Raw genomic sequence first — 144,179 nt, forward strand, 5'->3', positions numbered from 1 at the left:
ATAGTAGAGGGGTTCTTATTTTATTTTGTAATTACTAAGATTTTGAAGAAAAAATATTAAAGTAGATGAAAAGGGAAGATACATTATTTTTAAAGGTGAAATACAAAGGGTTAAAATGCTATTGGGTAATGTTATTATCTAACAAAAGATAAAGAAAATTCAACAAAATTGAATTTGTTGAAGAATTAAAATGAAAGTATTTTTGATCAGTATGGTCAGGACTATTTAGTTCTATAAGGAGGTGAGTTTAATAGTACATTGTATGGGAAATTAGATTATGTGGGGTCAAAAACACCTGTGAAACCTCGGATTATTGATTTGATTAAGGATTTTTTTTAAATAAATACACACACACCGCTCTTAATATCTTTGCCTTTTCGGGTAGACACCACATCAAATATTTTCGCTAAAAGAAAGGAACATACATGTATGCGTTCACACGTTTGTAAACATCTTGAAAATGTGACCTTTTTTTAAAAACATTTCTTAGTCTTTCAAAGCGGAATACCCTTTATATCAATCTGCAAAAGTTTCAGTGTTCGCATAACCTCGGAAAATTAGTCCTTACTGTAAAAAAATAGAATCTGCCATACTTCCTCAATGTTAACATGAAATAATACCAGCTGGGGGAGTATCCACTCAGAACAGCATACAGTGGTTTATAAAATGAATATAAGTGGTTGACTGAGCAACGGGGTATTTTAAAAGTGTTTGCAAAACCGCCTTGTTCCAAGTTTGGGTTTAAAGAGAAGGTTGAGTTCTGGGGAGAGGTGAAGATAATTTGTGAGCGTTATCATTGTTATTATGCAAGTTGGAAGAACATCTGAGAAAAATGTTCCCTGAAAACCATGGCTCTTCAAATGCCTCCATATTATAAATATGACGAATAACAGCTTAAAATGAGGCCCGATTTTATGCCAAATGTTTGTGTAGTCCCATATACATCTTTATGTGAACAGTACTTGTTACTTTACCAAGACTGGTCCAAATTTCTTATCCTTTTGTTGACTCCAGAACCTAGCATTACAAACCAATACTTATATGGTTTATGATCAAACTTTTCTGATCGATTTCACGTTTCTTTTACGATGCCAATCGCATGAACAACACTCAACTTTATCTTTAAGGAACCAATGTGGGTCAGGCGATAGGCATGTGCTTCTTTGATGTTAAATCCTTTTAAATGTTAAATTTTGCCTCGGGTTTCAGTGCTTCATTGTTTATAATGTTGCAATGTTTCTAGGCTTTCACAGAGCCTTGTTTCAATCGACAGGATAACCTTTAGATATTTTAAAAACCCAAAGCTAACTAAACCCAAATGCAAGAAAAAACACATATAATGATAAATATCAAAGAAATTGACAGCAGACTTTCATATAAAAAAAACATCAGAAATAAACTGTATTCATTTTGTATCACTCGAGTTAAGAAGATGGTACCCTTAAACAAAGAATGAGAATGAAGTCAAGACTGTAAATATCATAACGAATAGAATATCATAAATTTTGCTTGTAATAATCATTTCCTTGAGTTTGATTTAATAACACATTTTTATCAACTGCCTAATAGTCAATGTAAATAATTGCGCAATTGTGGGGGAATAATATACACAACTTGGTACAAAAGGATTTCAACAATACTTTTTTGAAAAGCCTGCTGATCAGTCATCCTTGGCAGACGAGTTATTGATGTTAGTTTTTCTTTACAATAAAATATGATTCACGGTCACGCAGGTTATAACTTTTTGAATTAGAAGCTACCAAAGTTGGAGGCACCTTTTGTTATACGAACTGTATATGAACCCTATATACATGATATTTAAAAAAAATATCAAATTTGATTTTATCTTTACATGGGCCTGATACTATTATTTTGCTAGGTAAATTCAGACTTTTTGAAATGGATGATGGAATTAGAAAAGAAAAAATGAAACAATATAAAGGGCAAGCAGTAGATGGAGAGACAGAGAGAGGAGAGAGAGAAAGGGAGAGGGAATACAAAGGAAAGAGAGAGAGAGAGAGAGAGAGAGGGAGAGGGAGAGAGGGGAAGAGGGCGAAAAGAGATAGCTAGATAGAGGAGATAACGAGAAAGGGAGATATGGCCTGAATGAATTATATAGGAATGCAATGAGTAAAGAACATTTACAATTACATGAACAAATGTAATGGGAAAAATCAACAAACGTTAATCAGAAAAAGACTTTTGCATTTTGTTAAAAGAAAACGTCAAAAGAAATAACCTTGCCCTACTTTAACCATTTGGAAAAAGATAGAGAAAAGGTCTGGGAAGTATTTAAAAAAAATACTAAGAGCAATACTAAATGTCCGTTCATATATGGCGTAGTAGTCCTCTGCAAAAAAAGCTGCTGCGTTTTGTGTTTATGCGTTAATGAATGGCAACTTCAAAACAGTGCGTAATTACAAAGCTCATTTCTGTTATATCGATAGCAGAAATGAGAAGCGCATTACACTTTAAATCGTCTTAAAACTTCATGGTTCGCATCATGTCTGAACAAGGCCTAGAATGTAAAAGTTTCATCTAATTGTAAAAGCAAAATCAAGTCCAGCTCCAAACTGTTGTGCCACAAAAGTATTCAGTATTTCTTCCACACGAAACATCTTTAACAACTGACTAATAAAGCTCTTGCATTACTTTATAAAGAGCTATTTTCAACGATTTAAACATTAAATATTAGATTTTTCACAGCATTTCCTATATACATCTATACATGAACAATTAATTATTTTGTAATCATAAAAATTGGCATTGATTGTGGTTCAACCTTAAATAGGCCTCTTTATTCAGTTATAAAAAGAGAAGGTTAAGTTCTGGTAACGGTGGCAAATAATTTATGAGCTTTTTTTTTCATTTTATGTTATTGTGGAGGAATATCATAGAAAATGAAGGTCACACAAAGGTTGTCTCGCAAAATTGTCTCGGGTGAGAACATAATAGATGTAGATTCTTTCTATGGAAAATTTTACTGAATTAAAAAAAGAGTTATTCAGAATATCTATTGAGCGGAAGCAACACAATTACAGAAATTTGTCATAACCCACTGAACACAATGTACATCAATCAATGTGTGTACAGTTGCTCGATATCAAAACAGCAACCCTGTATAGATACATGGATACAAATGTTTCATAAAACTGAGTTCATTTTACGATACACAGCACTCGAGTGTGTGCATCTGTATAGGAAGACGCGGATCCAGGATTTTCTAGGGGGGGGGGGAGTTTGCAAATCGCGCAGACCGTTATTTCAACTCAACATACCAATACAGGGCTGTCAACTTTAGGGAATTGCTTTGAGGGAGGTCATATGCAATTTTAGTTTGCTCAACGATCCCCCCACCCCCCACCCCCCGCCCTGGATCCGCCACTGCATGTCTGTATAACTTTAATTACCCAATGTATTTCATTGTTTTGGTACCATGATAACCATGGTTACCATGGTGGATGGTAATTTGGACAAAAGTACCATGGTTACCATGGTACATTTTTGTATGCATCTACTGTACGAAGCCTTCTGGCTATTGAAATACAATAAGGTGCATAAACAAACAAAGGTTTTTTTTCTATAATGAACGAATAAAAACGTGTTTTAGGCACCACAACTTCTAGATCCCTGTTATTTGACTTAAAAATGATTATTTAAAAGATTGTTTCGTGTCATCATCGCTGACAAATAAATCCAACATTTAATAGGCTTCATTTAGCGCCAACTTAATTTTTGAGACATTGCTATATACCCCTATATTGTGATTAAATTATTGATTTCAATATTTGTTTCTCTTTAAACATCATATAGAATATTGCTTAAGCATCATAATTTGCAGTTGGGAGTGATGGTCTAAAAAGTTATTTGCGAGAAAGCAAAGCGAGCGATGAACATTTTTAAGATTTGTGAGTTCGCAGTGCGAAAAGTTACATCTTATAAAGAGGAAAAACCCAATCCTAATGGGGTTATAAGCACATTCTCATAACGGAAGTCTGAAAAGACTTTTGATAAGTTCCAAAATTATAACATCTATAACTACGAGCGAGCGTAGCGAGCGATCTTTGGGGGTAATTGCTGTAGTCGCTTAAACTTAGGGGCGCGTTTAATGATGAGAGGAAAAGGGGACACTTATCGAAAGCGTTAAGGCACTTATTAGAAAATAAAAAGAGTACGTGTCATAGTACAAAGGCTAATTATGAGAGGTGAAAATGGGGCACTTCTTACACCTAAAAAAGAGGCACGCATCAGGGATGAAAAGGGATATTATGAGAATGGGAAATTGGCATGTGTCGATGGAAAAGAGACACCCATCAGATGTTGATAGGGGCATTTATAAGAAGTGAAAAGCAGCATTTATGAAAAGGGGATAGGTTCCTGGCTTAAATATAAATATTATAAATATTTTTGGAAATATTTGTTTTTCAAACGTGCTAAGCTCCACCCCAAAAACCTCCAGATCTCATTCCCCTTGTGACGTCATCTGTCAGTCATCAATGAGCTAACTTGAGAAAGTGGCATGTAACGTTGCCACAGTTGACCACTTGTTAAAATACCACAAACAATAGCAACATATAAGTTGCTATGTCAGACATGTCAGACTAAACTAATATTCTAGAATAGACAATGGTATGTAATTTCCCCCAGCTTAGCACACGTCCATAATAGAATTGCATGCTTCCATACACAATACATCATCATTGCCTTTGTCTTCCTGGTGATGCTACAGCTTGTCTGACATAGCAACTTATATGTTGCTATTGTATTACGTATTGTAACAGGTGGTCGACTTCGGCAAAGATACATACCACTTTCTGAAGTTAGCTCATTGATGACTGACAGATGATGTCACAAGGGGAATGAGATCTGGAGGTTTTTGGGGTGGAGCTTAGCAAGTTTGAAAAACACATATTTCAAAACAATATTTAAAAATCTATGAAACAAATTCAGAAGTTTACATATCAAAATATGAAATGTATGCAGGACTGTACACCAACAGGAATACACTTGTATTTCGATGTCATGGGCCCTTTAATAGAAAGGGAAAGGGGGCACATATCATCGTTAAAAGTGTAATTATCAAAGGTGTAGGGGCCCTTATCGCATCTGAAAGGGGCACCGACTATACATGAACAGACGCACTGATGAAAATAAAAAAGGACATTAATGATAAAGGGAAATGTGCATTTGTTGAAAGAAAAGGGGCACCAATCAGACTTTAACAGGGGCATTTATCGGAGGTGAAAGGGGCTTTCATGAGAAGGGGGAAGTGGCTCTTATTAAAAAGAAAAAGAGGCACGTGTTTTTAAAAAAACCGTGCACTTATCAAAGATGAAAAGGGGTAATTATGAGAAGGGATAGGGGCACTTGTGAGAAGGAAAAGAAGCATTTATTAGGAATGAAAAGGGGGACGTGTCAAAATAAAAGGGGCATTTATAAGAGATGAAAAGAGCACTTACCAGGAGGAGAAGGGGCACTTGTCAAAGTAAAACGAGTATCTCTCAGAATTGAATAGGGTCATTTACGAGAGATGAAAAGGGGCAGTTATGAGAATGAAAAGGAACTATTTTCATAGATGAAAAGGGGCATTTATTAGAAGGCAAAGGGGCTCTTTTTTAAAGGGGGAACTTATCAAAAGGAAAAGGGGCACTTATTAAAAGGGAAAGGGGGCACACGTGAAAATATAAGGTGCGCTCAACCAAATTAAACAAATAAAAAGGGGTAGTTATTAAATGGGGAAGGGGCACCTTTACAAAGGAAAAGGGGAACTTGTCAAAGCAAAAGGGGCAATTTGGGGGTACCTGAAAAAGTGGGGGGGGGGGGTCTGTACCCCACCCTCTCCCCCCCCCCCTCCCCGGAGCACCACCTCTGTTTCTAGTTCTCAAACAAAGAAACTTTGAAAGTAAGTTATTCATCCAAAACTCTGGTTGACTTGAATGTTCGTGTGAACAAATCTAGATTTTCCCCCAAAGAAAATATCTGAAATCATACATTGACCCAAAATATGTATGAAACAAATCTATTCCGTAATGAATAGGTAAGAAAATGGGAGTTAATAAAAATTATCCGTACAGAATAAATTGGAGAGGAGTTTGCATGATATGTCAAAGTGTGGCCATTTGTGTTTAACAGTTGTTATAACTTCAAGAAATCGCAAATTCTATTTTTAATCGGGTATTGCTCAAACGTTCACTGACCTGTTCATCGCATTTGTCTGCTTTTGACCAAACCAACTTAATATCAGGTTAGGCTTCCCCTTTAAGGGAGGCTTTACTACTTCAGCTAGAAGGGATTAGACCACCCAGTGAGCCATCGAGGTCACTGTGACAGGTGGCTATCTCATTAACTCAGCTCTCATTTAATATAAGAAAAAGAAGATCATGGGGGACCAACAGGCACCGATTTGGGAAGTTTTTTTTATATAGAGGGAGCAAGTAGCTACAAGTAGGACAGTGTGCCTTTAACAAGAGAAGTAAATGGGGCAACGTAGTTTGTGAATGTTTAGAAACAACAACGACGACAACGATTGCAAATCGAAAAACAGAATAGCGTAAATTTGTATTTCAAGTTCTACTTTTGTTAATTAAAAGAAGATATGATTCGAGAGACTGTTTAACGTTCAAACCAAAAAAATACAAATTGGTGGTTGCCCTAGGGAGTAGTTGTCCTAAGGGGTAGTTGACTGAGGTGGTGATCCGGGGGTGGATGTCCAGGGGGTAGGTGTCCAGATACGATACATATGATATTCTCTATATATACATATGTGTATAAATGTGAGAGTGTGTGTGTGTCTGTACGTGCGTATTAAAAAGAATATTGCGGGGAGGGCAGGTAAATCAACCTTACATTTACACAAGTGGGAACAAGTGGAGTATTTTATGAACTTTTATCACTGGGTTATTGTAGCCTCGTTTTAATAATTTATTCAATCTTGTTTATAGATTATTTAGATTATTCTGTCGCTCCAATGATGGATATTCTGAGAAGGCTAGGAACAGTGTGTGGTATGTGTGTGTAAAATCCCCTTGTTGGAAGTGTGGTCGGGTGGTGTTTATTTGTGTGTGTGTGTGTGTGTGTGTGTGTGTGTCGTGTGTCGCATGGTGGGGGTAGTAGTGTGTCAGGTTAGATGTGGTTATTTGTTTTATGTTACAACTGATTTCATTTGTTTTCCCTATCAATCGTACGATCTACGTATTTAAAATGTATTGAATCATGTCAAGATGAAAAACAACTGTATTAATTTCTAAGAATGATTTGTATTGTTTTTTAATCAATTAAAAAAATATTGAAAACAAAGAATTGATGAGTGAATATATACGCTGTAAAAATATAATAGATATACAAGGGAGATGACAGTGCTGTCATCTCCCTGGTATATACATTGTATATTTATAAATATATATATATATATATATATTGAATAAGGTAGACTAATGGAATATGGTTGCTACTCTTGAGTTCCACGCCTTACAAGCGATCATCAGGAAACCGAGAACTAGACACTCCTGAACCAAAGACCAGAACTCTCCAAATGCCGCCATGAAAACAAATTATATATCTGCAACTACAGTATACTTAAATAAATAAATAAATATTTATGTGCTAGGACCTTGGAAGAGACTATTTTGTGATACCCCCTCCCATATCTTTAAACTACATATTTAGAAATCCAACGCAATACCTACGCAATTACATTAGCCCCTTTACCCATAAATAATTCTCATTGTATTACTTAAAGTCTTATTTTGAGTGTTTGTGTACCCAGGTAGTAAAGTAATCATGCACTTTTAAGAATGATATCAGTTGCACGATGATTGCTTGTAAGGCGTGAAACTCAGGGTAGCAACCATGATCTATTGTATATATATATATCCTCTCTGTAACCCTCTATTAATATTTCAACATTTGACTCTCCTGTTTGACATCTTTCCTCCCCCACCCTCTCTTTCTCTCTATCTCGATTGATATATGAATGAGAAAGTTAAATTCAGAATACAATACAAAACAAAATATTGATTACAATAAGCTTATTTGCATTCATATTACCACTGGCATTCCAGTGGTACTACCCCTCTCAAACAGTGCTCACATTCCATATACTATCCCAAATCTATGTTTCCAAATCTATTTTACAAGACGCAAAAAGGATGAACAGTGTATTAAAATAAGTGTCTGATTTATATTATAGAAAAATACATTAAACTACAACATTTATTACAATCATTGCCTTTCTATGATGACTAAATAAAAAACAGCATTTTAGAGTCATATACCTACATGAGTATCCTTACATGGTATATTGGAGAGGTGCTTAAAGATCAACATTCCCTTTTGTTATTATTAAAAAGGCTTTGCAGGTGATTGTTAACCACTGTTACACAATGGCATGATTACATTCAAAGTTGGTCGTTGGCAGACACACAACAGATAATTCCCCATCCCCATTTGTCATACATTCAAGAACATTTTCTACAATGTCACAGTATCGTAGGTGAATAAGAATAAGATATTTCATACGGTTGAGCTTGTAACAAGAGTAAAAGAAATATAAAAGCACGTTTGAAAGGAACGTTCTGAAAGGAAACGTACCTTGATTGAAATCATTTGTTATGATGTTCACGCTGGAAGGTTTTACAACTAAACAAATCCTTTAATGATCACCGATAGTAACCTAAGGAGTGAGGGTGCTTTAAAGCTAAAAAACATGTTTGTCGAATAGAATATTTAGAGCAGAATTATAATGGAAAAATATTTGAAGTGTAAGCGTGTCCAAATTTGGGTATCTTTCGTTCCGGTTTGATACGAACAATGCTTGCTTCAATAATATACGAGAATAGTCAGACAGACATTTAACTGAAGTGAAAAATGGAAACAATATTTTGGCTTCTGTTTATGACACTTTACCTGATATCCAGGTCCCTCATCCTAAACTAGATTCCACATATACATATGTATCCTAATGTAATTCAGGAAATAAGTGAAAACCCTCAAAGGTAAAGACCGAACTACATTCATGCATTTACCAATGGTATGCTTTACGTGAACCCGAGAGGGTTTGTAACGGTTAAACTGATGTTGGATAGATTCGAGAAAACCTGACTTTTTACAGACAATTGCCTTTTACATGGTGCGTGGACCGTGACGCAGACTATTATGCGACACAGTTCCAAAACTAAATCATCTCACCAAAAATATTCGCTCGGTAAAGGTGTGATGGTTTTACATTTTTTGGAAACGAGTCTTATATAGTTGGAAAGATTAAATTACATAGAAATTTGTTTTCTCTAAAAATTAGAAGAGGGCAGTATGCAAAATTGTGACATGGTAATATAGTATAGTTACAGACCTCCACTCATACAAGACCCTCATATAATTATAATAAAATCTAGTAGTTAAAAAACATGGTGCATATGTAAATATAACAAATTGGTTAATTATGGGAAATGAAGCAACACCTTCACCTTTTACTTTTTGTTTATATAAGAAAATCTTTATTCAGATTGCTTAATGTATATTGAACTAATTTGTTTGCATAGAAGATATGTTGATACTGTAAAGTTGTTTCTTTTTATAATGTTGTATCCGAAAATGTTAATATGAAGTATTACTAAACCTTTTCCTTTTTTATATTTTTCTCCAAAATGGCATAATTGTATCCATATCTGTATTCGTGATTGAATATGTAATTTATTGGTTTGGATACTGACTTATGGAAACTATATTTAAAATATGTCTGTGTTGATAATGTATGAGACAATGTACTATGTTTATACTGTAAGAACAATATGTTTATCAGTTCGTATAATTATGAAAATCTGAATAAAGGCAAAAAGCTTAAAAAATATATAAATATATAAACTCTGTCGTCTGACACGTTTATTTTGCCCAGAACACGAGCTGCCAATAACAGTAAATTGAAAGCTTTGAAAAATAAAACAAAAATAAAGGAATTTTTTTTTTATTTTTTACTCACACTCTATATCCATATAGCAAGTCGCTTCAAACAATATTATAAAATAAGATGGCTAATTGTAAGTGAATTAGTACGCCGATTTGGGTAACACATTGACCTAAAGGGGGCGCTATAGCAAGTGAGGAATTGGATTAACTTGATCATTTGGGTGATTAATAGTTCGACATTGTATATATCTAAAGTAGAATAGAATAAGTATCAACTTTCGAGGTACTGGTTTTTGATTATAATTAATTATGTTTCCGAAAGTATGCCAGGAACGGGTAAACTACCCCTGGACTTCAATTTTTGCATTAGATTCACAGTTATTTGTTTGTGTAGGCTCCTCCTACTTTCTCTGGTACGCAGTCAGAACCACTCTATATATTGTGCCCTGCTTACAAATAACGGTATTGTGTTAATAAGAAGAATAAATATCAATGTATATGTATAGCAATTTATCCGAATCGATTGGAGTTTTGGCTACGCATTTTCCTAAACAATTCAAATAAACGTTGGTCTATTTCATATATGATATTACTAAACATGGTGCCTAGCTGGACGGTGGTAGCGCTCGATATAATGATGTAGGTTTTGTAAAGACTATACAGTGTGAGTCAAAAAAAAAAAGTTTACACCTCGAAAATTGCAAATTATTTTTACGATCATCTATGAACAGTAAATATTAAACATCTTTAATGACAGAGTGTTTTATCCCTAATCATTTGGTATCAGTTTTGTGTGGTATGTGATCACGCTTGAATGAACAGGAGGCAATGTTTGCGAGAGTGCAAAAAAATCGACTTGCGCCAAAGTTGCTTCTCTGATGTTTAAATAAAACAATTGGGATTTAGGTATTAAATCGGTTTTTGCAGATCCAAATAACATCCCTAACAAAATTAATCATGCCACACATATCAAATATCGAGTATCAAACATCAACGAACATTTGTGCGCGTGTGTTTGTGCGTGTGTGACTTTTCTTCTGCAAAAAGCATATGCAATGCATTTCACTTGATACATTTAATTCATTCTCTCACACCGCTAATCCCAACATATTACATGCTGTGGGCATCACTTTGGCGCAAGTCGATTTTTGCACTCTGGCAAACAATGCCACATGTTCATCGAAGCGTGAACACATACTACACAAAAATGATACCAATATATATGGGATAAAACAATTTTTTATAAAATGTATACACAATTTACTGTTCATAGATAACAAAAATTAATAATTAGCAATTTTCTAGGTGTAATTTTTTTGACTCACACGGTATAGCCTTTACAATGTTTGAGCAATGTTATCGAGCAATTTAAAAATATCAGTTTGGTATTTTCTTGGGTATATTAATGCATGGTGCCTGGCTAGACGTAGGTATATTTTTGATTGGGCACTTTACAATTTATATCATTATCGGAATTTATCTTGAATCAAGAAACATTTGTGGTGTTATCGGAACAAACAAAGAAGGATGGATTTTGTATTTTTACAAATAAAAACGGAAAAGTATTTCTACAATAGATTCGATTGTATTTTCAAATACTGGGTGTAAACAAACGCCTGACACTTTTGATCTGTAATAAATTCTAAATTGGTAAGCAAACATTTTATTTCATATTTATGAGGTACCCGTAGCTGGTTTTCAAAGAAGTGTAGACATCAATAATGGTACAGCTTTTATTCATGTTTACATTATTTTGAATTATTTTCACTAGACTGCTAGAGGATTTCAGATTTGGGCTCAAAATTACATTGTCTACAGATGCATATGAGAGTATTCAGTGTATGTATCAAACAATAGCATTTTACTGTCTATCTACACAATTTTTAGTACAACCGGGGGGGGGGGGAGATCGGCACATGATCCGCATTTTTAAGTGAAGAAAGACAAGAAACTACCCACCATCACATCACGGTATCGATAGGCAATTATGCTCTCCAAACTCCACAACGTGTAGGCAGGCGCGGATCCAGGGGGGGCCGAGCGGGCCTTGGCCCCCCCCCCCCCCGGCAAAAAAAAAAAAAAAAAAAGAGAGAAGAAAGGAAAAGAAGGGAAAGGGAAAGAGGAGAGAAAGGGAAAGAAAGAAGAGGAAGAAGAAAAGAAAAGGGGGAAGAAGGAGATCGGGGGGGGGGGGCGAAAGGGCCTTGCCTCCCAGGCTGTTGCCCCCCCCCCCCAATCAAAAAAATAATAGAGAAGGAAGGAAAGGGAAAGAAAAAAGGAAAATAGGAGATACTGGCGTACTGATAGAGGGGGGGGGGGGGCTTGGGGGAAATCAAATTCAAACGTGTTTTATTTCTAATTCCAGAATTGTGGATTACAAATAATGCTGAAATTACATAATTTCCGAGATTTTTCCTCACTTTTTAGTAAATTATACTTTTTTATGCGTTTGTTGGAAAATGACAAATTCCTAAATTTACAGCCAGGCAAGAAATATGATTCTTGAGATTCCTACATGTCAGGGCCCGAGGAACGGCGGGAATTGGGAGCCTCGAGCCCCCCCCCCCCCCCCACACTTTAACAAAAAAGTATATTAAAGAGAAATTAAAAAAAGAAAGAGAGCAAGAAAGAAAGAATAGTTAACTGCCAGTGTTAACAAATAAAGAGGCATCAAAATATGATCATCTGACCGTGATTAAATGCCTAAAACCCCTAAGCTTCCGGGGGATCTACCCCCTGGATTCCACCTAGGGCCCTAAGGTAGGCCCTTCGATGCTCATCTGACGGTTATTTAATGCCTAAAACCCCTGATTTTGGGGGGCTCCGCCCCCTGGATCCCACGCCAAATAGTGTCCTGCCAGTGACACAAAATAATAAGGATTATAACAAAATGCTCATCTGAAGGTAAATAAACGCCTAAAACCCCTGAGCTTCCGGGGCTCTGCCCCCTGGATTCCACCTTGGGCCCTAAGACGGGCCCTTCGATGCTCAGTTGACGGTAATTTAATGCATAAAACCCCTGATTTTGGGGGGCTTTGTCCCCTTGACCCCACGCCTAAGTGTCCTGCAAGTGTGACAAAATAATAAGGATTATAAAAAATGCTCATCTGACCGTAATTAAACGCCTAAAAAACCCGAGCTTCCGGGGGCTCCACCGCCTCGACCCCACCTGGGGCCCTAAGGCGGGCCCCTGAATGCTTGTCTGACCGTAATTTATTGCCTTAAACGTCTGAGCTTCTGGGGTCGGACAAGGTATCAAACTGTGTTAATCTGACCGCAGGCGCGTAGCCAGGGGGGCGGTGGGTGCGGTACCCAAACAATCACCGCCCCCACCAACCTAAAAAAAAAAGAGGAGAGAAAAGGAAGAGGACGTAGAAAAAAAAGGAGCAGACAAAGAACATCTTTAAATTTCAGACAAAGATTAGTGTAGAGAACGGTACAACGCATAGTCTTCTATCTCTAATAATTTAATGAAACGTAGAAGCCCCCGCGCTTCGCGCGAGAGGGGGGAAACTGAACTCAGACGAGGATTAAGCATCGAGAACGGTACAACGAATCGTCTTGTTTCTCTAATGATTTAAAGAAATGTAAAATCTTCCACGCTTCGCGCAGGAGGGGGGGGGGGGTGGGACTGAATTTAGATAAGAATTAAGAGTCGAGAACGGTACAACGAATTGTCTTCTTTCTCTAATGATTTAATGAATCGTAAAAGCTTCCGCGCTTCGCGCAGGAGGGGTTGGGGGGGGGGGGGGTAACTGAATTCAGACGAGGATTATTTTCGAGAACGGTACAACGAATCGTCTTCTTTCTCTAATAATTTAATGAAACGTCAAAGCTTCCGCGCTTCGCGCAGGAGAGGTTGGGGTTGGGACTACATTTAGACAAGAATTAAGAGTCGAGAACGGTACAACGAATCGTCTTCTTTCACTAATGACTTAATGAATCTTAAAAGCTTCCGCGCTTCGCGCGGGAGGGGGTAACCTGTATTCAGACGAGGATTAAGAGTCGAGAACTGTACAACGAATCGTCTTCTTTCTCTAATGATTTAATGAATCGTAAAATATTCCGCGCTTCGCGCAGGAGGGGCCGGGGGTGGGGGGGGGGGGGGGGGGGCGGTGAAAATGAATTCAGACGAGGATTATTTTCGAGAACGGTACAACGAATAGTCTTCTTTCTCTAATGATTTAATGAATCGTAAAAGCTTTCGCGCGGGAGTGGGTAACCTGTATTCAGACGAGGATTAAGAGTCGAGAACCGTACAACGAATCGTCTTCTTTCTCTAATGATTTAATGAATCGTAAAAGCTTCCGCGCTTCGCGCAGGAGGGGCCGGGGGGGGGGGCGGTGAAAATTAATTCAGACGAGGATTATTTTCGAGAACGGTACAACGAATAGTCTTCTTTCTCTAATGATTTAATGAATCGTAAAAGCTTCCGCGCTTCGCGCGGGAGGGGGAAAACTGAATTCAGACGAGGATTAAGAGTTGAGAAATGTACAACGAATCGTCTTGTTTCTCTAATGATTTAATGAATCGTAAAAGCTTCCGCGCTTCGCGCGGGAGGGGGAAAACTGAATTCAGACGAGGATTAAGAGTCGAGAAATGTACAACGAATCGTCTTTTTTCTCTAATGATTTAATGAAACGTAAAAGTTTCCGCGCTTCGCGCGGGAGGTGGGAACCTGTTTTCAGACGAGGATTAAGAGTCGAGAAATGAACAACGAATCGTCTTGTTTCTCTAATTATTTAATGAAACGTAAAAGTTTCCGCGCTTCGCGCAGGAGGGGTGAACCTGAATTCAGACGAGGATTATTTTCGAGAACGGTACTATGAATCGTCTTCTTTCTCTAATAATTTGATGAAACGTCAAAGCTATCGCGTTTCGAGGAGGAGGGAGGGGGAAACTCGCCCCTCCCTGCACCCACCCCCCCCCCCGCATTACGTCACTGCTGGTCACCATTACGTTCCAATTTTTGGCTCGCATAATTTCAAATTTGGGCCCCCCCCCCCCCCCCTAAGAAATCCTGGATCCGCGCCTGCGTGTAGGCCCGGATGAAAGATTTTTTGAAAAGGGGTATCGTTTGTTACACGCGCCAGAGGCCTAGACTCTCATAGACCACTATTCAAAATGAAAATTTGTATAGGGGTGGAGTTTGACCAAAGTTGAAAATCCTCTTCTTGAAAGAAATGAAAATGATGATAAAATTAAAGCAATTTCTACCATCTATTTCTACCCCAGACATTTTGTTTATACAATATCTTTCCGTCAACTATCGAAAATTAATCAACATGCAACGTACCTGAAAACAAGTGTTCATTTTTGTTCACACCCAGTAAGTACATTGAGCTGCTTGGTGCACTTGTTTTCTTTGTTATTTTTTTTCTTCTACAAATCATCTTTTTGAAAAAAATTACTATAAAGAAGCCACACATGAATAATGCATTAATAAAAAAATCAAATCAAATTTGGTGACAATGGATGTAAGCCCTTTTGGAAAGGAGTTCTTCACTATGTCATTAACAAACTAGCTAGATTAGGGAGAGTATGCCATTCCAAGAAATGCCTGGGTCACAAACCACCGGGCCCTTTGCGATGTAATTTATTGTATAGTTGATTGTTGTAAAGCCCATAGAAAATTTCTTATTATGCGCTTTATACAAATTACTTTATTATTGTCATTATTATTTCCTCTACCCGGCGGCCTGCCATCCGGAGCTCGCCCGGGACACGAATTTGCGATTCCCAAACCATTCAGCTATGGGAAACATTTTGAGCAACATGATTGGTTAAAAAAGTTATAAAGACACGCCCACATCGACGCGAGCCATCTCATCATGGCGTTGCGAATGTGTCTGGGGCCAAGTCCGAGTGAACCATCAAATCTTCAAACTGATTTTCCAAATCTGCATGTAAGTAGATATTTAGACCCTGTATTTAATTATTTTATTATAAAGTCGCCATGATCTGATCTGTGTCTATGACTTTTGGAATGATGTTTGCATGAATGGGCTGCACATAAACAATGGATAACAGTGGGCCTGTATGTGCCTGTAGCTAGCTCGCGTGTGAGTGCATTGTACCTAACAGCATAGGGTATGTGCAGTCCTGAGTGTTTTGTTGAGACTAGCCTAGCCATGACTAACATTGTGAGTGTTTGTGTGTCTGTGCCAGCTGTGAGCGAGCCCGAGCGTGCAGTAAATGACGTAATATTTATTTCTTCTCTCGACCAATCACGTTGCTCATAAAGTCTCCCATAGCTGAATGGTTTGGGAATCGCAAATTCGCGCCCGGGACCCGTACGATGAGGGGCCATTTACCGTTTTAACGGTCAGATGAAAACGCTGGGAGCTACTCAGCAATACGGCGCCCGTACGGCTGATAAAAAATACCCCGGCGCCCGTATAGGAACTGTACAGGATCCAGCCGGACACCGGCTGAAAATCCCCCAAAATGTCTGCTTTTACTCGCCGCAAGGGCGCAAGAGTATTTGCCCCATAAAGAGTGTCATTTTACAATATACTGCTATTATCAATTCTCTGTTAATACTTGGCTTCACGGAGTACTTCTTCATAAAGGAGCAACGTACGTATACGTAGTGGCGGATCCAGGGGCGGGGGCCCGGCCCCCCTCCCCCTTGAAAAAAAATGTGTATTTTACATTTTTTTAACGTTAATTTTTACCTCTTTTTGGAGAAGCCCCCCCCCCCTCCCTGGCGCTCAATGGAAGGGGGGAGGGGTGCAATTTTGAACATTGGGTGGATAGTGATTCTTTACAATTTTTGTATATTTGGATGCCCCTGTGGATATATTGTACGCACAAACAAATTTAGACCCTAAAAAACTTCTGCTTTTGAGAAAAAAACGTGAATATTGCTCCCGGTAAATTTTCATAAATTTCAAATAGGTTCTACGGCCGTACAATGGTAGCTGCGACCATGAAAACCTCCGAATATGTAGTTGTGATGTATAATTTCCAAACTGGAATATCTAATCGGTCGATTTTAATCAAGAAACATTGTTTTATAGCTTAATTAACTCTTATCGTGCCAAGAACACTGTTCTGTGCATGCGCTGGCGTGCCACGCACACATAATCGGGTTTCTGTTGACTTGCCATGGACACATAAACTCTCATCCGCTCGCATGCCACGGACACATTTTCGTGCATAAGTACACAAGCTAATTGTTTATGCCTATTGTGCGATGCGCATTGCGTGCACGCATGAATGCTTATTGTATTTGTGTAGGGGGTTTATTGTTGTTTTGATTTTGCGTGCTTCACTTATACCGTTACATTGGATTTTCCTGAGAAAATTGCGATATTTTATCATCAAATTTGTCAGTTTTGATCATGGCCCCTCAGATTGTGTGCGGGAAATGAGACAACGGATTGGTTTGACAACTCACTGATAGTGCTTATTTACTTTACCAAAATTACAGATTCATGAAATGATATTGGTATCAACAGAAAGAGGGTTAAATTTCGTACAACTTTAACGTACAATTCTTTTTTTTATACAATATACAGATGAGATGTTATAGTGGATCAAACATAGTAACAATTTAAACTACACGCACTTGAACCAACCCTAAATTAACTTAGCACACAGGAGATTAGTAGCGGGCACAATAGGGATTAGCACTGTGGCACTGGGTGAATTGCATAGGGGCAGCTTAAGAGTTAATATCTTGAGAGAGAGAGAGAGAGAGCTATACAACATAAACAGTTTATTATTTACAATTTCGTAACTCATTAGACTCGATTTCAACCGCGACAACGATCACTAAATATTTTAGGATCGCATATGCTTCCAATCTGTTTATTTGGAAAAAAATCATGACCCCATACCAACATTTTGTTTTACCTTTAATAAAGATATGTTTAGACAATATCATGTAAACACGTGTATAGTTCCTTAAAGAGAAGGTTCATTGATTAAAAGAAACTAACTTTAATGTCATTTCTGCACAGGTGACAAGGCTTGGAAACATTCGAAGTAACGCTTAGATACAGCCCCAACATAGCACCTGAAAAGCTCCCCGGTCGCTGCTGAGATATGACGTCACATGTTGAACATGATGTGCACAAACAGACGATGTCCCATGACATCTCACACAATTTCAGTGCCTGTTTTGTCATCTTTTCTTCAGTTAATTCTCTTATTTCAATACCCTCAGGCGAAATGTTTACTCTATTGCCTCACCCTAAACCCCGTGCGTGGTATTATTTTGATGAAAAATGCAAGAATTAGATTAAAAAAACGAATCCGTTGCTTAAATTGTAAACAAAATAAGACGCCATTGTATTTTCAGCTGTATACACCGTGGCATGTTCGGCGTTTCAAGAGGGAACAAAATGACGTCAATGTGAAAGTGTGGTTTCTTTGATTGTTCATTAACCCATATCCAAACAAAAATAATTTCGTTATCAGAATGGAGGTCATAACTATTTTTGAATGGTGTAAAATTCCATCACATTTATATACACTAAACTCATTATAATTTGAGAAATAAAAGCATTGCAATTATGTTCATTCTTTATGGAATGTCGTCTGCTTGGCCAGGGTTGGTTCATATTGTGACGGCATTAAAATATCGTTATTTCAGGCGAATCTCTGGCATATCCCAGATGCTATGAAGGTTGTTTTATTTGTATTTTTTATAAACCCCCCGATATGTAGTTGACCTAAAACTTGCATGATGGCCATCTGTTAGCTTACCAGTTTCTAGTAATACGCTTTTTGCCATATTTGTGATTTTCTATGAACCCGCACTTTAAGATGAGTCACGAAAGTAACTGCATTTCGGCCAGTGGACACTTTTCGTCAATCGTATACTCATCTCGCTGATCTAGGAGACACATCTCGCCAGTAGAATTCGGCGATGTGTCAGCTAGACGCATCTCGCCAGGCAAGAAAAACAGGGGATGGAGACAGAATAAGAGGCCTATACACTGCAAAACCGTATTTGTGCGATACAGACACGAACTAAAATAGTGGCTTTACAGGTCAACGTGATAGAAACAATGGAATCGTTACATATTTTCAAAGTGTCGATCTCCTCCTGGCTTCTTCATTCTTTTTTTTCTCCACGATTTTCAGTGATCGAAATTGTTTCAGTAGTCTCTCTCTCTCCTCTCCTGTGATATGTTGTGTTTATACTTTAATCCGTCTCTTTTATACACCTTTCCCTTGTTTCCTTCTCATATTCTATACAATTCCCACTTCTCCTTGAATGACTCATGTATTCATGAACCATTTTATGATTAGTAATAAAGCAATCGTTACTTTATATCTCTTATTTTTATCGTAATAATAATAATAATAATAATGATGTTGATAATAATTAATAGTGATAATTTTGCTAACAAAAATCCTGATATTAATGATAATAACTGTTGATAATAATAAAAATGATGATGATAATAATTATATTAGTTTACACACGTCTTAACTCTTAAGCTGCCCCCATTCAATTCACCCAGTGCCACAGTGCTAATCCCTATTGTGCCCGCCACTAATCCTCTGTGTGCCATGTTAATTAAAGGTAGATTCAATTAGCGTGTGTACTTATGCACGAAAATGTGTCCGTGGCACGCGAGCGAATGAGCGTTTATGTGTGCATGGCAAGCCACCAGAAACCCAATTATGTGAGCGTGGCACGCCTGCGCATGCACAGAACAGTGTTCTTGGCACGATAAGAGTTAAATTGTTTGTATTAAAAACATATACTGTATGAATCACACATGGACTCAAATAACTATTCAGCAGTCTTCCCTATTGGAACATTTATTTCAATTACTAGTGATCTCTAATGAAAAATATATATCAATACAAAAATATATCATACGAACAGAAATATATAAAAAACATACATCCTTGAAACATGAAAGACTTATAAGGGGTAATACCCTAGTACTGTATAATGAATGGCTTTGGAGGAACATGAATATAGAAATTAAACAAAAGATATATTACATATTTAGAAACATATTTTAAAATGGCAATGAGACAAAAGAAAGTACGTGTGCGTTAACGAATTTACTTGCATTGTGCTACATGACACATCCATTGTAAGCCTGCTTTGTTTCAATACATCATACATACATTCATGTATTTTTATTATTTTTCAACCCAATTCATTTCTACATCATTATTAAAGCGACATGTTCCTAAACAAGAGAAAGGACCTACGTGAAAGTTTTGGTTACACTTCCCTTAATCTTTCTTTAATCTGCATAACCTTTTAATTAATTAACTAAACAAACAAGTCCGTGTTACACATTCCTTTAATTGAAAGGGAAGCAAGTGGGATACAAAATATTCCTGGTGGTGGTGGGGGGGGGGGGGGGGGGGGTTAAATTTGGTATGTGACAAAAATGTCACAAGTACAAGTGCACGAGGTAAAAAATATTGTTTTTTATTCATAAAGGCAATATTTAAAGTTACTGTTTGTATTGTTTTAGTGCTATGTATTTACCCTATATGATCACATTATTCTGGGTACCTGATAGCCCTTTTCTACATAATTTGAAATTAAATGTATTCATACAAAACCATATCAATTAAAAAGAGTATTCATCTAATAGATATATAAAGAGAGAGAGAGAAAGAGGGGGATGGTATACTCCCCGCTAACATAAGCATTTGAAATAAAAATATAGAAAATTTGTACTATTTAAAGTCTTAAAATTGATCCGCATTAAGAGCATGAGATAGGAATCAGCTATTTAGATAACAGTTAAGGAGAAAGCATATGTTACCACATTCATGATATTTTGTGAGATAAGTATAAATTACTTGATCAATACATATATGATATCAAACCCATCCTGATTAACAATGCAGCCCTTGTACACTCACAGATACAGAAAATCGTATTCAATTCATTTTTATATTTATCTTCAAATATTTCTATATCATTAGTTTTATGTTTTTAACAAAGACTTGCTGACAAGCAGTATTTTTAGACTGATTTGAGTAAACCTTAATTAGTATAATAGTATGATCGTTTGTAACAGAGACTTAGCATGATTACATCAATTTATTCAGTCAATCGGTTAAATGCAAATACCGTAAGCCCTTAATTAATATAATAGTATGATTGTATACACTTTGATATTTAGCCTATCAAGGGGGTTACTTTGTTGCCTGGCAAAAATGTCACAGGTAAAAGTGCAAGAGGTAAATAATGTTAGTTATATTCATAAAAGAAAGATTCAAAATTACTGTTCGTACTGTTTTAGCGCCATGGATCGATCCCATATGATCATACTATTCTGTTTACTTGATAGCCCTGCTTTCTACATCATATGCATTTAAATCTATTCATACAAAATCAGAATGCTGTATAGTGTATTCATCTAATATAGAGAGAGAGAGAGAAAGAGAGAGAGAGAGAGAGGTGTTATACTCCCGCTACCATAAGCAATTGAAATAAAACTAAAGAAAATTCGTACTATTTAAAGACTTAAAATTGGTACATGTTAAAAGCATGTGATAGGAATCGGCTCTTTAGATAACAGTTTGGGTGAAATCATGTTTTACCACATTTTAAATTTTTTTGTAACATGAATATAAATTACTTGATCAATAAAGATATGATATCAAACCATTTCTAGATTAACAATGAAGCCCTTATATATTCACAGATACAGTAAATTACATTGAAATCATTCATGTACTTATATCCAATTCGATCTGTATAACATCAGTTTTATGTTTGTAACACAGACTTGCTGAAAAGCAGTCTTTTTAAAATGAGGTGAGTTTAACATGATTACATCAATTCAATCAGCCAATCGGTGAAATGCAAGTAAGCCGTTAATTGATAAAATAGTATGGTTGTTTGTAACAGAGACTTGGAATGATTACATTAATTAAATCAGTCAATCTGTCAAATGCAAGTAAGCCCTTACTTAATCTAATAATATGATTGTATACACTTTGATATTTAGCCTATCCAGAAGAGAACCCATCTATCCATAAGACGTAACTAATTCACTAAATTCTTTTCCGTTGTCATATTCGTTCTTTGTCCGAAGGTAAGATTCTTGGTGATCAATAATGCATGGGATTTCGCTCCACACCATTGTACTGTAATAAAGAAGAGTAGAACAAAACAGAAAATCAAAGTTTGAAAGAAAATACATATCCTTTGGTATTAAAGTGTACCAATCACTTAACACAATTAAGTTATGTATTGCTAGAATTAATAAATCAAACTTCAACATTTAACCAGGCATCTAATGGATTCACGGTTAAAAGGTAAGGATATAAAACAGTGCACGTGGAACCCAAGTTGGACTTTGGTTCCGTGTGAGCCCTATTAGAAGCGAGTGCTGAGGGTGCACTGCATACTCCATAGTCTACTCACACATTTCTTGTATATCCATTGAGAGTGTTATAATAATTTAAGTTAAAATATTTAAAGTAATATCTCTAAAGCTCATATTTGTAATCAAGTGATACAACATGGAACTAGTAACATATAAAATATACTTTTTTCTGGTGATCAGAGCACTCTAAAATAGAAATAATAAATGAGGGGTTAGAGAAAAGACACAAATGTGACATGACAAGCATTGTAAAATAACTTATTGATTAATTAAAAGTAATTCCAGTATATTAAGACTGGGAATGGGTCCTTTTCCTAAGACGGTCAAAGTGGAGGTGTCATGGTATAGTGGTCAATTCACTTGACTTTTAATCCAAGCCAAGCAATAATGTCCTTTGACTGGAATTAATCCACATTTACTAATCTCTACCAAGGTATTTATGATGCGAAAGTCACTGCAGTTTGCTTAGCATTGTGGTTTTCCATAAAATAGCACTTGGCTGGGCTGTTGGCACCTCAGGAGAATGTGCCTACATTTGCATGCATTGTGTGCAGGCAAGCCTAAATCCAATGACCAATGGTAATACTATAACAATAAAGTGCTTAGAGACATTGCCAATGTATCAAGCCCTATTACAAACCAAGATCGTTATCATTACTTAAATTAACATTAAAAAATACATAAAGAATTTTGAAAGGGCAGATTAACTTTCCCACCAATTTAAAGGGGTAACTTATGCCAATCTTGTATAGTTCTTGGGAGAAAGGAGTTGACACGTTCCAAGGTTCTTCATTCGATGACTCTGTATGCATCAAATGTCCACAAACAGTGGGTGAAAAGGCCACGCAACAACGCCGCCGAGAGAGCTCAGATTTTATGTCTAGCCCAGAAGTTGTAAATTGGCCCATGACATCTGATGGGTGGCATACCGTATTACAAGTACTCAGAGCCATAAACACAAGAGTTTGATCAACTTGATTTCAGTTGGTCAGAACATGGTGTATTTTTGTTCAGTGTCTGCCTATCATAGCAGTATTTGCAAATCTGTGCCAAACTCAAATATGATTGGCCAAACTCTCCTGATAAATGACACTATGAACGCAGAGCATTGTCAAATGCAAATAATCTTCTACATACCGTTTCACTCCCATCTACCACATAGGGAGTCCTGAAATTGCGATCTTCATGACGCTGTTGGGAAGACAAACAATAATAAAAGACTTGATAATTTCTTTTTCTTTCAAAACATAATCTATAAAATCATTAAATCGAAAAGTATACTGATTAAAAACAGATAATCAAGAATCTAGTTGTTTTCACTATTTATTTTCATGTTGATAACCCTTGCTGTGTCGGGGTCAAATTCATTGTATATGTTGCATAAAGAATCATTTAATTTCAAGCACACATTGCCCCACCATCATGCATTATAAACATTAAGCAATTACTATAATTGTTTTGAGAAAATTGCATATTTTGTATAGGAACACTTCTGGCTTCTCTCTATGAATATGAAACAGTAGTAAACAAATGAGGAATGTAAATGTAAAAAAACTAAATTGAAACACATTTTCATTTCTCGATAAATTTCATGCATGACATCGTTTAAAGGAGGCAAGTATGGTGTTGTAAGGATGGTAATACATTTCCTATACAAGCGATGTATGTGCAGGTGTGTGAAAAAAACAATGTTCAGTTTGTTTGTAAATTATGAAAAGCCTTTGGTATATTCATTACATGATAAATATATGTTGAAGAGGGAGATTATTTGTGTGGTATATATAGCTTTAAAGTGATAGTTGAGTTCTGTTGCAGAGGGCGCTACACAAAATATTGTTTATAAGATAATAAAAAAACTGAGTGTCAAATTTAAAAGAACATAATATTTAAATGACAAAATCATCTTTGTTTGATCAAAATCGGTTCAGAGACAGCTGAAATATAACGATTTCTAATACTTGTGTACCACCACAAATATTAGATATTTTGAAAAATTTGAAAAAAACGTGGAAAAAACGAAATAACGCCTTTTATGTCATATGGTTTTTTTGTTGGCATTTTCGTGTTGCTTATATTACCCACAATTAGCCGGCTCGTGTATTGTTATTTTGAATTAAATAATTAATTCACGGTCACCTTGTTTTTTGGAAAGTGGAGCTGAATTGGTATGATCATATTGGCTAAATTTCACACATTTTGGGATCTAAAATTATCTTCATAGCAATTTTAGGTTCTAAAAGGACACTATAAATGTCATAGATAAGAATTAGAGCAATAACCATGCACTTTAAAGGCATTTGCTGTCTGAAAACAGAACTCAACTATCCCTTTAAACATATGGACAAGGAAACTGTTTATACCGGCGCATCAATTCTGCGTAGTCGATCCAATGCTTGACCAACTGCATACCGGCGTCCTTCAAGGGAATCGTACTCCTCAGAACCATTGAAAGATTCGTTTCCGTAGAAGCTTCTATTTTGTCTGCTCGAATCGACATACCGTTCTTCACTGAAAACAAAACAAAACAAAACATTGTTATATATTTTTGTTATAAGTAATAATAATAATAATAATAATAATAATAATAATAATAATAATAATAATAATAGTGGGTTCTTGTGTAGCGCTCATGTCTGTCATACGTGACACTCCTGGCGCTCCCGAGTATGATGCCATACGTCACTCTAGCATTTCAAGGAATCAATTCCTGCCAGTGTTAACATTGTGAGTAATAGCATCACAAAATTTACAAAATATGCAGAGACAGAAGACCATCACTGAGAACTGTGATGGGCCAATCCAGTGGTTCACTGCATCTCAAAGAGAATCAAGAGGGATCTGTGGTTACACAGAGTCGGATAGATTGATAGATAGATAGACAGGTAGGCAGATGAATAGAAAGGTGGATAAAGGTTTATAATTATGGAAATAAATGTAGACAGGTTGATAGAGGTATCTACATATAAGTAGACAGATTGATAGATAGATGGATAGGTAGATATTTTCTAATTATCATGCATACACATGTCAATAAGAGTTATACCACTTAGCAAGGCACCTCTAGATACATCTAAGGCAAGTTCAAAATACATATAGGTCCCATACTTTACTAAGTATTATTGGAGTGTATTATGGCATCGTCATCATGTAATTTTCAACATTAACATACATTTTAATTTTTTTGTTTTGTCTGATTCAAGCTCTAGTAAACCTACCATCTTGCTACAGTCAGATATATTGAAATCATAGATCTGGTGGGTAACGTATGGGAAATAATAGCTTGGAACTTGCTGATTTGTAAGTTTATTGTAATACTCACGCGAGCATCATTTTTGTTGCTTGATTTCGTCTGACACCTTGCATGAAAACGCAGCAGACACAGGTTACGAGGACGAGAACAGAACCAAATACTCCGAGAGCAATACCAATGATGGCTCCATTCGACAATCCTTGAGAAGCTGGACAAAATGGATCAAATATGAGATTATGAAAAACAAGACCAGATGAAATATATGTGGACATGTACGCGAAATCAGTTGTGACTGTGCAAAGAAAAGAGAGTACCCTAACATCTATTTCTTGTTATACCGTATATATATATATATTAATAAATATATATGCCCAGGAAGAGTGAGTGAGAGGGAGAATACAAACACACACAAAAACAGAATAACACAATCTATTTGATTAAAAGTTTGTCATAATAATTATAAACATAGAACCATAGTCTGAACCGACATTATGTGAGGATCAACATTGAACTTACCATTCTGGCAAAGATCTCCTGTAAAACCAGTTGGGCAATTGCAAGGCTGTCCAGAAGAAGTACATGTCCCACCGTTCTGGCAGTTTGTTTGATCGCACTGAACTGTTCATTTCAAAGATATACGAATGATTTAATTTTCTTCTGATAACTTAGCAACTTATTTTTTCGTTATTTTTTATTTATAAAGTTTAGACAGTAGAAGGACAAGAGCTCTATAACTGCTTTAATATGGCGAACAGAGCAACAAGACCAAGCTTTATAATTGTTAGGTTTATCCAATAATAGTTTGTCCAATAATGCCGAGTTTGTGCCACGGAACTTAGTCGGACATTTCAATTATATTCTTTTTATGTCATACGTCTTTATCTTTTTTATATGTTAGTCTACCTTGCTGATACCTCCTCAAAATATATATGATAGACTATCATTAATTCTGCTGCATTACCATATAGGTTCATAATATATAGTACATATATTATACATAATTTTTGATATACATTTTTTTTCTTTCTTTCTTCCCCGTAGCATGAGAGTAATTTTAATTGCTTCATTCTTGTAATTAAGTGAAATGTTATTCGTTATTGTATAATTGTGTTAAGTGGGGGCACGCAACAAGAGTCCTATCTCGCACCCCGGGGCAACGTGTCTGACACGGCCGGTTGTAGCAACTACTTCGAAGATCAAGATTAAGATTAAGATTGAGAATAATAATAATTTAGACTTAGACTTAGAGTAATATTAAGATTACGATTAAGATCAAGACCAACATAACATAATGAAAATGCCCAATAGAGCAGCATCCCAGAGCAATTCCGCTGAGGGACCCCTCTCACGACCGGCCCTGACGGTGCTATCATGGAACGCCGAAGGTATATCAGATGCCAAGGAGGAAGTCCTTGCACATATGTGCAAACAAATGAACTGCGATGTGCTATGTCTTCAAGAGACTCACCGCGGCAGCGACAATCCACGGCCCAAGATCAAGGGTATGAAGCTTGCCATCGAGCGGCCACATCGCCAATATGGAAGTGCTATCTTCATGAACGAGAAGATCAGACCGGATTCTACATCCTATACCCACAATAACGACATCGAAGTGCTGAATGTGACAATCAAAGGACTAACGATCTCCTCCATCTACAAGCCACCAAACATAAGTTTTTCGTATCCTTCCACCACTACCAATAGGCATATTGTAATTGGCGATTACAACAGCCACAGCACGCAATGGGGATATGATACCACTGGAGATGATGGAGCACTAGTTGAAACATGGGCCCAAAACAACGACCTAAAACTAATCCACGATCCAAAGCTCCCAAAGTCTTTCGCCAGTGCCCGCTGGAAGAGACGTTACAACCCGGATCTAGTTTTCTGCAGCAGGCTGCTTGCTCCCACCAGTCGTAAGTTTGTAGCTGAGCCGATTCCAAGATCCCAACACCGACCCATCGGCATTCAACTGACTGCAGTTATCACACCAAACAAGACCCCGTTCAAGCGCAGGTTCAACTTTGCTAAGGCAGACTGGCCTGCTTTCACCGAACACCTTGATCATGCCCTAACACATCTCCCTGCAGATCCAAAGAACTATGAATCCTTCATAGATATAGTCAAGAAGGTGTCACGTACACATATCCCAAGAGGCTGCCGCACGACATACATTCCAGGCATCGATGAGGAATCAAGTCAGCTTCTGGCAAACTACACCACAGCCTACGACACAGATGCCTTCTCAGAGGATACCATCAACCTTGGAGAAGAGCTTATATCAAGGATATCTCAACGACATAGGCAGATGTGGCAGCACATGATTGAAACAACAGACTTAAGACACAGCAGCAGGAAAGCGTGGGCCACCATACGCAAGCTCGGAATTGACAGCACCAGAGCTCAACAGCATTATAATGTTACGGCTGACGAAGTAGCAAATCAGCTGTTGAAAAATGGAAAGGCCCCCAAGACGACTAATTCACACAGGCACAAACTACCTGGAGTTGACCAGAACATGTCTCTTTTCACAAGACCTATTTCTGAAGAAGAACTACAGAAAGGTATCTCCACGCTACACGTCAACAAGGCGGCAGGCATCGATGACATCAGATCGGAGCAGATCAAACACATGGGCTCTGTAGCACAGAAATGGCTGCTAGACATGTTTAACAACTGCATCGAGAACACATGTGTCCCAAAACAGTGGCTCCGAACCAAAGTCGTCGCTATCCTCAAGCCAGGAAAGGACTCGAACGAAGCCAAGAACTTTCGACCGATCTCGCTCCTGTGCCAAACATACAAGCTGCTTGAACGCCTTATTCTCAACAGAATTGGGCCTCACGTTGACAGCCAACTGAACTGTGAGCAGGCAGGTTTCCGACCAGGAAAATCCACCACGGGACAACTTCTCAACCTGACCCAACACATCGAAGACGGTTTTCAGAACAACCTCATCACAGGTGCAGTATTTGTGGATTTATCTGCGGCTTATGACACTGTCAATCACCGAAGGCTACAGACAAAACTTCATGACATCACAAATGACCTCAAACTCACCAGATTCATTCAGAAGATGATGCAGAACAGACGCTTCTTTGTCGAACTGGATGGGCAGAAGAGCAGATGGCGGAAACAGAAAAACGGTCTCCCCCAGGGTGGCGTCCTGGCGCCAACACTCTACAACATATACACTGCTGACATCCCTTCAACAGAGAACACTCGAAACTTCATCTATGCAGATGACACCTGCATCACAGCCCAGCATAGTACCTTCGAAGCTGTTGAACTCCATCTCAACACAGCGCTCGCAAGCCTTTCGGAGTACTACAGAGCAAACTACCTACGGGCAAACCCATCCAAGACTCAGGTGTGTGTTTTCCACTTGAAGAACAGGGAGGCAAAGAGAGAACTGAAGCTAAAGTGGAACAATGTGCAACTTAACCACTGCGAGCATCCAGTGTATTTAGGTGTAAAACTTGACCGCACTTTATCCTTCAAGAAACATATCGAGAAGACAATAGGCAAAGTAGAATCTCGAAATGCCATCATCGGGAAGCTAGTATCTTCACACTATGGCGCTGACCCCAAAACTGTACAAAGTGCAGCTGTTGCTCTATGCATGTCATCCGCAGAATATGCTTGCCCAGTTTGGAGCAGATCAGCCCATGTGAAGAAGCTTGACACCACACTCAATAACACATATCGAAAGATAACAGGATGTCTGAAACCAACAAAAGTTGAGGAGATATATCACCTCGCTGGCATTGGATCTCCTAACCAAAGGCGCACTAACACCTGCCTAAAGGAACGGATGAAGCAGGCGACAGATGACAGACACATGCTACACGGATACTTACAACCCCACAAACGACTTATATCCCGACACAGCTTCCTCGATTCTGTCCCACCACCTGAACAGAATCCTCCACCATCAGTCAAGCCCGTACTCATCAAAGGTCTTAACCTGAAGTGGCCGGAGTGGCAATGCCTAAATCGAATGCGGACGAGAATGGGACGGTGTAAGGTCAATATGGCAAGATGGGGCTATGCCCATGAAGGAGATACTCTCTGCGACTGTGGAGAGACTCAGACGATGGACCACCTCTTGCAGTGCGGCGGAACGGGTTGCACAGATGAAGACCTGTCCCTTGTTAATGAAACGGCAATTGCAGCAATCGAGCGATGGAAGAACTTAATTTAATTTAATTTACTTCTAAGTTAAGGAACTTTACATTACTATCTTGATCTAAGGAGACACGAACGAACGAACGAATATGAACAAAATGATAATAATGATTAAACAGTTGTCTTAATACTTCATGTGCTACGACAGCTATATGTGAAACAAAATTAAATTGCCTAAGTTATTGAAATGTGAGTATAAAATATTGTGATAAAACATATAGCACTAGAGTCATTCCTCCTGCTTCTATTGGTACAACTTTTCATGGTTGACTGCACAGAATGTCAAACTCCATGTGCGCAAACTTCATGCATTTTCTTGCCTTGGTATTGATACATAACCATCTCTAATTTGATATTGAATGATAACATACCCATCGATTAAAATGCAAGTCACTCCAAGATATCATAATTTGAAGGCTTAAATTATTTGTCACAAACAAATTTGTGAACAAACACTATTTATTGTTTGTTTCTTGAAAACAACATACCAATATGTCACTTGTTGATTACTAATATTGCAAATAATTTAGAACCATCAATTTAAATTCACAAACTATTTATTCACAGTTGCAAGGCTATACTATTTTCTAATTGAAAACGTATCTGAAATTGACTTGTCGATTATGTCTTTTGTGAAAATGGCTTTTTATACATTGCAGACAACTGAAAGATACTCATTTCAAGATAACCAGTCACAAACAACAAAATCATTTGTTTTGACAACTAAAAAAGTATATTTTGTAATACAATATCCTGTTGTAAAGGTGCCTTAAGAGAAGAATGGCAGGTGACAAAAGGCTGTCTTTTACACTTACCATTTGCCGATATAGATGCTTCCAGAGTTTGACCACTAGCTGATAAGTTTTGATCAATGTTGGTAGATAAGGCAGATAAACTTGAAGCAAGCCCATCTGCTACACTTTGGCTGTCAGCCGCAAGTTCCATTTGCAGGTCACCGACTACACTACCTTGGCGGAATGACAGCACTATGCAATTATCACCGACAAGTTGAGAACCTAACTGTACCCTTACATATTGGCTGAACTGTTAAATGAGAAAGTAGAGAAAACAACAATCAGAATGAGCTAAGATACATAATGTAGTTCATACTTTTATTGTTTTCATAGATAAAAGTACAGTTCCAGTCATGCACTGACAAATTAATTAAACTAATTAATAGAGAAAGATTGATTATGTAGTTCAGAGAAATTAAGGCACACTGTGAGGTTCTGGAATCATTAAAATGATCATTATTAAGCCATAGTAGTACAGCGTCTCCTCTTAGAGACATTTTTGTTTTATCTTTAGATCCAGAATGCTAGGTAGTACACATTATACATGAGCAAAAATCTTCCACAAAAAGTTGACTCTCATGCAGTACAATATGCCATTCTCAAATTAAAGCTATTTAATTGCAACTAATCATTTATCACTATTTTCGTGTACACATTTGTCATTTGTTAGACGTACGGGCAAGTCGATACAACAATGCCTTCCGCAACACCCTCAGTGACCGAGGCCAAACAAAGGACTACAAGTATATTCTCTCTTGTTTGTAATGGATCTACATGTAGCACTTTTCAGAAGGAACCATCACTTTATTACAAAGTTCCAGAAGACCACTGTACTTTCTGACATATGTACAAAAATCTTAATGCGATGGTGTGTATGTAGATTGTTGGATTTACAAGCTGAAGAGGCACCCACTTTTACATATTTACGTCTACAAAATTGTCATCAATTTTCTAGCATTTACTGGTGAAGAAAGATATACTTACAATGTAACAGAATGCAACTTCATATTCCATGAATTTGGCCGATGACCTATTGGTTAATTCTGGTGTATACGTTAGGGCTTGACCATTCAGACTTTGTCCTGTAATCTGCACAGTCACTCGACTAGTGAACAGACTGCTTGAGAGAGCTGGATATACAGAGAAAGAAAAAAATGGCATTAAGTCAAAATATGTATGGATATTTTAATGTGTTTCGTCCATGAACAAAAATAATTAATACACTCGTTTGCGTACTTACATCAAACAAGATTTTCATAATACGCATGGAATGTGTAAAATATTTGCAAGACCAGCCTAGTCGGATGATTCATAAGGGGTTGTATCAATTAATTTTCATTCATGTACTTGTACAGTTAAGATCTAAATTATTCATACCCTTAAATACCAAGTTTTATATGTTGATAAATACATAATTTTTTTTTTTTTGGCCCGATTTACATTTCTGAGGGAAATGACACATTAAAAGTTTACATTTTTGAGTTCGAGAAAACACATGAACAACTAGATGGATCTTCAACTACGCGCAGTCGAAAATGATGCCTCCGCCATAGAGCGATTTTACAAACCAAAATAGAAGCAATTTTGAAAATTCAAGCTTGATTGTAATCCATTAACACGTTCTCAGAATATGGTGATTACAAGCCATTTTCCATATACATGTATGACCCTTTGATATTTGACCTCTGACCTCATTACCCTAAAATCTTATCAGGTCATGGGCTCTGCAAGATAAACTTTGACATCGTGACCCCAACATCTTATCAGTTCATTGGATCTGCAAGATACATACATGACCCAAGTGTGGCGGTAATCCATTAATTTGTTCTTGAGAAAACGCGATCACAAGCTATTTTTGCATACATAACGAGTCATGTGACATTTGACCCTTGACCTTGTAAGCCCAACATCTCATATGTTCATTGGCTCTGCAATATACATACATGACTTAAAGTACAAGTCCACTACAAAAATAACTTACTTTCAATAGAAGCAGAAAAATCAGACAAACCAATGAAAAAAAGTTTTGAGCAAAATCAGAGAACTAAAAAGAAAGTTATGAATTTTTGAAAAAGGATGTAAAACTATGGAACAATGGAAATTACAACACAAATTACCAATTTGGTTATCAGTTTGTGACGTCATGTCCTCACTATTTATCAATTGCTTTATATAGTTTAATCCCATTAATTTGCCTTTTTATCCCCAAAAACATGATTTCCCCCATGCATTTCACAAAAATCTTTTATGAACTTTGAAGAATTGATACTATTTTCCGAATATTGTATATTCATAATTATTGATTAGTATATAAATAGTTTATATTGTAACGCCATATTCTGTCAAATTATTATATTCATGTCATATTTGTAATGTGTCTTATGAAAGAAAGATAAATAAAACTTGAAACTTAGAACTTATCAAACTTTTATTGAAATGATCAACTGATCAATAAGATTAGCATATGATAATCATGGTAATGAGGGTAATAATGGAACATCATATAAAACACAGTCTCTGCTCATCTTTAGGATGGCACAACAGTCGGTACAGTCACTGATGGTTATTTCTTTGCTGGTGGTGGTGTTTTCATATCCACATCCTCCATCTCCACCCCACGAGTAATCCACTCCATCCAGAAAGGTTGGACATGGTCGAAAGGTTAGGGCTGTCTTGAAGGGGGGTTGAGCTCTGGTCAGCCGATCCCAAAGCCGCAGACACCGAGGTGGAAGTGTGCTGATGATGCTATTGTTGCTGCTGCTGGTTTGCAGGTAGAGGGAGGAGGGGGCATCATTTTCGGAGCAAAACGCTGCTGATACTGCATTGTTTGCTGCATGTGTTCATGTGTCTGTGAACCCCAGACTGAAGCAGGTGGTGCCTTGTGTCTCCACATGTGGGGGAGGTGGTTGATACATCTCAGGATGGTGATGAGACAGAATACGAGGATGGTGTCGAGCTGTGAGGTAGTGGTTCAGGCATGGCGGGGCCTCCCATGTAACTTGGGATGTCATCATCACTGTCCTCCTCCATCGACCGCGACAGTATCTTGTTGATAGCTGATCTTGGCTTCCTGAACTTGGGCTTGGACATGCTGATCAAGCTTTCACGGACGTAGGTGGCTGCTGGTGTGCATCGCTGAGGCCTTTGAGGATCTCACCAGACTCGTGCACTCTCTTCTGGAGGGATTCCAGGACAGCGCCGTTGTCATCCCGCTTGCGCCGTGAGGCTGAAGGGATGGTATGGATGATGTCAGCCTCCTTTGGACCAATTTGCCGCTCGGCACAGGCAGCCTCAGCAGCACCTAGGTCTCCGACAAGTGAGTCAATAGTGGCCTTCACCTGCAAAGACAAATACGAAACAATAGCCATCAGAGTGTGGCAGCTATCCCCTGACCGAGGACATAAACAATAGTGGCCTTCACCTGCAAAGACAAATACGAAACAATAGCCATCAGAGTGTGGCAGCTATCCCCGGAACGAGGACATAAACAATTAAATACGAAAACTTAGCGGTGGAATTGGCTAAGTCGATGAAGCTGAACAAGTAGGCAAGCTAGTCATAATCATCTTGTGCAAGTATGGAAACTGTAGGTGGTACGAAAAATATATGCAAATTGAATCGCCTTTAAAAGAACAAGGCCTCCCAAATAGTAAACTTGTTTACTTACACTTTTGCAAGGCTCAGGACGGTGTCGGATGACGGTTTTCAGGAATCCAAACTTTGCCATGATCCACTCTTCCCTCTCAGTGAGCTCAGGGGCACCATCTCCACTCTTCTTCCTGTCAAGGCGTGTGTGGTTGTCTCTGAGTGACTTAAACCATCCCCTGAGGAGTTCTTGCCCATCTGCTGTGCCTGGTCATCCCATATCTTGTTTGTCTTGTCAGTCCTCCTGTAGTTCGTCAACTTCATGTTCCAGAGGACAGGATTGTCTTGGAGGAATTCAAGCATGAGCTCCTCATCTTTACTGACAGGGAGCAAAGAGCTTCAGGCAACAGATGCAGCAACTGAGTCAACAGAAGAGGCACGGGAGGCACGGAAACCATCATCGGAAGGACGAGATGGAGAGCATGGTGATTGCGAGCGGCCGGTATGGGGCACAGCAGGGATATCATGAGGAAGTGAATCGGCTGCTTTAGACGATGGCGGTGAGGATGAAGGTGAGGATGATGGCATAGATGGGTTCTTCTTGCCTCTACCTCGGCTACTGACAGACTTCTTGGTTGCTGTCTTTTGCGATTTATTGGGTGCCATTTTGATGTTGATAGCTCGCCGACTACTGTATAAATGCGGTACTGTAGAAATCGGCGCCATATTTATGCAGAACGTCACATGATCTTCGGCAACACGCCGAGCGCTGCGCATAGTTTTCTCATAAGCTACTCATACGTTGGGCATAGTAGGTCGAGAATGCTAGACATGACCTGACCATACGCTGTGATTCGCTGTCATACACTGTCATAAGTTAGTGATAGGTTACTAATAGGTTAGACATACGATATGTATACGTTCAATTACGTTATGCATACGCCCAAATTATTCATGCTGCAGAATTTTCAATGTTTTGGGGGGCATATGCCGACGTTTTGACATTATTTCATGAAATTTCATACGCTAGCTATAATTTTCTCTAAAACGTCTTGGTATGACTGGGCTATAACTGTTTATATTATGTTTGACCAATTAACATTAGATGAAATATATTGAACATATTTCACAAATGCATGCCTGTTCACCAGACTAAATGGCCAAATTTCTACCACATTCTGTCTGGCACGAATTTGAATGCTCCCCATATTTTGTTGGTTTAATTTGAAAAGTGGTTACACACGTTTGAAGTATGTAAGTATGAAATCACATGCACCAAAGCTAAAACAAATGTTATTTGGATAATAAATCATGCCTTCATTCAATTCTGCATGAATGAACTTGATATTACTTTGTTTGTTTCTATCTTTCTGTTTTTTCTATTTTACAAAGTTGGTTATAGAACCTACATTATTCCGTATGCCATCGAAAAAGGAAAATTTGTATTTACACATACCATTGCAAGAATTTGCATTGACTAATGTGAACCCATCGTTGCAGACACAAGTGTATGATCCATCCAAGTTGACACATCTTCCATTATTACAGAGACTTGTATTTGTCGCACACTCATCTATGGAAAAGTGTTAAAATAAAAAATGTGAATACAATCTTACTTTAATGAAAATGGTTATACTATTAACAATGATAATAATGATATTAATAATGATAATAATAATAATAATAAATAATGATGCTGATATTGAAGGTCATTTGCAATTGCTTACTTCAATGGTTGAGTTCTGGACATGAGATTGCATTGTGCAGAAATCTGCTATTGATCGGGAAAAGGTTGATTACATTTTTGAAGTCTTTGAGATCGCAGTGTTAGATTACATGAGAATATTACAAAAAATGAATGTTGAATGTTGATTAACCCCTATCAGATGTATTTACAAGCAAAAGATTTTAGTTATCAGAATCGGGTCATATCGCCTTTTGAATGGTTTAACACGCTCTTACATTTATATACACTAAACTCATAATAATTTGACAAATAATAGCTTTGCAATTATGTTCATTCTTTATGGGATGTCGTCTGCTTGGGCAGTATTAGTCCATATAGTGACGTCATAAAAACATTGTTTATTTTTCCGGCGAATCTCTCGTATATCCCTGCTGCTATGGAGGTGGTTGTATTTGTATTTTTTATAAATCATCCAATATGTAGTTGACCTAAAACTTGTACTATGGCCATCTGTTAGCTTACCAGTTTCTAGTAATACATTAGTTGACATATTTGTGATTTCTTTTGAATTTCACATTTAAGCATATATATATATATTTACAAGTTCCAAAATGTCAAGCTGTGTGGAGACAGCTTGTTCGACCTCTTCTACAATCTCTGTAAATCAATTCAAATTCATTATATCCTTACCAAAATCAAGTAATGCCATCCTTGCTTAATTCATTTTTGTTTAACTAATCGGTCAAGACAACAATATGTATGAATTTGTTTTATTAAACCTATCTCTTTACCTAATTGTGAGGTTGCACTAGGTTTTGCTGTAGGCTGCATGGTTGTGGCACTTGATGGAACTGAAAAAAGACAAAGAAAGTACAATTTTCTGTATAATACAAAACTATATATAAACCTGATCAACATCTAAATTTCACAGTATTGCATTCCACGCTAAATACATTTCTAAAACACATGTAAGTTGACTTTTGAAGCAACTGTGTTTTGTCAAAACACACTCTTTCCCTAAAAATGACAAACTCTCTTTGCAGTTGATTGTAAATAGTAAATACATTTCAATCTACAGGCAAATTGCAAATTTGAGTTTTGCGAAAACTGGCAAATTAAACGTTTAGTCAAAGCTTACCAAAAAAAAATGAGATTAAAACAAAAATATTAATAGGCTCTCATATATATCACATCGACAGAGCAAAAGTTAAAACCCTATGCTATTATTGCAAGGCACAACAGATTTTAAGAGACAAAAAAATATTTAAAAATGAAAAAATATTGTAATAATTTTTTTTGTCAACGCATAAATGGTAAGCTGTGTGGAGACAGCTTGTTTGACCTCTTCTACAATCTCTGTAACTCAATTCAAATTCATTATATCCTTACCAAAATCAAGTAATGCCATCCTTGCTTAATTCATTTTTGTTTAACTAATCGGTCAAGACAACAATATTTGGGAATGTGTTTCATTAAACCTATTTCTTTACCAAGTTGTGAGGTTTCACTAGATGTTGCTGTAGGCTGCATGGTTGTGGCACTTGATGGAACTGGAAAAGAGACAAAGAAAGTAACATTTTCTGCATAATACAAAACTATATACAAACCTGATCAACATCTGAATGTTGCATCATTGTGATCCACGAAAAATACATTTCTATAATACATGGAAGTTCACTTTTGAAGCAAGATTATTTGTCAGGACAAGCCCCTTCCTTGAAAATATCAAAGCTCTTTGAAGTTGATTGTAAATAGAGAAGGAAAACATGAAGATGTGCAGATATGTGGTCGCAAATTGTCAGCAACTGGCAGTGGAAGCCAGGTAGGTGGGTAAATAATGAATACATCACAATCCACCAACTAAATTGCCAATTTGAGGTTTGCATAGACTTGGTGATCTCATATTTCAAATACTTACAATTTTCTTAATATTTGTCCAATGCTTTCACACAAATAATATAAAGTCCAGTGGTCAAATTGCTCTCTTACTTTTGCTGTGCAACGGGTTTTAAATGAATTTCAAGATCTTACTAAGACACAAACAATGCTTCCTAGATAAACTCATGAAAGGTGGTGTGACCATAGCTTGCGTGTGACCTAAGTTTGCTATCTCAACAAATTATTCCAATCACATGTTGTTGGCTGAGACAAAATTTACCAAGAAAATATATGATACAAAACATAAACAATGGATATAACTAGGCTCTCTTATATATGACATAGGCTGAGCAATATACATATCCTTTGATATTTCTTCGAGACCTTAAAAATAAACACATTTTATTTCTTTATTTCTAAACGCGGAAATGGTTAACTGTGTGGAGACAACTTATTTGACCTCTTCTACTATCTCTTTAAAATCAATTTAAATTCATTTCATCTTAACTGTTGCATATATTGCAATCCTTGCTTATTTTGTTTACAAATCAGTCAAGACATTTAAATATTTGTGAATTTGTTTCATTAAATCTATTCTTTACCAAGTTGTGAGGTTTCACTAGGTGTTGCTGTAGGCTGCATGGTTGTGGCACTTGATGGAACTGGGAAAAAGACAAAGAAAGTACAATTTCCTGCATAATACAAAACTATATATAAACCTGATCAACATCTGAATTTTACAGTATTGCATTCCGCGCTAAATACATTTCTAAAACACATGTAAGTTGACTTTTGAAGCAACAGTGTTTTGTCAGAACACACTCTTTCCCTAAAAATGACAAACTCTCTTTGCAGTTGATTGTAAATAGTAAATACATTTCAATCAACAGACCAAATTGCCAATTTGAGTTTTGCGAAAACTGGCAAATTAAACGTTTAGTCAAAGCTTACCCAAAAAATGAGAGAAAAACAAAAATATTAATAGGCTCTCATATATATATCACATCGACAGAGCAAAAGTTAAAACCCTATGCTATTATTGCAAGGCACAACATATTTTAAGAGACCAAAAATATTAAAAAATAAAAAACTATTGTAATAATTTTGTTTTCAACACATAAATGGTAAGCTGTGTGGAGACAGCTTATTTGACCTCTTCTACAATCTCTGTAACTCAATTCAAATTCATTATATCCTTACCAAAATCATGTAATGCCATCCTTGCTTAATTCATTTTTGTTTAACTAATCGGTCAAGACAACAATATTTGGGAATTTGTTTCATTAAACCTATTTCTTTACCAAGTTGTGAGGATTCACTAGATGTTGCTGTAGGCTGCATGGTTGTGGCACTTGATGGAACTGGTAAAGAGACAAAGAAAGTAACATTTTCTGCATAATACAAAACTATATATAAACCTGATCAACATCTGAATGTTGCAGTATTGCATTCCACGATAAATACATTTCTAAAACTCATGTAAGTTGACTTTTGAAGCAACAGTGTTTTGTCAGAACACACTCTTTCCCTAAAAATGACAAACTCTCTTTGCAGTTGATTGTAAATAGTAAATACATTTCAATCAACAGACCAAATTGCCAATTTGAGTTTTGCGAAAACTGGCAAATTAAACGTTTAGTCAAAGCTTACCAAAAAATGAGAGAAAAACAAAAATATTAATAGGCTCTTATATAAATATCACATCGACAGAGCAAAAGTTAAAACCCTATGCTATTATTGCAAGGCACAACAGATTTTAAGAGACCAAAAATATTTAAAAATAAAAAACTATTGTAATAATTTTATTTTCAACACATAAATGGTAAGCTGTGTGGAGACAGCTTAAATGACCTCTTCTACAATCTCTGTAATTAAATTCAAATTCATTATATCCTTACCAAAATCATGTAATGCCATCCTTGCTTAATTCATTTTTGTTTAACTAATCGGTCAAGACAACAATATTTGGGAATTTGTTTCATTAAACCTATTTCTTTACCAAGTTGTGAGGATTCACTAGATGTTGCTGTAGGCTGCATGGTTGTGGCACTTGATGGAACTGGTAAAGAGACAAAGAAAGTAACATTTTCTGCATAATACAAAACTATATATAAACCTGATCAACATCTGAATGTTGCAGTATTGCATTCCACGATAAATACATTTCTAAAACACATGTAAGTTGACTTTTGAAGCAACAGTGTTTTGTCAGAACACACTCTTTCCCTAAAAATGACAAACTCTCTTTGCAGTTGATTGTAAATAGTAAATACATTTCAATCAACAGACCAAATTGCCAATTCGAGTTTTGCGAAAACTGGCAAATTAAACGTTTAGTCAAAGCTAACCAAAAAAATGAGAGAAAAACAAAAATATTAATAGGCTCTCATATATATATCACATCGACAGAGCAAAAGTTAAAACCCTATGCTATTATTGCAAGGCACAACAGATTTTAAGAGACCAAAAATATTAAAAAATAAAAAACTATTGTAATAATTTTTTTTCAACACATAAATGGTAAGCTGTGTGGAGACAGCTTATTTGACCTCTTCTACAATCTCTTTAAACTCAATTCAAACTCATTATATCCTTACCAAAATCATGTAATGCCATCCTTGCTTAATTCATTTTTGTTTAACTAATCGGTCAAGACAACAATATTTGGGAATTTGTTTCATTAAACCTATTTCTTTACCAAGTTGTGAGGATTCACTAGATGTTGCTGTAGGCTGCATGGTTGTGGCACTTGATGGAACTGGTAAAAAGACAAAGAAAGTAACATTTTCTGCATAATACAAAACTATATATAAACCTGATCAACATCTGAATGTTGCAGTATTGCAATCCACGATAAATACATTTCTAAAACACATGTAAGTTGACTTTTGAAGCAACAGTGTTTTGTCAGAACACACTCACCCTAAAAATGACAAACTCTCTTTGCAGTTGATTGTAAATAGTAAATACTTTTCAATCAACAGACCAAATTGCAAATTTGAGTTTTGCGAAAACTAGCAAATTAAACGTTTAGTCAAAGCTAACCAAAAAAATGAGAGAAAAACAAAAATATTAATAGGCTCTCATATATATATCACATCGACAGAGCAAAAGTTAAAACCCTATGCTATTATTGCAAGGCACAACCGATTTTAAGAGACCAAAAATATTAAAAAATAAAAAACTATTGTAATAATTTTGTTTCAACACATAAATGGTAAGCTGTGTGGAGACAGCTTATTTGACCTCTTGTACAATCTCTGTAACTCAATTCAAATTCATTATATCCTTACCAAAATCAAGTAATGCCATCCTTGCTTAATTCATTTTTGTTTAACTAATCGGTCAAGACAACAATATTTGGGAATGTGTTTCATTAAACCTATTTCTTTACCAAGTTGTGAGGTTTCACTAGATGTTGCTGTAGGCTGCATGGTTGTGGCACTTGATGGAACTGGTAAAGAGACAAAGAAAGTAACATTTTCTGCATAATACAAAACTATATATAAACCTGATCAACATCTGAATGTTGCAGTATTGCATTCCACGATACATACATTTCTAAAACACATGTAAGTTGACTTTTAAAGCAACAGTGTTTTGTCAGAACACACTCTTTCTCTAAAAATGACAAACTCTCTTTGCAGTTGATTGTAAATAGTAAATACATTTCAATCAACAGACCAAATTGCCAATTTGAGTTTTGCGAAAACTGGCAAATTAAACGTTTAGTCAAAGCTTACCAAAAACAAGATGAGATTAAAACAAAAATATTAATAGGCTCTCATATATATCACATCGACAAAGCAAAAGTTAAAACCCTATGCTATTATTGCAAGGCACAACAGATTTTAAGAGACAAAAACATATTTAAAAATAAAAAACTATTGTAATAATTTTTTTTTCAACACATAAATGGTAAGCTGTGTGGAGACAGCTTATTTGACCTCTTCTACAATCTCTGTAACTTAATTCAAATTCATTATATCCTTACCAAAATCAAGTAATGCCATCCTTGCTTAATTCATTTTTGTTTAACTAATCGGTCAAGACAACAATATTTGGGAATTTGTTTCATTAAACCTATTTCTTTACCAAGTTGTGAGGATTCACTAGATGTTGCTGTAGGCTGCATGGTTGTGGCACTTGATGGAACTGGTAAAGAGACAAAGAAAGTAACATTTTCTGCATAATACAAAACTATATATAAACCTGATCAACATCTGAATGTTGCAGTATTGCATTCCACGATAAATACATTTCTAAAACACATGTAAGTTGACTTTTGAAGCAACAGTGTTTTGTCAGAACACACTCTTTCCCTAAAAATGACAAACTCTCTTTGCAGTTGATTGTAAATAGTAAATACTTTTCAATCAACAGACCAAATTGCCAATTCGAGTTTTGCGAAAACTGGCAAATTAAACGTTTAGTCAAAGCTAACCAAAAAAATGAGAGAAAAACAAAAATATTAATAGGCTCTCATATATATATCACATCGACAGAGCAAAAGTTAAAACCCTATGCTATTATTGCAAGGCACAACAGATTTTAAGAGACCAAAAATATTAAAAAATAAAAAACTATTGTAATAATTTTTTTTCAACACATAAATGGTAAGCTGTGTGGAGACAGCTTATTTGACCTCTTCTACAATCTCTGTAACTCAATTCAAATTCATTATATCCTTACCAAAATCATGTAATGCCATCCTTGCTTAATTCATTTTTGTTTAACTAATCGGTCAAGACAACAATATTTGGGAATTTGTTTCATTAAACCTATTTCTTTACCAAGTTGTGAGGATTCACTAGATGTTGCTGTAGGCTGCATGGTTGTGGCACTTGATGGAACTGGTAAAAAGACAAAGAAAGTAACATTTTCTGCATAATACAAAACTATATATAAACCTGATCAACATCTGAATGTTGCAGTATTGCAATCCACGATAAATACATTTCTAAAACACATGTAAGTTGACTTTTGAAGCAACAGTGTTTTGTCAGAACACACTCACCCTAAAAATGACAAACTCTCTTTGCAGTTGATTGTAAATAGTAAATACTTTTCAATCAACAGACCAAATTGCCAATTTGAGTTTTGCGAAAACTGGCAAATTAAACGTTTAGTCAAAGCTAACCAAAAAAATGAGAGAAAAACAAAAATATTAATAGGCTCTCATATATATATCACATCGACAGAGCAAAAGTTAAAACCCTATGCTATTATTGCAAGGCACAACAGATTTTAAGAGACCAAAAATATTAAAAAATAAAAAACTATTGTAATAATTTTGTTTCAACACATAAATGGTAAGCTGTGTGGAGACAGCTTATTTGACCTCTTCTACAATCTCTGTAACTCAATTCAAATTCATTATATCCTTACCAAAATCATGTAATGCCATCCTTGCTTAATTCATGTTTGTTTAACTAATCGGTCAAGACAACAATATTTGGGAATTTGTTTCATTAAACCTATTTCTTTACCAAGTTGTGAGGATTCACTAGATGTTGCTGTAGGCTGCATGGTTGGGGCACTTGATGGAACTGGTAAAGCGACAAAGAAAGTAACATTTTCTGCATAATACAAAACTATATATAAACCTGATCAACATCTGAATGTTGCAGTATTGCATTCCACGATACATACATTTCTAAAACACATGTAAGTTGACTTTTAAAGCAACAGTGTTTTGTCAGAACACACTCTTTCCCTAAAAATGACAAACTCTCTTTGCAGTTGATTGTAAATAGTAAATACATTTCAATCAACAGACCAAATTGCCAATTTGAGTTTTGCGAAAACTGGCAAATTAAACGTTTAGTCAAAGCTTACCAAAAACAAGATGAGATTAAAACAAAAATATTAATAGGCTCTCATATATATCACATCGACAAAGCAAAAGTTAAAACCCTATGCTATTATTGCAAGGCACAACAGATTTTAAGAGACAAAAACATATTTAAAAATAAAAAACTATTGTAATAATTTTTTTTTCAACACATAAATGGTAAGCTGTGTGGAGACAGCTTATTTGACCTCTTCTACAATCTCTGTAACTCAATTCAAATTCATTATATCCTTACCAAAATCAAGTAATGCCATCCTTGCTTAATTCATTTTTGTTTAACTAATCGGTCAAGACAACAATATTTGGGAATGTGTTTCATTAAACCTATTTCTTTACCAAGTTGTGAGGTTTCACTAGATGTTGCTGTAGGCTGCATGGTTGTGGCACTTGATGGAACTGGTAAAGAGACAAAGAAAGTAACATTTTCTGCATAATACAAAACTATATATAAACCTGATCAACATCTGAATGTTGCAGTATTGTGATCCACGATAAATACATTTCTATAATACATGGAAGTTCACTTTTGAAGCAAGATTATTTGTCAGGACAAGCCCCTTCCTTGAAAATATCAAAGCTCTTTGAAGTTGATTGTAAATAGAGAAGGAAAACATGAAGATGTGCAGATATGTGGTCGCAAATTGTCAGCAACTGACAGTGGAAGCCAGGTAGGTGGGTAAATAGTGAAAACATCACAATCCACCAACTAAATTGCCACTTTGAGGTTTGCATAGACTTGGTGATCTCATATTTCAAACACTTACAATTTTCTTAATATTTGTCCAATGCTTTCACACAAATAATATAAAGTCCAGTCGTCAAATTGCCTCTTTAACTTTTGCTGTGCAACGGGTTTTTAATGAATTTCAAGATCTTACTAAGACACAAACAATGCTTCCTAGATAAACTCATGAATGGTGGTGTTACCATAGCTTGCGTGTGACCTAAGTTTGCTATCTCAAAAAATTATTCCAAGCACATATTGTTGGCTGAGACAAAATTTATCAAGAAAATATAAGATACAAAACATAAACAATGGATATAACTAGGCTCTGTTATATATGACATAGGCTGAGCAATATACATATCCTTTGATATTTCTTCGAGACCTTAAAAAAACACACATTTTATTTCTTTATTTTACTAAACGCGGAAATGGTAAACTGTGTGGAAACAACTTGTTTGATCTCTTCTACTATTTCTATGAAATCAATTTAAATTCATTACATCTTTACTGTTGCATATATTGCAATCCATGCCTATTTTTTTAACAAATCAGTCAAGACATTAATATTTGTGAATTTGTTTCATTAAACCTATTCTTTACCAAGTTGTGAGGTTTCACTAGGTGTTGCTGTAGGCTGCATGGTTGTGGCACTTGATGGAACTGGAAAAGAGACAAAGAAAGTAACATTTTCTGCATAATACAAAACTATATGTATCAACCTGATCAACATCTGAATTTCACAGTATTGCATTCCGCGCTAAATACATTTCTAAAACACATGTAAGTTGACTTTTGAAGCAACAGTGTTTTGTCAGAACACACTCTTTCCCTAAAAAAATGACAAACTCTCTTTGCAGTTGATTGTAAATAGTAAATACATTTCAATCAACAGACCAAATTGCCAATTTGAGTTTTGCGAAAACTGGCAAATTAAACGTTTAGTCAAAGCTTACCAAAAAAATGTGAGAAAAACAAAAATATTAATAGGCTCTCATATATATCAGATCGAAAGAGCAAAAGTTAAAACCCTATGCTATTATAGCAAGGCACAACAGATTTTAAGAGACAAAAAAATATTTTAAAATAAAAAAAATTTGTAATAATTTTTTTTTGTCAACGCATAAATGGTAAGCTGTGTGGAGACAGCTTGTTTGACCTCTTCTACAATCTCTGTAACTCAATTCAAATTCATTATATCCTTACCAAAATCAAGTAATGCCATCCTTGCTTAATTCATTTTTGTTTAACTAATCGGTCAAGACAACAATATTTGGGAATTTGTTTCATTAAACCTATTTCTTTACCAAGTTGTGAGGTTTCACTAGATGTTGCTGTAGGCTGCATGGTTGTGGCACTTGATGGAACTGGAAAAGAGACAAAGAAAGTAACATTTTCTGCATAATACAAAACTATATATTAACCTGATCAACATCTGAATGTTGCAGTATTGCAATCCACGATAAATACATTTCTAAAACACATGTAAGTTGACTTTTGAAGCAACAGTGTTTTGTCAGAACACACTCTTTCCCTAAAAATGACAAACTCTCTTTGCAGTTGATTGTAAATAGTAAATACATTTCAATCAACAGACCAAATTGCCAATTTGAGTTTTGCGAAAACTGGCAAATTAAACGTTTAGTCAAAGCTTACCAAAAAAATGAGAGAAAAACAAAAATATTAATAGGCTCTCATATATATCACATCGAAAGAGCAAAAGTTAAAACCCTATGCTATTATAGCAAGGCACAACAGATTTTAAGAGACCAAAAATATTAAAAAATAAAAAACTATTGTAATAATTTTTTTTCAACACATAAATGGTAAGCTGTGTGGAGACAGCTTATTTGACCTCTTCTACAATCTCTGTAACTCAATTCAAATTCATTATATCCTTACCAAAATCATGTAATGCCATCCTTGCTTAATTCATTTTTGTTTAACTAATCGGTCAAGACAACAATATTTGGGAATTTGTTTCATTAAACCTATTTCTTTACCAAGTTGTGAGGATTCACTAGATGTTGCTGTAGGCTGCATGGTTGTGGCACTTGATGGAACTGGTAAAAAGACAAAGAAAGTAACATTTTCTGCATAATACAAAACTATATATAAACCTGATCAACATCTGAATGTTGCAGTATTGCAATCCACGATAAATACATTTCTAAAACACATGTAAGTTGACTTTTGAAGCAACAGTGTTTTGTCAGAACACACTCACCCTAAAAATGACAAACTCTCTTTGCAGTTGATTGTAAATAGTAAATACTTTTCAATCAACAGACCAAATTGCCAATTTGAGTTTTGCGAAAACTGGCAAATTAAACGTTTAGTCAAAGCTAACCAAAAAAATGAGAGAAAAACAAAAATATTAATAGGCTCTCATATATATATCACATCGACAGAGCAAAAGTTAAAACCCTATGCTATTATTGCAAGGCACAACAGATTTTAAGAGACCAAAAATATTAAAAAATAAAAAACTATTGTAATAATTTTGTTTCAACACATAAATGGTAAGCTGTGTGGAGACAGCTTATTTGACCTCTTCTACAATCTCTGTAACTCAATTCAAATTCATTATATCCTTACCAAAATCATGTAATGCCATCCTTGCTTAATTCATGTTTGTTTAACTAATCGGTCAAGACAACAATATTTGGGAATTTGTTTCATTAAACCTATTTCTTTACCAAGTTGTGAGGATTCACTAGATGTTGCTGTAGGCTGCATGGTTGGGGCACTTGATGGAACTGGTAAAGCGACAAAGAAAGTAACATTTTCTGCATAATACAAAACTATATATAAACCTGATCAACATCTGAATGTTGCAGTATTGCATTCCACGATACATACATTTCTAAAACACATGTAAGTTGACTTTTAAAGCAACAGTGTTTTGTCAGAACACACTCTTTCCCTAAAAATGACAAACTCTCTTTGCAGTTGATTGTAAATAGTAAATACATTTCAATCAACAGACCAAATTGCCAATTTGAGTTTTGCGAAAACTGGCAAATTAAACGTTTAGTCAAAGCTTACCAAAAACAAGATGAGATTAAAACAAAAATATTAATAGGCTCTCATATATATCACATCGACAAAGCAAAAGTTAAAACCCTATGCTATTATTGCAAGGCACAACAGATTTTAAGAGACAAAAACATATTTAAAAATAAAAAACTATTGTAATAATTTTTTTTTCAACACATAAATGGTAAGCTGTGTGGAGACAGCTTATTTGACCTCTTCTACAATCTCTGTAACTCAATTCAAATTCATTATATCCTTACCAAAATCAAGTAATGCCATCCTTGCTTAATTCATTTTTGTTTAACTAATCGGTCAAGACAACAATATTTGGGAATGTGTTTCATTAAACCTATTTCTTTACCAAGTTGTGAGGTTTCACTAGATGTTGCTGTAGGCTGCATGGTTGTGGCACTTGATGGAACTGGTAAAGAGACAAAGAAAGTAACATTTTCTGCATAATACAAAACTATATATAAACCTGATCAACATCTGAATGTTGCAGTATTGTGATCCACGATAAATACATTTCTATAATACATGGAAGTTCACTTTTGAAGCAAGATTATTTGTCAGGACAAGCCCCTTCCTTGAAAATATCAAAGCTCTTTGAAGTTGATTGTAAATAGAGAAGGAAAACATGAAGATGTGCAGATATGTGGTCGCAAATTGTCAGCAACTGACAGTGGAAGCCAGGTAGGTGGGTAAATAGTGAAAACATCACAATCCACCAACTAAATTGCCACTTTGAGGTTTGCATAGACTTGGTGATCTCATATTTCAAACACTTACAATTTTCTTAATATTTGTCCAATGCTTTCACACAAATAATATAAAGTCCAGTCGTCAAATTGCCTCTTTAACTTTTGCTGTGCAACGGGTTTTTAATGAATTTCAAGATCTTACTAAGACACAAACAATGCTTCCTAGATAAACTCATGAATGGTGGTGTTACCATAGCTTGCGTGTGACCTAAGTTTGCTATCTCAAAAAATTATTCCAAGCACATATTGTTGGCTGAGACAAAATTTATCAAGAAAATATAAGATACAAAACATAAACAATGGATATAACTAGGCTCTGTTATATATGACATAGGCTGAGCAATATACATATCCTTTGATATTTCTTCGAGACCTTAAAAAAACACACATTTTATTTCTTTATTTTACTAAACGCGGAAATGGTAAACTGTGTGGAAACAACTTGTTTGATCTCTTCTACTATTTCTATGAAATCAATTTAAATTCATTACATCTTTACTGTTGCATATATTGCAATCCATGCCTATTTTTTTAACAAATCAGTCAAGACATTAATATTTGTGAATTTGTTTCATTAAACCTATTCTTTACCAAGTTGTGAGGTTTCACTAGGTGTTGCTGTAGGCTGCATGGTTGTGGCACTTGATGGAACTGGAAAAGAGACAAAGAAAGTAACATTTTCTGCATAATACAAAACTATATGTATCAACCTGATCAACATCTGAATTTCACAGTATTGCATTCCGCGCTAAATACATTTCTAAAACACATGTAAGTTGACTTTTGAAGCAACAGTGTTTTGTCAGAACACACTCTTTCCCTAAAAAAATGACAAACTCTCTTTGCAGTTGATTGTAAATAGTAAATACATTTCAATCAACAGACCAAATTGCCAATTTGAGTTTTGCGAAAACTGGCAAATTAAACGTTTAGTCAAAGCTTACCAAAAAAATGTGAGAAAAACAAAAATATTAATAGGCTCTCATATATATCAGATCGAAAGAGCAAAAGTTAAAACCCTATGCTATTATAGCAAGGCACAACAGATTTTAAGAGACAAAAAAATATTTTAAAATAAAAAAATTTGTAATAATTTTTTTTTGTCAACGCATAAATGGTAAGCTGTGTGGAGACAGCTTGTTTGACCTCTTCTACAATCTCTGTAACTCAATTCAAATTCATTATATCCTTACCAAAATCAAGTAATGCCATCCTTGCTTAATTCATTTTTGTTTAACTAATCGGTCAAGACAACAATATTTGGGAATTTGTTTCATTAAACCTATTTCTTTACCAAGTTGTGAGGTTTCACTAGATGTTGCTGTAGGCTGCATGGTTGTGGCACTTGATGGAACTGGAAAAGAGACAAAGAAAGTAACATTTTCTGCATAATACAAAACTATATATTAACCTGATCAACATCTGAATGTTGCAGTATTGCAATCCACGATAAATACATTTCTAAAACACATGTAAGTTGACTTTTGAAGCAACAGTGTTTTGTCAGAACACACTCTTTCCCTAAAAATGACAAACTCTCTTTGCAGTTGATTGTAAATAGTAAATACATTTCAATCAACAGACCAAATTGCCAATTTGAGTTTTGCGAAAACTGGCAAATTAAACGTTTAGTCAAAGCTTACCAAAAAAATGAGAGAAAAACAAAAATATTAATAGGCTCTCATATATATCACATCGAAAGAGCAAAAGTTAAAACCCTATGCTATTATAGCAAGGCACAACAGATTTTAAGAGACAAAAAAATATTTAAAAATAAAAAACTATTGTAATAATTTTTTTCAAGACATAAATGGTAAGCTGTGTGGAGACAGCTTATTTGACCTCTTCTACAATCTCTGTAACTCAATTCAAATTCATTATATCCTTACCAAAATCAAGTAATGCCATCCTTGCTTAATTCATTTTTGTTTAACTAATCGGTCAACACAACAATATTTGGGAATTTGTTTCATTAAACCTATTTCTTTACCAAGTTGTGAGGATTCACTAGATGTTGCTGTAGGCTGCATGGTTGTGGCACTTGATGGAACTGGTAAAGAGACAAAGAAAGTAACATTTTCTGCATAAAACAAAACTATATATTAACCTGATGAACATCTGAATGTTGCAGTATTGCAATCCACGATAAATACATTTCTAAAACACATGTAAGTTGACTTTTGAAGCAACAGTGTTTTGTCAGAACACACTCTTTCCCTAAAAATGACAAACTCTCTTTGCAGTTGATTGCAAATAGTAAATACATTTCAATCAACAGACCAAATTGCCAATTTGAGTTTTGCGAAAACTGGCAAATTAAACGTTTAGTCAAAGCTTACCAAAAACAAGATGAGATTAAAACAAAAATATTAATAGGCTCTCATATATATCACATCGACAGAGCAAAAGTTAAAACCCTATGCTATTATTGCAAGGCACAACAGATTTTAAGAGACGAACAAATATTTAAAAATAAAAAACTATTGTAATAATTTTTTTTTCAACACATAAATGGTAAGCTGTGTGGAGACAGCTTAAATGACCTCTTCTACAATCTCTGTAATTAAATTCAAATTCATTATATCCTTACCAAAATCATGTAATGCCATCCTTGCTTAATTCATTTTTGTTTAACTAATCGGTCAAGACAACAATATTTGGGAATTTGTTTCATTAAACCTATTTCTTTACCAAGTTGTGAGGATTCACTAGATGTTGCTGTAGGCTGCATGGTTGTGGCACTTGATGGAACTGGTAAAGAGACAAAGAAAGTAACATTTTCTGCATAATACAAAACTATATATAAACCTGATCAACATCTGAATGTTGCAGTATTGCATTCCACGATAAATACATTTCTAAAACACATGTAAGTTGACTTTTGAAGCAACAGTGTTTTGTCAGAACACACTCTTTCCCTAAAAATGACAAACTCTCTTTGCAGTTGATTGTAAATAGTAAATACTTTTCAATCAACAGACCAAATTGCCAATTCGAGTTTTGCGAAAACTGGCAAATTAAACGTTTAGTCAAAGCTAACCAAAAAAATGAGAGAAAAACAAAAATATTAATAGGCTCTCATATATATATCACATCGACAGAGCAAAAGTTAAAACCCTATGCTATTATTGCAAGGCACAACAGATTTTAAGAGACCAAAAATATTAAAAAATAAAAAACTATTGTAATAATTTTTTTTCAACACATAAATGGTAAGCTGTGTGGAGACAGCTTATTTGACCTCTTCTACAATCTCTGTAACTCAATTCAAATGCATTATATACTTACCAAAATCATGTAATGCCATCCTTGCTTAATTCATTTTTGTTTAACTAATCGGTCAAGACAACAATATTTGGGAATTTGTTTCATTAAACCTATTTCTTTACCAAGTTGTGAGGATTCACTAGATGTTGCTGTAGGCTGCATGGTTGTGGCACTTGATGGAACTGGTAAAAAGACAAAGAAAGTAACATTTTCTGCATAATACAAAACTATATATAAACCTGATCAACATCTGAATGTTGCAGTATTGCAATCCACGATAAATACATTTCTAAAACACATGTAAGTTGACTTTTGAAGCAACAGTGTTTTGTCAGAACACACTCACCCTAAAAATGACAAACTCTCTTTGCAGTTGATTGTAAATAGTAAATACTTTTCAATCAACAGACCAAATTGCCAATTTGAGTTTTGCGAAAACTGGCAAATTAAACGTTTAGTCAAAGCTAACCAAATAAATGAGAGAAAAACAAAAATATTAATAGGCTCTCATATATATATCACATCGACAGAGCAAAAGTTAAAACCCTATGCTATTATTGCAAGGCACAACAGATTTTAAGAGACCAAAAATATTAAAAAATAAAAAACTATTGTAATAATTTTGTTTCAACACATAAATGGTAAGCTGTGTGGAGACAGCTTATTTGACCTCTTCTACAATCTCTGTAACTCAATTCAAATTCATTATATCCTTACCAAAATCATGTAATGCCATCCTTGCTTAATTCATTTTTGTTTAACTAATCGGTCAAGACAACAATATTTGGGAATTTGTTTCATTAAACCTATTTCTTTACCAAGTTGTGAGGATTCACTAGATGTTGCTGTAGGCTGCATGGTTGGGGCACTTGATGGAACTGGTAAAGCGACAAAGAAAGTAACATTTTCTGCATAATACAAAACTATATATAAACCTGATCAACATCTGAATGTTGCAGTATTGCATTCCACGATACATACATTTCTAAAACACATGTAAGTTGACTTTTAAAGCAACAGTGTTTTGTCAGAACACACTCTTTCCCTAAAAATGACAAACTCTCTTCGCAGTTGATTGTAAATAGTAAATACATTTCAATCAACAGACCAAATTGCCAATTTGAGTTTTGCGAAAACTGGCAAATTAAACGTTTAGTCAAAGCTTACCAAAAACAAGATGAGATTAAAACAAAAATATTAATAGGCTCTCATATATATCACATCGACAAAGCAAAAGTTAAAACCCTATGCTATTATTGCAAGGCACAACAGATTTTAAGAGACAAAAACATATTTAAAAATAAAAAACTATTGTAATAATTTTTTTTTCAACACATAAATGGTAAGCTGTGTGGAGACAGCTTATTTGACCTCTTCTACAATCTCTGTAACTCAATTCAAATTCATTATATCCTTACCAAAATCAAGTAATGCCATCCTTGCTTAATTCATTTTTGTTTAACTAATCGGTCAAGACAACAATATTTGGGAATGTGTTTCATTAAACCTATTTCTTTACCAAGTTGTGAGGTTTCACTAGATGTTGCTGTAGGCTGCATGGTTGTGGCACTTGATGGAACTGGTAAAGAGACAAAGAAAGTAACATTTTCTGCATAATACAAAACTATATATAAACCTGATCAACATCTGAATGTTGCAGTATTGTGATCCACGATAAATACATTTCTATAATACATGGAAGTTCACTTTTGAAGCAAGATTATTTGTCAGGACAAGCCCCTTCCTTGAAAATATCAAAGCTCTTTGAAGTTGATTGTAAATAGAGAAGGAAAACATGAAGATGTGCAGATATGTGGTCGCAAATTGTCAGCATCTGACAGTGGAAGCCAGGTAGGTGGGTAAATAGTGAAAACATCACAATCCACCAACTAAATTGCCACTTTGAGGTTTGCATAGACTTGGTGATCTCATATTTCAAACACTTACAAATTTCTTAATATTTGTCCAATGCTTTCACACAAATAATATAAAGTCCAGTCGTCAAATTGCCTCTTTAACTTTTGCTGTGCAACGGGTTTTTAATGAATTTCAAGATCTTACTAAGACACAAACAATGCTTCCTAGATAAACTCATGAATGGTGGTGTTACCATAGCTTGCGTGTGACCTAAGTTTGCTATCTCAAAAAATTATTCCAATCACATATTGTTGGCTGAGACAAAATTTATCAAGAAAATATAAGATACAAAACATAAACAATGGATATAACTAGGCTCTGTTATATATGACATAGGCTGAGCAATATACATATCCTTTGATATTTCTTCGAGACCTTAAAAAAACACACATTTTATTTCTTTATTTTACTAAACGCGGAAATGGTAAACTGTGTGGAAACAACTTGTTTGATCTCTTCTACTATTTCTATGAAATCAATTTAAATTCATTACATCTTTACTGTTGCATATATATTGCAATCCATGCCTATTTTTTTAACAAATCAGTCAAGACATTAATATTTGTGAATTTGTTTCATTAAACCTATTCTTTACCAAGTTGTGAGGTTTCACTAGGTGTTGCTGTAGGCTGCATGGTTGTGGCACTTGATGGAACTGGAAAAGAGACAAAGAAAGTAACATTTTCTGCATAATACAAAACTATATGTATCAACCTGATCAACATCTGAATTTCACAGTATTGCATTCCACGATAAATACATTTCTAAAACACATGTAAGTTGACTTTTGAAGCAACAGTGTTTTGTCAGAACACACTCTTTCCCTAAAAATGACAAACTCTCTTTGCAGTTGATTGTAAATAGTAAATACATTTCAATCAACAGACCAAATTGCCAATTTGAGTTTTGCGAAAACTGGCAAATTAAACGTTTAGTCAAAGCTTACCAAAAAAATGAGAGAAAAACAAAAATATTAATAGGCTCTCATATATATCAGATCGAAAGAGCAAAAGTTAAAACCCTATGCTATTATAGCAAGGCACAACAGATTTTAAGAGACAAAAAAATATTTAAAAATAAAAAAATTTTGTAATAATTTTTTTTTGTCAACGCATAAATGGTAAGCTGTGTGGAGACAGCTTGTTTGACCTCTTCTACAATCTCTGTAAATCAATTCAAATTCATTATATCCTTACCAAAATCAAGTAATGCCATCCTTGCTTAATTCATTTTTGTTTAACTAATCGGTCAAGACAACAATATTTGGGAATTTGTTTCATTAAACCTATTTCTTTACCAAGTTGTGAGGTTTCACTAGATGTTGCTGTAGGCTGCATGGTTGTGGCACTTGATGGAACTGGAAAAGAGACAAAGAAAGTAACATTTTCTGCATAATACAAAACTATATATATATATATCAACCTGATCAACATTTGAATTTCACAGTATTGCATTTCGCGCTAAATACATTTCTAAAACACATGTAAGTTGACTTTTGAAGCAACAGTGTTTTGTCAGAACACACTCTTTCCCTAAAAATGACAAACTCTCTTTTCAGTTGATTGTAAATAGTAAATACATTTCAATCAACAGACCAAATTGCCAATTTGAGTTTTGCGAAAACTGGCAAATTAAACGTTTAGTCAAAGCTTACCAAAAAAATGAGAGAAAAACAAAAATATTAATAGGCTCTCATATATATCACATCGAAAGAGCAAAAGTTAAAACCCTATGCTATTATAGCAAGGCACAACAGATTTTAAGAGACAAAAAAATATTTAAAAATAAAAAACTATTGTAATAATTTTTTTTCAAGACATAAATGGTAAGCTGTGTGGAGACAGCTTATTTGACCTCTTCTACAATCTCTGTAACTCAATTGAAATTCATTATATCCTTACCAAAATCAAGTAATGCCATCCTTGCTTAATTCATTTTTGTTTAACTAATCGGTCAACACAACAATATTTGGGAATTTGTTTCATTAAACCTATTTCTTTACCAAGTTGTGAGGTTTCACTAGATGTTGCTGTAGGCTGCATGGTTGTGGCACTTGATGGAACTGGTAAAGAGACAAAGAAAGTAACATTTTCTGCATAAAACAAAACTATATATTAACCTGATCAACATCTGAATGTTGCAGTATTGCAATCCACGATAAATACATTTCTAAAACACATGTAAGTTGACTTTTGAAGCAACAGTGTTTTGTCAGAACACACTCTTTCCCTAAAAATGACAAACTCTCTTTGCAGTTGATTGCAAATAGTAAATACATTTCAATCAACAGACCAAATTGCCAATTTGAGTTTTGCGAAAACTGGCAAATTAAACGTTTAGTCAAAGCTTACCAAAAACAAGATGAGATTAAAACAAAAATATTAATAGGCTCTCATATATATCACATCGACAGAGCAAAAGTTAAAACCCTATGCTATTATTGCAAGGCACAACAGATTTTAAGAGACAAACAAATATTTAAAAATAAAAAACTATTGTAATAATTTTTTTTTCAACACATAAATGGTAAGCTGTGTGGAGACAGCTTATTTGACCTCTTCTTCAATCTCTGTAACTCAATTCAAACTCATTATATCCTTACCAAAATCATGTAATGCCATCCTTGCTTAATTCATTTTTGTTTAACTAATCGGTCAAGACAACAATATTTGGGAATTTGTTTCATTAAACCTATTTCTTTACCAAGTTGTGAGGATTCACTAGATGTTGCTGTAGGCTGCATGGTTGGGGCACTTGATGGAACTGGTAAAGAGACAAAGAAAGTAACATTTTCTGCATAATACAAAACTATATATAAACCTGATCAACATCTGAATGTTGCAGTATTGCATTCCACGATAAATACATTTCTAAAACACATGTAAGTTGACTTTTGAAGCAACAGTGTTTTGTCAGAACACACTCTTTCCCTTAAAATGACAAACTCTCTTTGCAGTTGATTGTAAATAGTAAATACATTTCAATCAACAGACCAAATTGCCAATTTTAGTTTTGTGAAAACTGGCAAATTAAACGTTTAGTCAAAGCTTACCAAAAACAAGATGAGATTAAAACAAAAATATTAATAGGCTCTCATATATATCAGATCGACAGAGCAAAAGTTAAAACCCTATGCTATTATTGCAAGGCACAACAGATTTTAAGAGACAAAAACATATTTAAAAATAAAAAACTATTGTAATAATTTTTTTTTCAACACATAAATGGTAAGCTGTGTGGAGACAGCTTATTTGACCTCTTCTACAATCTCTGTAACTCAATTCAAATTCATTATATCCTTACCAAAATCAAGTAATGCCATCCTTGCTTAATTCATTTTTGTTTAACTAATCGGTCAAGACAACAATATTTGGAAATTTGTTTCATTAAACCTATTTCTTTACCAAGTTGTGAGGTTTCACTAGATGTTGCTGTAGGCTGCATGGTTGTGGCACTTGATGGAACTGGTAAAGAGACAAAGAAAGTAACATTTTCTGCATAATACAAAACTATATATAAACCTGATCAACATCTGAATGTTGCAGTATTGCATTCCACGATAAATACATTTCTAAAACACATGTAAGTTGACTTTTGAAGCAACAGTGTTTTGTCAGAACACACTCTTTCCCTAAAAATGACAAACTCTCTTTGCAGTTGATTGTAAATAGAAAATACATTTCAATCAACAGACCAAATTGCCAATTTGAGTTTTGCGAAAACTGGCAAATTAAACGTTTAGTCAAAGCTTACCAAAAAAATGAGAGAAAAACAAAAATATTAATAGGCTCTCATATATATCAGATCGAAAGAGCAAAAGTTAAAACCCTATGCTATTATAGCAAGGCACAACAGATTTTAAGAGACAAACAAATATTTAAAAATAAAAAACTATTGTAATAATTTTTTTTTGTCAACGCATAAATGGTAAGCTGTGTGGAGACAGCTTGTTTGACCTCTTCTACAATCTCTGTAAATCAATTCAAATTCATTATATCCTTACCAAAATCAAGTAATGCCATCCTTGCTTAATTCATTTTTGTTTAACTAATCGGTCAAGACAACAATATTTGGGAATTTGTTTCATTAAACCTATTTCTTTACCAAGTTGTGAGGTTTCACTAGATGTTGCTGTAGGCTGCATGGTTGTGGCACTTGATGGAACTGGAAAAGAGACAAAGAAAGTAACATTTTCTGCATAATACAAAACTATATATAAACCTGATCAACATCTGAATGTTGCAGTATTGCATTCCACGATAAATACATTTCTAAAACACATGTAAGTTGACTTTTGAAGCAACAGTGTTTTGTCTGAACACACTCTTTCCCTTAAAATGACAAACTCTCTTTGCAGTTGATTGTAAATAGTAAATACATTTCAATCAACAGACCAAATTGCCAATTTGAGTTTTGTGAAAACTGGCAAATTAAACGTTTAGTCAAAGCTTACCAAAAACAAGATGAGATTAAAACAAAAATATTAATAGGCTCTCATATATATCACATCGACAGAGCAAAAGTTAAAACCCTATGCTATTATTGCAAGGCACAACAGATTTTAAGAGACAAAAACATATTTCAAAATAAAAAACTATTGTAATAATTTTTTTTTCAACACATAAATGGTAAGCTGTGTGGAGACAGCTTATTTGACCTCTTCTACAATCTCTGTAACTCAATTCAAATTCATTATATCCTTACCAAAATCAAGTAATGCCATCCTTGCTTAATTCATTTTTGTTTAACTAATCGGTCAAGACAACAATATTTGGAAATTTGTTTCATTAAACCTATTTCTTTACCAAGTTGGGAGGTTTCACTAGATGTTGCTGTAGGCTGCATGGTTGGGGCACTTGATGGAACTGGTAAAGAGACAAAGAAAGTAACATTTTCTGCATAATACAAAACTATATATAAACCTGATCAACATCTGAATGTTGCAGTATTGCATTCCACGATAAATACATTTCTAAAACACATGTAAGTTGACTTTTGAAGCAACAGTGTTTTGTCAGAACACACTCTTTCCCTAAAAATGACAAACTCTCTTTGCAGTTGATTGTAAATAGTAAATACATTTCAATCAACAGACCAAATTGCCAATTTGAGTTTTGCGAAAACTGGCAAATTAAACGTTTAGTCAAAGCTTACCAAAAAAATGAGAGAAAAACAAAAATATTAATAGGCTCTCATATATATCAGATCGAAAGAGCAAAAGTTAAAACCCTATGCTATTATAGCAAGGCACAACAGATTTTAAGAGACAAAAAAATATTTAAAAATAAAAAAATATTGTAATAATTTTTTTTTGTCAACGCATAAATGGTAAGCTGTGTGGAGACAGCTTGTTTGACCTCTTCTACAATCTCTGTAAATCAATTCAAATTCATTATATCCTTACCAAAATCAAGTAATGCCATCCTTGCTTAATTCATTTTTGTTTAACTAATCGGTCAAGACAACAATATTTGGGAATTTGTTTCATTAAACCTATTTCTTTACCAAGTTGTGAGGTTTCACTAGATGTTGCTGTAGGCTGCATGGTTGTGGCACTTGATGGAACTGGAAAAGAGACAAAGAAAGTAACATTTTCTGCATAATACAAAACTATATATATATATCAACCTGATCAACATCTGAATATTGCAGTATTGTGATCCACGATAAATACATTTCTATAATACATGGAAGTTCACTTTTGAAGCAAGATTATTTGTCAGGACAAGCCCCTTCCTTGAAAATATCAAAGCTCTTTGAAGTTGATTGTAAATAGAGAAGGAAAACATGAAGATGTGCAGATATGTGGTCGCAAATTGTCAGCAACTGACAGTGGAAGCCAGGTAGGTGGTAAATAGTGAAAACATCACAATCCACCAACTAAATTGCCAATTTGAGGTTTGCATAGACTTGGTGATCTCATATTTCAAACACTTACAATTTTCTTAATATGTGTCCAATGCTTTCACACAAATAATATAAAGTCCAGTCGTCAAATTGCGTCTTTAACTTTTGCTGTGCAACGGGTTTTTAATGAATTTCAAGATATTACTAAGACACAAACAATGCTTCCTAGATAAACTCATGAATGGTGGTGTTACCATAGCTTGCGTGTGACCTAAGTTTGCTATCTCAAAAAATTATTCCAATCACATATTGTTGGCTGAGACAAAATTTATCAAGAAAATATAAGATACAAAACATAAACAATGGATATAACTAGGCTCTGGTATATATGACATAGGCTGAGCAATATACATATCCTTTGATATTTCTTCGAGACCTTAAAAAACACACATTTTATTTCTTTATTTTACTAAACGCAGAAATAGTAAACAGTGTGGAAACAACTTGTTTGATCTCTTCTACTATTTCTATAAAATCAATTTAAATTCATTACATCTCTACTGTTGCATATATTGCAATCCTTGCTTATTTTTTCAACAAATCAGTCAAGACATTAATATTTGTGAATTTGTTTCATTAAACCTATTCTTTACCAAGTTGTGAAGTTTCACTAGGTGTTGCTGTAGGCTGCATGGTTGTGGCACTTGATGGAACTGGAAAAGAGACAAAGAAAGCACAATTTTCTGCATAATACAAAACTATATATATCAACCTGATCAACATCTGAATTTCACAGTATTGCATTCCGCGCTAAATACATTTCTAAAAACACATGTAAGTTGACTTTTGAGGCAACAGTGTTTTGTCAGAACACACTCTTTCCCTAAAAATGACAAACTCTCTTTGCAGTTGATTGTAAATAGTAAATACATTTCAATCAACAGACCAAATTGCCAATTTGAGTTTTGCGAAAACTGGCAAATTAAACGTTTAGTCAAAGCTTACCAAAAAAATGAGAGAAAAACAAAAATATTAATAGGCTCTCATATATATCACATCGACAGAGCAAAAGTTAAAACCCTATGCTATTATTGCAAGGCACAACAGATTTTAAGAGACCAAAAATATTAAAAAAATAAAAAAATATTGTAATAATTTATTTTGTTTAGTTCTGCAATCTCTGTAAATCAATTCAAATTCATTATATCCTGTAAATACCAACGCAATTAATGTCATCCTTGCTTAACTCTTATCCTGCCATGAGACTGCTAGCGCGCTATTGTTATAGTGCCATGTGCACGCGAGCGTGCTATCGATTGAAAGCCACGTTCATGCTAGCGAGCCACCGCTACGGTGCTTTGTGCGCGCTAGCGCGCAGATGTAATAACAGTTATTGTTCATGCCCATTGCACCGTGCTGAGTGCTTTTGCAGCGCTATTGAAAGTACCATCGCGTGCATCAGATTATCGGCTTTGGATTACGCGTCTTTGTATACAACAGTCAGATTGGATTTTCTCGAGTAATTCAGCGATTTTTTGGTTGTAAAGATTTAAATAACACGCACTTGAACCAACCTTAAAATTAACTTGGCACGCAGGAGATTAGCACTGTGGCACAATAGGAATTAGCACTGTGGCACTGGGTGCATTGTATGGGTGGCAGCTTAAGAGTTAATTCATTTTTGGGTACTTATTGGTCAAGAAAACAATTTTTGTGAATTTGTTTCTTTAAAATTGTAAGGCGACACTAGGTATTGTTTCAGGCTGCATGAAACTGGAAAAGGGACAAAGGAAGTACAATTTTCTACATAATACAAAACTTGGTTTTTGCATGATGGCTAGCGAGTTCTCGTTGGGAGAGTTTGTTTAATGGGGATCCGTCTATGGAATGATTACACTCGTTAACAAAAGATGAATTGTTGGTTGTAGCAACTCATGAGATTGTAGGTATCAAACGCTACATGCTGAAGTCAGATTTTTTTGGACAACGTTGTCAAGTTTCTGGTGGCAGAGGAGATTTGTTCGGTTCCCAGAATTAGATTCTTAGGCTAGGTCTTTAGTATCGGATGAAGTGAGAAAAAAAGAGCTAGAGTTGGAGAGAGAGAAAATGGTTGTCGTGAACAGAAAAAAAGAGAAATGCTAATAGGCAAATGGCAGAGGAGATTTGTTCGGTTCCCAGAATTAGATTCTTAGGCTAGGTCTTTAGTATCGGATGAAGTGAGAAAAAAAGAGCTAGAGTTGGAGAGAGAGAAAATGGTTGTCGTGAACAGAAAAAAAGAGAAATGCTAATAGGCATTTTGACATTGCAAAAAATGTCAGAATGGTCCTTCCATTCGAGGAGGAAGGAGTGGAAAAGTACTTTCCACACTGAGAAATTAGCTCAAAGCATGGGGTGGCATCCAGAAATGCGGGCTCACCTGAATACTAGTAAGCTTAGCGGTAAGGCTAGGGATGCCTACATTAATAGTGATGTCAATGACCGATGTGTCAGATGATTGTAAGGGGTTAGGAAATTACCATGTGACCTGTAGAGGGCGGAGTGCTGAGACAAGCCGGCACTCTTTGCTTGGCCCTCTCACAGGTGAGTTGACCAAACTTGAACCACTGTTATGTTTAGTAAATATTAATATTGTTATGCTAGAGATTTGTTATGTATATATGTGTATTGTGTCAGAACGATTTCAGTAGTTATTTTGATGTATCATGTGGGTTGATATGATTATATTGGAAACGAGGATTTAATGTTAAACTGTGTCATGCTTAGCGCTTCGATTTGTTATATGCATTTACATTGTAGTACATGGTTATGCACACTAATAAGTTGAACGCGCGGTATCAAAATTGGGTGCAGTGCGTGCGCGCTAATGTTGTGCCTGGTCCCAGGGCCAGGACCAGGACCAGGGTACGCTCTAAATTGATGTGATGAGTATAAGTCCTGGTTTAGGAAAGAGGTCAGTAAGAACGGAAGGGAGCATAGAAAAGAAGTGCTTATAATAGAAGTTGAGTGTTTAAAAGTATTGCATGTTGTTTGTATTTTGGTTGCTAAGCTAGGGGATATTAATTATGGCACTTTAAACAGTGAAGATCGAACTTTGTCTGACTATGTAGCCATTTCAGGGTTTCTAGCGCCCTCTATCATTGTAAACCTTATTTCTTATTTTGCAGATTGAATATTGTTACATGTTAAATTGAGATGGAATAATAGGAGTAAGAGCAATGTTTTGGGTTAGACCAAGAGATTATTGGAGTTTGTTTGGAAGTAAGAAAAGTACGGAAGATAAATATATGAATGTGTTGCTCTATATGAGGTTTATATTGACTGTTACTTCTAGTTGTTTAAGTATTTGGGTCAGGTATTTACCTGTGTTAATGTTGAGAGTTTCAGCTACATTGTACTGTGGCAATTGATTTTTAAAGGGCAAATTTACTCGTTTAATATTTGATAACATGACATGTTTTGGAGAATGCATGATCTCCATGATTATCGGCATTAGTGATTATGTAATGTGTCTGTTACTGGTTACTACTAATAAAGACTCTTTGCTTGGCCCTCTCACAGGATCTGTCTGTCGTTGATTTCGAGTTCTCGACCACCTCACAACTGGCGACGAGGATGGGATTCGAACCCAAGTGGACGGCGGCGTGTGCAACAGCAACATCATCGACGAGGGTGACAAGACCATGTCCGGAAGACCTCGCAAAGAGTCAAGTAGATATGTACGTCAAGAACTCGTATAGTTTTAGAAGGAGTGCTGTTCATTGAATAATAGTCGTGGAACGATAATAGTTAGCCTGGACACATTGAACATAATTTAGCAATGAGTGATAGAGCGACGACGATGTGCATGGCAAGGTGGTGAAAGAACATTGCTTCAAGAACTTGCTTCGAGAACTTACTTTAAGAATGTATTTTAAGTTTTAAGATAGTTGTTTTTATTAAAGATTGATATTGCTACATGTAGGTATTGCGGAAAATGTTTTTAACTGAAGTGAGTAGATGTGGTTGAAGAGTATTACTTTTATGGAAAGGTAATTAATTATTCTTGATATTGATGTTATTGGAAATTTGAGAGTCGGTCAAGTTTTGAGAATGTTTAGATTCAGTAGATTTATTTTTTTTGAAGTCGGTTTGGAACATGTGATATAGTACCTTGGTTATTGATATTGAAATCCTTCGGAAGGTGTTATAGTTTAAAGGACTAATTTCTAAGTGAATATATTTCATGATTTAAATCGAAGTTTTTGAGACTAAAATATATATTAGGAAAGTTCTTGTATGCAATTGGAACACAGCTTGTTATTTTTTTTGTTGATACTCGCCGATATGGCTTTGTACGTTAAGATTGAAGAGGGGGGAAGGAAATTAAAATTTCCTTTGATGGGTACTGATGGGCCCCTTAGCCTAGAAGCATTACAAACCAATTTCCCCAAGGCCAAGGGGCTGTTGTATTTAGACACAGACGGGATGGAGGTAGTTGTACCTGCTATCGGGGGGGAGATCCATCCAATAGGGGAGTGGGGTCATGTCTACCGGCCACTTCTCCAACCTAAAGAGGACAACAGGGATAGTGTCCAAGGACAGTTGGAAAAGTTGCTGTCCCGCCCCCCACCCCAGATTATTATGGCACCTGAAAGGAAGCTGCCCACATTTGGAGGCCGGCCAGGAGAGGTTGCAGATTTTGTCGACTCCATGAGGAGTGCTTTCGCCAAGTACGCCATTCCCGACCAACAACAAGGGGCATTCATCCTAGATTATCTCAAAGATGGACCGAAGATGGAGGTGAAGTCGCTAATTAGAGAGGGGAAAGGCATCGCAGATATCCTCTCGTACATTCAGGACTCGTATGCGGACCATGTCCCGGTGGGGGAGCTCCAACGACTATTCCTGGAGAGGAAGCAGCAAAAAGGAGAAAGCGTCAGAGATTTCGCGTTGGACCTTGAAAACCGTTTTCTCCGCCTCACGAGCTGGAGTGGCCGACTATATTCGGAACCAGAAGCCATCCTAGCAGAGCAGTTTATTGAGGGAATCGGCGACCGATATCTTAGGAACACCCTCCAAGATAGATATGAGGGGGGAACAACAGTTCAATTCCGGGAACTCAGGGAGGTTGCCATTAGGAGGGAGCAGCGGGAGGATGTCCGTTTCAAGAGTTCCACAGGAACAGTGCACCAGACGGCCCTCCAGTCACAGCTACATGTACAAACACAGACGAACCGGCCAGATGTAGTAGAGATGATGCGGGCAGTAAAGGAACTGGCCGATCGAGTCGTCGGAGCAGTTAGCGACCTAGCAACATCGCTGAAACCACCCTTGACTCGCAATGCAGAGAATGTACAATGCTTCAATTGTAGCGGTTGGGGACATTATGCTCGGGAATGTCCACATAAGAGACAAGGACTTCAAGATACCAGGACTCGTCAAGACAGGGAACAGGGCCCCCAGTATACAAAGCAATATAGACGTTGGGCACCGAGAGGGGGACCATCTGCACCGCCACCGTTTCCCCATCCCGATGGGTGGGCATCTCATCCTGGGCAACCTTATGGGCAACCACCTGGCGGCTGGGTACAGCAGACCGGACCCTTACCAGTACCTTTGCCCAACCCGGGGGTATGGATGCCGCCACCAGAAGGACCACCAATTGCCCCATCTTCAATCCCTGTGGAACAGACGCCACGAAACGAAACAGCCCGTCTCAGACATGAGGGAAGTGTTGCGATATCTGCACGTCAGACAGTGGTGCTTGAAGATCAGGAGGCATCCCCCATCGTAATCCGCAATAAGGAAGATGAGATTGTGATCCCAAAGGCTGTCCAACTGGGTGCCCTTTGCGGCAGAGCGTCAGTCGTGCGAGAGACGGAGCAAGATGAACTGTCAGTCGAGAATCATGAGAATCCGGTCGATGTGGACTGGACGAGTTTGTATCTTGGAGAACGCACAGATCTAGAGGGTCTTCCGGAGAAACATCGCGAAGTGTTTTCGGCTCGTGGTCAGTATGAGCGCCTGAACCACACTCGGCAAAACATGCTGGGATCTCTGCCTGAGAGCAAGAAGCGACGCTGGAATCGTTACCTGCCCTCTTTTGTATATGCCTACAACAGCACTGTCCAGGCGAGTACTGGTGTTGAACCCTTCGACTTGATGTCCGGGAGAAATGGAAGGCTTCCCCATGGTCTGGTCCTAAGTGGGGAAGGACAACCAGGGCGTCAGAGAAACGCCAAGTCGTATGTCCAGCAACATCAGTCAGAACTACGAACTGCTAGGCCGATAACAAGGGCCCCTGATTGAATTTTAGTCATTTTGCTATATTTTGGTCTTATAGTTTTGATTGATAGCGTTATAGAGGATTATGTTTTTGTTTAGAGACAGGATATGACTTTTAGCAACAAATTTTATTTTTGGTTTTTGATATTTACAAAGAAGAAAGATATGCGATAAGATATTGCATACGATTTTTGTATATCATGTACACATGCCTTTTTATGTACTTGTTAAGCTTGTTTTGGGGTCTGGTATGGATCCGTCCAGCATTGGGTCACCCCATTCATTTTTATTGAGGTTCAATTATACTTAATTACCGCTTGTGATACGTGTTTGACATTTGAACATGAAGCGCTGATTTATAGACATTGTGTGCGAATTTAGTGGCGATAGATAACATGATTAGTGCATTCCTGTTTGAGTTGTGGGTTGGGAGATAACTTTTTGGTGAGACGGTTTATGCTGGGTTTGACGTCTCGACGCTAGTAACAGTCAGTTAATTAGCCATGTTGGGATGTCTTTATATTTGTATATATGTACGTATACTGTGTTTTTGCGAGCTTGCACAATGGCACTTAAAGGGACCGCTCTGTAGTGGAAAGATACAGGTAATGATGCAGTTTAATATAGGTGCATGTTATGTCGCCACGTGCTACCTTAGTGGCAAGGTTATTATGTGTTATACGTTTGTTGGTAGTTGATGGTTTGAATATTGTTCCTTCGGTCATCGAGGGCGATGACGTTTTAAGTGGGGAAGGATGTAAGGGGTTAGGAAATTACCATGTGACCTGTAGAGGGCGGAGTGCTGAGACAAGCCGGCACTCTTTGCTTGGCCCTCTCACAGGTGAGTTGACCAAACTTGAACCACTGTTATGTTTAGTAAATATTAATATTGTTATGCTAGAGATTTGTTATGTATATATGTGTATTGTGTCAGAACGATTTCAGTAGTTATTTTGATGTATCATGTGGGTTGATATGATTATATTGGAAACGAGGATTTAATGTTAAACTGTGTCATGCTTAGCGCTTTGATTTGTTATATGCATTTACATTGTAGTACATGGTTATGCACACTAATAAGTTGAACGCGCGGTATCAAAATTGGGTGCAGTGCGTGCGCGCTAATGTTGTGCCTGGTCCCAGGGCCAGGACCAGGACCAGGGTACGCTCTAAATTGATGTGATGAGTATAAGTCCTGGTTTAGGAAAGAGGTCAGTAAGAACGGAAGGGAGCATAGAAAAGAAGTGCTTATAATAGAAGTTGAGTGTTTAAAAGTATTGCATGTTGTTTGTATTTTGGTTGCTAAGCTAGGGGATATTAATTATGGCACTTTAAACAGTGAAGATCGAACTTTGTCTGACTATGTAGCCATTTCAGGGTTTCTAGCGCCCTCTATCATTGTAAACCTTATTTCTTATTTTGCAGATTGAATATTGTTACATGTTAAATTGAGATGGAATAATAGGAGTAAGAGCAATGTTTTGGGTTAGACCAAGAGATTATTGGAGTTTGTTTGGAAGTAAGAAAAGTACGGAAGATAAATATATGAATGTGTTGCTCTATATGAGGTTTATATTGACTGTTACTTCTAGTTGTTTAAGTATTTGGGTCAGGTATTTACCTGTGTTAATGTTGAGAGTTTCAGCTACATTGTACTGTGGCAATTGATTTTTAAAGGGCAAATTTACTCGTTTAATATTTGATAACATGACATGTTTTGGAGAATGCATGATCTCCATGATTATCGGCATTAGTGATTATGTAATGTGTCTGTTACTGGTTACTACTAATAAAGACTCTTTGCTTGGCCCTCTCACAGGATCTGTCTGTCGTTGATTTCGAGTTCTCGACCACCTCACATGATGATAGAGTACAATCAAGCGTTCTAAAAGTTTACGAACTTATACCCGAAGCGTACAGACAGCGAGTTCCAAAGACAATAAATTAATGCCACTGGGCCTACATTTTGGTACTAATGATATTTTATATCTTTACAAACGTATCCGAATTTTGGTAAATAGGGTCCTAAAATGTGCACCAGATGTAAAAGAAAAAGTCATGAATTTTCAAGGCAAGATTAATTTAGTCCCCCCCCCCCCCGGAGCCATTGAGGGTTAAATGACCATGCACTCCCATTTCCCATGTGTCTACTCAAAATCAAGAGGAGTGTAAATTCCCTCTTAACTGCACCAAAATATGAAACACGCTCTGTCTTGTGTCTGTGCTTGCACTTCTGCTGACATTGAATTAAGAAAAACTGTATACAAATTTTCTCTCTAATGATTAAATGTTTTTTCTTTTAAATTGCTTGTTCATTAATTTACCTTTTTTTTTCTCTATAAGCAACGATCAATTGCTCTACATAGAAAACGTGTATGTATGTAGGTAAGTAATCCGATTTGACATAACAGCTTTAATACCTGTTTCACACATACTCCCGTTATAGCCATCAACACAGGAACAAGTAAAGGTGTTTACTCCATCAACACAAGTCCCTCCATTCATACAAGGTGTGGTAGAACAATCGTCGATATCTGAGTAAATTGAGTTAAAAAGACAGATACAGGTGGATACAGGGAAATCAAGTAAAAACTGGTATAATGCAAATCAATGACACTTGGGGTATGAATTACTTCATTTGAAAAACTGTAAATATATAAATAAAATGAAGTAAATAACCGAATATCTCTATTCATGTTTGAATCATTTCAACTTTGAGGCCTTGGAAAGAAATTATTTTACGAAAAAAATCTGATTGTCTGACAACCTTGATGTGTCTCTGCTATAAAAGAGGGTAAGTAAAGTGAATGCTGTTTCATTTAGGGGTAAAATGGACGCAGAAATGTCCGTGTCATGGTATCAATGTGTGAAGTAAAGAGGCTGTTCACACCGGCAGAGAAAGCGCGCGCTAGACCGCGCTATCTCTGCGGTTTGGAAGGTACAACGTCGTTTCGGTCCGCCCAACAGCGAGCTACGGCGAGCCAAAACGGCGTGCCATTGGAGCACCTCTTGGGGGTGGTCCACGAGAGAGAGCGCGGTCTAGCGCGCGCTAGAAAAAAGGGGGTGCTTTCGATAGACCGCGCTATCTCATTGCGGTGTGAACAGCCTCAAAGTCATTTATTGAAGGAATTACAATATCAACTCTGCTCTTAAAATGCTGGCTCACATAGTAGCGGCAAAGACCCCGCAAAAGGCGACGGATATGAAAATCACAAAATTTAGGCGGCAAAGCGACGGCAAAAGGGGAAAACCAAGAACGGGTAGAAACGACCTTCCTAAAATGTGCACCAGATGTAAAAGAAAAAGTCATGAATTTTCAGCGCAAGATTAATTAAGTCCCCCCCCCCCCCCCGGAGCCATTGAGGGTTAAATGACCATGCGCTCCCATTTCCCATGTGTCTACTCAAAATCAAGAGGAGTGTAAATTCCCTCTTAAAGACACTTAGTAGTCAGCTCTCATGGGGAATTCGACACCGTTCGGGTGTTTACCCCAAAACAGGTGTTGTCAATCATCAGGGTTAGCCTTGTGTCTTATGACCATTAGACCTTATGTAATGCTTTGCTTTCCCCCGTTACCCAAAAACTCTCGAGTATTATCCGAGATATTAGGGGAGAATTCTTGACTGGCCAACGGTTTTGCTGTGTGCAGATTTGTACTCCCATTAATGGTATATCCACCAAGTCTGGTGTCAGCGAAATCTGGCCTTCTGCATATGGAAACGTTTGCTTGTATGTGTCTCATAAAAGAAGTTGACCACAAACTGACTCCTACACGGTGTTGAGTGCTCAGGGGTCACAGGTCACTGGCTTCATCGGGCAGGTAGTTCCATTATGTGAATGGGTAAATTAACTATTACAAAATGAGGGGACACTTTACATTGTACAATAGGGACACACGTTGCAGAACATACTCTTTTATTGACTTACTCACTACATGAAACTATAAAACCAAAATGCATTTTGTATTCTAAAAATTGGAGTACAAATAATAATAACAGGTGAATGAAATGCATAAATACCACAAACACCTGGGGAGGAAGCATTCATATATTTGAATACATAATTGATAAACGACTCCGATGAAACTATAAAACTAAAATAAAATTTGCGTTCTGGCAATTGGAGTAAGAATGATAGCAGGTGAATGAAATGCTTCAACAACACAAACACCTTGGAAGCTAGGAAGCATCCATGAATTTGAATAATTTAGTTGATAAACGACTCCGTATGTGGACGTTTGGTGGAGCAGAAAGCATTGGATTATTAACAACACGAACCCATTTAACAGAATGTCGGAACGTAAATTAAATTTGGCGCGGTTGGAAAATGCATCTTTCTACCATGCGACTTTAATGGTACGTTCAGTAAATTAAAACAGTAAAATGGATCTTATTTTAAAATTACTCATTAAATAAAACCATAAACTTCAGTGATATCAGAAAAATATGTTAAATCTTACTAATAATTAAAAAAGATGTATAAACATTGTGAAAGTGTCGCATTTTACGATAAAAAGACACCGATTTAGCGAAGATGACGTCATTAGTGCGCTTACATCAGGAAATTTAAGGTCAAAAGGTCAATTCAGACGCTGATAAGTTAATTGTCGAGCTTTTTTGTTTCCTTTATTCCGACAAAATTATACAATCAATCAAAACAAGTTTAATACCAGGAGAAAGCTAACGATTAGTGTTTTCATTAACCGCTTGCCCCAAAGTCGCTTGACCACAGTGAAACGAGTGAGAGCTTGCGAGAGCGGCCAAAGTGTGATTGAAACTCGCTATTTGCTCTTCTCCAACGCAAAAAGAGACGACATTGTGCTGGATAAATGTATTTTTTCCGACAAAAGTACAGAAAATTTGCATACGGTCTTTTTATATTATACTTTATGAAATGTTACCCGAGTGAATTCCGGGCGCCCCAATGCTGGAAAGAAACGCACATTTTAGAAAACTTCACTTTTTCATGGCAAAATGCTTATTTGTTCTATGCACACAAGTCAGATTGAGCGGATGATACAACGTTTCCATATGACATGGAAACTGCCGATACGGTCCCTTTAATTGCACCAAAATATGAAACACGCTCTGTCTTGTGTCTGTGCTTGCACTTCTGTTGACATTGAATTAAGAAAAACTGTATACAAATTTTCTCTCTAATGATTAAATGTTTTTTCTTTTTACTTGCTTGTTCATTAATTTTACCTTTTTTTTCTCTATAAGCAAGGATCAATTGCTCTACATAGAAAACGTGTATGTATGTATGTAGGTAAGTAATCCGATTTGACATAACAGCTTTAATACCTGTTTCACACATACTCCCGTTATAGCCATCAACACAGGAACAAGTAAAGGTGTTTACTCCATCAGCACAAGTCCCTCCATTCATACAAGGTGTGGTAGAACAATCGTCGATATCTGAGTAAATTGAGTTAAAAAGACAGATACAGGTGGATACAGGGAAATCAAGTAAAAACTGGTATATGCAAATCAATGACACTTGGGGTATGAATTACTTCATTTGAAAAGCTATCAATATATAAATAAAATGAAGTAAATAACCAAATATCTCTATTAATGTTTGAATCATTTCAACATTGAGGCCTTGGAAAGAAATTATTTTACGAAAAAAATCTGATTGTCTGACAACCTTGATGTGTCTCGGCTATAAAAGAGGGTAAGTAAAGTGAATGCTGTTTCATTTAGGGGTAAAATGGACGCAGAAATGTCCGTGTCATGGTATCAATGTGTGAAATAAAGTCATTTATTGAAGGAATTACAATATCAACTCTGCTCTTAAAATGCTGGCTCACATAGTAGCGGCAAAGACCCCGCACAAGGCGACGGATATGAAAATCACAAAATTTAGGCGGCAAAGCGACGGCAAAAGGGGAAAACCAAGAACGGGTAGAAACGACCTTCCTAAAATGTGCACCAGATGTAAAAGAAAAAGTCATGAATTTTCAGCGCAAGATTAATTTAGTCCCCCCCCCCCCCGGAGCCATTGAGGGTTAAATGACCATGCGCTCCCATTTCCCATGTGTCTACTCAAAATCAAGAGGAGTGTAAATTCCCTCTTAACTGCACCAAAATATGAAACACGCTCTGTCTTGTGTCTGTGCTTGCACTTCTGCTGACATTGAATTAAGAAAAACTGTATACAAATTTTCTCTCTAATGATTAAATGTTTTTTCTTTTAAATTGCTTGTTCATTAATTTACCTTTTTTTTTCTCTATAAGCAACGATCAATTGCTCTACATAGAAAACGTGTATGTATGTAGGTAAGTAATCCGATTTGACATAACAGCTTTAATACCTGTTTCACACATACTCCCGTTATAGCCATCAACACAGGAACAAGTAAAGGTGTTTACTCCATCAACACAAGTCCCTCCATTCATACAAGGTGTGGTAGAACAATCGTCGATATCTGAGTAAATTGAGTTAAAAAGACAGATACAGGTGGATACATGGAAATCAAGTAAAAACTGGTATAATGCAAATCAATGACACTTGGGGTATGAATTACTTCATTTGAAAAGCTATCAATATATAAATAAAATGAAGTAAATAACCAAATATCTCTATTAATATTTGAATCATTTCAACATTGAGGCCTTGGAAAGAAATTATTTTACGAAAAAAATCTTATTGTCTGACAACCTTGATGTGTCTCTGCTATAAAAGAGGGTAAGTAAAGTGAATGCTGTTTCATTTAGGGGTAAAATGGACGCAGAAATGTCCGTGTCATGGTATCAATGTGTGAAATAAAGTCATTTATTGAAGGAATTACAATATCAACTCTGCTCTTAAAATGCTGGCTCACATAGTAGCGGCAAAGACCCCGCAAAAGGCGACGGATATGAAAATCACAAAATTTAGGCGGCAAAGCGACGGCAAAAGGGGAAAACCAAGAACGGGTAGAAACGACCTTCAGCGACAACACGAAGGCAAGGGACGAATGGCTGCGGCAGGGAAGGGAATCTAGCGACCAAAGTCAAACGTTGTCAAGGAGGCGAGTGACGATGTCTCGACGAAACTCGGCAACAAGGAACGAGGTCAGACGGCTGGCAGCGGATTAGCTGGTGGCAAAGGAACGGCGGTTGACGCTAGGTTGCGGCGAGGCATATTGTAGCCTGACCCTAGCTCCGTCCTCCATGATGATGAAACAGCTTTGACAGTTTCTTTTTAAATGAACTTCAAAATTGCATCGTGCCAGACAGTCTATTGAAATTAACTAACGTAACAAAACGTGGAGAGTCGCACTACAATTTAAAAATCGTGGACTTTCGTTGCAAAATCATAACTCATCGCAGACCACCGTTGCAGTGTTGCAGGTACTTGGAAACGACCCGCCATCAACAGTCGTCACCCTTCGGCCGAAAATTGCAATCCATCGTCACGCCAAGGTCGTTACACTTTCGTTACTTGCCGCAATGTGACTTCAGGGTTCGAGATGTGACGTCACTTGCCGTCGTTAACAACGACTACCAACAAAATTGTGACGACCCCAAAATGACTAAAGATGGAATCGCACAGCATAGAAACGTTAAAGTAGATATTCATTGATTTTAAAAACTAACTTTATTTTCATTACTGCAAAGTTGAAACTTTGATCCGACAAGGTTATCAAAATAAAATGCTTGGAAACATTCGAAGTAAAGATTATTATAAATTAACAAAACGCTTAAATACAGCTCCGGCATAGCAACCTGAAGAGCTCTCCGAACGCTGCTGAGATGTGTGGGATAACATTATAGACATGATTTGCACAAGCAGACGATGTCCCATGACATCTCACACATTTTCAGTGCCTGTTTTTTCATCTTCTCTTGAGTTCTTTCTCTTACTTCACTACCGTCAGGCTAAATGTATAATCTATTGCGTCACTCTAAACCCGCGCAAGGTTTTATTTTGATGACAAATGCAGCGATACAAAAATAAAGGAATCTGTCGCTTGTAAACAAAATAAGTCCCCATTGTATATTCAGCTTCTGTTGTTCGGCGTTTCAAGAGGGAACAAAGGGTTTTTTCAACTTGAAAGTCTGGTTTTCTTTGATTGTTAATTAACCCCTATCCTGTGTATTTACAATCAAAATATTTTAGTTATCAGAATCGGTTTTATATCCCCTTTTGAATGGTTTGAAATGCCATCACATTTATATACACTAAACTCATTATAATTTGACAAATAATAGCTTTGCAATTATGTTCACTCTTTACGGGATGTCGTCTGCTTGGGCAGTATTGGTCCACATTGTGACGTCATTAAAACATTGTTATGTTTCTGGCGAATCTCTCATATATCCCAGCTGCTATGGAGGTGGTTGTATTTGTAATTTTATAAATCACCCGATATGTAGTTGACCTAAAACTTGTACGACGGCCATCTGTTAGCTTACCAGTTTCAAGGGATACATTAGTTGACATATTTTTGAGTTTCTTTGAATTTCCACTTTAACCCTATCTAGCCCCCCCTCGACATTTTTCGCGATAATTTGTTAACGTAAACAAATCTTGCACTGACATTTTGTGACTTTTTTCTTTCGAGTCTTGCGCATCTTTTGAAAGAAATTTTTCGAAAATCGGACCTACCATTACAAAGTCACGTGTCCTTTTGTCTTTGCATGTCAGCCCGAAAATCGCTCATTTTTGTGATTTGTGTACAAACCATATGGAAATCTCATTTTTCAAATAAAGAGATAAAACATTGGTTATTATATGCAGTTTCAAAATAGCCCGGGCTAAATAGGGTTAAGGAAATGAGGGTTGAGGTCTCCAACGAAATCTGAATGGAATCACAACAATTTTTTTGCTGCCACAAAATTTTTAACTTGATATATTTGCAGACGGACGCGACTGGTAATTCCGGCGGTCTGCGGTCGCTAGCGGATTCGTCAGCGACAATTGAAGGCAACACACGATGATTGGCAGGAAATTGAAAATTGCAATTCGCAGCTTAACGTAGCTTGTGGTACCCTCCTATTCGTCATAGTGTGAGCCAGCCTTTAGATGAACACTCCCATTTTCCATGTGTCAACTCAAAATCAAGAGTGTAGTTTCTCTCAGAACTGCACACAAATATTGAACACCCTCCCATCTTTGAATTTTACTTGGCAGTCTGTCAATTGAAATAAAGTCTTCTTTTTTTTGTGATAGCATAGTATAGAGAGGGTTTAGGAAGATTACATACAACTTGTATATTTTTTATCACATTTGTATCATATGAATGTGGGAAGAAATATTCTCTAACACATAAATCGCCTTGGCAGACATGGTAGAAAGGGTCCACTAGATGCGCAGACTACTGATTTTAACTTCGGGCAAAGTATTTCAAAGTCATCCTCCTTTGTTTACATTACACGCAACATATTTTAGTTGGTACAGACTGAAAAGGGTGTAGAAGTTTCACAATTTCTTTTCGCATTTAATTGCCAGGAACATGATAAATGATTTTATCAACGCGAATAGCTTTAATCATGATTTTATCAACGCGAATAGCTTTAATCATGGTTTGTAACAGGAACAATCAAATGATGAAGCAGAAGACCGAGTATAATATTGCCTTAAAAAGAAAAGCTTGGCAATTATTTTGATTGGTTTTTATTTCAGATTTAATAGCTCACATAGCATTTGCTGAAACTTCTGCATTGTCTTGTTTTGTTGTCCTCACTTATTTCTTGCTTTCTGAATAAAAAAAAGTAAAAGAAACTTACCATTGCATGTGAACCCATCATCATGAAGCTCAAACCCAGGACGACAAGAACACGAGAAGTTTCCAGCTGAGTTGAGGCATGTCTGATTGCAATTGTGAGCTCCGAGACATTCATTGATATCTAAAAGAAAATAAGAAATACAGGAAAAAAGATTATTTAATATAACTTCTGATTATTATCATGTTTACCTTCGTAATTTCTTTTATTAACAGGATCCTATTGAAAACCAGCCGTGACGGGCTTGGCATGGCATTATATGAGCGACCCAGCTTTTTCCTTTGATATTGTATATATGTTTATTGTACTACTACTACTACTATAAGCGTCAATCAGGGGGGGGGGGGGAGGCAGAGGGACACAATAGGGTATGTCCCCCACATTTCAGAAGCCTTGCATTTTGTATACCGTATTAATCACAACAGTGGTTGAGTGTTTGATTTTGTTCCCCTCATTCCCGGCAGCTGATAATGGTCATATCGTGAGATTCCTTGCCTCACTTTGACAAACTATCAAGTGTGCATCACGTTTTGCAACAGTGTGCACATCATGCACATACACAGACTTTCAAATATTTTATCGAAGCCCCAAATCACACCCTGAGCAAGTATTTCTGGGAGGTTTTCCTACCCTAAACAATTATGTCATTTATCATTAATTTCAGAAAATTTCTATACCCTGAACTACTATTTCGATTTCCGCAATTTTCTGCACGCGATTATGGCATTTTTCCAAACAAATAATTGAACAGTGTTATCGGCATGCTGGTTTAACATTCAAATAGGGCTCATTTCATTCTCGACATCTTGTGAGCATGATTTATGAATAATGTACCCTTTAACGTACGCGATGTGCGATTTAAACAATTTTTCTTCTTAAAAAATGTTCATGTTTTTGATACCCTAAATGAGATACGCACGTTCCACCTCCAACGACAATACCCTTTCCTTGGTGTTTGTGTATGCGCATGATGTACAATCTTGGACATTACCCCCCGGTAATCTTGTTTGCTCAATGTCGTTTTCCATCTTCATCTCTCATAGTGTTTTCTGTTCCGAGATTTGTAATGAGATCGCGTTTTGACATACTCCTAAACAAAAATAGCTGATCATAATTATAACGCAGAACCAAATATGACCCTATCTGAATCATGGAAAGATATAGGAACAATAAACATGAGATTTAGTAAAATGTCACAGACAAAAAAATGACATGAGAAAATATTATTTCTCTCTCTCTCTCCCTCTGTCTATCTGTATGTATGTCTGTCTGTCTCTCTCTCTCTGTCTTTCTGCCAATGTCGTTTTCCATCTTCATCTTTCATGTTGTTTTCTATTCCGCCATTTGGTTATGTGCCGACATCATTCCCTCCTTGAGATAAATTATTATAACATATCCCTGATGATGTACACATTTTACCTTATATTTATTATAGGGAACGAAAAAAGAGAACGAGCGGCTGATAATGTCAACATGAGAAGAATATTACTGTACAAAAATTATAGAAGGTAAAAGTTTTGAATTTTAATGTAAATCTATGTTGCATGGAAGTAAAATGATACGTTATTGACAGAAATAATATACATCGGACATTATACTTTAGCACAAAAGGGTTATCTAGAAGAAGGTGAACAATATTATAAGAGAGAGAATAAAACTTTCTCTTTTATTCATACAAAAAATAAATAGCATAAATACCCTACAAAAACAAAAGAAATCTTGAAGAGGGAGACAAGTAAAAGATATGAAAAGGACACTCAAAAAAAGAAAAAAAGATAGGATTCTAGAGCGGAAGATGATAAGGGAAACACAATAAATAGCTTGTGATTATTGGCAAATGTTGACAATTTTAGTTTGTTAGTATTGACAAGGTATATACAAAAAAAAAAATGACACAGACATATTTCAACGTATTTTAGACCTACATGTATATAGAATATACGAAAAGAGTTATGTCTTAGGCCCACCTACAGCTAAGTTACGTAAACGGAACAATGAACGTGGCCAAGGGTAAAGTATGGGCGAGCGCAGATTACGCTGCTCCCAATGAAGTACCACTAGTATCAGTATTCTGTGTATTCTAGGGCGCCTTAGCAACGCGACGGAAGGCAAAGATGGGAGAATTCACTCAACTGAGATTGTCCTGTACTATGCTCCCGTCTGCATTTGTAACCTGTATATACAGCGCTTCCGCAAACACGACGGAAGGCAAATACGAGGGTAACCGAGCAAAATAATCAATATGCGCATGTGCTAACCAGAATTTTCTCCGTCTTGTTGATTTTCACGACCGTTCTCAGCCATAATAGCGTTTGTTCCCTAAACTCGACGGAAGAGTTGTATCGCCGTACAATGGACCATTTTCGTACTGTAACCAAATTTAATGCATAAGTTTTTGTGAAGTGCCTCAATACAAATTATTTCATTCACCTGATAAGAATAATATTATTTCAATAAAGGCCTATTGTAAAAGGCTAGCAAGCCTGGCTATCAAAAAAACGTCAAGGTAAAGTAGGGTATAATTATGTATCACTGAAACAACACTGGTTTGACAACTGGAATAAAATCTATGCGTTTTAAGGTCTGAGAACCCAAGAGCGAAGCAAGCAGAGCGTTAAACGGCATGAGGTCGAGGCAGATGCGGCGGAGCGTATTTCAAAGTGGGGGAGGGAAGCGCACCAAAAAGGGCATTTTCTGGAAAAGGGGGGCACCTACTAAGGGAAATCTCAAAGCGAAAATATATATTTTTTAGACATTGGTATATACCCTACCCTACATTGTAATTACATTATCAGGGATGATTTCAATGTTTGTTTCTCTCTTTACATGGTCCAAGATACTAAGCATGATTCTTTTGCAGTTGGGCTGAATATTTATTTGCGAGCGAGCGAAGTGAGTTTAACGCTCTGCTTGCTTCACTCTGTATGCTCTACTTAGACAATCATATTTCAGTGCCTCCTAAATATAAAATGCATTGACGCCCCTGACTACTTCTACTACTACTACTACTACTACTACTACTACTACTACTATTATAACTTACAACAACAGCAACGACTACCAATACTACGACTGCAACTACTGTTATTAATACTACTACTACTACTACTACTATACTAATGGTATAATAGTAATTACCTGAGCAAGAATCATTTCCTGTTCCTTCGAAACCCTCATTACAAGTGCAGTAGTAGCTTCCATCAGTGTTTGTACAGTTTCCGTTAAGGCAAACATCTGAAGATAGATCACATTCGTCGATATCTACAAAAGAAAAAGGGGGACATTTAAAATATTCCACATGCATTAGATAATTATTAACCAATAGACCGTCATGTCATTGCATGGGGTTCCGTCAATGAGTTATATAATTAAACATGATCATTGAAAAGCTGAACAAATTTTTTTTCTGGTTTTCATTAATAAATTTTTAATTGTTTCAAGAAAAAGAGTATGAAGGGCGAATCTTCAACTTGAAGGGACACATTTTTCTTAAATTTCCATTTTCAGAGTGTTGTAAATGTATATATTAGATAGCTTAGACAGATACCGAGATGAGATTGGTCCAGAGCTTGTCACGTGATATCAATTTTTTCCTTGCCGGTTATTTTTTACCAGCTGTGTAATGAATATATTTTTGATCAATGCATGTCGCCCTCTTGAGGACTGTATGTCACCAATTACACACATTACACCATTACCGAGGGTCACTTTTTTTTATTTTTTTCATTATTTTTTTTCATTAATTTTTTTTTTATTACATTTAAAAAAAAAGAATTTTTTTTTGTTTTTATCGACAGATTTATCGACAGATTTTGACCAAACTTGGCGTGTCTGTGTCCCATCATGTATTTTACAAGACTGTATACTGGTAGTCACATTTATGATATCTATTGTTATTCTTAATTTTTGTCTAATTAATGATACAAATATGCAATTTTTTTCAAGGAATTCTCATTTTTTCCAGTCCGCCCCCCCCCTATTTATGCAGAAAATGCAATTAAATTTGGCATGTTTGTAGCTTGTCATAAATTCTAAGAGATAACTTAGTCAAATTAATGACATGTATTGTAATTCCATATTTATAATTGTCATTAATTATGCTAATATTCTGAATTTTCTTATTTTGATTACGTCAGGGCAGAAATCTTTTGTACTTAATTTTTGTAAATTTAGAACAATTAAAAAATATCAAAAATGTGAAATTATTTGTCCACTAACATTTTCTTTAGATTGATAATTTTTCTTTTTCTCTGATTGTTTCTGAATTTTCATGTATTTCTTCGTTTTCAAATCTTTAGCTTTTTATTGTTTTGTTATCTAGAATAGTTGATGATGGTCAAAAGGGATGTTATCTGAGGAAAAAAGAAAATGCATTTTTTGGACAACACTTCTTGTAAAACCCATACATTGTACACACAAGATCAATGGAAACCGCCATTTTTTGGCGACGTTGGTCAGGAATATGTACTATATCTCTGCAACCATACCCCCGACTTTTGCAAAAAGGGACTTAAAATGTGAGCGAGATGTCAAAGAAAAAGTCCCCCCGCGCTATTAAGGTTTAAGATAAGTGTATCGTCTTACCCTCCTGCATGACTCGATGATCTGGGGCAATAAGTCGTGACCCAGGAAGCAATTCCATGAAAATCCGCTCTAGGCAGGTATCATCCAAAGATGCATCAGGTTTTACATCGACCCGGAAGGACAATAGAACGTAAGTTCCGGTCAAGGTGTAGTTATGCACAGACACAACCTGCAACGTGTCGTTACCCAATTCCGGTGATGTATTGAGGTAACGCAATACCTTCAAAAAGATTTATAAATCACAATTTCATGAATTCATTATTTAAACTTTAATGGGAATTTTGCTCTGACAAGACTAAAGTTTTGGATAAGTTTGACATGAGCCCAAAAAATGCTTTTTACAATAATTTTGTTTGTTTCCAAAGATGAACGTCTTCAAAATCTCTTTAAAAAAAAGAAGATTTTATTCACACGTTAGTTGAATCTTGTTTTTGTTTTGCGAAACTTTATTTGCACAGAATAGCCTGTTATCCTATCAATGTATTATTAAGTTAAAGTGTATTCAGTTTAAGAAAAAAAATCATATCTTAGTTGACTCTATATGATTGTTATTTATCGGATTTAGAAAAAGGTAGTGAACAACTAACTTTCACGTTTAAAAAACAAACAATTCTTGATTCATAAGTGAACCTTTATTGACGGATTAATTTGTATTTCTCTGGAACTTCTCCAAATTAACTTACATCTTGGGCCAACTGACGCTGGTTCTCTTGCGATTCGACCACAGAAGGATAAGATTCAACGCTTAATCCACTGATGAATGTAAGACGAACGTTGAGTGATAACGACAGCGCGTCTATTCCATTACAGAATTAAAAAACACAAGAAATACATTGTTATTGGAATCTTATGCTAAATTAGTAGGATAATGATCTAATCTTTAATCAGACTACTTTCTTTAAAATAAAGGTCGTTTGTATACATTTTCATCTAAGGGGGTGGAGACAGTTCTTCCTCGAAAATCATCTTTCAAGTTTCCACATCTTGCTGGCGAGCGAAGCACATGAACAAAAGTTTCGACCCTCCCCCCTCCCTATGCAGATCCGCCCTATAGTTGAATTTCTCTTAAAGTCTTCATTAGGAGAACATGGCATAGATATGTTGCTAAATCAACAAGTGATTGACAGGTTATTTTGAATTGGATTAGAAAATATATTTGATTTGATTTGAATCTTTTTTCCACTCAAACATCCAAAAAAAAAATAACAAGTATAAACCATACACTATTACAATATATAATATAACAAATAAATTATAATAGTAACAAAATACTGATAAGTATCTATGAAACAAAAAAGGTTAACAAAGTACATTTAAGTTTGAGAATAAGCCCAAATATTTTAAATTGCTTGATTTAACTGAGAGGAAAACAAATACAAAAGGGATTCATACTTTGACAGTTCCCATCGAATTATGTTGCCTTATACGGGAGTTTTAATTTTTTAAACTTTGGATCTGCCCTCTAAATTGGGAATCAAAATTTTCAGTCCGAATACAGGGCATACAAAATGTTGCCAAATACGAAACATATTTCACAGTAATTTCGTACCAGCCGGTCATTGAGAAAACAAACTAAATAGATTCATACTTTGGCAGGTTCCATTGATTTCTGCTGTGTTCTCACTGCACACGCACGAGAAGTTACCGGGTGTGTTCCTGCAAACACGATGTAGGCTGGACTCGCAGTCATCCGTGCGCGATTCACATTCATCGATATCTGTTTAAAAGGGCACAAAGGGAGAACAAGGTTGTATATTGAACGAGAGAGATGACATGTTACAGGAAGCATTAAAGTTGATATTAGACAATCGCAAATATTAAGATAATTACATCAATAGAAAGCTTTTAACCTCCAGAATAACACTAAATGGTGTCCAACTGACAAAAACAAGTTTAGAATGGTGAATTTATGCGAGTAAACTCTACCAAACTATCTAAGTCTGAAACCCGGAAGTGCATGTAGAGTCGGGCCTCTATCCGTGACGTCACGAACAGGACTCATGGGCTCAGTGAGAGTGAATGGCAATAATATCTCTACGTAATGCTATCCTGTCAGAGCTTAGATTTGTTGTTGTTAATGAGTACCGGTATATTTGATGGATTTTCTGTTTTCATTTGACCGATGAATGAAGAATAACGAAGCATCATTTTCCAGTCGCTGATTTCTTTTTATATCCTCATATTCACCTTTTATAGAGATTTCAGACGAGTTTACTGCTTGGGAAATAAGGTAAATCATGCACGTATGAATAGGCGGATGCATTATCTTGTCACCAGATAAGGTACAGGAGCAGTTTTGTCAAACGAATAGGCCTAGAACTATGATAGTACTTATCATAGATGTGTGTGACTGCCTCAAAAAAGGATACAGTACCAGTTAAACATTTTATGTTGTAAATATCAAACTTGAACGAGATCATGCAAGCGCGCTTCCTCTATAATATTTTGACAACGTCTAATGATCGAACGATAGTCCGATCCGCGAGTGATGCGGCTCTTGCACGAACGTTCGTGAAGCGAGCAGAATCGGGAGGCAAGACCAGGCCGCTGCTCTGGGAGCGGCTTGCTTGTGATGGAACGTACGTGCGCTAGTTATGTTTATCATCAATTGCAAGAGAATGAAAGCGACGTTACCATCTAAGAAAAACAACTAACAAAGACCTGCTCCTCAGTAACTAAGGGTGTCATAATTGGTAGATCGCACAATGCACAGCATGGAAGAAGATGAAGGATTTTCAGGGCCAAGGAAGGCGAAAGACATGGGAAAAGGGAAGGAGAAACCATCGGGATATCGCTGTATGGTAATGAACTGTGCATCAGTCCACTTACCAGACAGCGCTACAGTTCACTCCGTGCCTGGGCCGATTTCAACAATCAACACCAAAACAAAAATTACATGGTGAAAATATCGACTAATATAGCACATCGTTGGCATGTATATGTAATAATTTTTAAAAGGGGAATTGATATTAATACTATGAAATATTAAGGGAAGGTAAAGAATTGTACATAGAATTATGATTTATTAGACTTTTCAGCCTTTGAAACAAAATAAAGCAGAAAATCGTATCTCTCTGAGTCTCTGCACATGCTTTCTATGGAACATCCGGGTACGTGAATATACTCTTTTTCCGGACGTGATGTCATATATATATATATATAGTATACCAGCGCTGCGACTGATTTTCTATGCAAAGAGAGGCGGATATTTCCGACATTTCAATTAAGGATTTCGAGTAGCCAGAATTTGTTAGTGATATACTATGTAATTGAAAAACTTATAAATAACATATGCTTGCCGTAAGTACCAAATAAAGGGACATTTATTTGCTTAGAATATCAGCTTTAACATGAAAGGAAAAGTTTGTTTAAGGGATTAAGGTAGCTATCAATTATTTTAAAATGAACCTATAACCTGTATGGAAAATTCAATGACTATTCCCTTTTTTTTATCTTTTCTGTTTTTTCCTTTTTTATTTTCACGCTCTGACATATTCCACCATGCTCACACATATCTGGCAATGTTACAATCTGTGAACCTCTTGTGTCATTCTGCTACCTGATCACATACCATAATGTGTGACCTACATTTTCTCCCCCACCTTATCCTTCCCTCTCTTTCTCTCTGTGACTCTCCATCTCATTCTCACAGTCTCACTCTCTCTTTCACCTTCTACTCTATTGTCTCTCCCTCACTAAAACGCTCACTTACAAGCGGTGTGATAAATAAAAATGTTTTGTCTTGGGCTTATTTATTACTTAAAATCTGAGTTTTTAATTAAGTTAATACCAGGCACGGCTATTATAATTATACATATGTGTATTCATTTTTCTCAAAAATCTTTTATGTACCAAGCACCTATCATTTGGAATTCGCTTCCCATTTATCTGGAATATTAAATGCCAGGCACTGTGTTATATATATTTTGAACCTGTGTTGTTGTATTTTGTCATATCCTTGGTACTGATAATTATCTTTTAATTATAATCTTTAGGCCGGCCACTTATTAGGGTCACGCTACCTGCTAAGCAACTTTTATATTGTTGTACCAATGTAGACAGGCCGACATGTATTCTATTTTGTGTAATCTATTAACAATTATAGTGCTATGTATGTATGTTTTTTTGTGGTATTAAATTACAATTAAATTGAATTGTAAATATACATATTATTAGAGGTTGGGGGCTTGGGGTCTTGAGGATCTTGCTTTGATTGCATCGCTTAGATTCAAAAGTATTCAAGAATAGGGGCCTTGAAGCATTTTTGTAGGGGGAACTGAACCCCCCCCCCTCCCCCACTGAGATGCTACTAGTTCATACCTTGACACTCTTTAGGGGATGAATTGTCGTATCCTGAATGACAGGTGCAGTTGTAGTCTCCAGGCAGGTTGAAACAGGTTGATATATCACGCGGGCATAGGTCCACATCAGATGCACATTCATCAAAATCTGATGAGTAACAAGAAATCTTTGTCAAATAACAGAATTGAAGTCAAAATTATAAATAAAAATGGCATAACAGTTGAAAGCAGATCTGATATTAACAAGTCGTTGTCATAGAACTGGGTTTAATGAGAACTTATCATTTGTTAAATTCAAGGATATTGTAAGGAGAATCTTTTTATTTGTAATGCTCTATCACATTGTTAAAATTCTCTCTCCCTCTCTCTCTCTCTCTCTCTCCGCCTCTCAATTCAATTCAATTCAAATTTTATTGTCCAATGATTGGAAATTTGTTTCGTTTGCATGTCAGTACAAGATTACAGATTATAATCATCACTCTTCCTTGTTTAAATGGCCATTTATAACAATTATAACTACCATAGTCAAAATATATTTTTTTTTGTCTGCCCTCACCCAGGTTTAGAAGGGCTGGTAAAACGTGACACATATCTGTTATGGACCTCCACCCCCATTTATAAAATAATCCTTGACCTCATTTTGCTCCCCTTGAAATCCTGGTACGGCCTGTCTAACATACCTGAACACGTTCCATTTTCAAGTTGAAAACCAGGCTCGCATGTGCAGTTGACAGATGCAGTGGAATCCATCAGGGCCTCATCACATTCACTTATCTCTGTGATAAGATGAAACAAAATTTTGGTATTGAAATATAAAAATGTCATGAAGAAAAACTTTCATGTTAAAGCTCCATTAAAATTTCTCCTAACATATGCAATACTAATGGTTATTGGAAATGAACCAATTATCACCTTTAATGGGTTATCCTCTCTCTCTCTCACATATTCCATAAAGTAAACACACTTATAATTTAAAAAAATGAACCAATCATTTAATCAGTCAATCAATGGAGAAATTTCTTTATGATATATTCAGTAAATGTTAATCCATGATATGTTTATGTTGATTTGTATTCAAGTTGTGGTTCAAAAATGTTTTGACTATTGATAAGTTAGGGGTAGGTTTACAGTTAAGATTTGGGTAAAGATTAGGATTACGGTTAATGTTACAAGAAATGATGAATTATCAATTAGGTCGTATGCTTACTTCCCTCTGACAAATGGAGTTGGGAAGTCCACCTTGAAATTAAGTTAGTTTTTATTAAAATCAGAATTACATTTAGGCTGAATGTATGATCAAAAATTTACTTCAGGGAAATATAATTTATTGAAGTTGTTTAGCATATGGCGAATGGGAGGGGACCTTGCAAGATACGTCACAGAGTTGCCGGTTATTGGCTCAAACTTTCACTTACGAATATCTTTCATTGTTCTGCTTATATTAAAACCAACTTAATATCAGGGTAAACTTTCCCTTTAAACATGTTATTATAAACCTTTGTCCGGAAGACAACTTTTTTAAATTTAAGAAACTTGTTTTTATGAGAGCGACTGTTCCAAAAAATCCTAAGACAACAGGTAAATATCATATACACGCACGCATACACACACACACGGGCCCACACCCTTACCATCAGCCTTGTTTCTCTTATAATTATTTACTTTTCAGAGATTGTTTGTCAGGAATTATTTTTATGTTTGTTTCTCTCTTTACATGGTCCAAAATACTGGTTAAGGGAGACAGTGGGGTATTAAATGAGAAAAAAAAAGAGTTTTACATTTCCTGGTTTAGTATGAAGTGGAAGCTTTCAAAATACCAATGTTATGGGATACAGGTATATATTTCTTTGTCTAATTAAGGATTAAGTAATTGATGTCAAGCACTATATCAACCGGAAGTTGAAATATTTACTCAAATATGGATGTGGTTATGGATCCGGAATGTACAATGACTAATTCATTATCATCTAATATCTTTGAAACAGGCATCAAGTGAGCATTTAATTCCTAAACATATTAACTTCTGCTTCACTTTCTTCTCCAGTCATCATTTAGGAGAAGCAACAAATTTTCTTTTCCATGGAATATTTAGTGCACACCTACTGATATTCTTCATACATTATAACGCCAACATTTATCATTTTCAAATCTAAAATGCTATAACTTAAAAACTATTCATTCAATTTTGTTCAAATTTGGAGGAAATGTTTATTTCAAGGAGAAAAATGTGTTGATGATGGTTTTTAAGAGTACCTATATGGTAAACAAAAATATTTCTGTTTTTCATGAGGTTTTCTGATTTTTCATGAGGTTTTCTGATTTTTTCAAATCACTTTTATCTCACTGTAAAAACAGCAGAATTTTTCAAAAAGCCATCATTAAATTCAAGTTATATAAACATACTATCTACCTTTAAATCCAACAAGTGATATACCTGTACACTTCTGAGTAGTAGTGGTTGCAGTTTTTATTTCTGAAAAATCTCTAATTGTTTTGTTTGGAAATCTCTCATTCCACTTTTATTATAGTTGAATGGCTTTGTGGTTGTTATTATCTTATTCTTCAGAGTAAAAGCTTTCAAACAGTATATAGTTTATAGGGGGTAGCTTCTATGCTTGACAAGATATTCTTAATCAATATAGGGTGCGTGATAACACGATATATTACCCCACTGCCACCCTTAAGTATCATTATTTTGCAGTTGTTTGTTTACTTACCGTCACAGGAACGTTGATCGATGGCAAGCATATAACCGGTGTTACACGAACACGTGTAAGAACCTAGATTGTTTTCACAATTCTGTTCACAGTCATTCGTATCGTTATCAGCACATTCATTGAAATCTAAAAAGAGACATGGTAAAAGATGAGATGAACCAGACTTTATAAGGACAATTTATATGAAAATGGCTTATCCCCTACTTGAATAATCCGTATCATACAATGCCTTTGCATTTGACAGAAGGAGATAATGTCCAACATTCGCTGCTAAACTCGTGAAAAAGAAACCAACACAATATTTTTTTACTGAGTATGATTGAATTTAAATCAAATTTATTTAAACTAACTTACTCTTAAAATGTCTTCTAAATGCATTCTTCTACAGTTTAGTGGCTTCTATTAAGATTACAGTGAAATATTAGCATTTGGGTCGAGCAGTCTACTCACAAGTTGCTTGTGTACCTTCACTATGAGAACATTTTATTTGTAATCTCTCTTTACAAAGGTAGTGTTGAAAGCCAAACTTTTAAATATAGTATACCCATAAAACAAAACAAAAACAGCAAGAAAAGAAAGGGGGAGAAAGAAGAATATGTATGATTGGCCCCTTTAAAACAAGCTCACCAAAGCAAGTGGTACCATCGCCTGAGAGCTCGGGTGGACAAGGGCCGCATGTGTACTCTTCGTCTGAAGACGGGGGCTCATCGAAGCAGATAACCCCCTCGTAGCAGGGCATACCCTCACATGAATCATAGTCTACATCACAATGATCACCCGACCAACCACCAGAACAGTTGCACATGACCACCTGTAAATACATTGTTATGAGTACATTCATGCTTATCATGTATATGTAAATGAATGTATATGTATATGTATATGAAAACGGAGCCAGAATCCGTGAAGGGGAAATTGATCAAAACAGCCAAGCATGGTATAAGTCTAGTCCAGATTTTGTCCATTTTTATATATTTGTATTTTTCAATCATCTTTTTCCTCCTCCATTACACGCATCCCACACAGATTGTGCGAAATTCACCCGTTGAAACACGAAAAGCAATTAGGACTGTCTCTGTTATAGTGTTGAGGGTGTGTTATTTTGTCAGGTGATTGTGGGTGTGACTTGGAAATAGTCCAGTTCGTGGATTTATAAGTGCAGTACCTTTTTACCTCATTTTCATAATAACCTGAGTTTATGTTTTAGTGGTCAGATGGATCATTTGAACCCCTCACGCCATAACAACTTGTAGATTTGCTCAGAAGGGAGGGGAGTGGGTTTAATAGGGAATTTACCACACGTTATAATCATAATATTCAGAGCATGTGTCGTATAACTAAAGGCTATACCAATATACTCACCGCAAATCCGTTGGCATTTAGATCCTGCCCCTCAGCTTGGTTGTCGAAGTCACACACGCCTTCGTTCTCACATCGGCAGATCAAGACCTTGTATGCCAGCGATGTCTCTGCTCCTCGGTTGTCCATCACAATGATCTCGATAGATGATACATTCAGGTCAGGTGGTGTCCAGGTCAAGATACCATCTTTATGAGGGAGACAGAGAGAGGGGAAACAGTGAGTGGGATGAGAGGGAGGAGAGAGGCAGAGAGGAGTCACAAAGAAAGTGAATTAAGGAGAGAAGGCATCAGAAAGATAAGGAGACGGAAGGGGGAAAGGGAAAGGAGAGATCAGTATAAGGTGCACTCATCAAAAGATCAATCTGCATATTTAGCATTGCGATTCATCGTTTGACAAATAATCAGTCTGATCTATCATCTTAAAGAGTATAATTTGTTATGATATTTTAAAAACAAGTTCATAAGCAATTCTTTTGTTCATACCTGAGCTGATATTGGCGCCATCTGGTGCTGTATCGTTGAAAGTAAAGAATACCTCATCATCTTCGTTAGGGTCATGTGCAGAAATCTCCAAGGTAACGGTCACGCCCACTTGCATGAAGAGAACCTCCCCTTCTTGTAAAGCATCTGTCTCGCTAGTCTCTACCACGTTGGTTACGTTCGGAGGAAAATTATCTATATGATTTCAAAAGTATAACAAAAATGCAGCCATATTTTAATCAATTAATATGTCACGATTAAGAAGGGAAAAAAAGGATAACTCGGGGCAAAAGCCCCGCGAAGCATTGAGAAAGTAATTATAAAAAAATAGTTCATAAAAGAAATGCGGGCTGCATAGCAGCGATGAAATAGGGTAAAACATTTACACACAGCTATCTCTATTTTCTTAATTTGTTTTCATCATTCACAAGATGTTATATTGACTCGTTACGTGGTTGATACAAAACTCCTCAAATTCCCTCTCATTTCATTACATTAACGACATTTACTTCACTCGCCGTGTTTATTTAAGTTTGTAATTTTTGCATGCAGTAACGTTTGTTAATATACAAATGTTGTGAATCAAGAAATATGTTTGAAATGCCATACTTGTTTTGAAACTTACAACCCTTTTCTCCCGCCGTTGAATGTTCTCATGAATCTTAATAGTAAACTGGATAGTCCCCTCCCCTATACACCGCGTACAATGAGATGTACAGTGTTCAAATAGTAAAGTTAGGATATTCTTTACGCTGTGTCCTTGATTTTATTTGAAATAACAACCAAAAATGGTATCGACCTGCGAAGAAAAGGAAAGTTTTTGATGAAGGCAGAAATTTTAAATTATATTGGTCTCTGAAGTATTTCTTCAAGGAAGAGAAAGGTTAACTACTTTTAATAGCTCACTTGTCACCACGAAATCAAACTAAAAAAGTAAGCCTGATTTTTTCCCCACTGATTTTGTTGTTTGCTTGTTTGTTATTGGAAAATTGCAGGTGTATGTACACATATTGCATGAGCGAGTGTGTGTGTGTGTGTGTGTTGGGGGGGGGGGGGGGTACTCACACATGAGGACATACGGGGTCGTGCCGCTCTAACGTGTTACTTTTTCACAAAAAATCCTTTTAACAAAAATACCATTAAAAATGGGTCCCTTTTTCAAAATTTTCGGGTGTTTGCCCTTAAACATTCCGAAAAATACCTGAAAATTGTGAAAAATGTGTATTTTTTCGAGACTAATGACTCCTAAGAATGGGTAGGGGTTTCGGGGCTTGAGCGGCACACCCCCGTCCAACCCAAATCTGAGTACCCTGAGGGGGGGGGGGGGGTGGGGTGGGGAGACTACCTACGTCCCGCCAGGTTATGTCGATCGATAACTGTGGCCCGCGAGCTTTAAAAGGTTGGCCACGGTGTTCTAAACACACTGACTTGGTCTAATTGTTCATTTGTTTGTTTGTTTTACATGACTGCTAAGCCGAAAGCATGTGTATGCTTGTTAGTAAGCAATCAGGGGACCAACAGCTTTAAATCCTCTCAGGTGGACCTAGTAATGAGGGTTAATGCCTTACCAAAGGGCACTAGCGCCATCGACTTGGTTTCAAACCCCGGACCTCCCGGCTACGAGACCACTGCTCTACCACTGAGCCATTGTGGCAATTTCATGCATTCTAACAGGGTTGATTACGAAACATCTCCTGATCTCCCCAAAAGTATCAAAACGGTGCAGCCTATTGCCACATCTCACCAAGGTTTAGGAGGTCATTGTCGAGTTGGTTCCCTGTGGTCATAGTTTGTTGACCCATCTCAGGACTCACGGCGAGGTAGTCGAACAGGCACGCCTCGTCCTCCCCGCAAGCCTCTCTTGCCGCCTCGGTTCGGTCGTTGTCGAGAGCGAGCAGCTCGTCTAAGAACATTGGTTTGTAGTCGCTAGGATTGTAGTAACTCCAATTCCCATCGTCGTATTCAAACAGCGATTCGTTTTCACTGATCATCCCTGAGAAGTAACAAAATCAATGTTAACAAATAGTTCATGGGAGATTAGTGAAGATACAGTATTCCTGACATGACTGGAGAATCTACATCATCACCATCATCATTAACATCATCATCATTATTATCATTATCATCATCATTATCACAATCATCATCATCATCATGATCATCACAATCATCATCAGATGAATTTCTCTACCGTCTTCCTAAAGAAAATCTATCAACCTCTTCCTTGGTGTTCCTTTCGTTTTCCTTTCTCTTTACTGCCCATCTAATCAGTTAGATGGAGAATATCATGCACAATTTAAAGTCCTACTGGATACGAATCCCCCCAAAATAGTGTTATTCGAGTTTGAGTTTGAGTTCGTTTATTCATTTAATTTTCATGAAAAACACAGCAAATGCAAATAAACATAAAAGTATATATACAAAGAATGTGCAGTTAATACAATAGCTTCAAATAAAATAGAAGAACAAAGGAAAAGCCCATGGTGGCCTTGAATAAAGAGTTCCCCGAATATTATAATTTATATTATTTATATTACTGAGCATATATCAGTTAAAGATATCACAAAATACAGCGATAAACACAATATAAAGACAAAAAACCTACAATATAGTATGAAATAATTTTAAAATTGGAGGGGGGGGCAAAAAGGTTTAGAGGTAAATTCATTATTTAAAAGAATCAGCTCACGCCAACACAATGAGCTTTCTACGTAAATACTTCTGAATTATTTTACTTTTGATTCCCTGTTAATATGAATTCATTACTGTAAGAGAGAGATTTATACATTACACCCTATACACTAGACCATGCCCACAAGTGTGAGAAGTCTGTCCTACATATATTTTAGCATTTATAGTGAAACAAAATCATTAAAAAAGCACACTGTACTCTTTATAAATTGTATACTACAATAGGATAAAGAAATACAAATGATAAAAGGCACGCTGACAAAATGCTGCCTCAAATTGTTACTCAACAATAGAAAACACACAACAAACACTGAGTTTATAATATTGAATACATTTAGGATTGATCTCAATAAACATTAAGACATGGTATGGCAATAAAACTCTTTTGAATACTTACATGACTGTCCAAACTGAAATATGTCTCTGTCTGTTAAATTTCTCTCAGGCAGATCCATTAATAATGTTCCATTTCTGAGCAGAAAATCATCTGATTTGTTCCCATTTACATTACCTGTTTCAACACAAAGAAAAAAAGTATCACATTTTTTTTTTTCATTGTTTCAATTTGTAAAACCTTAAAACTGAAATCATTCTGAGGACCTTTTGGTATTGCATGTTGAAAACGTACAGCAAAGTTTTCTGACACCCATATTGAAAAACAGATAAATGGACTTTCGGATTAAGGTTAGAGGCAATATGTTAGAAGCAGTAAAATGTTAGGGTATGAGATTAGGGAAAGGTTTAGAGTTACTTGTCAAGTAGATTTCTCTGCAGTTTTTCCCTATAAAAATATAGAGACGCCCTTTACATATACCTAACGAAAGCGCTTGAAAGATATAACGATTGAGGTCGTATTTTACAGACGTTCACAATGCTGAGTCAACAGCGATGACTTTCTAATCATACCGGGTACCCATGCTAAGAAAGCATGTGTACGCTTGCAAGCATCCAGGGTATCAATGGCTATTAGTCCTATCCGAGGGACCTACAGTGAGGTAATGAAGATTAATGCCATACTAAACGGCACTATAGCGCATCAATTGGTTTCGAATCACGGCCCTGCCCTTTACGAGACCACTGCTCTACCACAAAGCCATCACGCCTGGGTGGAGAGAAGCAATATAAATGATATAAGAATTTGTCCCTTGAAGACGAATGAGGTGGTCTGCCTGTTTTTTTTCAAAGGATCTTTGTTGTTAACGGAGAGATGGAGAGAGAAAAAGAGGCAGAGACAGAGGGAGAGAGAGAGAGAGCAAGAGAAGAGGGGGCAGAGCAAGAGAGGGAAAGGGAGACAGAGAGAGGGAGAGGGTGAAAGAGTAGAGAGAGATAGAGAGAGAGAGATGCATTGAGAATAAGGCATTCAATATTTCCAGCATAAATAAAATATATACCTGAAGGCTGAATAAATGGAAAATAAAGAACGTCTGGGAAGGAGGCTAGCATCATAGAAATAAGACTATTTGATATTGTAGCGGACTTTAAGATTAACCCTATATAGGTTTAATACACTACAAGGAATCAGATTTCCCATGTACGCAAACTATTGACATTCCTCTCCGATAAATATAACACGCCAAATTAGGCATTTTATCATATTTTTGGTGATTGTATATGATATGTTATAATTTTTGAAGAAGGTGATAAAATCAAATATGAAATGACAGCAACAAAATTAAAAGGGAAAATTGAGCCACTGGAAATTGAATGTGGGTCGCCAGAACGGGAGGCAAGTGTTTTAACAAATAGACCAAAATATTTCCCATATACTTTACATGCAAAGCTGACAAACGGCCTTGGCATACTCGCAATTTTAACTTTCAATTGAAAATTTCGACATGATCCCAATCAATATCATCATTTTTCCATAAATATGCTGACATCATAATATGCAAATTCATATTTTGAGTTCAAGGCCAATATTATGTCATGATATACTTAATGTCGAAATTAGACATGAAATTATATTTCTGACTCATACTCTATTCAAATATAAAGAACCCTATGGATGTTCGACTGCAAGCAGTCAAAATGATGCCTCCGGCAATGAGCGATTTTACAAACAAAAACAGAAGCTAGTTTAAAAATTCAAATTTGAGTGTAATCCATTCTCAGAATATTGTGATTAAAAGCTATTTTCATATACGTGTATGACCCTTTGAACTTTGACCTCATGACAGTAAAATCTTATCAGTTCATTGGCTCTGCAAGATACATACATGACCCATGTTTGGCGGTAATCCATTAATCGGTTCTTGTGAGAACGCGATCACAAACTATTTTTGCATACATAATGAACCCTGTGATCTTTGACCTTTGACCTCGTACCCCTTAATCTTATCACTTCATTAGCTCTGCAAGATACATACATGACCCAAGTTTGGCGGTAATTCATCAATCGGTTCTTGAGATAACGCGATCACAAGAACGGGACGTACGGACGGATGGACAACCAGAAAACATAATGCCTCCAGCTACTTTGTAGCGGAGGCATAAAAATTGATTCTATGTTGCAAACGGCCATGACGAATGATGATGCTCGCGTGCAAAATTTTGAAATGCTTAAAATTGCCTGAAACGTACTTTCATTTGATTAAAAAGTGATTTTGAGCATTTCAACATTTCGCAAGCAGTCCAGCACTGACGCGCGCGTTTATTGACCTTAAATTGACCGGACAGAAATTTACCTTGATCATGATAAATATGTTTGAGAAATGACTTTCCGTAATGAAGATATGGTCATGACTTGATTTTCTGAAAATTTCACAAAATGGCGCCTGGTAGACGTCACAATGACCTGATGAACTTGAAAATGTTGGAGACACATCTTATGACAATGACCTATGACTGTTCAAGCAAATGCGGAGAAATAAATAAAAATAAATAGAAGACAATTCTGACGAAATCAATAGGTGATCTGTCGAATATGACATACCACCTAATAAATAAAAAAACAAAGAAAATTCTGACAAAATCAATAGGTGGTCTGTCGATGACAGACCACCTAACCTAATGCAGATCGAATGGGTACCGGTAGGAAGGAATTCCTTAAAATGCTGTGAGCGTCGAAATCGGCAGCCTAGCATAGCCGGGTAATGTTGGAGCGCCTTGAGGACCTTGCAAGGTCGATACGTGCGCTATATAAGAATCCAATATTATTATTATTATTATTAACAAATATAGGAATAATAATAATAAAGAAATAAAGAAAGAAAATCTGATGTAATAAAAAAAATGCCTTACCGAGCAGACCCCTCCCGGTTCCGTTCTGCGCATACTCAGAAGGGACCATGACACCCAGATCTAAGAGGCCGTTCTTGAAGGTCACGGTGAAGGACGAACTGGGATAGCCTTCTGGTTGGAACAGCGCTGTGACCTTAATCTCACCTTCAGAGACAGTGTCGTTCTCCGCGGATAGGATGAAGGTTGGATCCGGTGAGTCGATACCATCTATATTATTGAGAATGGATGCATTTGGTATTTAGTTCAAAGTCCCAAGATGGATAGGATGGAATTCGAATTAAATGAGCAAAAGTGCTCTGAATGTGAGAGGAAAGGGTAGTTTGATTTATATTTAAGATAGAGGATGGGATGAAAATTGAATAATCCAGATCGAATGCATCTGCATTTTTCTGATCCATTTGACTTGTTTTTAATTTAATCCTAAATGCTCAAAGCCGGATAGGATGAATGCCGTATCAACTATTAAATAAAATCCATAATTTCATGTACTGTATGTGAACAAATACATTTACATTTCATCAACAAAATACATTTGGGTTCTAAATACCAATCTGGGTTGATAATGATATCAGTTAGGAGATGTTCATTTCCGTACCAGCGATGGAACAGCTTCAAAGAATGAACGACTGTCACATCCTCGCTAAGAACATCCAGAACATAGATGAGGCGATCTGTTTAACTCGCCAAGGCGATGTGTTAAGGATGAGATCGCGAGAAGCGACGTTGTCAAAACTCACCAAGGCGATATATGTTTAAGACGAGAATGCGAGTATTTAAAACTGACACGGCACCTTGTTTGAATCGAGAAGGCAAGGAGGCAACTTGGTGAGTTCTCACCAGCTGCCTTCTCGGCTTAAACAAGGCGATTTGGCGACTTTTGACAACTCGCTTTCTCCATTGACTTTAACGAGGCGCGTTGGCGAGATGATACAACGTGCCTTGACGAGTTAAACAAATCGCCTCTCCACTGCTCGTTTAACCCTATTTAGCCCGGGCTATTTTGAAACTGCATAGTCGGGGGGGGGGGGGGCTTCTAGAACCCTCCCCTACGATCTCGGCCGTGAAACGACCGATCGTCGCAAAAATTTGCATACATGTCAAGTGAAGTGTATATAATACTATGGTAATTTTAATTTTTTGAAAAATTCACTCATTTGCATATTTATGGTAATTTATGCAAATAAGGTCATCAAATTCACATTTTTGCCCATAAATCAGACATTATTCATATTTAAGCATTCTTTCTCACTACATATATTTTTTAGACCATTAGAAATAATAATACAACACAAAAAAATGAAAAAGCAGGGTTATTCCTTATGTTATCTATTGTTTTGATAATTTCTCATGTATTTCTTTGTTTCTTTAACTTATGTATTTCATTGTTTTTGTTGTTTTATTTCATTTCCAACTATAATTCATCTATTTTGACCCCAAAATAAACACCTAAACTATAAACAAGACCAAATAACCAATGTTTTATCTCTTTATTTGAAAAATGATATTTCCATATGTTTTGTACACAAATCACAAAAATGAGCGATTTTCGGGCTGACATGCAAAGACAAAAGGACACGTGACTTTGTAATGGTAGGTCCGATTGTCGAGAAATTTCCTTCAAAACATGTGCAAGACTCGAAAGAAAAAAGTCACAAATATCAGTGCAAGATTTTTTTGCGTTAAAAAATTATCGCGAAAAATTCTAAAGCCCCCCCCCCCCCCCCCCTCTGGACTAGATAGGGTTAAGTTTTTGTAGATGTTATATTAAATCTAAAAGTCAATTATGTAAACTTACCCTCTAGGAATTCCGTCATATTGATGGTAGTACCATTAATTAGAATACTCATTTCTGTCCTGTTATAATTCAGCTGAAATTCGACCTATCACAAATATGGCAAAACAAACATTGAATTGAAATTAAACAGTATTTATCACAAATTCAAATGGTGACCTAAGAGCTGTATTGTATGTATTTTGCAAAGTAAATGACCCAATCTTTAAACAAAATATGTATGTAGAAGGAGAGGGGAGAGAAGGGTGAGAGGAGACAATGATATAGTAGCGGATGGCATGAGTTTTGTCATCTGTGTGCAACAGGCTTTAGGATTAGGTTTAAGGTTAAGGAATTATGTATATTCTGGTAAATTTAGTTAGTGAAGGATTTACCAACATGTGACTGTTGCAGCTCTGTAGAATTTCCTAGACTAACCAAAATCCTAATTTAGACCCTAAATCGCACACTGCACCCTTACCACAACTCTGCACCTTTGATGAAAACAAATCTGAAGTACTTGTCGCAAGAACAGAATCACCTGACCGATGGGCTATCGCCGGTGGTACATGCCATCAGTTCCAGCTAGGAGATTCATTCTGCCGGGATTAAGTACAAATCGCCTGCGACACCGGCAGAACCACCTACCTTAGTGATGTCTTGTGTTGCAGCGAACCCTGTGAAGACTGTCCCATGTTCCACAGGCATGCTGTTGTTAAACGCCTTACCAGTTCTGGATTGCAGTATGAACGGGTCACCATGACTGTAAGACATCGTGGTGTATTCCCCAAGACCATTGAAGGTGTACTTCCTACCGTCAAGGGTATTGATGTGCGGGTCGCCCCAAAACCATCCTGAAATGTTAAGAATCGAGATGGCGCGATCAAACTTCTTATTGCATTGTGAACAAAGTAGAAGCAACTGCATACTATGGGATCACCAAACCCAACATGATTTTTTTTTCAAAGCAATCCCTCCAATAATCAAACAGAGGTAGGCCTACCGGTAAACGCAAATGCGCTCTAATTAGGAAACACAATGTTTTGGGGTCTCGTCACTTGACTTAATAAAATAATTAGATAATGTACTGTTTTTATTTCATTTTGCATTGGTATTTGATTCAAGATCTTTGTCAGAATGATGTAACCCCTACCAGCCTTCTTACTGGGGCCATTTCAGGGCGCTTGTTCAGAAACGTATTCAAAATTTGACCCGTAACTCCGGATCTGAGACATTACGGTAGATAACTCATAGATAAGCGGGTTGCCGTGAAACCTGTAAAAAGGTGTTTACTAATATCAATGTTTATCTGAAAAATACTCCAAAAATAACAAGAAAGTTGGCTTTTTATTAACACGGCAGCGAGGGGAAAAGCTCGATTAATTCCAATGAAACCGCTCGCGGAGAGTCTAGTCTGAAGTGCCTGTACTGAATATGACTTGTGTTGTCCATGTACCGTACTCTGTGTTGTTGGTACGTGGCCGAGGGCATGTATATTATGTTCACGCTCTCTGTGCCATGGTGTCGCATATAATATCATACTGCCGTCACTGTTTATTGCATAAGACATCTATTTTGTTTTCTTGTTTTCCTTTAGATGTCTTTCATCGTTTCCTTCTCTAGATCTACACGTTAAGTACAATTCCCTTTATAATACACTGCACTGTTAGTACTCCGATTTAGTCTAGTCTAGACTCTTTGCGAGCGGTTTCATTGGAATTAATCTAGAAATTCCCCTCGCTGCCGTGTAAAAAAAAAATACTCTACCGTGGGTAAAAATGTTTCCCAGCTCAATCACTGTCAACTCACCACTAAGAAACTGGGACCAAATGTCCGGATTTCTGTTTGGACTTGGAGGGAAATTGATTTTTCTGTCATTTTTGGTTTTAAAAACAGCATTGTTTACTATTATTATTATTATTAAATCGGCGCCTTCAACTGCAACTCAAGTGTAATCGCTTGAGTTTTCGGAGACGGACTTAGATACCTAGCTAAGTATCTCAAGTAGTATGGTGGTGGCAACCAAAAAAAAACACAAAAAAACAAAATCAGAAAAAACACCAACATTCAAGAATTCAAAAACAAACAAACAAGCCTGGGAGTGTACTCGATTACCTCATTACACGGTAATGCACAGCCTTAATTTCTATGTGAATTGTGTCTGTATATGCACCTTATCAAAACATATTGGCCTATCTAATTATCAATTTGATATAATAATGCTAGGAGTTGAAAACAAATATGTTGCTATGTATGGATATCAAACCAAACAAAACAATGATGTGCATATATATGAGTACAACTGTAAGATAATTAGATTATGATTATTAATTATTTGTTTAGAAATACCCTAGACATAATCTTACCGAACCATGGCCGTCTATATCCCCAGCAGTGAGATCTTGGACGACGACTTTCGTAAAGGTTACAGAAATTCCCTCCAGCCAGACCACAGCAGAAGAAACGGGGTAGGACGTCCCTCTCTGAATAAATGAAAACGAGTTTAGAAAAGGAGATCATTAAGAAAGGGCAAAAAGAGATTGAGAAAGAAGACAGAGAGAGAAAGAAGAGAGCGAGAGAGGGAGAAAGAGACAAAAGAGAAAAAGAGAGATGGAGGGGGGGGAGGGACAGAAAGAGAGGGGCGTGCATGTGAGATAACAATTAGCAAATTGAATAGTGGCCGAATGTCCCAGAGTTTGTTTTGTACAGTTGTCCAATTACGTTTTATTACTAAAACAAACGCTCAGAAGAAAAAAACAAGGAAATATCAAAATTTTAATTTTACGTTTTTATTACTATTGGCATTAAATAAGTAAATGCTTTTAGGGGATGTTTCAAATGAATTGATTATCATAACACATCTAACACACATGGAAACATAAAAGACAGAGAACCAGACGTCACCCTTGTAGAAATTGTTTCCATTTAAAAGCCCACGTCACAGATTAGCAAGCCTTCAATAAATTATCTCAAAATTAAACTGTAAGAGCAAGATGAGTTTATGAAAGTATGTACACAATCTAAGATGACTCTGTGGTTTATTCTCTATGATTAAGGAATGAAGGCCCAATTTGTACACAACAAATGGGGTTGAATTAAACACTGCCAGTTGAAAAATGCAAACTTGAAAAATAAAAATGACTGTCTTTTTGCGAATAATGAACATTTTGCCACTTTATTATAAGGAAAGTTTTGGGTTATGATTTTTACACCATTTTGAGATGTTCACCTTGCATATCCCTGCAACCAGTAGCGTACGCAGGATTTTTCCAAGGGGGGGGGGGGGGGGGGGGTAAGGTCACCTTTTTAGGTAAAAAAAAGAAGAAAAAAAAGGGGGGGTCTCTAAAATACACAAATAAACAATCTCAAAGGGGATGGGGGGGTTTAACCCCCACCCCCCCCCCCCCCCCGCGTATGGGCCTACCTGCAACGCCTTTCAATGTAACGTTAGTGAATTGGAATCACAGGAATTTAGGTGTACTCACCAATCCAAGAATAATAGTAATCAAGGGAATAATAGTAATAAGAGAAGAATCGACGATTGGAGGGCATGACTGCTTGGTAGTGACTGGCCCTATAACCCCTGCTCAAAGCAGACTGATCGTATGTACAACGGTATCCACCACCACCAAATGAGGGCCATCTAGGCTGGTAACAGGTCGTTCCTCTTCCATCTGTTAACAGAATGCAGAGAGGAAACATGGTTAATGAAATGCACAGTGGTCTATGCTCCCCGCCCCTCCGTATCATTCGCTAAAAATAGAAGATTATCCACGTAACTTAGATCTATCCAATCCAAGGTGTTTGGGTGTCAACACCCCCCCCCCCCCCCACACACACCCGTTCAGAAGTTTTGGCTACGATAGTAGTTAAAAGAAGTCGGGTACTGGTCATGTGACTAAATTAGGAAAGAAACTGTATGAAGGAAACAATTGAAAAGTTTGATTGTGTAGTTGACATAATGATACGTTGAGGTATTGGAATGATCTGAATGAAAAGGAATTGAAATAGAAATGAAAATTTAAATTAAGTATTTTATATTTCATTCAAAAATTTGCCCGGCACTAACGTCCTTTCGATAGACGGTCCTGGGTTTTGATCCTTCATTGTATGGTGTTTACATCCATGTACAAGTATTTTTATTGACATTTGTCCCTCTCGGCACATGTGTAAATGGACATACCTGGCAATGCTGATGTAATTATAATTACAGGGGCCGTTATGATTATTATAAAGGGACATTAAAACAATGCTGCTCACCGTAGTTATAACTCTGCAGGCCATAGCTGTAGCCATAATTAAACCCGTATCCGTAACCATATCCGTAGGAGGGATAGTTGCATCGAGTAAACCTTCGATCGATCCTGGCCTGCCAGCGGGTGCAAGGACATGGCTGTGCCCACCGTGCATATGATATCTTTGAGAGATCATCCAGGTACCAATCTTGACAGTAACGGCGGGGGTTGACGTACCAGTCAGGATTTGTGTCAAGACGATAGATGTCTCTCCCCTGTACGTATGAGCAAAACATGGTTTGAACTACGGTGTGATCCATGTAATTATTATTATTATTATTATCATGATTATTATCTTGGTTGTATAATATAGCAGGGCTCTTGTAATTTGTAATAAGCTTCAATAATTTGTTATGATTTATTTCACTATTAAGGTGGGGGGGGGGGGGGGATGACGTAAAAGCTACCCTAAAATAACGACATTCCTAATTATATTCAGGGAAATGTTAATTACTATGAGACCAGTGTAATTCTAAGATCAGAGCAATAGCTGACGTAGCGCATAGTATAGTGATTCTACTTTCTACCTAATATTGTTTATTCATATCTCATCATTTTAGGTAAGAGACATAATTACCGTCCAAACATAACGATATTACTAACTTATTCAAGTTAATAGTCCTTACAGTTTGCTTAACAATTGATTGCGTGTCGTAAAGCAAGGCTGTTCTTATTGTAAAAATCTTTACTGTCTAATTACTCATGATTTATGTTGTTACATGTAGGTAAGGGACGTGACAGCCGTCCTGACATGACGATATTCTTTACTACAAGTATATTCAAGGAAACAGTCCTTACCATGAGACCGGTGTTGCCAATCCTGAGATCAGGGCGATAGCTTGTGTACCGTATAGCAGGATAGTTTCCCTGGTAGATATTCAGTCTATCATGTTTGATGTTGTAACCAATCCTAGCAGGTATAACCTTAGAGTACGGATCCCACTGAAAGCTTCCTTGTTCATACATCGTCAAGACACCGCTTCTTCTGCCGTCAGTAAAGAGAATTGCTTGGTAGGTATTGGTCTGAAGGAGGGAAGAGTGTACATAAGGTTGTAAGTATTAATACTGCTCTTCCTGCGGGTCCTGCAATTATTATTCCCCCAGCATTGTCAGATAAAAATTAAATACAAGTGGAAAGAAGGATACAAATGTGTTCAAAACACCTTAATTATCTGAGGATGTAAGAAAAGAGCTAGCAACCTATGCAATTATTGAACCCGGGACATCTCGTATGAATCTAAAATTATTTTAATATACCACGATGTTCCAAAGAGGAAAGAAACTTGGAACAGATTGTAGTGGATCATCAACACAAAAGCAGTGACTTCACCAAGTATTGTATAATCATGATACGTGATAAAATAAGTACACAGATAGGAGGACATGGGGGAGGAGGTTGCGAGGGAGGGGGTGGGGGTTATAAGACAGAAAGGAGAGGGAGTAATTCGAATCTGCCCTCTAATGTTGGATACGCCGACGTGTTAGATGTGAAATTCACCTCCTGTCCTGCGATTGATCCTGGAGTCTGCACATCAACCCACGTGACCTTAAGAATGAAGTTGATTCCATTGATGAACTGGGAGGACTCTAATCCTGCCGGAAGTGACGGAGCTCCATACAGTCTTTCTTTCACTGCTGCAAGCAGAGCAGCAGAGTTTCCATACTAGTAAAACAAAACATCATAATAGTTATAATGACGATGCAGACAATAATAACAATAATAACAAGAAGTATGTTTGATAACAATGATAATAGTAATGAATTAAAACAACAATAATAATAATAATAATAAAAACAATAATAACAATATTAATACCTCATATTAATCCTGGATTTTTTACACATGGAGACGTCCCACTTTGTGCATTTTAGAATAATCACTGCGAAAGTGATCGATGTGCTTCATGAATATATTTTTGTTTGTCCTCTTGAGTATAATATTTACATCTGTGTATCAGAGAATGCGTACACACCGACTAGATGGGTTTTTAAAAAGTTGGTTCAAATTACCCTTATCTGCCTATATGCGCAGATTGTAGTTACGGACTTGCTAATACCTTAGTCACACCTATAGGAGGCCAGCACCAGGCCGACTATAGTCCGAACAAGACATTACATTACCTCGAATGGGAAATAAACGATCGGTATACAGTCGGTTTGGAGGTGGGACGAAAGTATACGAATGCTCACCTGGTAGTAGATCTTAGGGTTACCCCGGTAGAGGTCAACCGGGGCACCAAATACCGCAATGGCAGGGTCTGCATAGAGCTGATCGAAGAAACTGAACGTAGACGGGTTGATGTATTTGGAAAGTGTATAACTGCGTGGAGAGTAGGTCGAAAAATGGATCATTCCTGTCGATGTGAACTGTACGAGTAAGGCAAAGAGAAAATATATCTTGTGTGTGAGTGGGTGACATCAAGATTATGCTCTTCATTAACAACAACAAAGAAGATGTACACAAAGAAGGGGTGAACATGCTCAGAAAAAAGAAGCCTTCTTTTTCTTTCGATAATAACAGTTATTCATATTACCTTGGTCACACCATTAAACCGATCCCGTATCGAATCCGAACCGATTGTTTTTTGGCCATTAATGGCAATGCAATATTTTGTTCGGTCTGTTGTCGGTGTGACTGAGGTATGAATGAGTACTGAGTTGTGGGATTAACCGCACTTTGCTATCAAAGCTCTCTGCTACAAAGGCCTTACTGAAAGGAAGCCCATGGCTAAATGTCCTATCTTAATCTCTAAAAAAAGACCCTACAATTATCTTTTTGAATGAGATGGTTATGTAAATGTAGTGCTTTACATTAGTGTTACTAAGAACTTAGAAATACAAAATTAAAGAATGAAGCAGCATTGAATAGCTGAAATAATAATGAAAGAGGTTGATGATAAAAATACCAATTTTTGTTTACGCAGGAAAGCCTCATAAGCATCGATGCTAATATTTATTAGGGCCCTGCAAGTATGATTAAATGTCTTGCCAAAGGATGCTAGTGCCGGGATTGGATTCGAACCCTCAACCCTTGGATTTCAGAGTCAAGTGAATGAACCACTATACCAGGACACATCGATATTGAATGCTGAATGTAAAACTTACAGTGATGTAGTTGTATAGCCGGCCGGAGCTGATAGGAAACCCCGTATCAAGTCTTGTAGTGTACCAAGCAAGAACGTTGTATTGAAAGTAACTCAGTGACCGGTCGGGGTAAGAGCCGTAGTCAATGTAGATACGCTCTAAACAATGCATTCAAATAAAAATTTGAATATTTATCTAAATATATGAACTGTCCATTGATGAATTGATGAACATACACGAATGAGCAGTACAAACGCCTAAGCATGTGAAAATTGATTTCAAAAGGCAATGAATTTGATAAAGATGACGAGAAAAAACAACCCATTTTGACAGATTAATCTTTACTTGACGGATTACAGAAAAATCGAGTCAAAAGTGGTATCTTCAATTCGATTAATGACGGCGAGGGAAAGAGTTACCTCATTTGTGAAACTATAAGTCAATAAATCCAACTTTGTAAATGGACTGAATATTTCTCTCAAAGTTCAAAGCTTTTCCAAAATATGGCCTTTGAAAAAGAAAAAGAAAACATTTTTTTGGAAAAAAGATAATTTAATCTCAAATCTTAACGAGTGTGCTCCTGATTGATCAAAAATAACAGAAAGCAAGTGATTTGTTCATTTTGGGTTGAAATCAATAAAAAAAAATGACGCATAACTTACCTTTCCATTGGAATGCGTTGCAAAACATTTTATCGCCCAAATGAGATTCGCTATGATCACAATGACGTATGCTAGTTTCAAAGTATCCTTAAACAGAATCTTTATCAACTGAGATCGTTGTTGGAATCCCTATATCAAATCTGCTCTTTTTAAATGACCATGCACTCCTATGAATCATGTGTCTACTCGAAATCAAAAGGAGGGTAGTTTCTCTCAATTCCTAACAAGAATGCGAAACATCCTCGAACTGTATTTCGAAATGCATGCATAAATGTGTCTTACAGATTTTACGCCAATTATATGATGCATATTTCACGCATGAGTGATTAAAATGAATTTGAAGAGAGGAAATCAACAAATTATTTGGCGGACGGTATCTTAGTCCGTGGGCCAGAGGGGGCTACCGTGCACCCCCCCCCCTATGATCCTACTTCTTGGGTGTCATTTTGTTCATTGGGATCCATAATATCAGAAAAAAGATGTTCCCAAGAAAAAACTGTTTTTTTGCTCCTTATTTAAAGTGTTTTGCACACTTTCTTAGGGTTTGTGAATTATGTGCTTACATTTTACCCAATTTCTCAGCAGATATAACTCTAATCTCCACCACATTTATAAAAGATCTTCGTAAACAATACAACAATAGGTAACCAACATTATTTTATTTTATTTTATTGTCTTTAATTGTTAATGACGTCATAAATTTGCATATATTTTGATATGCAAATTTCTGCCTCAAAACCTATCAAAATTATCTAAAAGTTGTATTTTGTCTGCTATTATCATGAAATAAGTTTTCAAACCCTCTAATTTGGTGTAAAATTATTCATTGATATGTTATCTGATGTTTCCTGCAAAAAAAAAATGCAGTCAACTCTTGTTGACATTGTTGTTTCCCATTATTTGTTATGTAAACATACAGTTTTCCGTTTATTGTACATTTTCTTAGGGTTTGTGAATTATGTGCTTACATTTTACCCTGTTTCTCAGCAGATATAAGACAAATCGCCAAGGAACTTTCTTTGGTTCATGTACGTGCTACTGAGGATACTGTGCTATTTGAAGATTCAACTGTCTCATTGTTAGAAATCTCCAGCAGCATAATCCCATGGGCTGTGTGGACAGAGCCAGAACCACCTAAGTTGAAATGTATTGGTTGAAATCGTCAACGTCTGAATGGAAGACTGATGGCTCCATGTGATGGCGGACTACCTGTCCAGATAGAATACCGAAAGTCTACTGTGCTATGGCAGATTCAAGCTCAAGTGAAAATAAATAGCTTTCTGAATGAACAAGCCAATTCAGGAATGTGATCAATTGAGCACTGCGTAAGAGATGTCTCAGAGTCATCCATACCAGTATATGCTTGGACATTTTCCACTTTCCATTTGTGGCTGCCCTAGATATTTCTTGTCCTAGAGATATGACAAGTTTTGTTACTCTTTGTGACGGTCGAGATGGATTTCCACTCAACAAATGGTTCAGAAACTTCTCTTGCTCAGTGGGAATCTGGTCAACTGTGGGCTATTTCCGTTGTTCTCTGTTTAGCTACTTCATCGTATTTGCCACTTCTCCATTAATCTGGCTTTTAGTTCGCCACATATTTCTACCGACAGTTCTTGTGATTTCTTGCTTCTGCAGCAAACAGATCAACTTCCAGGATTCTCAAAAGTAGGTCTTCATCACCCCCTCTCTTTGCAACATCTACAACATTTTGCCACCCACCAAAATCTAACATTGGTGTACTTTCTGAGATACAATCAGGATTGAGAATGACTTCACCAATTGACGATTTGGGTGGACGGGATGTTGAAGGTATATGGCATCAGATAAGATCTCTGACAGTCGATTGAGATTCTTGGTAAAAAGTTGGTAGCACTCCCGATGCTAACCGTGCACATCTGAAATGTCTTCAAGAATGAGGATGTATGCTTCTTCCATTGCTCATTGTGTCAAGTCAGTTGAAGTTCGTGAAATTGTACCCCGTTTGTTTATTCATTTGTATAAACAACAAAACTATATTGTAGCATATAATGGGATTAATGACCAACTGCTGAAAAAATTTGCTTTTTCTGATCCCCCCTCTTCAGGCTGATACTATAACAGGAAACAATGATGTATGTGGTAAATTACTGTATTTGATTTAGTTTGATGTTAACAGGCTAGCCCCAATAGTAATTGAAATACTGCTTGTTGAGCTTTTGTTTTTTTAAACAGGAACTTTAATTGAATGTACATTATAGAATGTATTAATCGTAATATGCGGGAGAGGGGGGGGGGGGTGGGGGATACGAGTTGACTGATACTGAACAAAATTTGCAGGAAACATCAGATAACATATCAATGAATAATTTTACACCAAATTAGGGGGTTTGAAAACTTGTTTCATGATAATAGCAGACAAAATACAACTTTTAGGTGATTTTGACAGGTTTTGAGACAGAAATTTGCATATTAAAAATATGCAAATTTATGACGTCATTAATAATTGAAGACAATAAAATAAATTAAAATAATTTTGTCTTCCTGTTGTTGTATGATTTACTAAAATTGTTCATTAATTTGATGGAGGTTAGACATATATCTGCTGAGAAACGGTAAAATGGAAGCACATAATTCACAAACCATAAGAAAATGTACAATACACGGAAAACTGATATGTTTACACATAACAAATAATGGTAAAAAACAATGTCTACATGAGTTGACTAATTTTTTTTTTGCAGCAAACATCAGATAACATATCAATGAATAATTTTACACCAAATTAGGGGGTTTGAAAACTTATTTCATGATAATAGCAGACAACATACAACTTTCTGGTGATTTTGACAGGTTTTGAGGCAGAAATTTGCATATCAAAATATATGCAAATTTTTGACGTCATTACCAACTGAAGACAATAAAATAAAATAAAATAATTTCGTCTACCTAATATTGAATAGTTTACAAAGATCGTTTATAAATTTGGTAGAGGTTTGACTTATATCTGCTGAGAAACAGGATAAAATGTAAGCACATAATTCACAAACCCTAAGAAAATGTACAATACACGGAAAACTGATATGTTTACATAACAAATAATGGTAAAAAAACAATGTCAAAAAGAGTTGACTGATTTTTTTTGCAAGAAACGTCAGATACCTTCACACGTAGTCCCAGTCCAGCCATCAGCACAGACACAAGTAAAGGTGTTGTCTCCATCAGTGCAAACTCCTTCATTCTTACAAGGAACGGCAAAACATTCGTCGGTATCTGTGCCAAATGAGTTCCAAAGATAAAGAATGCGATAAAAGTGAAAAGAAAATAATTCCCATTACTAGATGTTTTCTCCATTTCTTTCCATGTTCACCCTTGATTTTTTTTTTAAACAGCAAGGAGTCATTGCAATACTAAAAAACTGTTTAATAGAGTGTGTATAGGCATGTTATCGGATTCGACATTTTAGCTTACCCTCACACGTAGTCCCAGTCCAGCCATCAGCACAGACACAAGTAAAGGTGTTGTCTCCATCAGTGCAAACTCCTTCATTCTTACAAGGAACGGCAAAACATTCGTCGGTATCTGTGCCAAATGAGTTCCAAAGATAAAGAATGTGATAAAAGTGAAAAGAAAATAATTCCCATTTTGACAGATTTTTCATTATTTGGGGGAAAATAGGAAAATATAATATGATATGATATTTTTAAATTTAAAGCAATGACTGTAGAGGAACAGTTTAGTTTATGTATAAAACAACTGAAAAGTTATCAAATGAGATAAATTAACTGAAGGCCTCCTTTAAAATTCGTATTCATTTAAAAATCGTAGCATGAGATAGAAAATATTTTTTGGTTAAAATCAAATTTTGGAATAAACATCAATGTGCTCCTGCAAGGTAAAAAAGGAAAGGAAAACATAACATCTTTCATTTGGGATGAGAAAAGAATGTCCTTTGCAAGGTCTAAGTTTGAAGACACCTAAAATAAGAAAGATCAATCTTAATGATTAGGATTAAATTAACTACTCTTATCTTCCCTTAATTTTAAAAAGATTGTTGTGGGAAATACAATATGAAAACTGCTCTTTAAATGACCATGCACTCTTATTATCCATGTGTCTACTTAAAATCAAAAGAAGTATAGTTTCTCTCATTACAGCTCCAACATTTCAGACACCCTCGCTTCTTTTGGCCGTACTTTTACTTCTGTTCACTCTCAATTTAAAATAGGCTTCTAAGATTTTCCTCTCCAATGACTACATGTCTTCTCCGTTTCTTTCCTTGTTCACCTTTGATTTTTTTTTAAGAACAGCAAGGAGGCATTGCAATACTTAAAAACTGTTTAATAGAGTGTATATAGGCATGTTCTCTGATTCGAATTTTTAGCTTACCTTCACACGTAGTCCCAGTCCAGCCATCAGCACAGACACAAGTAAAGGTGTTGTCTCCATCAGTGCAAACTCCTTCATTCTTACAAGGAACGGCAAAACATTCGTCGGTATCTGTGCCAAATGAGTTCCAAAGATAAAGAATGCGATAAAAGTGAAAAGAAAATAATTCCCATTACTAGATGTTTTCTCCATTTCTTTCCATGTTCACCCTTGATCTCTTTTTTTAAGAGCAAGGAGTCATTGCAATACTAAAAAACTGTTTAATAGAGTGTGTATAGGCATGTTATCGGATTCGACTTTTTAGCTTACCCTCACACGTAGTCCCAGTCCAGCCATCAGCACAGACACAAGTAAAGGTGTTGTCTCCATCAGTGCAAACTCCTTCATTCTTACAAGGAACGGCAAAACATTCGTCGGTATCTGTGCCAAATGAGTTCCAAAGAAAAAGAATGCGATAAAAGTAAAAAGAAAATAATTCCCATTACTAGATGTTTTCTCAATTTCTTTCCATGTTCACCCTTGATCTCTTTTTTTAAGAGCAAGGAGTCATTGCAATACTAAAAAACTGTTTAATAGAGTGTGTATAGGCATGTTATCGGATTCGACTTTTTAGCTTACCCTCACACGTAGTCCCCGTCAAGCCATCAGCACAGACACAAGTAAAGGTGTTTTCTCCATCAGTGCAAACTCCTTCATTCTTACAAGGAACGGCAAAACATTCGTCGGTATCTGTGCCAAATGAGTTCCAAAGATAAAGAATGTGATAAAAGTGAAAAGAAAATAATTCCCATTTTGACAGATTTTTCATTATTTGGGGGAAAATAGGAAAATATAATATGATCTCATATTTTTAAATTCAAAGCAATGACTGTAGAGGAACAGTTTAGTTCATGTATAAAACAACTAAAAAGTTATCAAATGAGATAAATTAACTGAAGGCCTCCTTTAAAATTCGTATTCATTTCAAAATCGTAGCATGAGATAGAAAATATTTTTTAGTTCAAATCAAATTTTGGAATAAACATCAATGTGCTCCTGCAAGGTAAAAAAGGAAAGGAAAACATAACATCTTTCATTTGGGATGAGAAAAGAATGTCCTTTGCAAGGTCTAAGTTTAAAGACACCTAAAATAAAAAAGATCAATCTTGATGATTAGGATGAAATTAGCTACTCTTATCTTCCCCTAATTTTAAAAAGATTGTTGTGGGAAATACAATATGAAAACTGCTCTTTAAATGACCATGCACTCTTATTATCCATGTGTCTACTTAAAATCAAAAGAAGTATAGTTTCTCTCATTACAGCTCCAACATTTAAGATACCCTCGCTTCTTTTGGCCGTTCTTTTACTTCTGTTTACTCTCAATTTAAAATAGACTTCTAAGATTTTCCTCTCCAATTACTACATGTCTTCTCCGTTTCTTTCCTTGTTCACCTTTGATTTTTGTTTAAGAAGAGCAAGGAGGCATTGCAATACTAAAAAACTGTTTAATAGAGTGTATATAGGCATGTTCTCTGATTCGACTTTTTAGCTTACCTTCACACGTAGTCCCAGTCCAGCCATCAGCACAGACACAAGTAAAGGTGTTGTCTCCATCAGTGCAAACTCCTTCATTCTTACAAGGAACGGCAAAACATTCGTCGGTATCTGTGCCAAATGAGTTCCAAAGATAAAGAATGCGATAAAAGTAAAAAGAAAATAATTCCCATTACTAGATGTTTTCTCAATTTCTTTCCATGTTCACCCTTGATCTCTTTTTTTAAGAGCAAGGAATCATTGCAATACTAAACAACTGTTTAATAGAGTGTGTATAGGCATGTTATCGGATTCGACTTTTTAGCTTACCCTCACACGTAGTCCCCGTCCAGCCATCAGCACAGACACAAGTAAAGGTGTTGTCTCCATCAGTGCAAACTCCTTCATTCTTACAAGGAACGTCAAAACATTCGTCGGTATCTGTGCCAAATGAGTTCCAAAGATAAAGAATGTGATGAAAGTGAAAAGAAAATAATTCCCATTTTGACAGATTTTTCATTATTTGGGGGAAAATATGAAAATATAATATGATCTGATATTTTTAAATTCAAAGCAATGACTGTAGAGGAACGGTTTAGTTCATGTATAAAACAACTAAAAAGTTATCAAATGAGATAAATTAACTGAAGGCCTCCTTTAAAATTCGTATTCATTTCAAAATCGTAGCATGAGATAGAAAATATTTTTTGGTTCAAATCAAATTTTGGAATAAACATCAATGTGCTCCTGCAAGGTAAAAAAAGGAAAGGAAAACATAACATCTTTCATTTGGGATGAGAAAAGAATGTCCTTTGCAAGGTCTAAGTTTGAAGACACCTAAAATAAAAAAGATCAATCTTAATAATTAGGATGAAATTAACTACTCTTATCTTCCCCTAATTTTAAAAAGATTGTTGTGGGAAATACAATATGAAAACTGCTCTTTAAATGACCATGCACTCTTATTATCCATGTGTCTACTTAAAATCAAAAGAAGTATAGTTTCTCTCATTACAGCTCCAACATTTCAGACACCCTCGCTTCTTTTGGCCGTACTTTTACTTCTGTTTACTCTCAATTTAAAATAGACTTCTAAGATTTTCCTCTCCAATTACTACATGTCTTCTCCGTTTCTTTCCTTGTTCACCTTTGATTTTTGTTTAAGAAGAGCAATGAGGCATTGCAATACTAAAAAACTGTTTAATAGAGTGTATATAGGCATGTTCTCTGATTCGACTTTTAAGCTTACCTTCACACGTAGTCCCAGTCCAGCCATCAGCACAGACACAAGTAAAGGTGTTGTCTCCATCAGTGCAAACTCCTTCATTCTTACAAGGAACGGCAAAACATTCGTCGGTATCTGTGCCAAATGAGTTCCAAAGATAAAGAATGTGATAAAAGTGAAAAGAAAATAATTCCCATTTTGACAGATTTTTCATTATTTGGGGGAAAATAGGAAAATATAATATGATCTCATATTTTTAAATTCAAAGCAATGACTGTAGAGGAACAGTTTAGTTCATGTATAAAACAACTAAAAAGTTATCAAATGAGATAAATTAACTGAAGGCCTCCTTTAAAATTCGTATTCATTTCAAAATCGTAGCATGAGATAGAAAATATTTTTTGGTTCAAATCAAATTTTGGAATAAACATCAATGTGCTCCTGCAAGGTAAAAAAGGAAAGGAAAACATAACATCTTTCATTTGGGATGAGAAAAGAATGTCCTTTGCAAGGTCTAAGTTTAAAGACACCTAAAATAAAAAAGATCAATCTTGATGATTAGGATGAAATTAGCTACTCTTATCTTCCCCTAATTTTAAAAAGATTGTTGTGGGAAATACAATATGAAAACTGCTCTTTAAATGACCATGCACTCTTATTATCCATGTGTCTACTTAAAATCAAAAGAAGTATAGTTTCTCTCATTACAGCTCCAACATTTAAGACACCCTCGCTTCTTTTGGCCGTACTTTTACTTCTGTTCACTCTCAATTTAAAATAGGCTTCTAAGATTTTCCTCTCCAATTACTACATGTCTTCTCCGTTTCTTTCCTTGTTCACCTTTGATTTTTTTTTAAGAAGAGCGAGGAGGCATTGCAATACTTAAAAACTGTTTAATAGAGTGTATATAGGCATGTTCTTTGATTCGACTTTTAAGCTTACCTTCACACGTAGTCCCAGTCCAGCCATCAGCACAGACACAAGTAAAGGTGTTGTCTCCATCAGTGCAAACTCCTTCATTCTTACAAGGAACGGCAAAACATTCGTCGGTATCTGTGCCAAATGAGTTCCAAAGAAAAAGAATGCGATAAAAGTAAAAAGAAAATAATTCCCATTACTAGATGTTTTCTCAATTTCTTTCCATGTTCACCCTTGATCTCTTTTTTTAAGAGCAAGGAGTCATTGCAATACTAAAAAACTGTTTAATAGAGTGTGTATAGGCATGTTATCGGATTCGACTTTTTAGCTTACCCTCACACGTAGTCCCCGTCCAGCCATCAGCACAGACACAAGTAAAGGTGTTGTCTCCATCAGTGCAAACTCCTTCATTCTTACAAGGAACGGCAAAACATTCGTCGGTATCTGTGCCAAATGAGTTCCAAAGATAAAGAATGTGATAAAAGTGAAAAGAAAATAATTCCCATTTTGACAGATTTTTCATTATTTGGGGGAAAATAGGAAAATATAATATGATCTGATATTTTTAAATTCAAGGCAATGACTGTAGAGGAACAGTTTAGTTCATGTATAAAACAACTAAAAAGTTATCAAATGAGATAAATTAACTGAAGGCCTCCTTTAAAATTCGTATTCATTTCAAAATCGTAGCATGAGATCGAAAATATTTTTTGGTTCAAATCAAATTTTGGAATGAACATCAATGTGCTCCTGCAAGGTAAAAAAAGGAAAGGAAAACATAACATCTTTCATTTGGGATGAGAAAAGAATGTCCTTTGCAAGGTCTAAGTTTAAAGACACCTAAAATAAAAAAGATCAATCTTGATGATTAGGATGAAATTAGCTACTCTTATCTTCCCCTAATTTTAAAAAGATTGTTGTGGGAAATACAATATGAAAACTGCTCTTTAAATGACCATGCACTCTTATTATCCATGTGTCTACTTAAAATCAAAAGAAGTATAGTTTCTCTCATTACAGCTCCAACATTTAAGATACCCTCGCTTCTTTTGGCCGTACTTTTACTTCTGTTTACTCTCAATTTAAAATAGACTTCTAAGATTTTCCTCTCCAATTACTACATGTCTTCTCCGTTTCTTTCCTTGTTTACCTTTGATTTTTTTTAAGAAGAGCAAGGAGGCATTGCAATACTAAACAACTGTTTAATAGAGTGTATATAGGCATGTTCTCTGATTCGACTTTTTAGCTTACCTTCACACGTAGTCCCAGTCCAGCCATCAGCACAGACACAAGTAAAGGTGTTGTCTCCATCAGTGCAAACTCCTTCATTCTTACAAGGAACGGCAAAACATTCGTCGGTATCTGTGCCAAATGAGTTCCAAAGATAAAGAATGCGATAAAAGTAAAAAGAAAATAATTCCCATTACTAGATGTTTTCTCAATTTCTTTCCATGTTCACCCTTGATCTCTTTTTTTAAGAGCAAGGAGTCATTGCAATACTAAAAAACTGTTTAATAGAGTGTGTATAGGCATGTTATCGGATTCGACTTTTTAGCTTACCTTCACACGTAGTCCCAGTCCAGCCATCAGCACAGACACAAGTAAAGGTGTTGTCTCCATCAGTGCAAACTCCTTCATTCTTACAAGGAACGGCAAAACATTCGTCGGTATCTGTGCCAAATGAGTTCCAAAGATAAAGAATGCAATAAAAGTGAAAAGAAAATAATTCCTATTACTAGATGTTTTCTCCATTTCTTTCCATGTTCACCCTTGATCTCTTTTTTTAAGAGCAAGGAGTCATTGCAATACTAAAAAACTGTTTAATAGAGTGTGTATAGGCATGTTATCGGATTCGACTTTTTGGCTTACCCTCACACGTAGTCCCAGTCCAGCCATCAGCACAGACACAAGTAAAGGTGTTGTCTCCATCAGTGCAAACTCCTTCATTCTTACAAGGAACGTCAAAACATTCGTCGGTATCTGTGCCAAATGAGTTCCAAAGATAAAGAATGTGATAAAAGTGAAAAGAAAAAAATTCCCATTTTGACAGATTTTTCATTATTTGGGGGAAAATAGGAAAATATAATATGATCTGATATTTTTAAATTCAAAGCAATGACTGTAGAGGAACGGTTTAGTTTATGTATAAAACAACTAAAAAGTTATCAAATGAGATAAATTAACTGAAGGCCTCCTTTAAAATTCGTATTCATTTCAAAATCGTAGCATGAGATAGAAAATATTTTTTGGTTCAAATCAAATTTTGGAATAAACATCAATGTGCTCCTGCAAGGTAAAAAAGGAAAGGAAAACATAACATCTTTCATTTGGGATGAGAAAAGAATGTCCTTTGCAAGGTCTAAGTTTGAAGACACCTAAAATAAAAAAGATCAATCTTAATGATTAGGATGAAATTAACTACTCTTATCTTCCCCTAATTTTAAAAAGATTGTTGTGGGAAATACAATATGAAAACTGCTCTTTAAATGACCATGCACTCTTATTATCCATGTGTCTACTTAAAATCAAAAGAAGTATAGTTTCTCTCATTACAGCTCCAACATTTAAGATACCCTCGCTTCTTTTGGCCGTACTTTTACTTCTGTTTACTCTCAATTTAAAATAGACTTCTAAGATTTTCCTCTCCAATTACTACATGTCTTCTCTGTTTCTTTCCTTGTTCACCTTTGATTTTTTTTTAAGAAGAGCAAGGAGGCATTGCAATACTAAAAAACTGTTTAATAGAGTGTATATAGGCATGTTCTCTGATTCGACTTTTTAGCTTACCTTCACACGTAGTCCCAGTCCAGCCATCAGCACAGACACAAGTAAAGGTGTTGTCTCCATCAGTGCAAACTCCTTCATTCTTACAAGGAACGGCAAAACATTCGTCGGTATCTGTGCCAAATGAGTTCAAAAGATAAAGAATGCGATAAAAGTAAAAAGAAAATAATTTCCATTACTAGATGTTTTCTCAATTTCTTTCCATGTTCACCCTTGATCTCTTTTTTTAAGAGCAAGGAGTCATTGCAATACTAAAAAACTGTTTAATAGAGTGTGTATAGGCATGTTATCGGATTCGACTTTTTAGCTTACCTTCACACGTAGTCCCAGTCCAGCCATCAGCACAGACACAAGTAAAGGTGTTGTCTCCATCAGTGCAAACTCCTTCATTCTTACAAGGAACGGCAAAACATTCGTCGGTATCTGTGCCAAATGAGTTCCAAAGATAAAGAATGCAATAAAAGTGAAAAGAAAATAATTCCTATTACTAGATGTTTTCTCCATTTCTTTCCATGTTCACCCTTGATCTCTTTTTTTAAGAGCAAGGAGGCATTGCAATACTAAACAACTGTTTAATAGAGTGTATATAGGCATGTTCTCTGATTCGACTTTTTAGCTTACCTTCACACGTAGTCCCAGTCCAGCCATCAGCACAGACACAAGTAAAGGTGTTGTCTCCATCAGTGCAAACTCCTTCATTCTTACAAGGAACGGCAAAACATTCGTCGGTATCTGTGCCAAATGAGTTCCAAAGATAAAGAATGCGATAAAAGTAAAAAGAAAATAATTCCCATTACTAGATGTTTTCTCAATTTCTTTCCATGTTCACCCTTGATCTCTTTTTTTAAGAGCAAGGAGTCATTGCAATACTAAAAAACTGTTTAATAGAGTGTGTATAGGCATGTTATCGGATTCGACTTTTTAGCTTACCTTCACACGTAGTCCCAGTCCAGCCATCAGCACAGACACAAGTAAAGGTGTTGTCTCCATCAGTGCAAACTCCTTCATTCTTACAAGGAACGGCAAAACATTCGTCGGTATCTGTGCCAAATGAGTTCCAAAGATAAAGAATGCAATAAAAGTGAAAAGAAAATAATTCCTATTACTAGATGTTTTCTCCATTTCTTTCCATGTTCACCCTTGATCTCTTTTTTTAAGAGCAAGGAGGCATTGCAATACTAAACAACTGTTTAATAGAGTGTATATAGGCATGTTCTCTGATTCGACTTTTTAGCTTACCTTCACACGTAGTCCCAGTCCAGCCATCAGCACAGACACAAGTAAAGGTGTTGTCTCCATCAGTGCAAACTCCTTCATTCTTACAAGGAACGGCAAAACATTCGTCGGTATCTGTGCCAAATGAGTTCCAAAGATAAAGAATGCGATAAAAGTAAAAAGAAAATAATTCCCATTACTAGATGTTTTCTCAATTTCTTTCCATGTTCACCCTTGATCTCTTTTTTTAAGAGCAAGGAGTCATTGCAATACTAAAAAACTGTTTAATAGAGTGTGTATAGGCATGTTATCGGATTCGACTTTTTAGCTTACCTTCACACGTAGTCCCAGTCCAGCCATCAGCACAGACACAAGTAAAGGTGTTGTCTCCATCAGTGCAAACTCCTTCATTCTTACAAGGAACGGCAAAACATTCGTCGGTATCTGTGCCAAATGAGTTCCAAAGATAAAGAATGCAATAAAAGTGAAAAGAAAATAATTCCTATTACTAGATGTTTTCTCCATTTCTTTCCATGTTCACCCTTGATCTCTTTTTTTAAGAGCAAGGAGTCATTGCAATACTAAAAAACTGTTTAATAGAGTGTGTATAGGCATGTTATCGGATTCGACTTTTTGGCTTACCCTCACACGTAGTCCCAGTCCAGCCATCAGCACAGACACAAGTAAAGGTGTTGTCTCCATCAGTGCAAACTCCTTCATTCTTACAAGGAACGTCAAAACATTCGTCGGTATCTGTGCCAAATGAGTTCCAAAGATAAAGAATGTGATAAAAGTGAAAAGAAAAAAATTCCCATTTTGACAGATTTTTCATTATTTGGGGGAAAATAGGAAAATATAATATGATCTGATATTTTTAAATTCAAAGCAATGACTGTAGAGGAACGGTTTAGTTTATGTATAAAACAACTAAAAAGTTATCAAATGAGATAAATTAACTGAAGGCCTCCTTTAAAATTCGTATTCATTTCAAAATCGTAGCATGAGATAGAAAATATTTTTTGGTTCAAATCAAATTTTGGAATAAACATCAATGTGCTCCTGCAAGGTAAAAAAGGAAAGGAAAACATAACATCTTTCATTTGGGATGAGAAAAGAATGTCCTTTGCAAGGTCTAAGTTTGAAGACACCTAAAATAAAAAAGATCAATCTTAATGATTAGGATGAAATTAACTACTCTTATCTTCCCCTAATTTTAAAAAGATTGTTGTGGGAAATACAATATGAAAACTGCTCTTTAAATGACCATGCACTCTTATTATCCATGTGTCTACTTAAAATCAAAAGAAGTATAGTTTCTCTCATTACAGCTCCAACATTTAAGATACCCTCGCTTCTTTTGGCCGTACTTTTACTTCTGTTTACTCTCAATTTAAAATAGACTTCTAAGATTTTCCTCTCCAATTACTACATGTCTTCTCTGTTTCTTTCCTTGTTCACCTTTGATTTTTTTTTAAGAAGAGCAAGGAGGCATTGCAATACTAAAAAACTGTTTAATAGAGTGTATATAGGCATGTTCTCTGATTCGACTTTTTAGCTTACCTTCACACGTAGTCCCAGTCCAGCCATCAGCACAGACACAAGTAAAGGTGTTGTCTCCATCAGTGCAAACTCCTTCATTCTTACAAGGAACGGCAAAACATTCGTCGGTATCTGTGCCAAATGAGTTCAAAAGATAAAGAATGCGATAAAAGTAAAAAGAAAATAATTCCCATTACTAGATGTTTTCTCAATTTCTTTCCATGTTCACCCTTGATCTCTTTTTTTAAGAGCAAGGAGTCATTGCAATACTAAAAAACTGTTTAATAGAGTGTGTATAGGCATGTTATCGGATTCGACTTTTTAGCTTACCTTCACACGTAGTCCCAGTCCAGCCATCAGCACAGACACAAGTAAAGGTGTTGTCTCCATCAGTGCAAACTCCTTCATTCTTACAAGGAACGGCAAAACATTCGTCGGTATCTGTGCCAAATGAGTTCCAAAGATAAAGAATGCAATAAAAGTGAAAAGAAAATAATTCCTATTACTAGATGTTTTCTCCATTTCTTTCCATGTTCACCCTTGATCTCTTTTTTTAAGAGCAAGGAGTCATTGCAATACTAAAAAACTGTTTAATAGAGTGTGTATAGGCATGTTATCGGATTCGACTTTTTGGCTTACCCTCACACGTAGTCCCAGTCCAGCCATCAGCACAGACACAAGTAAAGGTGTTGTCTCCATCAGTGCAAACTCCTTCATTCTTACAAGGAACGTCAAAACATTCGTCGGTATCTGTGCCAAATGAGTTCCAAAGATAAAGAATGTGATAAAAGTGAAAAGAAAAAAATTCCCATTTTGACATATTTTTCATTATTTGGGGAAAATAGGAAAATATAATATGATCTGATATTTTTAAATTCAAAGCAATGACTGTAGAGGAACGGTTTAGTTTATGTATAAAACAAGTAAAAAGTTATCAAATGAGATAAATTAACTGAAGGCCTCCTTTAAAATTCGTATTCATTTCAAAATCGTAGCATGAGATAGAAAATATTTTTTGGTTCAAATCAAATTTTGGAATAAACATCAATGTGCTCCTGCAAGGTAAAAAAGGAAAGGAAAACATAACATCTTTCATTTGGGATGAGAAAAGAATGTCCTTTGCAAGGTCTAAGTTTGAAGACACCTAAAATAAAAAAGATCAATCTTAATGATTAGGATGAAATTAACTACTCTTATCTTCCCCTAATTTTAAAAAGATTGTTGTGGGAAATACAATATGAAAACTGCTCTTTAAATGACCATGCACTCTTATTATCCATGTGTCTACTTAAAATCAAAAGAAGTATAGTTTCTCTCATTACAGCTCCAACATTTAAGATACCCTCGCTTCTTTTGGCCGTACTTTTACTTCTGTTTACTCTCAATTTAAAATAGACTTCTAAGATTTTCCTCTCCAATTACTACATGTCTTCTCTGTTTCTTTCCTTGTTCACCTTTGATTTTTTTTAAGAAGAGCAAGGAGGCATTGCAATACTAAAAAACTGTTTAATAGAGTGTATATAGGCATGTTCTCTGATTCGACTTTTTAGCTTACCTTCACACGTAGTCCCAGTCCAGCCATCAGCACAGACACAAGTAAAGGTGTTGTCTCCATCAGTGCAAACTCCTTCATTCTTACAAGGAACGGCAAAACATTCGTCGGTATCTGTGCCAAATGAGTTCCAAAGATAAAGAATGCGATAAAAGTAAAAAGAAAATAATTCCCATTACTAGATGTTTTCTCAATTTCTTTCCATGTTCACCCTTGATCTCTTTTTTTAAGAGCAAGGAGTCATTGCAATACTAAAAAACTGTTTAATAGAGTGTGTATAGGCATGTTATCGGATTCGACTTTTTAGCTTACCCTCACACGTAGTCCCCGTCCAGCCATCAGCACAGACACAAGTAAAGGTGTTGTCTCCATCAGTGCAAACTCCTTCATTCTTACAAGGAACGGCAAAACATTCGTCGGTATCTGTGCCAAATGAGTTCCAAAGATAAAGAATGTGATAAAAGTGAAAAGAAAAAATTCCCATTTTGACAGATTTTTCATTATTTGGGGGAAAATAGGAAAATATAATATGATCTGATATTTTTAAATTCAAAGCAATGACTGTAGAGGAACGGTTTAGTTTATGTATAAAACAACTAAAAAGTTATCAAATGAGATAAATTAACTGAAGGCCTCCTTTAAAATTCGTATTCATTTCAAAATCGTAGCATGAGATAGAAATATTTTTTGGTTCAAATCAAATTTTGGAATAAACATCAATGTGCTCCTGCAAGGTAAAAAAGGAAAGGAAAACATAACATCTTTCATTTGGGATGAGAAAAGAATGTCCTTTGCAAGGTCTAAGTTTGAAGACACCTAAAATAAAAAAGATCAATCTTAATGATTAGGATGAAATTAACTACTCTTATCTTCCCCTAATTTTAAAAAGATTGTTGTGGGAAATACAATATGAAAACTGCTCTTTAAATGACCATGCACTCTTATTATCCATGTGTCTACTTAAAATCAAAAGAAGTATAGTTTCTCTCATTACAGCTCCAACATTTAAGATACCCTCGCTTCTTTTGGCCGTACTTTTACTTCTGTTTACTCTCAATTTAAAATAGACTTCTAAGATTTTCCTCTCCAATTACTACATGTCTTCTCTGTTTCTTTCCTTGTTCACCTTTGATTTTTTTTTTTAAGAAGAGCAAGGAGGCATTGCAATACTAAAAAACTGTTTAATAGAGTGTATATAGGCATGTTCTCTGATTCGACTTTTTAGCTTACCTTCACACGTAGTCCCAGTCCAGCCATCAGCACAGACACAAGTAAAGGTGTTGTCTCCATCAGTGCAAACTCCTTCATTCTTACAAGGAACGGCAAAACATTCGTCGGTATCTGTGCCAAATGAGTTCCAAAGATAAAGAATGCGATAAAAGTAAAAAGAAAATAATTCCCATTACTAGATGTTTTCTCAATTTCTTTCCATGTTCACCCTTGATCTCTTTTTTTAAGAGCAAGGAGTCATTGCAATACTAAAAAACTGTTTAATAGAGTGTGTATAGGCATGTTATCGGATTCGACTTTTTAGCTTACCTTCACACGTAGTCCCAGTCCAGCCATCAGCACAGACACAAGTAAAGGTGTTGTCTCCATCAGTGCAAACTCCTTCATTCTTACAAGGAACGGCAAAACATTCGTCGGTATCTGTGCCAAATGAGTTCCAAAGATAAAGAATGCAATAAAAGTGAAAAGAAAATAATTCCTATTACTAGATGTTTTCTCCATTTCTTTCCATGTTCACCCTTGATCTCTTTTTTTAAGAGCAAGGAGTCATTGCAATACTAAAAAACTGTTTAATAGAGTGTGTATAGGCATGTTATCGGATTCGACTTTTTGGCTTACCCTCACACGTAGTCCCAGTCCAGCCATCAGCACAGACACAAGTAAAGGTGTTGTCTCCATCAGTGCAAACTCCTTCATTCTTACAAGGAACGTCAAAACATTCGTCGGTATCTGTGCCAAATGAGTTCCAAAGATAAAGAATGTGATAAAAGTGAAAAGAAAAAAATTCCCATTTTGACATATTTTTCATTATTTGGGGAAAATAGGAAAATATAATATGATCTGATATTTTTAAATTCAAAGCAATGACTGTAGAGGAACGGTTTAGTTTATGTATAAAACAACTAAAAAGTTATCAAATGAGATAAATTAACTGAAGGCCTCCTTTAAAATTCGTATTCATTTCAAAATCGTAGCATGAGATAGAAATATTTTTTGGTTCAAATCAAATTTTGGAATAAACATCAATGTGCTCCTGCAAGGTAAAAAAGGAAAGGAAAACATAACATCTTTCATTTGGGATGAGAAAAGAATGTCCTTTGCAAGGTCTAAGTTTGAAGACACCTAAAATAAAAAAGATCAATCTTAATGATTAGGATGAAATTAACTACTCTTATCTTCCCCTAATTTTAAAAAGATTGTTGTGGGAAATACAATATGAAAACTGCTCTTTAAATGACCATGCACTCTTATTATCCATGTGTCTACTTAAAATCAAAAGAAGTATAGTTTCTCTCATTACAGCTCCAACATTTAAGATACCCTCGCTTCTTTTGGCCGTACTTTTTACTTCTGTTTACTCTCAATTTAAAATAGACTTCTAAGATTTTCCTCTCCAATTACTACATGTCTTCTCTGTTTCTTTCCTTGTTCACCTTTGATTTTTTTTTAAGAAGAGCAAGGAGGCATTGCAATACTAAAAAACTGTTTAATAGAGTGTATATAGGCATGTTCTCTGATTCGACTTTTTAGCTTACCTTCACACGTAGTCCCAGTCCAGCCATCAGCACAGACACAAGTAAAGGTGTTGTCTCCATCAGTGCAAACTCCTTCATTCTTACAAGGAACGGCAAAACATTCGTCGGTATCTGTGCCAAATGAGTTCCAAAGATAAAGAATGCGATAAAAGTAAAAAGAAAATAATTTCCATTACTAGATGTTTTCTCAATTTCTTTTCCATGTTCACCCTTGATCTCTTTTTTTAAGAGCAAGGAGTCATTGCAATACTAAAAAACTGTTTAATAGAGTGTGCATAGGCATGTTATCGGATTCGACTTTTTAGCTTACCCTCACACGTAGTCCCCGTCCAGCCATCAGCACAGACACAAGTAAAGGTGTTGTCTCCATCAGTGCAAACTCCTTCATTCTTACAAGGAACGGCAAAACATTCGTCGGTATCTGTGCCAAATGAGTTCCAAAGATAAAGAATGTGATAAAAGTGAAAAGAAAATAATTCCCATTTTGACAGATTTTTCATTATTTGGGGGAAAATAGGAAAATATAATATGATCTCATATTTTTAAATTCAAAGCAATGACTGTAGAGGAACAGTTTAGTTCATGTATAAAACAACTAAAAAGTTATCAAATGAGATAAATTAACTGAAGGCCTCCTTTAAAATTCGTATTCATTTCAAAATCGTAGCATGAGATAGAAAATATTTTTGGTTCAAATCAAATTTTGGAATAAACATCAATGTGCTCCTGCAAGGTAAAAAAGGAAAGGAAAACATAACATCTTTCATTTGGGATGAGAAAAGAATTTCCTTTGCAAGGTCTAAGTTTAAAGACACCTAAAATAAAAAAAAGCTCCAGTAAATGTGCTGTTTTTTATGCTTTTTTAGTGAGCTGACCTTTACTGTGCCTTTTCAATGTTTATTTGGGATGTCTGGACGCTTTTAAGTTTGATTTAGTGTGATATCCGGACACGAAATGGTTACAATTTGGAGATTGTGTTTTCAGCATAATATCCATGTACTGTAATGCATTTGCTGTGAGCCATTTTGCCATAGACTTTGTACGTCTCTCACTGCTGAATCATCCAAGTGTATACTCTTTTCACTGATTGCTGGTGATTTATTGAGGGAAGCTACACATTACACTGTACAATGGATCTGAGAGGGGGAGTTTCCATTGTGTTCCTTTTAATCCTTTTGAGCTCAACTGACTCTGGCTGTTGTGGGTGCTTTGCCTATTCACACTCACTTTCTAATCATGACTTCACTCCAACTTTGAAAGTGAAAGGATACTGTAATCAGCGAGTTTCATACTACAACAACTCATCAGCAACTTTTCAATTGACTTTACTCCTGTGTGGTGATATCAACCCCAACCCTGGTTCTGAGAAAGAAAATGGCTTGCACTGTAGTACACATGCAAGAAGAACATACGAGAGCAACGATCTGCACGAACTGAATTTGGCATGCACGAGGGAAACTTGTCTTACAAAAGTGGACAGAAATGTGTGGAACATAATCCACAAACTTGGGATTGCACGCAAGCGCAAAACTCACAGAGGACGAAAAGGCCGCCGCCATCACAATCTAATTCCCGTCCTTATCCGTGATAGAAATCCCCGGCGCTCTAGTCCTAGACCTCGAGAAAACAGACTTATCCACATAGAAACGCACCACCATCGCATATCCAAAAGCCTACCTACCGTGATGCTTTTTAATGCTAGGTCACTTAGCAACAAGTTTAGTGACTTTGAAGCTGTCCTGAACACAACTCACACCAACTCCGATGTCATTGGAGTGACAGAAACGTGGTTTTCTGCAGCAAAACCTGCTTCCGCCTGCCAGTTGTCATCTTTTAAAACTTTTCCACAACGATCGTGAAGAACGGCAGGGTGGGGGCGTTGCCTTGTACATCCGAGATGATATTAACTGCTACGAAGTCTTCAGAAAATGTTACTCCACCACACCTTGAGGCCCTCTGGGTGCGCCTCAAATCGTCTCGAACTGTTCATCTAGCTAATGATATATATGTTGGCGTTATATACTCACCTCCACGTTCACCTTCCAGAGGAGAGATGAGTGATTATATCATCGCCGCCGTCGACAACATCCGGCTTCAGTCAGACAGTGCTACAATAGTCATCATGGGCGACTTCAATGACCTTGCTACCGATGATATTGAGCACCAGACCCTGCTATCCCAGGTGGTTACTGAACCAACCCGGGGCACTGCTACTCTTGACAAGATCCTAACGGACATGGCTGATGTATACAATGATCCTGTCATCTCGGCACCGATATCGTCTAGCGACCATTGCGTAATCACATACCGGCCACTTTCAGAAGTCCCTCCTAGAAAGTCGTTCAACATATCATTTCGACCTTTCCGGGACTCATCTGTACGTGCGTTTGGCCAATGGATTACGCTGATGGATTGGTCTACGCTTCGAGAATCTGATGCTAACGCCCTGGCTGCCGATTTCACGAACTACTCAACATCAAGTACAGGCAATTTTTCGAAATTGTCACTGTGAAACGACGCCCTAACGACAAAGAATGGATTAATGATCGCATTCGCAGAGCCATCATTAAGCGTAATACTAGCTACAGAACCGGCTCAGCAACCTACAACGCGCAGAGAAACCTTGTCCAGAGAGAGAAAAAGATGCTAAGGACAATTTCTATGCTCGCAAGGTGCACCATCTGAAAAGAGCGGAGCCCGGTAAATGGCATCAACAAATCCGCAATTTAGCCGGCCTTTGCAAAAAATCACTTTGCCTCTCATCCGACGACAAATCTGATAACGAAATAGCTAATGATCTGAATACACATTTCGCTAACATCTGTTGTACATTGCCTCCACTCGACCCGTTTGCTATGCCGGCATACTTACCTGCAGCATCACCGCCTCCGACGATCCTGCGACATCAAGTATACCACAAAACTTAGCCGTATCAACACATCGAAGGCCTGTCATCCAGGCGAATGCCCTTCACGTCTTTTGAAGGAGTTTGCCTTTGAGTTGTCCGAGCCCTTAACCCACATTTTTAATTGCTGTCTAAGAGAGGGTTGTTTTCCTAATATTTGGAAAAATGCTTCTGTGTGTGCAGTACCGAAGGTTTCACCAGTGACTAGTTTTGACCAGCTACGTCCCATCTCGATTACCCCTATAATATCTCGCATCTTCGAAGGGTTCCTTGCTGATTGGATATTGTACGACATCAAGGACAAAATCGACCCCAAGCAGTTTGGTAACAGACGCGGTACTTCGATTGTGCATTGCCTCGTCAGCCTGTTGGACACCATCCATACAGGTATCGACACCTCTGGAACCTTCGCTAATCTGTGCACAATAGACTTCAGTAAGGCGTTTGACCACGTTAATCACGCGATTGTGATCCAGAAGCTGATTGGGTTAGGAGTAGATCGCTCTATCATCCCTACTTTATGTAGCTTTTTGTCTCAGAGAACGCAAACTGTCCGCTACCATGGAACAACCTCCCAGGAGAGATCCATCACTTGTGGAGTGCCACAAGGAACACGTTTGGGCCCGATACTTTTTTTGGTATTAGCTAACGATGCTGCACAGATGACTGAGAACCGCTGGAAGTACGTAGATGACCTAACTTTGTTGGAGGTCATTAACAAATTTCAACCGTCCCAATTACAGTCTCATGTCGATTGCCTTACTAGTTGGTGTCAGGAAAATGATGTTATCCCGAATGCCGCTAAGTGCAAGGCTATGCAAGTCTCCTTTCTCCGAACTCCACAGCATCCTCCTGATCTGCTCATCGACTCAGCTAGCCTGGAGATTGTTTCCGCGATTAAGTTGCTCGGGGTCATCATCCAATATGACCTCAAGTGGGATCAACAAGTCGATCGCATCATATCAAACGCGTCGAGGAGATTGTTCATCATCAATAAGTTAAAAAGGAATGGGGTCAACACTCAAGATTTGGTGACAATCTATCAGCTCTACATTCGACCGGTACTGGAGTTTGCGGCCCCTGTTTGGACTTCTGGTATAACGAAGGCTCAGGCTGAAACCATCGAACGTATTCAGAAGCGAGCCTTGAGGATAATCGTTTACCCAAATTTACTGCCATATAGTGAACTCCTCAAACTTTAAAACTAGAATCCCTTAGTAATAGGCGTCTCGAACTAGCAACTAAATTTGCCAAATCAGTTTTAACCTCTCCTGACCATCGCCATCTCTTGCCACAAAGTAGAAAATCAATCACAGGTCGCAATCTTCGGAACTCTACACACATGACATTACCTCGTATACGAACTCAAAGACGCAAGCTTTCTCCCATTCCTTACTTTATACAACTTCTGAATTCAACTTCTTAGTTATGCCCTCATATGTTCGCCATTGTGAATTTTTAAATGTTAATTAATTATTGCATAATGATTATCTCAAGCATTAGTATTAATGTGATCTCCCAAAGCTGTTTTAATTTGTTTTAACTTGAATTCCAAGTCCTTTCACTATAGCAATGATCACATTATATATAATTACTTATGGCAATTGTTTGATCTCCCAAAGCTGTTTTAATTTGTTTTAATTTGAATTCCAAGTCCTTTTACTATAGCAATGATCACATTATATATAATTATTCATGGTAATTGTATGATCTCCCAAAGCTGTTTTAATTTGTTTTTAATTTTCCAAGTCCTTTCACTATAGCAATGATCGTATTATATATAATTATTTATGGTAATAGTATGATCTCCCAAAGCTGTTTTAATTTGTTTCATTTGAATTCCAAGTCCTTTCACTGTAGCAATGATCGTATTATATATAATTATTTATGGTAATTGTTTATACTTATTTATTTACTTATTATTATGTACTTATATACTTATTATATTTTGTTTAACTTATTAATGATTGAATTCATCCATGTGTTTTTACCTTGTTATATTTTTGTTATGCATTTTATATTGTTAACTGACTTGTTTAGTCTTCGGACTTTTTAATCAGTACTTGAATAAAACCAAATATCTATCTATCTATCTAAATTAGCTACTCTTATCTTCCCCTAATTTTAAAAAGATTGTTGTGGGAAATACAATATGAAAACTGCTCTTTAAATGACCATGCACTCTTATTATCCATGTGTCTACTTAAAATCAAAAGAAGTATAGTTTCTCTCATTACAGCTCCAACATTTAAGATACCCTCGCTTCTTTTGGCCGTACTTTTACTTCTGTTTACTCTCAATTTAAAATAGACTTCTAAGATTTTCCTCTCCAATTACTACATGTCTTCTCTGTTTCTTTCCTTGTTCACCTTTGATTTTTTTTTAAGAAGAGCAAGGAGGCATTGCAATACTAAAAAACTGTTTAATAGAGTGTATATAGGCATGTTCTCTGATTCGACTTTTTAGCTTACCTTCACACGTAGTCCCAGTCCAGCCATCAGCACAGACACAAGTAAAGGTGTTGTCTCCATCAGTGCAAACTCCTTCATTCTTACAAGGAACGGCAAAACATTCGTCGGTATCTGTGCCAAATGAGTTCCAAAGATAAAGAATGCGATAAAAGTAAAAAGAAAATAATTCCCATTACTAGATGTTTTCTCAATTTCTTTCCATGTTCACCCTTGATCTCTTTTTTTAAGAGCAAGGAGTCATTGCAATACTAAAAAACTGTTAATAGAGTGTGTATAGGCATGTTATCGGATTCGACTTTTTAGCTTACCTTCACACGTAGTCCCAGTCCAGCCATCAGCACAGACACAAGTAAAGGTGTTGTCTCCATCAGTGCAAACTCCTTCATTCTTACAAGGAACGGCAAAACATTCGTCGGTATCTGTGCCAAATGAGTTCCAAAGATAAAGAATGCAATAAAAGTGAAAAGAAAATAATTCCTATTACTAGATGTTTTCTCCATTTCTTTCCATGTTCACCCTTGATCTCTTTTTTAAGAGCAAGGAGTCATTGCAATACTAAAAAACTGTTTAATAGAGTGTGTATAGGCATGTTATCGGATTCGACTTTTTGGCTTACCCTCACACGTAGTCCCAGTCCAGCCATCAGCACAGACACAAGTAAAGGTGTTGTCTCCATCAGTGCAAACTCCTTCATTCTTACAATGGAACGGCAAAACATTCGTCGGTATCTGTGCCAAATGAGTTCCAAAGATAAAGAATGCAATAAAAGTGAAAAGAAAATAATTCCTATTACTAGATGTTTTCTCCACTTCTTTCCATGTTCACCCTTGATCTCTTTTTTAAGAGCAAGGAGTCATTGCAATACTAAAAAACTGTTTAATAGAGTGTGTATAGGCATGTTATCGGATTCGACTTTTTGGCTTACCCTCACACGTAGTCCCAGTCCAGCCATCAGCACAGACACAAGTAAAGGTGTTGTCTCCATCAGTGCAAACTCCTTCATTCTTACAAGGAACGTCAAAACATTCGTCGGTATCTGTGCCAAATGAGTTCCAAAGATAAAGAATGTGATAAAAGTGAAAAGAAAAAAATTCCCATTTTGACAGATTTTTCATTATTTGGGGGAAAATAGGAAAATATAATATGATCTGATATTTTTAAATTCAAAGCAATGACTGTAGAGGAACGGTTTAGTTATGTATAAAACAACTAAAAAGTTATCAAATGAGATAAATTAACTGAAGGCCTCCTTTAAAATTCGTATTCATTTCAAAATCGTAGCATGAGATAGAAAATATTTTTTGGTTCAAATCAAATTTTGGAATAAACATCAATGTGCTCCTGCAAGGTAAAAAAGGAAAGGAAAACATAAAATCTTTCATTTGGGATGAGAAAAGAATGTCCTTTGCAAGGTCTAAGTTTGAAGACACCTAAAATAAAAAAGATCAATCTTAATGATTAGGATGAAATTAACTACTCTTATCTTCCCCTAATTTTAAAAAGATTGTTGTGGGAAATACAATATGAAAACTGCTCTTTAAATGACCATGCACTCTTATTATCCATGTGTCTACTTAAAATCAAAAGAAGTATAGTTTCTCTCATTACAGCTCCAACATTTAAGATACCCTCGCTTCTTTTGGCCGTACTTTTACTTCTGTTTACTCTCAATTTAAAATAGACTTCTAAGATTTTCCTCTCCAATTACTACATGTCTTCTCCGTTTCTTTCCTTGTTCACCTTTGATTTTTTTTTAAGAAGAGCAAGGAGGCATTGCAATACTAAAAAACTGTTTAATAGAGTGTATATAGGCATGTTCTCTGATTCGACTTTTTAGCTTACCTTCACACGTAGTCCCAGTCCAGCCATCAGCACAGACACAAGTAAAGGTGTTGTCTCCATCAGTGCAAACTCCTTCATTCTTACAAGGAACGGCAAAACATTCGTCGGTATCTGTGCCAAATGAGTTCCAAAGATAAAGAATGCGATAAAAGTAAAAAGAAAATAATTCCCATTACTAGATGTTTTCTCAATTCTTTCCATGTTCACCCTTGATCTCTTTTTTAAGAGCAAGGAGTCATTGCAATACTAAAAAACTGTTTAATAGAGTGTGTATAGGCATGTTATCGGATTCGACTTTTTAGCTTACCCTCACACGTAGTCCCCAGTCCAGCCATCAGCACAGACACAAGTAAAGGTGTTGTCTCCATCAGTGCAAACTCCTTCATTCTTACAAGGAACGGCAAAACATTCGTCGGTATCTGTGCCAAATGAGTTCCAAAGATAAAGAATGTGATAAAAGTGAAAAGAAAATAATTCCCATTTTGACAGATTTTTCATTATTTGGGGGAAAATAGGAAAATATAATATGATCTCATATTTTTAAATTCAAAGCAATGACTGTAGAGGAACAGTTTAGTTCATGTATAAAACAACTAAAAAGTTATCAAATGAGATAAATTAACTGAAGGCCTCCTTTAAAATTCGTATTCATTTCAAAATCGTAGCATGAGATAGAAAATATTTTTTGGTTCAAATCAAATTTTGGAATAAACATCAATGTGCTCCTGCAAGGTAAAAAAGGAAAGGAAAACATAACATCTTTCATTTGGGATGAGAAAAGAATGTCCTTTGCAAGGTCTAAGTTTAAAGACACCTAAAATAAAAAAGATCAATCTTGATGATTAGGATGAAATTAGCTACTCTTATCTTCCCCTAATTTTAAAAAGATTGTTGTGGGAAATACAACATGAAAACTGCTCTTTAAATGACCATGCACTCTTATTATCCATGTGTCTACTTAAAATCAAAAGAAGTATAGTTTCTCTCATTACAGCTCCAACATTTAAGATACCCTCGCTTCTTTTGGCCGTACTTTTACTTCTGTTTACTCTCAATTTAAAATAGACTTCTAAGATTTTCCTCTCCAATTACTACATGTCTTCTCTGTTTCTTTCCTTGTTCACCTTTGATTTTTTTTAAGAAGAGCAAGGAGGCATTGCAATACTAAAAAACTGTTTAATAGAGTGTATATAGGCATGTTCTCTGATTCGAATTTTTAGCTTACCTTCACACGTAGTCCCAGTCCAGCCATCAGCACAGACACAAGTAAAGGTGTTGTCTCCATCAGTGCAAACTCCTTCATTCTTACAAGGAACGGCAAAACATTCGTCGGTATCTGTGCCAAATGAGTTCCAAAGATAAAGAATGCGATAAAAGTAAAAAGAAAATAATTCCATTACTAGATGTTTTCTCAATTTCTTTCCATGTTCACCCTTGATCTCTTTTTTTAAGAGCAAGGAGTCATTGCAATACTAAAAAACTGTTTAATAGAGTGTGTATAGGCATGTTATCGGATTCGACTTTTTGGCTTACCCTCACACGTAGTCCCAGTCCAGCCATCAGCACAGACACAAGTAAAGGTGTTGTCTCCATCAGTGCAAACTCCTTCATTCTTACAAGGAACGTCAAAACATTCGTCGGTATCTGTGCCAAATGAGTTCCAAAGATAAAGAATGTGATAAAAGTGAAAAGAAAATAATTCCCATTTTGACAGATTTTTCATTATTTGGGGGAAAATAGGAAAATATAATATGATCTGATATTTTTAAATTCAAAGCAATGACTGTAGAGGAACGGTTTAGTTTATGTATAAAACAACTAAAAAGTTATCAAATGAGATAAATTAACTGAAGGCCTCCTTTAAAATTCGTAGTCATTTCAAAATCGTAGCATGAGATAGAAAATATTTTTTGGTTCAAATCAAATTTTGGAATAAACATCAATGTGCTCCTGCAAGGTAAAAAAGGAAAGGAAAACATAACATCTTTCATTTGGGATGAGAAAAGAATGTCCTTTGCAAGGTCTAAGTTTGAAGACACCTAAAATAAAAAAGATCAATCTTAATGATTAGGATGAAATTAACTACTCTTATCTTCCCCTAATTTTAAAAAGATTGTTGTGGGAAATACAATATGAAAACTGCTCTTTAAATGACCATGCACTCTTATTATCCATGTGTCTACTTAAAATCAAAAGAAGTATAGTTTCTCTCATTACAGCTCCAACATTTAAGATACCCTCGCTTCTTTTGGCCGTACTTTTACTTCTGTTTACTCTCAATTTAAAATAGACTTCTAAGATTTTCCTCTCCAATTACTACATGTCTTCTCCGTTTCTTTCCTTGTTCACCTTTGATTTCTTTTTAAGAAGAGCAAGGAGGCATTGCAATACTAAAAACTGTTTAATAGAGTGTATATAGGCATGTTCTCTGGTTCGACTTTTTAGCTTACCTTCACACGTAGTCCCAGTCCAGCCATCAGCACAGACACAAGTAAAGGTGTTGTCTCCATCAGTGCAAACTCCTTCATTCTTACAAGGAACGGCAAAACATTCGTCGGTATCTGTGCCAAATGAGTTCCAAAGATAAAGAATGCAATAAAAGTGAAAAGAAAATAATTCCTATTACTAGATGTTTTCTCCATTTCTTTCCATGTTCACCCTTGATCTCTTTTTTTAAGAGCAAGGAGTCATTGCAATACTAAAAAACTGTTAATAGAGTGTGTATAGGCATGTTATCGGATTCGACTTTTTGGCTTACCCTCACACGTAGTCCCAGTCCAGCCATCAGCACAGACACAAGTAAAGGTGTTGTCTCCATCAGTGCAAACTCCTTCATTCTTACAAGGAACGTCAAAACATTCGTCGGTATCTGTGCCAAATGAGTTCCAAGATAAAGAATGTGATAAAAGTGAAAAGAAAAAAATTCCCATTTTGACAGATTTTTCATTATTTGGGGGAAAATAGGAAAATATAATATGATCTGATATTTTTAAATTCAAAGCAATGACTGTAGAGGAACGGTTAGTTTATGTATAAAACAACTAAAAAGTTATCAAATGAGATAAATTAACTGAAGGCCTCCTTTAAAATTCGTATTCATTTCAAAATCGTAGCATGAGATAGAAAATATTTTTTGGTTCAAATCAAATTTTGGAATAAACATCAGTGTGCTCCTGCAAGGTAAAAAAGGAAAGGAAAACATAACATCTTTCATTTGGGATGAGAAAAGAATGTCCTTTGCAAGGTCTAAGTTTGAAGACACCTAAAATAAAAAAGATCAATCTTAATGATTAGGATGAAATTAACTACTTATCTTCCCCTAATTTTAAAAGATTGTTGTGGGAAATACAATATGAAAACTGCTCTTTAAATGACCATGCACTCTTATTATCCATGTGTCTACTTAAAATCAAAAGAAGTATAGTTTCTCTCATTACAGCTCCAACATTTAAGATACCCTCGCTTCTTTTGGCCGTACTTTTACTTCTGTTTACTCTCAATTTAAAATAGACTTCTAAGATTTTCCTCTCCAATTACTACATGTCTTCTCCGTTTCTTTCCTTGTTCACCTTTGATTTTTTTTAAGAAGAGCAAGGAGGCATTGCAATACTTAAAAACTGTTTAATAGAGTGTATATAGGCATGTTCTCTGGTTCGACTTTTTAGCTTACCTTCACACGTAGTCCCAGTCCAGCCATCAGCACAGACACAAGTAAAGGTGTTGTCTCCATCAGTGCAAACTCCTTCATTCTTACAAGGAACGGCAAAACATTCGTCGGTATCTGTGCCAAATGAGTTCCAAAGATAAAGAATGCAATAAAAGTGAAAAGAAAATAATTCCTATTACTAGATGTTTTCTCCATTTCTTTCCATGTTCACCCTTGATCTCTTTTTTTAAGAGCAAGGAGTCATTGCAATACTAAAAAACTGTTAATAGAGTGTGTATAGGCATGTTATCGGATTCGACTTTTTGGCTTACCCTCACACGTAGTCCCAGTCCAGCCATCAGCACAGACACAAGTAAAGGTGTTGTCTCCATCAGTGCAAACTCCTTCATTCTTACAAGGAACGTCAAAACATTCGTCGGTATCTGTGCCAAATGAGTTCCAAAGATAAAGAATGTGATAAAAGTGAAAAGAAAAAAATTCCCATTTTGACAGATTTTTCATATTTGGGGGAAAATAGGAAAATATAATATGATCTGATATTTTAAATTCAAAGCAATGACTGTAGAGGAACGGTTTAGTTTATGTATAAAACAACTAAAAAGTTATCAAATGAGATAAATTAACTGAAGGCCTCCTTTAAAATTCGTATTCATTTCAAAATCGTAGCATGAGATAGAAAATATTTTTGGTTCAAATCAAATTTTGGAATAAACATCAGTGTGCTCCTGCAAGGTAAAAAAGGAAAGGAAAACATAACATCTTTCATTTGGGATGAGAAAAGAATGTCCTTTGCAAGGTCTAAGTTTGAAGACACCTAAAATAAAAAAGATCAATCTTAATGATTAGGATGAAATTAACTACTCTTATCTTCCCCTAATTTTAAAAGATTGTTGTGGGAAATACAATATGAAAACTGCTCTTTAAATGACCATGCACTCTTATTATCCATGTGTCTACTTAAAATCAAAAGAAGTATAGTTTCTCTCATTACAGCTCCAACATTTAAGATACCCTCGCTTCTTTTGGCCGTACTTTTACTTCTGTTTACTCTCAATTTAAAATAGACTTCTAAGATTTTCCTCTCCAATTACTACATGTCTTCTCCGTTTCTTTCCTTGTTCACCTTTGATTTTTTTTAAGAAGAGCAAGGAGGCATTGCAATACTTAAAAACTGTTTAATAGAGTGTATATAGGCATGTTCTCTGGTTCGACTTTTAGCTTACCTTCACACGTAGTCCCAGTCCAGCCATCAGCACAGACACAAGTAAAGGTGTTGTCTCCATCAGTGCAAACTCCTTCATTCTTACAAGGAACGGCAAAACATTCGTCGGTATCTGTGCCAAATGAGTTCCAAAGATAAAGAATGCAATAAAAGTGAAAAGAAAATAATTCCTATTACTAGATGTTTTCTCCATTTCTTTCCATGTTCACCCTTGATCTCTTTTTTAAGAGCAAGGAGTCATTGCAATACTAAAAAACTGTTTAATAGAGTGTGTATAGGCATGTTATCGGATTCGACTTTTTGGCTTACCCTCACACGTAGTCCCAGTCCAGCCATCAGCACAGACACAAGTAAAGGTGTGTGTCTCCATCAGTGCAAACTCCTTCATTCTTACAAGGAACGTCAAAACATTCGTCGGTATCTGTGCCAAATGAGTTCCAAAGATAAAGAATGTGATAAAAGTGAAAAGAAAAAAATTCCCATTTTGACAGATTTTTCATTATTTGGGGGAAAATAGGAAAATATAATATGATCTGATATTTTTAAATTCAAAGCAATGACTGTAGAGGAACGGTTTAGTTATGTATAAAACAACTAAAAAGTTATCAAATGAGATAAATTAACTGAAGGCCTCCTTTAAAATTCGTATTCATTTCAAAATCGTAGCATGAGATAGAAAATATTTTTTGGTTCAAATCAAATTTGGAATAAACATCAATGTGCTCCTGCAAGGTAAAAAAGGAAAGGAAAACATAACATCTTTCATTTGGGATGAGAAAAGAATGTCCTTTGCAAGGTCTAAGTTTGAAGACACCTAAAATAAAAAAGATCAATCTTAATGATTAGGATGAAATTAACTACTCTTATCTTCCCCTAATTTTAAAAAGATTGTTGTGGGAAATACAATATGAAAACTGCTCTTTAAATGACCATGCACTCTTATTATCCATGTGTCTACTTAAAATCAAAAGAAGTATAGTTTCTCTCATTACAGCTCCAACATTTAAGATACCCTCGCTTCTTTTGGCCGTACTTTTACTTCTGTTTACTCTCAATTTAAAATAGACTTCTAAGATTTTCCTCTCCAATTACTACATGTCTTCTCCGTTTCTTTCCTTGTTCACCTTTGATTTCTTTTTAAGAAGAGCAAGGAGGCATTGCAATACTTAAAAACTGTTTAATAGAGTGTATATAGGCATGTTCTCTGGTTCGACTTTTTAGCTTACCTTCACACGTAGTCCCAGTCCAGCCATCAGCACAGACACAAGTAAAGGTGTTGTCTCCATCAGTGCAAACTCCTTCATTCTTACAAGGAACGGCAAAACATTCGTCGGTATCTGTGCCAAATGAGTTCCAAAGATAAAGAATGCAATAAAAGTGAAAAAGAAAATAATTCCTATTACTAGATGTTTTCTCCATTTCTTTCCATGTTCACCCTTGATCTCTTTTTTTAAGAGCAAGGAGTCATTGCAATACTAAAAAAACTGTTTAATAGAGTGTGTATAGGCATGTTATCGGATTCGACTTTTTGGCTTACCCTCACACGTAGTCCCAGTCCAGCCATCAGCACAGACACAAGTAAAGGTGTTGTCTCATCAGTGCAAACTCCTTCATTCTTACAAGGAACGTCAAAACATTCGTCGGTATCTGTGCCAAATGAGTTCCAAAGATAAAGAATGTGATAAAAGTGAAAAGAAAATAATTCCCATTTTGACAGATTTTTCATTATTGGGGGAAAATAGGAAAATATAATATGATCTGATATTTTTAAATTCAAAGCAATGACTGTAGAGGAACGGTTTAGTTTATGTATAAAACAACTAAAAAGTTATCAAATGAGATAAATTAACTGAAGGCCTCCTTTAAAATTCGTAGTCATTTCAAAATCGTAGCATGAGATAGAAAATATTTTTTGGTTCAAATCAAATTTTGGAATAAACATCAATGTGCTCCTGCAAGGTAAAAAAGGAAAGGAAAACATAACATCTTTCATTTGGGATGAGAAAAGAATGTCCTTTGCAAGGTCTAAGTTTGAAGACACCTAAAATAAAAAAGATCAATCTTAATGATTAGGATGAAATTAACTACTCTTATCTTCCCCTAATTTTAAAAAGATTGTTGTGGGAAATACAATATGAAAACTGCTCTTTAAATGACCATGCACTCTTATTATCCATGTGTCTACTTAAAATCAAAAGAAGTATAGTTTCTCTCATTACAGCTCCAACATTTAAGATACCCTCGCTTCTTTTGGCCGTACTTTTACTTCTGTTTACTCTCAATTTAAAATAGACTTCTAAGATTTTCCTCTCCAATTACTACATGTCTTCTCCGTTTCTTTCCTTGTTCACCTTTGATTTTTTTTAAGAAGAGCAAGGAGGCATTGCAATACTTAAAAACTGTTTAATAGAGTGTATATAGGCATGTTCTCTGGTTCGACTTTTTAGCTTACCTTCACACGTAGTCCCAGTCCAGCCATCAGCACAGACACAAGTAAAGGTGTTGTCTCCATCAGTGCAAACTCCTTCATTCTTACAAGGAACGGCAAAACATTCGTCGGTATCTGTGCCAAATGAGTTCCAAAGATAAAGAATGCAATAAAAGTGAAAAGAAAATAATTCCTATTACTAGATGTTTTCTCCATTTCTTTCCATGTTCACCCTTGATCTCTTTTTTAAGAGCAAGGAGTCATTGCAATACTAAAAAACTGTTAATAGAGTGTGTATAGGCATGTTATCGGATTCGACTTTTTGGCTTACCCTCACACGTAGTCCCAGTCCAGCCATCAGCACAGACACAAGTAAAGGTGTTGTCTCCATCAGTGCAAACTCCTTCATTCTTACAAGGAACGTCAAAACATTCGTCGGTATCTGTGCCAAATGAGTTCCAAAGATAAAGAATGTGATAAAAGTGAAAAGAAAATAATTCCCATTTTGACAGATTTTTCATTATTTGGGGGAAAATAGGAAAATATAATATGATCTGATATTTTTAAATTCAAAGCAATGACTGTAGAGGAACGGTTTAGTTCATGTATAAAACAACTAAAAAGTTATCAAATGAGATAAATTAACTGAAGGCCTCCTTTAAAATTCGTATTCATTTCAAAATCGTAGCATGAGATAGAAAATATTTTTTGGTTCAAATCAAATTTTGGAATAAACATCAATGTGCTCCTGCAAGGTAAAAAAGGAAAGGAAAACATAACATCTTTCATTTGGGATGAGAAAGAATGTCCTTTGCAAGGTCTAAGTTTGAAGACACCTAAAATAAAAAAGATCAATCTTAATGATTAGGATGAAATTAACTACTCTTATCTTCCCCTAATTTTAAAAAGATTGTTGTGGGAAATACAATATGAAAACTGCTCTTTAAATGACCATGCACTCTTATTATCCATGTGTCTACTTAAAATCAAAAGAAGTATAGTTTCTCTCATTACAGCTCCAACATTTAAGATACCCTCGCTTCTTTTGGCCGTACTTTTACTTCTGTTTACCCTCAATTTAAAATAGACTTCTAAGATTTTCCTCTCCAATTACTACATGTCTTCTCCGTTTCTTTCCTTGTTCACCTTTGATTTCTTTTAAGAAGAGCAAGGAGGCATTGCAATACTTAAAAACTGTTTAATAGAGTGTATATAGGCATGTTCTCTGTTCGACTTTTTAGCTTACATTCACACGTAGTCCCAGTCCAGCCATCAGCACAGACACAAGTAAAGGTGTTGTCTCCATCAGTGCAAACTCCTTCATTCTTACAAGGAACGGCAAAACATTCGTCGGTATCTGTGCCAAATGAGTTCCAAAGATAAAGAATGCAATAAAAGTGAAAGAAAATAATTCCTATTACTAGATGTTTTCTCCATTTCTTTCCATGTTCACCCTGATCTCTTTTTTTAAGAGCAAGGAGTCATTGCAATACTAAAAAACTGTTTATAGAGTGTGTATAGGCATGTTATCGGATTCGACTTTTTGGCTTACCCTCACACGTAGTCCCAGTCCAGCCATCAGCACAGACACAAGTAAAGGTGTTGTCTCCATCAGTGCAAACTCCTTCATTCTTACAAGGAACGTCAAAACATTCGTCGGTATCTGTGCCAAATGAGTTCCAAAGATAAAGAATGTGATAAAAGTGAAAAGAAAAAAATTCCCATTTTGACAGATTTTTCATTATTTGGGGGAAAATAGGAAAATATAATATGATCTGATATTTTTAAATTCAAAGCAATGACTGTAGAGGAACGGTTTAGTTCATGTAAAAACAACTAAAAAGTTATCAAATGAGATAAATTAACTGAAGGCCTCCTTTAAAATTCGTATTCATTTCAAAATCGTAGCATGAGATAGAAAATATTTTTTGGTTCAAATCAAATTTGGAATAAACATCAATGTGCTCCTGCAAGGTAAAAAAGGAAAGGAAAACATAACATCTTTCATTTGGGATGAGAAAAGAATGTCCTTTGCAAGGTCTAAGTTTGAAGACACCTAAAATAAAAAAGATCAATCTTAATGATTAGGATGAAATTAACTACTCTTATCTTCCCCTAATTTTAAAAAGATTGTTGTGGGAAATACAATATGAAAACTGCTCTTTAAATGACCATGCACTCTTATTATCCATGTGTCTACTTAAAATCAAAAGAAGTATAGTTTCTCTCATTACAGCTCCAACATTTAAGATACCCTCGCTTCTTTTGGCCGTACTTTTACTTCTGTTTACTCTCAATTTAAAATAGACTTCTAAGATTTTCCTCTCCAATTACTACATGTCTTCTCCGTTTCTTTCCTTGTTCACCTTTGATTTTTTTTTAAGAAGAGCAAGGAGGCATTGCAATACTTAAAAACTGTTTAATAGAGTGTATATAGGCATGTTTCTGATTCGACTTTTTAGCTTACCTTCACACGTAGTCCCAGTCCAGCCATCAGCACAGACACAAGTAAAGGGTTGTCTCCATCAGTGCAAACTCCTTCATTCTTACAAGGAACGGCAAAACATTCGTCGGTATCTGTGCCAAATGAGTTCCAAAGATAAAGAATGCAATAAAAGTGAAAAGAAAATAATTCCTATTACTAGATGTTTTCTCCATTTCTTTCCATGTTCACCCTTGATCTCTTTTTTAAGAGCAAGGAGTCATTGCAATACTAAAAAACTGTTAATAGAGTGTGTATAGGCATGTTATCGGATTCGACTTTTTGGCTTACCCTCACACGTAGTCCCAGTCCAGCCATCAGCACAGACACAAGTAAAGGTGTTGTCTCCATCAGTGCAAACTCCTTCATTCTTACAAGGAACGTCAAAACATTCGTCGGTATCTGTGCCAAATGAGTTCCAAAGATAAAGAATGTGATAAAAGTGAAAAGAAAAAAATTCCCATTTTGACAGATTTTTCATTATTTGGGGGAAAATAGGAAAATATAATATGATCTGATATTTTTAAATTCAAAGCAATGACTGTAGAGGAACGGTTTAGTTCATGTATAAAACAACTAAAAAGTTATCAAATGAGATAAATTAACTGAAGGCCTCCTTTAAAATTCGTATTCATTTCAAAATCGTAGCATGAGATAGAAAATATTTTTTGGTTCAAATCAAATTTTGGAATAAACATCAATGTGCTCCTGCAAGGTAAAAAAGGAAAGGGAAAACATAACATCTTTCATTTGGGATGAGAAAAGAATGTCCTTTGCAAGGTCTAAGTTGAAGACACCTAAAATAAAAAAGATCAATCTTAATGATTAGGATGAAATTAACTACTCTTATCTTCCCCTAATTTTAAAAAGATTGTTGTGGGAAATACAATATGAAAACTGCTCTTTAAATGACCATGCACTCTTATTATCCATGTGTCTACTTAAAATCAAAAGAAGTATAGTTTCTCTCATTACAGCTCCAACATTTAAGATACCCTCGCTTCTTTTGGCCGTACTTTTACTTCTGTTTACTCTCAATTTAAAATAGACTTCTAAGATTTTCCTCTCCAATTACTACATGTCTTCTCCGTTTCTTTCCTTGTTCACCTTTGATTTTTTTTTAAGAAGAGCAAGGAGGCATTGCAATACTTAAAAACTGTTTAATAGAGTGTATATAGGCATGTTCTCTGGTTCGACTTTTTAGCTTACCTTCACACGTAGTCCCAGTCCAGCCATCAGCACAGACACAAGTAAAGGTGTTGTCTCCATCAGTGCAAACTCCTTCATTCTTACAAGGAACGGCAAAACATTCGTCGGTATCTGTGCCAAATGAGTTCCAAAGATAAAGAATGCAATAAAAGTGAAAAGAAAATAATTCCTATTACTAGATGTTCTCCATTTCTTTCCATGTTCACCCTTGATCTCTTTTTTTAAGAGCAAGGAGTCATTGCAATACTAAAAAAACTGTTTAATAGAGTGTGTATAGGCATGTTATCGGATTCGACTTTTTGGCTTACCCTCACACGTAGTCCCAGTCCAGCCATCAGCACAGACACAAGTAAAGGTGTTGTCTCCATCAGTGCAAACTCCTTCATTCTTACAAGGAACGTCAAAACATTCGTCGGTATCTGTGCCAAATGAGTTCCAAAGATAAAGAATGTGATAAAAGTGAAAAGAAAAAAATTCCCATTTTGACAGATTTTTCATTATTTGGGGGAAAATAGGAAAATATAATATGATCTGATATTTTTAAATTCAAAGCAATGACTGTAGAGGAACGGTTTAGTTCATGTATAAAACAACTAAAAAGTTATCAAATGAGATAAATAACTGAAGGCCTCCTTTAAAATTCGTATTCATTTAAAATCGTAGCATGAGATAGAAAATATTTTTTGGTTCAAATCAAATTTTGGAATAAACATCAATGTGCTCCTGCAAGGTAAAAAAGGAAAGGAAAAATAACATCTTTCATTTGGGATGAGAAAAGAATGTCCTTTGCAAGGTCTAAGTTTGAAGACACCTAAAATAAAAAAGATCAATCTTGATGATTAGGATGAAATTAACTACTCTTATCTTCCCCTAATTTTAAAAAGATTGTTGTGGGAAATACAATATGAAAACTGCTCTTTAAATGACCATGCACTCTTATTATCCATGTTTCCACTTAAAATCAAAAGAAGTATAGTTTCTCTCATTACAGCTCCAACATTTAAGACACCCTCGCTTCTTTGGCCGTACTTTTACTTCTGTTTACTCTCAATTTAAAATAGACTTCTAAGATTTTCCTCTCCAATTACTACATGTCTTCTCCGTTTCTTTCCTTGTTCACCTTTGATTTTTTTTTAAGAAGAGCAAGGAAGCATTGCAATACTAAAAAACTGTTAATAGAGTGTATATAGGCATGTTCTCTGATTCGACTTTTTAGCTTACCTTCACACGTTGTCCCAGTCCAGCCATCAGCACAAGACACAAGTAAAGGTGTTTGGTCCATCAGTGCAAACTCCTTCATTCTTACAAGGAACGTCAAAACATTCGTCGGTATCTGTGCCAAATGAGTTCCAAAGATAAAGAATGTGATAAAAGTGAAAAGAAAAATAATTCCCATTTTGACAGATTTTTCATTATTTGGGGGAAAATAGGAAAATATAATATGATCTGATATTTTTAAATTCAAAGCAATGACTGTAGAGGAACGGTTTAGTTCATGTATAAAACAACTAAAAAGTTATCAAATGAGATAAATTAACTGAAGGCCTCCTTTAAATTCGTATTCATTTCAAAATCGTAGCATGAGATAGAAAATATTTTTTGTTCAAATCAAATTTTGGAATAAACATCAATGTGCTCCTGCAAGGTAAAAAAGGAAAGGAAAACATAACATCTTTCATTTGGGATGAGAAAAGAATGTCCTTTGCAAGGTCTAAGTTTGAAGACACCTAAAATAAAAAGATCAATCTTAATGATTAGGATGAAATTAACTACTCTTATCTTCCCCTAATTTTAAAAAGATTGTTGTGGGAATACAATATGAAAACTGCTCTTTAAATGACCATGCACTCTTATTATCCATGTGTCTACTTAAAATCAAAAGAAGTATAGTTTCTCTCATTACAGCTCCAACATTTAAGATACCCTCGCTTCTTTTGGCCGTACTTTTACTTCTGTTTACTCTCAATTTAAAATAGACTTCTAAGATTTTCCTCTCCAATTACTACATGTCTTCTCCGTTTCTTTCCTGTTCACCTTTGATTTTTTTTTAAGAAGAGCAAGGAGGCATTGCAATACTTAAAAACTGTTTAATAGAGTGTATATAGGCATGTTCTCTGGTTCGACTTTTTAGCTTACCTTCACACACGTAGTCCCAGTCCAGCCATCAGCACAGACACAAGTAAAGGTGTTGTCTCCATCAGTGCAAACTCCTTCATTCTTACAAGGAACGGCAAAACATTCGTCGGTATCTGTGCCAAATGAGTTCCAAAGATAAAGAATGCAATAAAAGTGAAAAGAAAATAATTCCTATTACTAGATGTTTTCTCCATTTCTTTCCATGTTCACCCTTGATCTCTTTTTAAGAGCAAGGAGTCATTGCAATACTAAAAAACTGTTAATAGAGTGTGTATAGGCATGTTATCGGATTCGACTTTTTGGCTTACCCTCACACGTAGTCCCAGTCCAGCCATCAGCACAGACACAAGTAAAGGTGTTGTCTCCATCAGTGCAAACTCCTTCATTCTTACAAGGAACGTCAAAACATTCGTCGGTATCTGTGCCAAATGAGTTCCAAAGATAAAGAATGTGATAAAAGTAAAAAAAAAAAATTCCCATTTTGACAGATTTTTCATTATTTGGGGGAAAAATAGGAAAATATAATATGATCTGATATTTTAAATTCAAAGCAATGACTGTAGAGGAACGGTTTAGTTCATGTATAAAACAACTAAAAAGTTATCAAATGAGATAAATTAACTCAAGGCCTCCTTTAAAATTCGTATTCATTTCAAAATCGTAGCATGAGATAGAAAAATTTTTTGGTTCAAATCAAATTTTGGAATAAACATCAATGTGCTCCTGCAAGGTAAAAAAGGAAAGGAAAACATAACATCTTTCATTTGGGATGAGAAAAGAATGTCCTTTGCAAGGTCTAAGTTTGAAGACACCTAAAATAAAAAAGATCAATCTTAATGATTAGGATGAAATTAACTACTCTTATCTTCCCCTAATTTTAAAAAGATTGTTGTGGGAAATACAATATGAAAACTGCTCTTTAAATGACCATGCACTCTTATTATCCATGTGTCTACTTAAAATCAAAAGAAGTATAGTTTCTCTCATTACAGCTCCAACATTTAAGACACCCTCGCTTCTTTTGGCCGTACTTTTACTTCTGTTTACTCTCAATTTAAAATAGACTTCTAAGATTTTCCTCTCCAATTACTACATGTCTCTCCGTTTCTTTCCTTGTTCACCTTTGATTTTTTTTTAAGAAGAGCAAGGAGGCATTGCAATACTTAAAAACTGTTTATAGAGTGTATATAGGCATGTTCTCTGGTTCGACTTTTAGCTTACCTTCACACGTAGTCCCAGTCCAGCCATCAGCACAGACACAAGTAAAGGTGTGTCTCCATCAGTGCAAACTCCTTCATTCTTACAAGGAACGGCAAAACATTCGTCGGTATCTGTGCCAAATGAGTTCCAAAGATAAAGAATGCAATAAAAGTGAAAAGAAAATAATTCCTATTACTAGATGTTTTCTCCATTTCTTTCCATGTTCACCTTGATCTCTTTTTTTAAGAGCAAGGAGTCATTGCAATACTAAAAAACTGTTTAATAGAGTGTGTATAGGCATGTTATCGGATTCGACTTTTTGGCTTACCCTCACACGTAGTCCCAGTCCAGCCATCAGCACAGACACAAGTAAAGGTGTTGTCTCCATCAGTGCAAACTCCTTCATTCTTACAAGGAACGTCAAAACATTCGTCGGTATCTGTGCCAAATGAGTTCCAAAGATAAAGAATGTGATAAAAGTGAAAAGAAAAAAATTCCCATTTTGACAGATTTTTCATTATTTGGGGGAAAATAGGAAAATATAATATGA

General features: G+C 36.0%; 5 protein-coding genes across 5 annotated transcripts; all 5 read right to left on the reverse strand.

Annotated features, from left to right (window-relative positions):
• Positions 1 to 19,652: 19,652 nt before the first annotated feature.
• LOC105440818 (protein eyes shut homolog) lies at positions 19,653 to 102,135 on the reverse strand. The gene is made up of 64 exons (XM_030989022.1): positions 101,939 to 102,135; positions 101,239 to 101,463; positions 100,406 to 100,655; positions 99,631 to 99,819; positions 98,512 to 98,628; positions 96,794 to 96,999; positions 96,170 to 96,254; positions 94,375 to 94,581; positions 91,532 to 91,645; positions 90,188 to 90,436; positions 88,447 to 88,638; positions 87,965 to 88,149; positions 87,230 to 87,413; positions 86,603 to 86,728; positions 84,566 to 84,661; positions 83,905 to 84,033; positions 81,173 to 81,301; positions 80,268 to 80,380; positions 79,585 to 79,804; positions 78,139 to 78,261; positions 75,004 to 75,123; positions 71,604 to 71,717; positions 70,591 to 70,704; positions 67,708 to 67,821; positions 59,677 to 59,736; positions 58,682 to 58,741; positions 57,982 to 58,041; positions 57,281 to 57,340; positions 56,581 to 56,640; positions 55,880 to 55,939; positions 55,179 to 55,238; positions 54,474 to 54,533; positions 53,772 to 53,831; positions 52,779 to 52,838; positions 52,078 to 52,137; positions 51,382 to 51,441; positions 50,684 to 50,743; positions 49,983 to 50,042; positions 49,287 to 49,346; positions 48,584 to 48,643; positions 47,593 to 47,652; positions 46,892 to 46,951; positions 46,196 to 46,255; positions 45,500 to 45,559; positions 44,796 to 44,855; positions 43,805 to 43,864; positions 43,104 to 43,163; positions 42,408 to 42,467; positions 41,710 to 41,769; positions 41,009 to 41,068; positions 40,313 to 40,372; positions 39,614 to 39,673; positions 38,916 to 38,975; positions 38,217 to 38,276; positions 37,227 to 37,286; positions 36,528 to 36,587; positions 35,506 to 35,622; positions 31,449 to 31,594; positions 30,486 to 30,714; positions 25,996 to 26,097; positions 25,549 to 25,687; positions 24,590 to 24,737; positions 23,367 to 23,420; positions 19,653 to 21,987 (listed from the first exon to the last, which is right to left on the reverse strand). Exons 2-64 carry the CDS (start codon positions 101,404 to 101,406, stop codon positions 21,952 to 21,954), a joined length of 6,435 nt encoding a protein of 2,144 aa, XP_030844882.1. The 5' UTR covers positions 101,407 to 101,463; positions 101,939 to 102,135; the 3' UTR covers positions 19,653 to 21,951.
• On the reverse strand, positions 33,109 to 34,692 carry LOC115925360. Its single transcript, XM_030989023.1, has 2 exons — positions 34,132 to 34,692; positions 33,109 to 33,802 (listed from the first exon to the last, which is right to left on the reverse strand). The coding sequence occupies exons 1-2, from the start codon at positions 34,189 to 34,191 to the stop codon at positions 33,560 to 33,562; spliced, it is 303 nt and encodes a 100-aa protein (XP_030844883.1). The 5' UTR covers positions 34,192 to 34,692; the 3' UTR covers positions 33,109 to 33,559.
• A 3,826-nt stretch (positions 102,136 to 105,961) lies between the features above and the next one.
• LOC115925457 lies at positions 105,962 to 108,970 on the reverse strand. Its single transcript, XM_030989339.1, has 5 exons — positions 108,864 to 108,970; positions 108,555 to 108,665; positions 107,637 to 107,747; positions 107,319 to 107,438; positions 105,962 to 106,084 (listed from the first exon to the last, which is right to left on the reverse strand). Exons 1-5 carry the CDS (start codon positions 108,939 to 108,941, stop codon positions 105,962 to 105,964), a joined length of 543 nt encoding a protein of 180 aa, XP_030845199.1. The 5' UTR covers positions 108,942 to 108,970.
• A 19,803-nt stretch (positions 108,971 to 128,773) lies between these two features.
• On the reverse strand, positions 128,774 to 135,763 carry LOC115925458. The gene is made up of 11 exons (XM_030989343.1): positions 135,712 to 135,763; positions 135,401 to 135,511; positions 134,176 to 134,286; positions 133,264 to 133,374; positions 132,956 to 133,066; positions 132,044 to 132,154; positions 131,736 to 131,846; positions 130,819 to 130,929; positions 130,511 to 130,621; positions 129,593 to 129,704; positions 128,774 to 128,784 (listed from the first exon to the last, which is right to left on the reverse strand). The coding sequence occupies exons 1-11, from the start codon at positions 135,736 to 135,738 to the stop codon at positions 128,774 to 128,776; spliced, it is 1,038 nt and encodes a 345-aa protein (XP_030845203.1). The 5' UTR covers positions 135,739 to 135,763.
• Positions 135,764 to 139,095: 3,332 nt separating this feature from the next.
• Positions 139,096 to 140,704, reverse strand: LOC115925459. The gene is made up of 4 exons (XM_030989344.1): positions 140,602 to 140,704; positions 140,294 to 140,404; positions 139,376 to 139,486; positions 139,096 to 139,179 (listed from the first exon to the last, which is right to left on the reverse strand). Exons 1-4 carry the CDS (start codon positions 140,677 to 140,679, stop codon positions 139,096 to 139,098), a joined length of 384 nt encoding a protein of 127 aa, XP_030845204.1. The 5' UTR covers positions 140,680 to 140,704.
• Between the last annotated feature and the right edge of the window lie 3,475 nt (positions 140,705 to 144,179).

The sequence above is a fragment of the Strongylocentrotus purpuratus genome, unplaced genomic scaffold (assembly GCF_000002235.5).
Source record: "Strongylocentrotus purpuratus isolate Spur 01 unplaced genomic scaffold, Spur_5.0 spur5_scaffold_18, whole genome shotgun sequence".
In the NCBI taxonomy this organism is placed as follows: Eukaryota; Metazoa; Echinodermata; class Echinoidea; order Camarodonta; family Strongylocentrotidae; genus Strongylocentrotus; species Strongylocentrotus purpuratus.

Coding starts and splice junctions, on each gene's coding strand:
- LOC115925360 (XM_030989023.1), bottom strand. CDS start 34,191: ATGGCAAAGTTTGGATTCCTGAAAACCGTCATCCGACACCGTCCTGAG. Junction 33,803..34,131: donor GTCCTGAGCCTTGCAAAAGT/GTAAGTAAACAA, acceptor TTGTCTTTGCAG/GTGAAGGCCACTATTGACTC.
- LOC105440818 (XM_030989022.1), bottom strand. CDS start 101,406: ATGTATGAACAAGGAAGCTTTCAGTGGGATCCGTACTCTAAGGTTATA. Junction 96,255..96,793: donor CAACACAAGACATCACTAAG/GTAGGTGGTTCT, acceptor TATTTGTGATAG/GTCGAATTTCAGCTGAATTA. Junction 51,442..52,077: donor TAGTGAATCCTCACAACTTG/GTAAAGAAATAG, acceptor TCTTTTTACCAG/TTCCATCAAGTGCCACAACC.
- LOC115925457 (XM_030989339.1), bottom strand. CDS start 108,941: ATGAAGGAGTTTGCACTGATGGAGACAACACCTTTACTTGTGTCTGTG. Junction 108,666..108,863: donor GACTGGGACTACGTGTGAGG/GTAAGCTAAAAA, acceptor CATTTGGCACAG/ATACCGACGAATGTTTTGCC. Junction 106,085..107,318: donor TACGTGTGAAGGTATCTGAC/GTTTCTTGCAAA, acceptor AAGACATTTCAG/ATGTGCACGGTTAGCATCGG.
- LOC115925458 (XM_030989343.1), bottom strand. CDS start 135,738: ATGGCTGGACTGGGACTACGTGTGAGG. Junction 132,155..132,955: donor GACTGGGACTACGTGTGAAG/GTAAGCTAAAAA, acceptor CATTTGGCACAG/ATACCGACGAATGTTTTGAC. Junction 130,622..130,818: donor GACTGGGACTACGTGTGAGG/GTAAGCCAAAAA, acceptor CATTTGGCACAG/ATACCGACGAATGTTTTGCC.
- LOC115925459 (XM_030989344.1), bottom strand. CDS start 140,679: ATGAAGGAGTTTGCACTGATGGAGACAACACCTTTACTTGTGTCTGTG. Junction 140,405..140,601: donor GACTGGGACTACGTGTGAGG/GTAAGCCAAAAA, acceptor CATTTGGCACAG/ATACCGACGAATGTTTTGCC. Junction 139,180..139,375: donor GACTGGGACTACGTGTGAGG/GTAAGCCAAAAA, acceptor CATTTGGCACAG/ATACCGACGAATGTTTTGCC.